The 144,179-nt window shown below is 40.4% G+C and overlaps 2 protein-coding genes across 4 annotated transcripts; one reads left to right on the forward strand and one right to left on the reverse strand.

The window, feature by feature from the left end:
* The first annotated feature begins 3,844 nt into the window (after nt 1–3,844).
* AKAP7 (A-kinase anchoring protein 7) lies at nt 3,845–90,713 on the forward strand. 3 transcript variants are annotated; one of them, XM_086744771.1, is made up of 8 exons: nt 3,845–4,059; nt 6,721–6,870; nt 7,577–7,722; nt 9,916–10,052; nt 15,324–15,484; nt 30,644–30,756; nt 41,873–42,017; nt 89,418–90,713. In XM_086744771.1, the coding sequence occupies exons 1-8, from the start codon at nt 3,894–3,896 to the stop codon at nt 89,615–89,617; spliced, it is 1,218 nt and encodes a 405-aa protein (XP_086600897.1). In that variant the 5' UTR covers nt 3,845–3,893; the 3' UTR covers nt 89,618–90,713. The 3 variants fall into 3 exon arrangements, with proteins under 3 accessions (XP_086600897.1, XP_086600896.1, XP_086600898.1); XM_086744770.1 differs by lacking the exon at nt 89,418–90,713 and adding an exon at nt 88,453–89,034; XM_086744772.1 differs by lacking the exon at nt 89,418–90,713 and adding an exon at nt 43,177–43,271.
* MSH5 (mutS homolog 5) lies at nt 35,213–37,648 on the reverse strand. Its single transcript, XM_010115644.2, has one exon. It carries the CDS (start codon nt 37,646–37,648, stop codon nt 35,213–35,215), a length of 2,436 nt encoding a protein of 811 aa, XP_010113946.2.
* Nucleotides 90,714–144,179: the final 53,466 nt, after the last annotated feature.

Below are 144,179 nucleotides of genomic sequence, written 5' to 3' on the forward strand. Positions count from 1 at the left end.
GTAGTAGACATAATCCATAATATAAATTGTATTCTAGTTACCCTACATTTTGGAAACTGAACTTTTGTATATCACATTGTTTGATGGAATTTGAGCTTCTGAGATGAAGGTAAAGAAATGAATAGCTTCTTTTAACCTGATGCTGGAGCAATACAGGGAAGACTGGTTTTGTTGACTATAGAAGGGTAACATAACTCTGCTGCAGAATGAGAATTTGCCTAGATTATTTCTGGTCGATTTTCTGTGCTGACGAGAGAAGAATTAGATGAGAAAAGCATATTCTACCTCTGCTGCTTCAAGTATTTAAGAGGAACTATTAAAACTAGCAAATCAGATACAACTTGCAGGGAAAATAGATGAGGCAAATAGCTATATTAATTGCTTTTTTTTTTTTTTCCAGGGAGCAAGGGATGTAGGAGTTCAAACTAGGGATTACTCCCTAATAATAATGACCAGTGCAGAGTTCAAGTTAGTAAAAAGTGTCATGGGCTGTAAGTTAGTGCAGATGTGCATCCAGCTGCTTTTGCCAAAACCCATCTGTCCTAGATGCAGGATTTTATATTTGTCTTTGCTGAACTTCATGAAGCAAGCATCAGTTGTCCCACTTCTCCAGCCTGTTGAGGTCCCTCTAAATGCTAGTCTGTGTGCAGGAACATGGGATGGGGCCTCAAGAACGCCACTTGCTCAGGCAGAGAGGGACAGCCTCTGCCATCATGCTATCCTGCATCCACTTTCCTATTGTCTTCCACTACCTCTGCCAGCACATCTATTCCAGCTTTTACAGTCATCATTCCTCAAAAAGAGTGCTATCAGCATAAAAGCCTGGAGGAACCTGGAAGTGTCTGAAACAATACTTTGACATTAGTAGCATGAGCGTCTATGCTGGTCTTTAGCCAGTGTCCCTCATAACAGGTCACTATCCAGAGGGTAGCAAGTGCAGGTCTGGGTAATCAGTTTTTCAGCTGACTCCCACTGTTCTGTTCACTCCTTCTAAATGTAAATGAACTGCCTGTGATGAACAGATCATTAAAATATCATTTTACATTAATACTTTTCACACTAATCTTCATCTTAGATGTCAATCAAATGTAGTTTCTATTCATTAAGTACAACTGAGAGCATGTTCATGTGCTTCTTCCTTTTATACCAGTTATTGTAGAAGCCCTAGCCTATTTGCTTTTTGATCTCTGCATTAAATTTCTTTATCCCAGGCACTCATCTACCTCTCATTTTCCATTATCTGCAGTTCTGCAACTCACATTTCTCTTTTTCTCTCTAGCAAATCTCTTATTACTACCAGATCACGGTGTATTCATCTTCACTTGTTCAAAGACAAGTTGCTGTATCAGCAGTGACAGTAATGAAGCCTATCAGTTATGTCCTCCCTTCTTATCACAATAACCAAACTTCCCCTATAGTCCCCATGCTCTCCCATTACAATACCTTCAACTCCCTCCAACGTCCTACACAATATCCCAATGTCCCCTTCCGATATTTAGTCATCTCTGTAACACATCCCGTTCCTGGCCCTTTATTTCCTAACCTCCCACAGTGAGTCATGTCCCAAATACTCATAGCTCCTCCGTATCTCTTGCTTGACTAAGATAAGATGTAATATGTATTGATAATATGTACTGTGACCTCTTGTGTAACGAGCTGACCAGTACTCATGGCCAGCCACTGTTAAATGGAAAAATATATGCACAGCTTTGTTTCTTCTTTCCCTCATTTGGGAGCTAAATGAGTCTCTCTTTTCTCCCAAACCATTCATTTTCAGGAAAGGTGTGGGAATATCATACCTCTGAATCCTCTTACACTCTGTGAAATTTGATAGAAGTTAGATGGTGGATTAAGAGATGGTAAGGTGCATGAGAGGCTAACAGGCATGGGCAGTGCGATTGTGTATGCAAATACACTTGTAGAGCTGACTGTGCTTCCTCTTTCTGTTAGCGTCACTCAGCTGTCATTATGTGATTTTTTTTTTCCTCAAAGGGACAACTGTACTGCTGAGAGGTTAATCAGAAACTCTCTTTAATAAAGGCAAGGCCACAGAAGATTGATAAAGTGCTGGCATTAGCCCAAACCTAAGCAGTATTGAAAACCAGTTTCTGCCAGGCACCAGGTCAGTGACCGCTATGAAACTTGTGTGGTATTTGGGCAGGCAGAAAAATCACAACTTGTTACTTCAGCTTTCTAGTCCTCAATTGAACATTTCCCTCCAACACCACTTTTATGACTTGCAGGGACAATTCTTGGTAATCATGGTAAATGTTACCAGCTTGAGCTAAGGTGCTTTTAAATTCTCACTTCCCCTCATCCTGGAGATAGTATCTTGAGGCACGTCATGAACCAAAAGAATACATCTACATATTAGTGCTAGGCTAGTAGGTATTGGTTAGATACAATTTTAGCTCCACTAAAGATGCATTGCATTTTCAATTGGTAAGAGGACTATTAAATGCTAACTTATCTAATTGCATTGAGCTCCCTTGTCAACTGTAGAAACAGAAATGTTCTTTCTAGAGTTTGCTTGCTGAAGATTTCTGCAAAACACCATTGATTTGGAGCAGTTACATATACAAAATTGTGTTTTAAAATAATATTTTTAAAAAGACACTTGATACCAAAAGATTTTCTCACAGTATTTGATCTATAACTCTATGGAATCAAATTTTTATGGAAGTATCTTACTTGCCAATGCAAACAGGCTAGGAAGAAGTGACCACTTATGTATTTAGTCTTCTAACGATAGCTGACATTCAGATTAAATGCGTACAGTAAGAAAAACTGCCAGCAGCCTCATCTTAAAGCTTCACTTGGATACCACAGAACTTTGACTTCTGTGTCACATCCAGCCTTTGGTCTCCACAGAACTATGCAGATCAAATTAAAATACTGTGTGAAAGACAGCAAAGGCAAATATAGCACGAAATAGGTCAAAACAGTGGTAAAATATTTCCAAACAGATGTTATCTCCCAGAAAGAGAAGGCACAGAGGAGCCAAATACAGAAACTGGCTTCATTTTCACTTATCTCTCAGCTTCTAACATCTAGCAGCTTCCTTGCTATCACAGCTATCCTATTTTATTTGTTTCTGCCATCCCTACTCTCTTTAAAAATGAAAGTAGGACTCTTTATATACATGTAAACAATCAGTTCCCTCAGATCTTGCTTATATGCACAGATCGATCTGCAAAAGCACGAGGCCGACAGTTGGCTTGGCTTCTCCCACAGAACACAGTGACAGGATTTGGCCTCCCAAGAGGTGCCAAGTCTTTTTTTCAGCAGGAAAAGAGCGTTGCCCATTCCTTGCCTCAGAGAGGCCGCCTCTCCCATAGATCCCAGAGGCCGATGCCCAACCGGAGACTGCACGGCCAGAGCTGAGGTGTCAGTGCCAGCGCTGTGAAGGGCCTGGGGCTGCATTAAGGAAGGAGTTTAGAATAAATTTAGAGCAAGACCACCTAGTCTTCCCCACACCACTGCTAATTATGGCTCTGGATTGTATACAGTTCTTCGGGCCACCCTAACCTACAACTAGTTATTTTGGGGAGACATCAGCCCAAAGCCCTCCTGTTTGTCACAGTCCTTTTGTGGGAAGAGCAGCCACGTTTCAGTAAAATACCGCGTGAAAACAGCGTATGCCAATGCCGATGTCGCTGTAAACTGGACAGCGCAGACGAAAACAGGCATTACGGACCCCATGCTGCAACGGACGTGCCAGACCCGGGGCCACCGCCCCGCTGAGGCCGCCTCCCTCCATGCGCCGCGCGGAGCACGCTGGGAGTTGTAGTCCCGCGGGCGCACGGCCCCGTCCCCCCCCCTCCTCCGCCCCGCTGTCCTTTGCCCGAGGGCCGCGGCAGCTGCCTTAGATCCCCGCGCGGCCCTAACCGGGCATGCAGCGGCTGCTGCGGCGGCTTCTCCCCGCGCTTTATTCGGCGCGGCCGCCGGCCCGTGCTCTCCTCGCCCGGCAGGTTCGGCCCGCTCTCCCGCGCCTCATGGCGCTACGGCCAGCGGCGGGAACGGGAGGGGACGGTGGCGGCCCCACCACCCCGGAGCACGGTGAGGAGGCGGCGGGGCGGCCTTGCGCGGGGTGGGGGGAGGAAGACAGCAAGGGCCTGCGAGGCCCCGCGTCCGTTTTCCCCGCCGGCTGCGGGCGCCTGCGGCCGGCGGGGAAGGCGGACGCGGGGCCTCGCCTCAGCGAGGGCCGGGCGCCCTCCGCTGTCCCCAGGCTTGCGGTCAGCGTCAGCGTCTGACCCAGTTGAATACTAAACGTACCAATTTATTATATTTTTTTTTACTCTTTTCCCCCAAAGTTTGTTAAACATATGAACCTAAGCGCCTTAAACAGAGAGCGGCGCCTGGAGACCTGATCCTGCTGTGGTCTCGGATGTGTGGGTGTCAAATAATGGAAGATTATTCTCCCTAAAATTTATAATCTGAGTGTAGAGAGAAGGCTGGGAGAGGAGTTCAGTCCAATATGTTTTACTGCAACCTGTTTTTGTGTTTTCTCCTTTACGAGCTAGGGGTATCTTTTTTTTTTCTTTGCCTTTTGCTGGAGCAGATTACTTAAATACCAGTGAAGATGAGCAGCCACCTAAATACAAATATGGGAATAATGTATACACCTGTTCATAGATGAAATTCAACCTCATATACTTACACCTGCAATTAAAAAAAATAGTTTCTCCCATAACAGCTTGTTGGCCAAGGAGTTCCTGTCAAAAATGATTTTGTTACTTTGGTCTCAGATTATCAACATTATGTCAAGAATTTTGAAAAATCTTGTTTTCAGGTTCTTTTAGTGACTAGAACACAATTACTGAATTTTGTTCCTGATTTCTTTAATAAATATTTTGAAAAAGGTGAGGGATGGAGTTTTTTTGCTTGGGGCACAACCTGTAGGATTTAGAAGCAGTGCCTGTTCAGTTCAGCTAACTGATTTGAGAGGGACATTGTTAATCACTAGCTATGCCCGTCTGCTACTGTGAGGAGACAGAGTTTTTCAAAGTGGCACAAGTATAATAACTTTTCTGAGCAAAGGAAACATATAATCTGCAATATACACCCCTCAGACTTAGGTGAGTCCTTCTTCTGCAGCTGATTCTACCTTAACAAATCCTTTTTACTCCCAGCTGGTTGTGATTCTGCATTTCTGAGTTTTGTGTCCCAGGCTGGCCTGCTTGTTCATTGGTTTAATGGATTTCTGTCTTGTCCTTCACTTTGAGATCTCTTTGAAGGAAGGATTGTTGTCTTCTGTATTCTTTGTGGATCACCAGCAACAGTCTGTTTTGTGTGAGCTTTACTTTTATCTAAGTGTTAAGTAATAATTTTATCATTGCTTTAATATCTGTTTGTTGTGCATAGTTCCTTAGTGTCTACAGGGGGAACAAGCAACAAATCTAAATACTTTGTTTCTTTTTAATAGCCTCCAGGATCGAGTTGGGTGTAGGTCGACAACCACAGAGCGATTTATGCCTCCTTACTTTAGGCTGGAATGAGTTAGTGTTTAATCAGGTTGCTGTTTTGCTTCTCTTATCTAGCATAAAGTGATACATGCAAGAAATACTCCATAGGGTGATAATAACCCAGATTGCATCTGTAATATGGATGTTATACATGTAGTGTAGCTGTGCATGCCACAAGAACATAATATGCAATTTTGCTGCCAGATTTTCCCCTTGGGCCAGATTTGGACTATCTGCACTGGTCACAAGAGGACCTTTGAAAGTGCGTTGTTTGGAGTAATGAGCTGTCCTGGGATAAACTGCAATTCTGACATAAGGCTTCTTCCAGTACAGTAATCCCATTGTGGAGTTGTCCCAAAAGAATATTGCTGGATGCCTGGTTATGTGCACATTTTTTTCCTGCTAGAGAAGATTTTACTTTTTTCATTTTTTAATACGCAAATATCAGAGTTTACTGATGCAGAAACATGAAGCAGACATAAGGAAATGACTCATGCTTAGTACTCTTGGGGGAAAAGGACATTTTAAAAAACTTGTTAGTTGAGCTTATTTTGTCATTGTAGTATTACTCTGAGATAGAACTTCGTGTCTATCTTTATATATGCAAGATGAATTTTGATTTATATTGATTCCTTCTTTAGCTTAAATACTAAAAGTCAGTGTTTAGAACAAGAAGTTCAGATCATTGCTGTTTATAACATGCTATACTGCGTAGGAGATGCAGGAATAGAATAATCATCTCATTCCTGAATGATGTAGTCAGCTGAGAAGTCTTTGTTCTATGTGGAATGGTAGGATTCCCTTCGTGCTTCTTTGTGTCTTATTTTCAGTGTGGTTACATTCAAATTCATTTGGCAATGTTCGTCTGCACTGAACTTCATATGCCATTATTGTTATCTAAAGTGAACTTTACGTGATGTCTGAAGACTTTATTTTTTCCTGCTCTGAGTATTCCTTTTTTTTTTTTTTTTTTGCATGTAATTGCATTTACTTAGAAACCAAACAAGACCATAAGTAATTAAATATAGAAGGCTGGACCCTCTTTTTTTTTTGCTATTTTACATAAAGCTTTCAAGTATTTTTTGCTGATATGTTGACAAGGAAGAAGAGCATCATTCTTAAGGGGTTTATGTGTCAACATTCATTTGCTGATATTTAGAGAAACGTATACTTGGTATATTGCTTGTGTATAATATGTCTTAGCTGTTTATATAAAACACCTAAAACCCAGTGTGTTATTTTAAATATATTACAGATGAACCTGAAAATGTACAGCAAAAGAAAATTGTTAAAGAGAATAAGAAGAGGATACAACAGAGACAAGAGCCGTGTCCTACTGATTCGGTAGAATCTCTGATGGCAGAAATGCCATTTGTTGACACAGACATTGAAGATGAATTTGTTAGTAAGTACATTTACCAGAAGTAGTGTGGAAGCATAGACACATCAAGCATTCAGTTCTTGGGCCCGCCTGTTGAGGAAATAAGCTGGGAGAAAAATAATTTATGGTGCAAAGGAGGAATTGAGGACATGTACTTTTCTTTCACTATGTTGGAAACGGTCTTTGGGAAAGGAGGAAGTAGAGAGTAGATCTAGCTGGGATTCAATTTTCTTCTGGGCTGCATTTGGTCCTTGAACTATAGGTTGACCAGTCCTAGTCTAATACAACCTTTTGCATTAATAATCCTATATATTATCTTGTTTTATATTTCAAAATGCAGTGTGCTTGGACTTTTTGGAAGCTTAATACTGGTTCTTTTTCTCTAAAGTCACATCCATGTTCAAGTGCAAACAATTGCAGGCCTATTCCACTGCAGTGTGAACTGGCTAAATGAAACACAGTTTGAAAGCTGTGTGTCTATGTTAGCAGTTTATAAGCCCTGCTTAGAGGTATGAGCTGTTAGTTCAGGTATGGTACTCCACTTGTGTGACTACGTTAATCCAGGTTGGAGCAGGATCCCAATCAGATAGCTCAGAGCATGGGCGGTTCAGATGACTGGGAAGACATGCTCCAGTCAGTTGACTGAAGTCCAGCTCCTGTTGGCTTGATATTAACTGTATCTCTGCTGTGATTTTTTCTGTATGCTGAATGTAATTTTTTTTCTCTTCAGTGCATGCAGCCTCTGAAATAAATATAAAAAAGAAAAGAAAGAGGACTACTGGAAGGGAAATTGAAGAAGGCAGTGAGATAAAGAAGAAAAAGAAAAAACAGTATCAGCCAAATTATTTCATTTCTCTTCCAATTACTAATCCAGAGGTGATATTTTTTATTATACCAATTTCGTATACCCAGAATTACTTCGATAGCTGCATGTGTTTATAAAAAGAATTGTTTGATCTTGAGCAAAATAATTTTTTTTCAGGTATTTTTAAAGGAACAGTAGTAACCTATTCTAACAGTAACTTTATTTTATGTAGTGGTTTTGTGAATAAAATTGCTTATCTGGAAAAGACTAGAGGAAAAATATTTATCTTCTTACTCAATTTGTCAGTCTTATGGATTTCACATTATTTTGACTCAAGCTGGCTTAAGTTCCCTTCTGTACTATTCCAGTACTGTTCATTTTGTCATTCCCATAGAGTAAGGGAGACATTCCTATTTAATTTAATAAGAAAACCCCTAGCAATATTTTTAGCTTGCCTTATAGACAGGAATTTAAATTTGGATCTGTTGCTGCTTTAACTAGGCAGTTTGTAGTTTAACACTTTCCAGTAAAATTGATTTTCTTATTTAAAATGCAAGCAAGCTATTGTTTTAGTGAGATGCTGTTCAAATGGATTCAAGAAGTGCAGAGAGCTCTCTAAGGAAATGTATTTTCTTAGTTAGCATGTGTTGTCTTATTTAACCTAATGGTGAGTGAGAATGATTTGTTATATGTTGTTGGATGTCTCTGATATGGCTTTGATACCTTTTGTGTCTGCAAACAAGGAAAGTAGGTGCATTATGTTTCTAAATTTAAAACCAGCAGTTTACCACCACTTCCAAATTTACATTTATTTTTTAATACCAGGAGCTATCTCGGGTGAATTTTAACTCATCCTATATCTGTACTGTCTGTTCTCTGAGAAAATAAAAGATTGAGAGAATCTGAAATGAAAATAAACAAAAGTAGTTTTGAAAGTTGCAGTGTAGTCTTTGATTCTTCAAAAAATACGATGTGAAGAAGAGATTGTAGAGACTGGTTTTATAAGATCCAGGATAGCCTGACACGAATATCATGGACGATCTTTGTGTCATATTATTCTGAAAGATCTTTTCTTTCTGTCTCTTCCATGATTTAGCAAGTGCAAGAATAATGTAGGGGTTATGTAATCTGATAATTGAGAATTCCTGCTCAGGATTGTTATTATGTTGAATGGCTGGTTGAGTGGAAAAGTCTTAACTATGCATGGTTTTTTACATATAATGTATTTAGTCTTATATCATTTACAGATATCTCAGAGTGTTTCTGAATTTCAGGACTTTGTTAGAAAGTTTTGTTTATACTTGCCTTAGATATGGAGTTGTTCTGAAAGTCGAAAATACATGTTGGAATTTGCATAGGCAACATTAGCCAAAATCTAGACTTAAGACACCTGGTTTCTTGATAGCCAGAGGGAATCTGGTAATTACTGGTAGTATTTCAGTTAGTAATGAGAGACCTTTCTTTTGTGAGGGTCTAATTTTATTCCAGTGAAGTGTTTTAGGCTTTAGTACTCTTTCTTCGTATTTTATGTAATATTTTAAGCTTTACATAGAGAACCATTTTGTAATAAGGGATATTTCTGGAACACTTACTGAACTGTTCCTCTTGGAAAGTAAACAGTTTCCTTGGTTTCATTTTAATTATGTTTTGAATCTTCAGAAATAAAATGTGGTGTTCCATTAATTTTGAATTTATATTGAACTTTGTGTTATTACCTGTGCAAAAATAGTTAAATGGATGATTATTTTCTGGTAATTTTTTAGCTTAGTAGGTTAGCCTTTCAGGGTCCTCCAATCTTTGTTATAATTATAATTAATCTGTTCAATCTTTAAAGCGTACAGTCTTTATATTCACTTACTAGTAGTATCCTTGCAATAAGCAAAACTAAGTTATTTTATTATTCTTCAGGATAACGTATTCCAAGTAATGGGAAAGGGGACCTTTAAAATTGGTGTGTGAGGCCTTATTTTGGAGCACTTCTTAAAATAATCTAAGGGGGGAATTGTTGAGCATGATATGCCTTCAGACATTTATTTTAGTTAAGTTAGGAAATCTCAAGTGAAAAGAAATAGTCAGCATGATAGCTCTGTGGGTTTACTCAGGTCAATTAGCACAGCTTTGTCAGAGGATAAAACTTTCTTCTGCTAGAATGGTTTTTACATAAACGTTTGATTTCAGTTTGTGTGCTTTCTTGTTCACTTGCATGATGGGATACAGTAATTGTCATAGCTAACTGTTGTTTCTGTGTCTGTCTTTCTTCCCAGATTACTGGCAGTATTCAGGCTGTCCAAGATGCAATAATACAAAAGGATCAAAGGCTTGCCAAAGCAATGGTTCGCTCTGGCTCATTGCACGTCACCATGTTAGTGATGCATTTATCCAATGAAGAAGAAATCAGCATGTAGGTATTTGATGTTAAAAATACAAGTATTTTTGCTGGAGGAGTTAATGAAAAGACTAGAAGGGGTTACTCCTCCTTTTTTTTTTTTGTCAGCCCTAAATTACTATGGTTACTGAACATTTAATTCATGTTGGTTTTAAAATACTTATCTCAATATTAGCCATTTTTGTAACTCATGGTAAGTCATGAGCTCTGAACAAAGTATGCTTTTTTCCCTTGCATTTTTCATACTGTGTGCTGAACGTGTGTGCACAAATCTTATGCTTGCTAAAGTAATTATTTTGAAACAATGTTTTGATATAGGGGACACTGAACAGGGAAATTTTCAGAATTTCATAGCTTGGGAAATGTTATAAGCCTGTTCAGCTATGTTCAGCTGTCACTGAAAGACTTTAATGAAATAAACCTTAGCTCCAAGCTAAGAACCCATGCAGTTATAGGGTTTTTTAATGTCACTAAATTAATTTATTGTACTCAAATTCTAAGTATACGAAAAGAGAGGTGTCTATTAGGCCTTATCAAAAGTATAATTTTTATGTTGCTTCAGTGATACAGCTGATTTTTTTTGATTATATAAAAAGTAGAAAAGTTGTGGAAAGGTGTATTTATTATATGTATGTATTATAGAGTGCTATTGTGTGTCTAAGTGGTAGATGCAACTACTTGCTTTATAAAAATGCAGTTCTTTGGTGATTTTTACTATTTATCACATGCTGTACTGCTATCTGACAACCCTACTTTGATGTACAAGTTCAATGGTTAACATGAAGATGTTTAGACTTTTAAGTCTATCTATACAGCTGTCATTTATGAATGTTTAGAATAATAATTTGTGTGTCTAGCTGTAATTTTGACTTGAAATGAAAGCATACATTGTATTTTATAGTCCTACTTTACACGGACTTTCTCGACAGTTTCTGTTTAGGTGTGGTGCCCAATGGCCTATTTATGTGATGCCTCTATATTCGCACATTTGAATTGCAGAATTGAGATTGCAAACACTTTGTTAACTGTAACAGAGTATTATGTAGAATGCTGATAAATGGCCTGCTGGCATTATGTTAACATCTGGGAATCCTCCATTGCTTATGTGTCAATTTTGCAGTGAGTTGCTAATGAATCAAAATTCATCTGATCCTTGTAATTCTGTGAAGGAGAAGCCTCATGGTTTCATCTCCCCCAGATGAGTTATTTCAGGGGCTCTCTGTCATATATATATATGATATAATATAAACTGATTTTCTCTGCAGTGTTAGCAGGCGTCTAGTCCATGTACTGAATTTTCTAGATCAAATATTGAGTAAGTGGAGTGAGGCATTGCTTTGGTTATGCTAATACAGTTACAAAATAATGTGTCTAGAAAGTGTGTGTTGAATAATTTTTTCCCCTAGTAGGTTTGGCTGTCAAAGTGCAGATTGCTCATAAGAAAGCGAGAATCCAAGATAGAATGTAGGAATCATTTGGTAGTCAAGGGCATGCTTCTAATAAGTAGAAGTATTTTGGCTAAAAACATTTAACACACTTCAAAATAATCAGTGTATCTCAATCAATTACCCTGCTTGTTTTCCACATTTGCTTGTGTGAATGCTATATTCGTGAGGCCTCTACAGTCTTAGCTGTCCTGTGAGGATGCGAGTCTGTCAGTATCCTCGTCTCCAATGGGCTGATCTAAAGGGAGAGAAACAGAGAGCCAGGAACAGAGAATAGAAAGAAAAGCAAAAGATACTAGATCTGCTGGACTCCCTCTCCTCTCTGTGGGCCTTTTGTGTCCTGAAGTAGGCAGACCAGCTCTCTCCTGCCCTGGTGGATGAGCAAACTGTGGTAGCACTTGAAAATCAGTGAAAACAACCACCAACTGTGCGTGCAAGATATTTTAAAATAAGAGGTTGAATTATGAATTTTTTAAAAAGAGAATGTGAGAGGATATCTCAAAGGCAAGTATGCCTTGTCATGAATATTTTTTAGAGTCCTAAACTATATATCAAAACAGATATTCCCAAATCCAGTATCTTCTGCTATTCCTTGAGCTCCTTCTCAGCTCTCACTGTCCGACTGCCACCCAGGCGCTTACTTATGGAGTTCTTCTCTGCCTCTCCCAGCAGAACTCCACAGTCCAGGCACCCAGGAGCTGTCCTCTAGTCAGCAGCAGCTTCCCCAGTGATTCACCCCTTTCCTGGCCAGATGCCTCCTACGGGTATCTAGCTCAGCTATCCTCAGGTATTCTAGATTGCATTTTCTATTCTATGGGTTTCTTTTTTATTTGGTCATAACCAATGTTTTCTGTTTAATCTTTTGGGAGAACTTGAAAAGTAAAAAGTTGAATTTTCCTTTCTTTGCTTCACCAATTTTTTGATACGAAGTTAATGGAAAGAAACCAAGATCCAGGCTGGGAAAAGAAGCCGCTTGTAATGTGCTGTGATAGTAATCCCTCAAAGTGCAGCTAGTCAGCTGGGCATCTGAGAGTTCACAGATCCTTAGGTTTGGATCCATTAAGTTACTTAGATATTTACAGTTTTTCTACTGTGTTTGCACAATAGTGCCTCTGTCTATACAGAAATGAAATGTGTTGAATGCTATTTGAAGTCAAAATGCGTGATAAGAATGTACTAAACATAACATTCAGTTCAGCACAAAGCCCTTTGTATGGTATTTTAGTACATACAGCTTTCACCCTGAAAATGGAAAATCTGTATCCTAGGTTGCTCTGTCTAAGAGAATCCAGACCTAAAGTTCCCATGCAAGCTTCCTAACTGATTGCCTGTGATCTAGCCTTCATGAATGCAATTTACATTTCTTCATGTAGGACTGTATGAAATAATGAACGTGAGATTTTAAAGGCCATTAAGAAAGAAAGCAAGAAACAGTCATGACAGCACTCCCTTCAAGCAAAGGAGTTCTAGTCCATGCTAACTGTATGCATAGTCATGGGATCAGGTACTAGAAATCAGGATGCCTGCCTTGGCAGTAAATGCCTTCATTACCAGACTATAGTGTCTAGTTCTTCTTGCTTGTTATCTGTCAAAGACTCTGTGAATCAAACCTTTTCATTATGAGAGCTGAAAGGATTAAGTTTGGCTTTTTGTTGCAATATTGCTTTTTCTAACAAGTGATCAAAATTAAGAATTCAGAAACTTCTAAAACTACATCAATTTGAAGTGCTATAATATTTACATTACAACAATAGAGAAAACAACAGGCACTGTTTCTGTGATCCTAGTTTGTATACTCTTAGAGTATGCTGCTTAATTTTTTTTTTTTTTTTATTTCCTTTCCCCACTTCGGAGCAAAATGCTCGTAAACCCTTTTGTTATCCCTGTAGGTTAATTGTGCTAAGTGTAACTACAGTTTGGCATCATAAATAATATGTGGTATGGAATAACAAGAAAATACCACTGTTGTGTTCATTTCTACTGACTTCAGTGAAATGTGCATTATTCTTACAAAGCAATTGTTCGATGTTATAAAATGATTGATAGAATATGAAAATACAAAATATGCTAGAGTGAGATGACAGCTGATGTTAATATTTTAGTGTTTACAAGATTATATATAAAAGAAAAAGTAGAACTAAATTTTCAGTGACACAGTGCTAAACTGAAAACAAACTGCACTGTTTGAATTGACCTTTCGTAGACCTCATCAGGTAGAGTTGAGCTGGTCAGTGAAATCTGCAGCACACCATACAGCATGGAAATAAAAATCTTTCTTCACTTGGGGAACAGAGCTTTCCATGACTTGATATACCAGTTCTCAGATGAAAAAAATCCAGAGATAGGTTTTAGTTGTGTGCATGATTCACTACTTGAAAGCCCACTGCAATCTTTGATACAGTGTATTTGAAATATCTGTACTTGTTCTGGAACAATTTTCAGGTTCTTGTTGGTAAGTAAATCTACAGGTGAAGTAATCGGACAGATATAGTCAGTATTAGATGGTGTTTTTGAAAGATCTTAAAGTATAGCACATATGGAAGACACAGGAACAGTATTGTCTGATGGTGATAAAAGGGTAGGTAAGTGGCAGTGCTCAAAGAAAAATATCTTTACCAAGGAACAAGGCATGGCATTGATGTTTAAAGTAGTTATATAGGAGCTAAAATACTTCTAGATTGTAGATATAGCCCTATAAAAAACATAGGAAAACTACATCAATCAAGGATTTTTTTGTCATGTAATCAACCTTACGTATTTCTTAATCTGGCCTAGCTTTCAATTAAATACATAGTTCTCATCAAGAGTCCATCTTGTTAAACACAATGGAAACGTGTGTAGAGTTGTACATAATTGTACAGGATTCAGGAATATAATTTAGCCTACTTTAGAAATCACGCTGATGGCTTTCATTCAGCTAGGACAGAAAACGTAAAACTCTCTTGAGAGTTTTTAACCTATCACTGCCATCTAGCGTTCGTAAAGTCAACATCGGTTTAGTGAAAAGTTCAAATTCAGTTTCATTGAATAGAATTAAAACCTGTGAGCATGTGAGAGATCTTTTAGAAGATACTAAGAATGTTTATATAGCTTTTGTTTAGTTGTGAATCACTTTAAGTGAGGTCAAGACAAATATTTCATGTAATTGTACATGCACTTAATATGGCTAATTAAAATTATTATTAAAAGGTTACCAGGTTTGCTTCTCTTTGTTAAGTTACAGGTAGATTATGTGTGCATGCTGCTTATCTCCTAAAGAAAGTAAGCATCAATTTAGATAGTGCTTCTTTTAATAACAGTTCTCAGTGAGCTTAATAGTAATTTCCATATAGTTTTATCATTATATATAGATAAAACCTCTGTTCGTAATATTATATAACACTCTGTAGTAACTTTCAATGAAGTAGAGTCTCAGACTGTTCAGCTGAGCTATAAGGAAATGAAAAAAAATGAATTAATTGAAGAATGGAAAACCAAATGCTTCCAAGTAAGAATCTTATTTAAATGGGATGCACAAAGTAATAGAGACATTGTCATCTTCATATCTCGTCATCTTGGGGACCGAGATAAACTCTTTGGAGGACTTACATCTACTGCTAAGGTCTGCCTTAGTATTTCTATGGTTTTACAGTAGAGTGTATGAAACAGTTTACCTTTACAAAGTGGTAAGAAGAATACTGACTGCATTGATAGGAAGTAGTGCAAAAGTACCTGAGCAGATAATAAATTGATGCTAATAAAGTTTTGTGAGATTTTTTTCAATAGAACAATTAACAGCAATGTAAACAGTATTAAATAATGTATTTGACTTTTACATAGATTTTTTTTTTTATCTTGACAGAGCAGTTGGTGCTCTTTCAGACAGCAAGGAGTTTGTAGAAGATCTCCTGAAGGGAAAAACCGTGGATTTGTCTTTTCAAGGAATTGATCACTTCAAAAATGAAGTTGGATTTGTGAAGTTGATAGAAAATGATCATACAACTATACTTACGGAAATAGCAGGTACAACTTTTCAATCTAGTTTAAGTGCTTTAAAAACTTTTCGTCAACCTAGATGAAAATGGAGCAGAAAGAGAAGTTGATGCTAATTTAGTCAACGTTGATTTACCTTTAACAACTGCAAAGGCGTTTAACGTTGGAAGACAAATTTCCCAGCATAGTTCAAAAGGATATTAATGAATTACAGACAGTACTGTTCTCTATCTATTTATTTAGTAGATGCAAAAATGTAGTGCAGATTTGTAGACAGATATAAAGACACCGTTCTAGTTTGTGTTGGTCCAAGTACTGTGTGCTGTTTCTTATTTTTCCATTTGTATATTCATAGTTACTGACTTCAAGAACTGTATCTTTGATGCATTTTACCTGACTTGCAGTTACATAGTTCTCTCCCTTGTATTCATGCTGAGCAGAGCACTGAGAGACAGCGATCTTCTTTCCTCTTCTGTGGTCTAGGGAGTCTTTAAGTCTTGTGTTTCCTGTATGTTATACATATCAGTCTTAAATCTCAGTGAATTAACTGTAACTTACCACTCCCACATTTATAAGTGCATATATACACACACATATGGATATCTATATTTCATATGTATATTTATGTACTTCATACATACACTTCCATTTATGTATAAAGTAAAATCTGGACTTTCTCTGCATTCCAGGAGGATAAGAGAAATTCAGGAGAAGGACATGACTCGTCTACCAGAGTAATGAAGTTGGATTCCATGCTGCTTTAGCCTGAGATATTTTTTTGAGCAGTTGTGGAACCAGTCTGTGGCTTGCTCGATGTTAATTCCCTTCCTTTAGCAATGAGGAAGTTACTGAAAGATGTGGCAGGTACATGCTACTGTGCATATGCACCCACATGTTCACTTCAAAAGCAAAACTCTCACTTCTCTTTTAACACTGGAGCTAAGGCCACTGCCTTTGCCAGTCAGATAAAATGCATCCAAATATTCAATTCAAGTCAGTAGGAAAATATAAATTAAAAGGAGTGTAAATAGCAGCTGAGCAACAGCAGTCAGTATCTAGATCAGAACGAGGTAGAGTGGTGTTTTTTATCTGTCTGTGAGTCTCTACTTAAACTATGCTGTTTACAGATATTAAATAAAAATTCTCAGAGAACAGTACTGTCTGTAATTCATTGGTGTCCTTTAAAACTATCTTGACAATTCCAACTATTCCTTGGAAAGACTCGTTTTTCAGTATTGATGAATTATCTTTTGTGCTCTGAGGAATGTGAGGTCACACCATATTTTAATAGTGCAATAACCCATGTAGGACATTTTGCAGAGTAGCAAAGACTGCTGCTGTCACACTACCTCTTTGCAGTCCAGTACAGAGGAAAAAACTGAGAAAAGTATTTATTAATACACTGCTTTCTGTAGCAATGCATTAGTTCAATTTCTGAAATGCCTTGAGAAAATGTTTAGTATTTTTTAACTTAGGTTTTAAAGAAAGATTGAACAGAAGACTGTGAGCTTTTCAGCTTACCAAATTGCTTATTATTTTAGCACTGCTCGATGGAGAAGTATTTCTAATATTCAGCATGGTAGAAATTGAACAGTACTTACAGTTCTGGAGAGGCTTTTTTTTTTGTCAAATAATCCAATAATTATTTCAAAGATTGAATCTACCAAGTATTTATTCAGTCGTTTGGAAAATATGCTTCCTCATCCTTGTCTTTGAGTTTGTCTTTAGATTTCTTTCAAAGGTGACAGAATATTGTATATATGCTGTTTTATAAACAGTGAGATAATTCATAAACTATGTTCCCTTTCAATACCTCTTGTGAAAGGAGATGAATGTTTTCTGTTAGTGACAGTAACTTTTGATTTTGAGAAGTTTACAGTTAAGAGCTCTACAGTAATTGAAGCTGCTAGACATGGAAAGCCAATTAACTACAGGAAATAAAGGAGTTTGTTATGAATGATCTTCTAGACATCTGTATTGGATTTGCATGGCAAGGTTTTGGTAGCGGCAGGGCTACAGGGGTGGTTTCTGTGAGAAGCTGCTGGAAGCTTCCCCTATGTCCAACAGAGCCAATGCCAGCCGGCTCCAAGACAGATCCATCAACAATGGTGGTAGTGCCTCTGGGATAACGTATTTAAGAAGGTGACAAAAACCCAGCTGGCAGCAACGGCAGCCAGAGAGAGGAGTGAGAAGATGTGAGAGGAACAACTCTGCAGGCACCAAGGTCAGTGAAGAAGGAGGGGGAGGACGTTCTCCAGACACCAGAACAGAGATACCCCTGCAGCCCGTGGTGCAGACCATGGTGAGGCTGCTGCCCCCCTGCAGCCCATGGAGGCCCACAGAGGAGCAGAGATCCACCTACAGGCCATGGAGGACCCCAGGCCGGGGCAGGCGGATCCTGCGCTGTGGCCCTGTGGGAAGCCTGTGCTTCTGGCAGGACCTGTGACCCCATGGAGAGAGGACTCCACGCTGGAGCAGGTTTGCTGGCAGCACTTGTGACCCTGTGGAGGACCCACACTAGAGCAGTCTGTTCCTGAAGGGCTGCACCTCGTGGAAGGGACCCACACTGAAGCAGTTAATGAACTGCTGAAGGACTCACATTGAAGCATTTCATGGAGAACTGTCTCCCGTGGGAGGGACCCCATGCTGGAGCAGAGGAAGAGTGTGAGGAGTCCTCCCCCTGAAGAGGATGGAGCAGCAGAGACAACGTGTGATGGACTGACTGCAACTCCAATTCCCTGTCCCCCTATGCTGCTGCAGGGAGGACATAGAGAAATCAGGAGTAAAGTTAAGCCCAGGAAGAAGGGAGAGGTGGGGGGAAGGCGTTTTAAGATTTAGTTTTTTATTTCTCATTACCCCACTGTGATTTGATTGGTAATAAATTAAACTAATTTCCCCAAGTTGAGTCAGTTTTGCTCAAGATGGTAATTGGTCAGTGGTCTCTTCATGTCTGTATCTCGACCCATGAGCCTTTCATTGTATTTTGTCTCCTCTGTCCAGATGAGGAGCGGGGTGATAGAGCGGCTTTGGTGGGCACCTGGTGTCCAGCCAAGTTTAACCCACCACAACAACTTAGACAGTGAACCAGAATTAGACAAGTAAAAAATGAGATCAGATTTCAACCTTTGTTTTTCAGTTTGACAGTCCTTCGTAGTAGACAAACTCAGTACAGTCAAATTTAGCAAACAAGAAAAACTGTATTTTCTTTGTAAAGCATAACTACTAATACTCACTGGTGAGCATTCTTTGCTTAGATTAGAACTACAGCTGTATATTGTTATTTTCACTTAACACTGCTGTTTAGTAAAAATGTTTCTTATTTCAGTGCTTACTTTTGCCAACCCAATGGATCATTCCTTGGCTTTAGGCCTGTTGTTCAGTCTCTAGACTTACACAGTGATGTTTCTTTCATCTGGATTTAGTTCTGAAACAGGGTGGGGAGCTGAACATTACCAGAAGAAAATAGTAAAATGACTGAAAATGTTTAATGGATATGACTTCAGGTTATGCTATCTTAACCTTTCTTAGTGACTTTCATAACCGTAACTTCTGAATTGTTGCTGATTTCAGAGTATCCTTTTGTGCTTTCTTGGAAGTGCTAATATTATTTCATAACAGGTAACCTATAATTTATGAAAGCAAATTCAGGTTTTGTATAGACAGTTGTGCCAGAAAAACAGATTCTTGGTCTGTAATTATGTAACAGTGAAGATTATAAAAGTGTATTTCAAAAATTAGCTTAGTTACGTATAAATTAGTGGAAAAGCTAGGTATGAGTAGGAAGAAAATGAATAGACTAAATAGTTTCTATGTATGTCTTCCTTAGATTAAATTGCAAATAATTTAATTTAAGTAACCTGATTTAAAAAAAGATAATTTCTTATTACGCAGATGTCCTTCAGGGCAGCGCAGTTTGGAATGTGAAATAGTATTAAACAAAAGAATCCATGTGCACTCTTCAGAACTGATGAGGCAAACAAGACAGGCGTTAGGATTCTCCCGCCTCTGCCAAGCTTATCACCTGTACAATTCTTTTAATGTAAGAGTACACTTACACAGTTTAATTTGCATGCAGTTTTTACAAAACGTTAGCAGACAGTCCTGTAAGGGCCAAACCTCCTACTGAAGGTGGTGCATTTTGGGGAAAAGACCACGTAGTGCTTCCTGGGCTGTACTTGACACAATAAATATACCTTGTAATGTAAAGCATCATATTAGCAGAAATGTGCCATTGAGTTTATTTTCTGTAAAACATTTCATATACTAATTCAAAACAGGCTGTATGTCAAAATTGTGCCTAGTATTCCTGCTCTGTGGATAGTATCCTGAATACGCAATTTTAGAGACACAGCTGCAAGAGAAAATATTGGAAACTCATTTGCTGTCAACTCTTCATATATACCGCTGTGAGGTTGTATACGTTTGACTGAAATTAATTGTCACGAGTTTATTCTGGCTCCTAGTACAGCTTGCCTGTGATGTAACTTGTGTCCTTAGAAAACTGCAATTTTAAAACTGAAGCTGGCAGAAAAAAAAAAATATACAATATTGCCTGCAGGATGTTAGTCATTCTGTTGTTGTCTGTGGAACAGTAAAGAGAGATCACTTCTGCAGTGGTTTGATTTTTGGCAAGACCTAAGCTTAGGTTATTACAGAATTACTGTTTTGCTATTTCAAGATTATATTTGGTTTCTGTTATGCTCTAAGGTGAATTTTGGCTTCATGTGTTATTTTGTGTTCTACATGGATATTGAAGGAGAAATATTGCAAACACAAACAATGGAAAATACATGAAGTTAAATTAGCTTCTTGTATGAGCACATTTAGTTCCATAAATTGCATGGAAATTTGTTTGACACCAGTAACGTCTGAATGTTCTACAGCGTTATAGTGGTAAGTGTATGTCTGCTAATGCCAATGTAAATATAAGTTTGCCAGAGACAAAAGTTTAGGAAAAGCAGAGCTAACATGGATCTTCTCTTTGTTGTGATTTGTTAGTTATTTCCCAACAATCATAGAATCATAGAATGGTTTTGGTTGGAAGGGATCTTAAAAGTCATCTAGTCCAACCCCCTTGCAAGGAGCAGGGGCATCTTCGACTAGATCAGATTGCTCAGAGCCTCATCCAACTGGGCCTTCAATATTTCTAGGGATGGGATATCCACCACCTCTCTGGGCAACCTGTGCCAGTGTTTCATCACCCTTATCGTAAAAAAAATTTCCTTATGTCCAGTCTAAATCTACCCTCTTTCAGTTTAAAACCATTACCCCTTGTCCTGTTGCTACAGGCCTTGCTAAAAAGTTTGTCCCCATCTTTCTTATAGGCCCCCTTTATGTACTGGGAGATTGCTGTAAGGTCTTCCTGGAGCCTCCTCTTCTCCAGGCTGAACAGCCCCAACTCTGTCAGCCTACCCTTATAGGAGAGGTGCTCCAGCCCTCTGATCATCTTTGTGGCCCTCCTCTGGACTCGCTTCAACAGGTCCATGTCCTTCTTATGCTGAGGGCTCCAGAGCCGGAGGCAGTACTCCAGGTGGGGTCTCAAGAGAGCAGAGTAGCGGGGCAGAATCACCTCCCTTGACCTGCTGGCCACGCTTCTTTTGATGCAGCCCAGGATACCACTGGCCTTCGGGGTTGCGAGTGCACATTGACAGCTGATGTCCAGCTTTTTATCCACCAGTACGCCCAAGTCTTTCTCAGCAGGGCTGCTCTGAATCCCTTCATCCCCCAGCCTGTTTTGATACTGGGGGTTGCCCCAACCCAGGTGCGGGACCTTGCACCTGGTCTTATTGAACCTCCTGAGGTTCACAGGGGCCCACTTCTTGACCTTATCCAGGTCCCTCTGGAGCCATTAAAAGACATCGGCATCATACGATTATCTACCAGGAATAGTGCTAAACTGTTATGACACAAATTTGAGGGGTATTTTAATCACTCTTTGTCCAAGTCTTTTTAGAAATCCTGAGCTAAAAGGAATATATACACTTAAAATGATTTTTAAAAAATTATTCGTTTCTTGTGGTTTGCTGCACTACAGAATATTCGAAGTACTAAGTGAATTTGGAAAAGGTAATGAATGGTTTGGCTTCAATTTTCATTGTAATAATTATATTGTAAATGCTATTTGAAGTTGATAGAAGTGAGTAAGTGAATACTGTTTTTTACTCGCAGGATTTGCAGATTTTGATTTTATGGCTGAATGATGCATGTTATGGTCTGACCATCAGAGGGAGCTTGTATTTCATGAACAAAAAAGTTACTCTTCTGTTTATGCAGATGGCTATTTCATTTGCTTTGCGTCCTTTGTTTTTGAGAAATGTTGATTTTTAGGGTTATTTTAATACAGGTAGGACTGTACTAGACAGACATGTAGTCCACCTAACTAGTCATATCCTTTAACTTCAATTTTCTAAAAATGACATTTAGTCTCATCTCACTACGTTGATTTTCCTGACAGTCTGTACTAGGGAGAGAGAAATGGAGAGCAAGTCATATCGCCCATCTTCTCTAGGTACGTTACAACTTTACTCAAGCATAAGCTGGCATTGCCACTGTACCAAAGCAGTCCGGCCCCTTTTGTTCCCTTTTGTTGTGCTGGGGAGTTGTGCAGCTACATGGTGAATTCAGCTGTGGTTAAATTAACATTTTTACCTTTGCTAGCTAATTTTTAACCTATTCAGTTTGCCAGTGCAGTTTACTGTATAGCTACATGAGATGACACAAAAGATAGGAGCAGTGGCAGGCATGGGGCTGGAGAGGAACAGTCTGTTTTGGTAAGGACGGTGGTTTGTGAGCTTCTTTAACGATTAGGAAACCACTTATTTAGCATCTATTTCAGGGTGACTTATATTGCCCTGACTTAGAGAGCCTAGAGAAATAGCTTAATTCAGTTAATTTAGTTCACTTTAGTTCCAGATGGCTGAAGCTAAGATAAATGAATTTTGCCTCTTGTCAGTTACTCTGAAGTCATTTCACATGATGGAAAAACTGAGAACTCAAAATTGTTGTAATTTTCCATTAAAACAACTGATTTCTACAAAGTGAACAAAAAGCTGCTAGTCCATATCCATAACAGTTGCATTGAAAATGTACTGCTGTGACATGTTAGATTTTCTTCTAGTCCATGTGCCATTAGTTATAGTTCCTACTAATGCGTGGAGCAGAACTTTACTGGGATGTGTAGGAACTTGGCTCATCCACTGCAAGAAGAGAAGCATGCTCTGAAGTTGAAAGTAGCGGTGTTCTGCTATCTCAAGAATATAATTATCAATCTCAGCAAATATATATATGCTGCGATGAATATAACCAGCAGGAAAAAAAATCCAATAATTTTTTTGTTGATTTCATTACAAGAGCCAAGACACCTAACTGCTGATAGTACTTGCTTACATGAAGGGCTGATTCCAATAGACCTGAGCATTGTTCATGCCTTTTGATATTAGGTAGTTTTCTGCATGCAGCCTTTTCTAATTCAGGTTTGAGCTACATGACAATTTTCTTCGTTTTATGTTCCTTGACTAGAAAAATGCTGACAACAGGGGCAAACAATTTAGTGAAAATAAACAGTTACTATTAAGGCCTAGTATAACACCAGTTAGTTTTATGAGTTTATGCTTCCAACAGGTCATAGTTACTTAAATACAATTTGCTCTGGAGATCAGCATTTATTGCATGAAAATATTAAATGTTGTGCTCATGCCAGATCTCTTAGCTCACCTTTTTTGTGTGTCACGTGACAAGTAGAAGAGACTAGAGGAGATACTATTGCTGGGACAGGGGCCTGCCTTTGGAGCACTGTATTGCAGTGCCTCTCCTGCCCTTTGACTCTACTACTCTTCATGCAAGGTCTTAAAATTCTGATCACTTGTGTGAAAGGAGTCAGAAAGAATGGAAAAAATCTTTTCAGTTTGCCAAGAAAAATGTGATTTGGCTTTATAGTAGCATTTTCAGCAAGGTACAGAGAGGGCAGATACAAGGGGAAGAATAAAGGTTTAATAGAAAGGAAGTTGGGGTAGCAGGAATAAGTAGAGGATCTGTTTGTAAGTGAAGGAGAAGGTAAATCATATGGGGGGATTTTGTCATTTACAGACCAGGTAATCTCTAATTTGCTTTTGCATAGTCAGGTGGGACTGGAAGCAAAGTTTTTAATTGTTGCAAGGTATATATTCAATTAGTAGGGAAACTGAAACATTTTCAGTCTGTCATCGTATTTTGTCTTTGCACCTTGATGTTTATTATGTTTTTTATTCTTACTGTAGCTATGTATGGGAAATATATGAAACAGACTAACCATGTACATGCCTGGATCTGAATCTGCCATTTAATTTCTCCTTGATTATTATTAGATTATTTTGGTTGTTAACATCCCTCTGTACAGAGCACATACGATGATCTAGTTAAAGGCCACTAAGCAGTGCTGTATTATTTGATGAATCTGAATGTGCTGTTCACTATGTTCATTGCCTTTGTTCCTGTAAAACACCCATTAGTGATCTCCACATTTGTTCCTGAATGCTAAAAATGTAAAGTATGGTTCTCTGAAAGCAAGGACAGCAAACACTTTTGGATTTTCTTTTACATTCTTCTTCATATTGTGCTGCCAAACACTGAATAACAATAACTCTGATGAATACCTCAGTATAATGAAGCAATAAGATATGGGGTTTTTTTTGTGGTTTAAAAGAAGGTACTCTCACCCACTTCTTTTTATGATCGTTACAAACTTTTAGGAAGTACTGGAATGGATTAAAGCCAGTAAAAGAGCTGAGTTTCACCAAGACGTCCTACCTAAGTTTCTATTTCAGTCAAGCTGTTTGAGCCTTCACATTATCATTGTTTGTCTTGTAAGGCTTACCTTACATATTGGCATCTGTGCACGAAGTGGGGATTGCTTGGTCCAGCTTCTCCTTGAATCCTACTTTATGAATGAGCACATCTTTCTTTATACATGTATGGTGATGGAGAGAAACGGAACAACCCATGCATACTGCTGATATGTGTTAGAAATAACCATATAGCTCTCCAAGTGGAGACCGGTCACCAGTGGCGTCCCTCAGGGGTCCGTGTTGGGCCCGGCCCTGTTCAACATCTTTGTCGGCGACATGGACAGTGGGATAGAGTGCACCCTCAGCAAGTTCGCCGATGACACCAAGCTGTGTGGTGCCGTTGACTCGCTGGAAGGGAGGGATGCCATCCAGAGGGACCTGGACAGGCTGGAGAGGTGGGCCCGTGCCAACCTCATGAAGTTCAACCAGGCCAAGTGCAAGGTCCTGCATCTGGGTCGTGGCAATCCCAAGCACAAATACAGGCTGGGTGGAGAATGGATTGAGAGCAGCCCTGAGGAGAAAGACCTGGGAGTGTTGGTAGATGAGAGGTTCAACATGAGTGGGCAATGCGCCCTTGCGGCCCAGAAGGCCAACCGCATCCTGGGCTGCATCAAGAGGAGCGTGGCCAGCAGGTCGAGGGAGGTGATTCTGCCCCTCTACTCTGCCCTGGTGAGACCCCACCTGGAGTACTGCGTCCAGTTCTGGAGTCCCCAACACAAGAAAGACATGGACCAGTTGGAAAGGGTCCAGAGGAGGACCACAAAGATGATCAGAGGTCTGGAGCACCTCTCCTATGAGGACAGCCTGAGAGAGTTGGGGCTGTTCAGCCTGGAGAAGAGGAGGCTCCGGGGAGACCTGATAGCGGTCTTCCAATACCTCAAGGGGGCCTACGGGAAAGATGGGGAGAGGCTGTTCAGTAGGGCCTGTTGTGATAGAACAAGGGGTAATGGGTTTAAATTAGAAGGAGGTAGGTTTAGATTAGATATGAGAAAAAAATTTTTTACAATGAGAGTTGTAGAGCACTGGAACAGGTTGCCCAGAGAGGTGGTGGATGCCCCATCCCTGGAATCGTTCAAGGCCAGGCTGGATGGGGCTCTGAGCAACCTGATCTAGTCAGGGATGTCCCTGCTTCTTGCAGGGGGGTTGGACTAGATGACCGTTGAAGGTCCCTTCCAACTCTAACTATTCTATGATTCTATGATTCTATATAGCTCACTGATATATGAGAGTGGTATGGTACAGTGGCAACTGACTGTAGAAAATCCAAGGTAATACCTAACCAAGCAGCAGTGGACGAACCATTGGGAAATTGGCTTGACTCTGATTTACCTTTTGGCATGGTGTAAAGCTGACTGTTTGCAGAGGAAAAAAAGCCCCTTTTTATACAAAGAGATGAGAAGCAGGGGCTTTCCTTTTCCTACATCGTGGAGATAAAAATCACCAGTACATGAGGTAGTCACTGACCTTGGTTTAGCCACTGTTTTGTTTTGGTTTTTTTTGCCTCAGAGACTTGGGATTGCTGAGATTTTGAGGAGTTAGTAGGTTTTGTTAGGCAGCAGCCAGGGACACTCCTCAGGCTGATAACTGTCCTTCATGATAGTCTTAACAGTAGGATGGTAGGGAGTTTGGTCCTTGATGCAGCCTTTGATTATATATTCCAAGCATAACATGGTATCTAAAATAATTTTATGTAATTCTGGTGACATATAGTTGAGGTTGTGATAAATACTAGCGTCAAGTTCTTCATTGGCTTGGAAATTGTGCCTTGTAAAGCTTTGCAAGTGCTCTGTGCTATTAGGAAAGAATGGATGACCAGAAGAACTTCTTTGTAAAACCCAAACTTCTGCTAACTGACAGCCAACAGAATGCTCTTAAAAAAACAACTAAGAACTTAAAAATTTTTATGTGACTTAACATGATAGTTATAATTGTATGTTATCTATGCTTAGCTTTTCTTCAGCTCCAAGTGTAAAGTAGAAAAATTTTTAATAAAGAGACAGAGTTGGGGTAGCAGGAATAAGTAGAGGATCTGTTTGTCAGTGTAAGGAAATGTTTCTAAGTTCTAAACATTTTAATTAAGAGAACATGGTTTAGAGACAAGCAGAAATTAAGGGACTGGAAGAAAATCCACGTAAGTAGCAGTTTTCCATATGTAATGAAATCTTGGAAAAGAACATGGCCATTTGTATTATGGAATATGGCTCAATGTGCAATTTTTATGTGAATCATCCTGTATTGATTTAGCTGTTGAATTTTTGAGCCTTTCCAGTATGTAGCAGTTCTGAATAAGTTTCTTGTATCACATTTCAAGTCTAATTATGGGGAAACAGTTGTCTAATGGATTCAGCCACATCCAATGTAAGAGGCAGATGACATTTAGTAATTTTGACATTATAAAAATAAGGTACAAAATGGTATGGCAGAGTACTTCAAATTGCATGAAAGACAGTCTAAAAGCTGTCCAAAAAATTGTTCCAGGAAGTCACTGAGCTTGTAAAAATAGCCTTAACTTTTCTAGGGTATACTTTGAAGCTGCAAACATTGGTCAGCCTGAGATTAATGATGGAAAACACAGATCTTGTTTGATTTTTCAATCTAGCTAGTAATGTTGATGTCTAGGGGAAGGATGGCCAATCCTCATTTGTTAAGACCCATGGGCATTGTCTGTCTACAATCTTGTCACTGGCTGCTTAATTTCTTTCAGTTCAGGCAATCTCCATCATAAACTTTAACCTTTGTGTATTTGCTCAGTCTTTAAATCTACTTTAATGCTGTCCCATAAGCCTGGAACTTTCTCTTGCCCACAGCATCCATGCTTCCTTCCCCATTTCTTTTAAAACCTTTTTTTTGTGGCCACTTCTTCAAAGAGCTGCATGGATATTAATAGCATTACATTATCTTTTAACCTTCCTATGCTCTACGGAAAACATTTCCCTTTGTTTCTTTTTTCCCCACCTCCATCTACTCAGATTTCTTTCTATTTTCATTTTCTCTGAAGAAGGAAGCATTATGCTAATTATAGTTTGCCAGTCACCTTAAGCAGTAAAATATCATGCTCTCCCTAAGTGTCAAATACTGCAAAACTGGGGCTGTCTGTAGTACCAGCAAATGTGGCCAGTCTCTTGAGCCTGTGATGTTTAGTAACGATCTACGCCATGATGAAGCTATGGGAGAAGTGTGATCACCATGAGAACATGTGTGGACACACACACATAAATCTATTAATGTAAAACTGCACTCTTTCTCTGCAGTTATCCTGCCTTTCATCTGACCCAGTTCTTCATTATGTTTTTTCTTTATTAGAATTGACAAGTATGAAAAAAAGAGATTAATTTAGAAAGATAAATAGAAGCAGGTATTGAACAAAGCTGTTTAGCGCAAAACAGAGACACGCAGGCCGTGTGTTTGCTGTTCAGCAATGTGCAATGTAGGTGCCCTAGCATCCCACTGTAACACACATTCATAGTGCCACAGTCTACCCTGTTGAAAACACTGCGTTTAAAATCCTGTGATCAGATGCACGTTGGCAAACCACTGATCTGACAGTAAGCTCTTACTGGAGTTAGGGGGGACATCCTTAGATGTGCAAATCTTCACCAGTACAGATCTTAATTGCAGAGCAGGAGATAAGACACTGCTTGGCATAAGATGTGATGGCAGAATGAATTTGAGCTTTTAGGGGTGAAAAAAGACTATGGTCTACAAGACTGAGTTAGAATATCACGGGGTAGTGTAAACTTGGTTTCAATAAGACTAATCCTTTACTGGAACATCAAACTCAATGAATCCCTAAATGATGCAGTTCAGAGGACCAAACAAAGGAACCAGAAAATGACTTTGTTACAGATATTTTCAATTTAAATAAATATAATATTTTATTTGCTTACTAACATCAGAAAATAAGCAGACCATTGGATGCATGCAAATACATGTACACCATAACTAAGTGGCTTAATTTGAGCTTCCATCTCTCAGTTTGAAGAAGCAGCAAACATTTACTTGTAGTCTTCTGCTTTGATACGTTAATCTGTTGTTCAGCAGCGTTTGTGTGCACAGCTGCGCAATAGCTTAGTGGGGATCCAGTGTAAATTTAGAAATGTTTCTTACAAACACAATTTAAAATAATATAGGTAGGTAAGCTGTACTTGTGTATAGATACATAGCTACAGATATATAGTAGGTCTGTAGATCTAGCTACATAGATCTATATAGAAGGTATGCATGTACATACGTATACACGTACATGGGGCGAGTGAGAGAGAGAATGGGCACAAACTGAAACACAGGAGGTTTCCTCTGAACATCAGGAAACACTTTTGTACTGTGAGGGTGACTGAGCACTGGCACAGGTTGCTCAGGGAGGCTGTGGAGTCTCCATCCTTGGAGACAGGCCAAACCCACCCAGCTATATTCCCGGGCAGACACTCTGGGTGGCCCTGCTTGAGCAGGGGGGTTGGACGAGATGACCTCCAGAGGTCCCTTCCAACCTCAACCATTCTGGTAGGTTATTTTCATCATCTGCCATAGTGTACTTATTACCATTATGTAAATGGTTCACAAGTTTTAATCTGGTTGTCCTTTCAGCATCCTGTGAATTAGAATCATAGAATTGTAGAATGGTTAGGGTTGGAAGGGACCTTCAAAGGTCATCTAGTCCAACCCCCCTGCAAGGAGCAGGGACATCCCCAACTAGATCAGGTTGCTCAGAGCCTCATCCAGCCTGGCCTTGAACGTTTCCAGGGATGGGGCTTCCACCACCTCTCTGGGCAACCTGTGCCAGTGCTTTACAACCCTCAATTAGAATAAAAGGTTGGACTAATTCTTTTTTGTAAAATGCATCAACGTCTTATAAGTGGGGAGTGAAGGTTGAAAGAGACTTTTTAAATGGGCCTGATTAAGAGATGGCATTTGGGTCTTTGATTTCCTTGGTTTCTTTCAAAATCACAACTTTAGTTGCATAGACTGCGGAGCCTAAGGTTATAAATCATAGGCGGCAGAGAAAAGAGAAGTGAATTTTGATCTCCATGTCCCAAGTGAATACTCTGAGCTTCTTTTAGAACTTCTCTGTTGCAAAGTAATGCATAAACTTGTAAAATTTCTTCTTGCGTGTGATTTCAAAGTAGCTCACATAAATAGTTACTAGAGGAAACAAAAAATGGTAAGAGTAAGGACTCGGGAGTGACATGTTACAGGAGTGTGAACTGGCAGACTTATGCTAGCCATTTGTTCCTATATGCCTGTATTCCTCTTCCTTGGGCCTTCCCTGTTATTTTTCAGCCAGCTGTGCTGTTCCCTTCCAGTGTAATGCATTGCCTTCCAGGTGGGAGAATAAAGCACTGGATCTTTCTGTTACAGCTGAACTAGCAAGCCAAAAAAATAATAAATACACTTAAATGCAAACAGATCATTATGGTAAGGGTTGATTAAATGAATGTGATAGGATTGATTTCCCCCCCCCCCCCATTTTGATTTTAGTTCTAGGATAGTATGAGCCAGCTAGACCTACAGCGAGTGAAAAATTGGAAGCTGTATTTACAAAGAAAAAGAAAAAGATTTTGCAGTTTTTATCTTTTTAAGTAATAGGAGTATTCTATTTACTGGTATTATTTTTGCCACAGGTTTTATCAATTTTATCTAAACTTTTTTTTTTCAAAATTACAACAGAATTTTTTCATTTAAAGTATTTCAGCTAAAAGAAATAGCAAGCATAATTAAAAAGTTATACTGAAATTTATTCCAAGAAATGAAACATTACATTGGGCAGATGAGTTGGGAAATACTAAATTTTATTAATGTAGTAGAGGAAATTAGCTTGGAAGGCAACAGTGAAGCTTGAAAAAAACAAACAAAAATCATCAGCATACCTGATAGGTTCTCTGCTATGTAAATCCAGTGCCAGAACTTAAAGTTTTCAATTTCAGATTTCCTTTGGTCTGAATGGAAGATTACCCGAATACAGATAATAGAAGGCACCACAGAACAGTGTTTTTTAAGAGAGATAAATCTGTTATCAAGAGTTTCAAGAGTTTTCCTGAAGTTTCCAAGACTCTTCCAGTGAGAGTAACTCCTGAACAGTTTTAATGTCAAGTTCCTTTTTTGATAGCAAAAGCAGACAGCATGGACAGCTTTCTAATTGCCATTATTTAGTAAAGCCAAATTTGTGACCCACATTAACTGTGGATATAAGACTATTTTAACATGAAATAATATGTACCTTTGAAGTTAACTAGAAATTGCTCTGCCTTTTAGTACTCACCATCTTGTTTTTTCCATGTGGAGCAGCCGTGACTCATTACAGTAGAAAGCACATTTTTAAGCATTCTATCATGTAATATCTTTGTACCTCTACATTTTTCTCCCCCTTCAGGGACTATGAAGAAGATATTTAAAGAAAAGGGCATCTTGGCAGGAGAAGAAAGAGCTTTTAAACCGCATCTGACCTTCATGAAGTTGTCGAAATCAACACAGCTACGTAAGCAGGTGAGCTCACATTTCACATAGCTCAGCAGCACTCTAGAAAGTTTAATTTGGAGAGGAACAAAGGAGTTGCTTATGCTGTAGCATCATGCTTTCTATTTTGTAAACAGCTGAAGAGGTAAGACTTGAAAATACTGATTCCTTTTTTTTTGAAAAAATAATTGGAACATCTACCATATAAACAGTGGTTCTGTACTGTACTTTAAGTTACCACTCCTGATATTCTCAGTACAGTAATACTGTGGTCTCTTTTCTTTTGTGAAACTAGGCAAGACCAAAGGATGAAAGTACTTGTTCAAAATGACAGAACTGTTATTAGGATGTAGTTTATATGCATGTAATTTGTTTGGATAGTTTTGTTTTGTTACTGTATAGGAGAAAGCAAGCAAATAAACAATGTCTATATTTGATATGCAAATATGCAGACTGTCAGTTCCCTCTATTGAATATGCTTTGTTGAATTTCAGAGTACTGGTGAAAGACATCTATATTCTCGCTTGCAGGCAGTTATTTCTTGCCTATTTATTAGCTTTTTTGACAAAATACAGAAATATATAAAAGTAGGTTGTAACTGTGATGATAAATATATAGAAGCAATACTGGTATATCTTGTTTTTTATTTCATATTAATTTAACAGTTATATTGTATTTTTTAATATAAGATGTATCTCTGTAATTTTTTTTTTGCTGACATTATGTAGAATGTTTTATGTGATGCTTTAAAATTGACCAGGAAAATAATTTTCAGAAAAAAAATATTTGTAAATAAGAACTAAAGTACAGAATAGAAATATTTTTATTTTTACTTAATAGTAAGCATTAAAGAAAAAAACTTTAAAATGTCGTTAGAAATAACTTTAAAAAATGGTGAAGGTACACATTTTAATTAAGTAGTACTGTGAAATTTGTGGGAAGAAGACAACGAGATTTGAGATATATCAAGATACTTCAAGGGCACACATACTTGCTCTGAAACAGAAATAAGGACTTGCGCACAGGTTGTAGGTGGTGTATTATAGCTATTAAAATTGTAAGCTCACATAAGCTTTTGCTTGTATTAACAGATGTTTTATAAAACACTGATTTTTAAAATCCACAGCTCTTCTGGAATATCAGCTGTTTAGTAATTTAACTGTTTGGTTAAAACATCTGAGATAATCAGGGTGGGTTTTTTGCCATTCTGTTTTTTGGTTGGTTTTTGGCTGGTTATTTGTTTTGTTTACATTTATCTACCTTGCATGAGCTATTAGCCAGGATGCATACTCTCTGTGTTCTGATATTCACTGCTGCTGACAGAACCAGGTCAGTGTCATTCCAAATCATCTTCCTTAGTCCTCTATAATACGGGATAACGCATATGGTATTCTTAAGATAGACTGTATACAAAGATATTATATATTAAATCTGTAAACTATTTTATCAGGAATTTTTCTCTGTCAATCCACTGTCAGGCATAAGCATCGGTGTTTACTATCATTTTTTGTTTCATTGTGTCTGTGCATTTAGTGAGATATTTTCATGCATTTACTGAAAATAACAAATAAAAACATGAAACATAAAAGGAATAACTGTTTTGTAGTATGTTTTAGTATAATGTTTAATTGCATTTTCAGATCAGAAAACAGTATGAGAAACAAGGGGGAGTGGATGGAGATTACATGAGAAAGCACATAGAAGAGCAAACAGAACTAAGTAGTTGAGTATAGTTCACAGCCATAGCTTTATAACTATATTTTTTTAAATGTAAGTTTCCTTATTTGAAGCAATGCTCTGTTAAGCCACTCTCCTCATAATGACATCTAAATTCCACCAAAGCTGTCTTTTTGGGGGGGGGAAAAAAAAAATCTGTTTTTCAAACCTTAATATAGCTACAGGCTTTTTTGAAATGCGTATATTCTGAAAAGATTTTAACTTACACAAATTGTTGTTGATATTTACAAAGCAAGGAGTTTGAGAATTCAAAATTAATAAAGATCTCAAGAAATCAGCTTTCCACTTTGAAGGCACAGCATTAAGCTAAAAATGGTAAATGCAAAAACCTTGGAAACATACATTAATAAAGGATAAAGATGTGAGATAAAGTAGGTTAGAAAAGAGCTACCTGGGTTACTGTACCCCCTTCAACTTCTCAGGTTAAAGAACTTATTTACCTACTCAGAAGTGGGAACAAGTCATTTTTCATGCTTAGCTGGGCAATTCTGAGATCAAATGCGCCACTGAAAACTTCCTCAAAACAGGGAGGCCTCTTGATGCCTCTCATCCATGTGGAAGCAGATAAAGGGTTATAATTTACTTGCACATGTTTAGCTATTTCCACAATTGATTGTTCGAATGATAAGAATCTTGTTTTAGTATCATTACCTTCCATACAAAGATCCTACTGAAACACAATAAAAAAAGCAACTGGATTTTTGCACTTGAAGATAACATTTCTATTTCTGCTTCCCTCACTAGCCTCCTACATTGCCACAGGTCAGTCACAACCCCTCTGTTTTTCATTCGTCCAGACAGCTGTTTATTTCAGGGCCTACTGTGAGGCACACTTGATAAATGCTGTATGATATTTGGAGATCCTTTGATACGTAGTGCTGCCAGAACTGCAAATACCGCAAAATGGATTTCGTAAGTAGATGATGACTGACAGCTAAATTGCTCTGATGGCATCTGCTTAATTAGTAAGGAGTATATCCTTAGCCTAGGCTGGGGTTGACAAAAAAAAAAAAGCCAAAAATCTAATTTATTAATATTGAATATATTATATTCTTCTGTACATTATATCTTTAGAATGCTGTATGTATAATTAGTAAAAGAGAATATATTGTGAGAAAAATCAGTTTGTATTTACAATGCTTGCAAGTGTTGTACAAGGCCTGTTCCCATTCAAGTTCAATGTAACCTCGTCAAGACGCTAGATGTTATTTTGCAGACAGTATTGGTATGATTGCACTGGAAATAGCAGTAACTGCATGATGCAGTAATTTATTCTTGTATTTTCTTAATGCAAATGTTAAATTTTTGCCACTATCCTAGTTTCATATAGAGATAACAAAAGGTACTTATTTTATAATAGTAACAATAATTCCTTCATCATAAACAAGGAAATTCCACACTGAATCAAACCCAAAGCAGTGTCTCCAAATTAAAATATTTTTGATGTGCACTCACATTCATCTTTTTGTTACATTCAGCTAGACATACCAGATAAGATGTTTAATACTGATAATGATGAAGGTAATTACTTTTTTTCTCATGTAAATTTTCTCTCAGTTTATGTGACATTAATATTTTTGGCTTCTGGAAGACAAATATAGCTGAAGAGAGATGTAGTATATCTGCCGATGTGTTTAATTAGTCATACCGTAAGCAGTTACAGCAACTTTTGGCAGTCAGACAATAAGTTATCTAATGTATCTTCTGTCTTATTTAGATAAGGAATCTCAGGCACTTACCTTGTTGCAGGAAAGGTTATTACTTCTGTAGTACTTACATATCATGTCTCCTGCTTCATTAATTTGTTAATGAATTTTTGTTGCATATGCATATATCAAATACTGTGTTCAGTAAAGATCCTCTGCATGACAAGAGAAGTGAAAGAGAATCCTCCCCTTCTAGTATTGTTCCTTTAAACTTATTTTTTACTCAGTACTCAGAATATAAAATATGAATTTGTCTTACATCCCTAGTATAGTTTTCCATTTCCTAGATTTTTATTTTTGCTTTTATTTATACCCATATGGCATGGATACATAGTCATAGCATACAGAACCTTATGAGAAGAGAGTGATTCTCTGTAAAACCAAAGCACTTCCCCTGTTTATCAGCACCCACTGATTCTGACCCCCAGCATTCTTTGTATAATAACTCCTGCGATCTCTTGCATTTTGGACAGAAACACTGGTATAAGAAAAGCTGCAGAGCTCATTAAACCCCTCTGTATTTCCATTTATCAGCCACTACGTCAGTGGTTTGTACTGTGACAACTGTTACTTGCTGATATGGGAGTCTAAGGCACATACTTACTTGGAATCTTTGATGCTGATCCTAAAATGGCTGAAACTATCACTTTGGCACAGTACAAAACAAAAACCACTTTGCTTTCACAGTCTTATCAGACCAGCAGAAATGCTTTATGATTTTTCTACAGGTTTTTTTTTTAATCTGAAAATCTAACGATACCGGCAGAAAATGCACAAACTGGGTGACCCAACAGCTGAAAGAGGTTCTTGAATTCTCTTCTTTCAGTCTTCCTGCTTTCATATCATACAGTATACTGCAGAAATATGCAACTACAGTACTTGTTTTAAAAAAAGAAGAAGAAGAGAGGACAGACACTATAGACAATTTGTTACAAGCTAAATAAATAACGTGACGTGTTAGTCATAGTGATCATTCTTTAAATTACCAAACTCTCCTACTGAACGTGGCGGATATGTAATCCGTGCTTTTACTCATACCCCTGTTACAGAACTGAGGCTGCAGAAGGCAGCACCTCTTTACGCATAAACTCTTCTAAGTCCACATGGGGATCATCAAGGTCTAGACACAGAAACTTTTCCACAACAGACTTGCATTTTTCCATCCGATCTCCTTTTGAAGGATGATCAATACATTTAATAGCTTTTCCATTGCGAATCAGTTCTGACACTTCCACTCCTCTTTCAACAATTTTGGCTGGCATTCCTGCTAACGCAGCGATGTTGGCAGCATGACTAATGGTGGACATGCCCTGTTTGATCTGATAGAAAAATATCAATTCATCTCCATCTTGGTGAGTCTCCATGGTCAGGTACTCCAGAAGAGGTGTGTCAGGCAGGAGTTCCAGCTGCATTAAACTGTGAAAATTAGTGGAGACAAAGACCTGCGGACACTGGGTTCCTTGACTGATCCAGTACCTCAAGACAGCAGCCAGAAGGGACAGGCCGTCCAGTGTGTTGGTCCCTTTACCAAACTCATCAATAAGTACCAAGGACCTCTCTGTGGCATTGTTAACTGCCTTGGCAACCTGGTTAAGATCAATCATGAAAGTGGAGAGCCCTACAGAAACTGATTCCCTACTGTGGATTCTTGTGTAAATCCCATCAATTACTCCAATCTCTGCCTCTGCTGCAGGGACATAACTGCCAATTAGAGCCATGAATACTATAAGACCTACTTGCTTTAAGTAGATGCTCTTTCCAGATGAGTTAGGCCCTGTGATTATCTTTATTCGTCTGGTAGCCTCACCACTGTTCACAGGATTGGCCACAAAAGTCTTTGCACATAGTTCCATGAGCGGATGTCTTCCATCCTTGATGTGGAAGCCATGGCGGTGAGTAAAGCGTGGCCGGCAGTAGGCATTTTCCCGGGCCATCACTGCCAAAGCTAGTAGCACATCTAAGTGTGCAGTATACTCAATCACACTGTTAAGAACTTCAGACTTCTCCAAGATCTTTGTCTGCAGCTGGTGCATAATAAGTGTTTCCTGGTCTCTGATCTCACAGTGCAGATCACCCAGCAGGCTGTCTAGCTCCTTAGTCCTAGCACTTCTGTAGTGCAGTTTATCCTCTGATAAGAACATGAAGTCCAAGCCTTCAATTTCGAAGTCACTCTTATCTACCATAGTTGGTAGCCGTGGAATGGAGAGAAGGAACCCAATCAGAGGAATGTAGATCACACAACAGGAAGGAATATGATTGTCCAACGTCTCCAGTTCTTTTCGTGCCACTTCTGTAAGGAAGTCTGACAGTCCCATCAGCTTTCGTTTCTTTTCATCAATGGTGGGGTCCACGTTGGGTCTAACAGTGAAGCGGTTCTCTGAGATGCTGCCTTCAAAGTCCACCACTTTGCTGATTAGACTAGCGATGTAGTGCAGGTCATCAGTGAAGACACGTGAAATAGTCTGAAAGAGTTCAATAGTGTTGGGCAGAGAACGACATGTGTCTCTAAGGCACACTGCACTGTACACTGTCTTATAGAGTGCCTGCCAGTCACTAACTTTTGTGTGGGAAAGAGTCATTCTCTTTAGAATAAGAGGCACATTTTTAATATTCTTGAGGCAACCCTGAAGAGTGAGGATCGTTTCATGGTTTTGAGCCAGCAGGAAGAAGTGGATAACATCTAGCCGCTTGTTCAGCTCTGTCAAGTTCCGAGTAGGTCGTGTGAGCCACAGCCGTAGCAGTTTTTCTCCCCATTTGCACCGGCAACGGTTTAAAATTCCATATAAACTGAATCCTTCTTTTAATCCACTGGACAGCTTGTACACAGAAGGATGGATATCACTTTTAAATATCTGCAGGACACAGTAAGTGTCTTGGTCCATATTCACAATATCTGACAGCACAAACTTTTTAAAGGCCAAAATAGGAACTGCAATAGTGTTTTCTTCGAGCTCAACTCCAACCCTTCTCCTGTCTAGGAACTTAAGGAGTCCTCCTAGGGCTCGTATCATGAGTGGGCTCTCAAAAGGGATGACTGAGGACAAATAGAGAATTTTCTCTGTTGCAGTCATATGAGATGGGATAAATGGAAATTGCCTGGATAGGATCCGTTGCTTGCTGACTTCTAGGCCAAAATCTATGTTAGGAAACAGGACAACTTCTGGTTTTCCTGTATCTTTATCACCAGCAGTAGCTGTCAGGTTGGTCAGGAATTTGGCAATATTCTGGTCCTGTTTTGCACTGGTCACTATACATTGAGGATTAACTTCTCCAATCACTTTATGCAGTAGCTTGAGGTCTTCATTATCAGGTGTGTCGGGCATAAAGTAAATGGAGCAATCTTCTGTATCATAATAAGTAATTGCAAGCTGCCCTGCATACCACAAAACAGACATGTGTGTCTCAGGGCACTCTTGCTCCTCTTGTTCGGGCCCAAGCGGTGGTGGCAAAGCACAACTCGTGGCTGATGTGGCACTCATTCTGTCGCAGAAAGGTATTTTTATTCACAACTCATCCAAAAAGTCCTGAGAAGTAGCTGTAAGAGACAACAGCAGGTTAAGCACTCATTCTTCTAACCCTAGAGAACAAAGATGCTACCAGAAATTAAAGACAGATGTTACCTGTTCAAGTGAAAAGATAACCCAGTAACTACAGCCACCATCTTGCTTCCAAGTAAGCTGTAACTAAACTAACTACCAACAGTGTTGGAATACTTTTACAGTTTTCCTTTGTATCTCTTATTTTCTAAGTACATATGTGTGCCCAAATACCCATAAATACAGTAATACCTGCCCATGTATGTACACATACAAAATCATCCTCCCTCAGAGGTACAGGACACCTGCGTGCACTAACCACAGCTCCTCAAAATGATGCAGCCACGTAAACTGGTCATGGTTTCAGGGTCCAACCCTACTATTTATGCAGCACCATCACACAGCACCGGTTTCTGTACAAGTACACAACCATAACAGTTTCTGTCACCGTCAGCAACCCGCTTCCAGCCCTCTCCTACTGCTTCCCCCTTCTACTCACCCTCCCCAGCACTGGCCGGCAGCTCGACTCGGCTGCTGCGTCTCCTTGGAGCCCAAAAGTTTTACCTTTACTCCCTTCCCCTTCCTCTCCAGGCCGGTGCTTGGCGCTCGCTGCCCTCAGGCCTCTCTCCGCTGCCGGGTGCTGTCCGACGGGCGAGCCCCGTCTGCGCAGCCAGGCCGCGGACGCTGTCCCGCCTCGCCTCGCTGCCCTTAACCGCCGGTCGCCCGCCGCTGCCGGGGCCTCCCCGCAGCTCGGTCCCGGCAGCAAGTTCCTGCTGTCACGCAGGGAACGGACGCTCGACCCCCCGCCTGAATGGGAGCACCCCTCTCCTCAGGGTACCCGCTCTTCCCGCCAGCCCCTGCCCTGGCCCCGGGGGCGGCTCGCTACCTCCCTCCCCAGCCTGCTGGAGCCCCGCGTTGACTCCTGCCCGCTGCCTGGCTCCCTGCCGCTCACTTCTTTCACTCGTTGCGGCTTCTGCAGCTCACTTAACGAGCTACATCAAGCAACTGAAAATGAATTTTCCTATGCAGCCCTTGCCTTCGGAGAGCTGGACGTGTGGTGCTGGGAGATGGGCATTTTGGCTGCGGGGCCTGGTACAAGCAGCCACTGTGCAGCCATGTTAAGGCCTGCCATGGCAGCCACCAAGACTCCATGCAGCTGGAGGGTTTAACTGCAGGCTGGGGATGGCAGGCTGCACCTTCCCCGCCTGTGCAGACAGGGAGTTAGCAGACATGACAGGGCTACCAACTGCTCTCTCCTTGGTGCCCTGCCAGTCTTGCAAGAGCTCCACATGCACGGCCTCTCCAGGCCCCCCTAACACAGGCATGTCCCCTTGCAGGCATCCATTCGTTATAGTGCTTCCTCAAGAGGCAGGTGTCTTCCTCCTCCCATCCCAGCATCAAATGCTTCAAAATGGCCTTGCAAGTACTCTGTTTCTCGCCCTCTCCCGATTATAGCATATTTCTATAATCAGCCTCTGTAACTTTCCCATGTGGGAATAACTCTCATCTCCACTGCTCCAGACCCTTTTGGTTAAGAAATGAACCGTGACCTTCCCATGCACCTGCGTTGTTTCTTCCTTTCACATCTTATTACAACCATTGCGAGCAGCAGTCCAGAAAGTACTCCAAGTTACTAAAAATATCATACAGTTTTCCCATGGCTCCTTTTCCAAACATCTTTCAGTAGTGCATCACAAGCATAACTCAATTCCTGAGCATTCAGCATTTGAGTCACACCTTACCAATCTGTTTTTGACAAGCAACATCCCAACCTCTTGTAAGTGCTGGGTTTTTTTTTTATTGGAGCATGAAGTGGTGATTTTGATCTTTCCTCATTTCATTCCATGACTACTAAAGGCTTCACATTTTGACAAGTATTCTTCTGTCTGAAAAGGTCTTTTTTAATTACTGGTTGATGTCTAAATGTATTTCAAAGAACTGTCAGCCAAAAAAAGCAAAGAACGATGATTTAATTTCAAAATAACCTTAGTGCATAAGGACTAAGCTAGCCATAGAATATAAAATTTTAAATAATAACAGTGAGGCTGGAATAAATGTCTGCTTCCAAGGAGGTCATGTACTTGAAATGAAAAGCATCCGCCACTAGATGCCATCGTTTCAGAGAGTAAGGAAATAGAAAGCCATTTTTGACATTCTGTAAGTTAGACTTTAGGAGTCCAAAAATCTAATTTAGTAAAGAGGACCAAAAGTCTCTAAATTAGACTAGAGAAACAAATGTGCAGGTATTTACTCAAGCAAAGAGCTTTTTAAATCTATAGTTTTCTACCTAAATAAAAGCTGACCCCATCTTGCATATGAGTAATTGAATGAAGCAGCACAAGAAATGTGTGTGATGCTCAGATGAATGGATGCGGTGTAAGGGTGTGAGGACGGAGGTGGCATCTGTCCCTTTTAGGGTGTCGAGTGAGGGACCTTTTCAGTGCAGAAGGGGGTAATACGAAAAGGAGGAGGCCCTAAACAACACATATGGAGACACAAACCTGACCAACATATAAGGGAGGCAGCAGCAAGAGCCAAAGCTGGTCAGCCACGCAGGTTGATGAGGGCATGTGGAGTGTGGAGATGTTATTTCAGTAGGATTGTCTGGTTGAGGACCTTGTCAAATGGGATGGTAAGTGAAAGGAGGAAGCCATAAACAAAATATATAGAGACACAAACCTGTCAAACATAACACACAAAACCAAGAAACAAACCTCATCAGTCACACTAACTGATGGACTATCAAGAAACTGCAGGCAAACCTGGACTTTACAGCTATTGGGGATGTAAAGCTGAGGGTCCAGGGTGTTGGAGGGGTCAGTGGGACTGTGCAAATGGATCGGGGATGTGTAGGGGAAGGGGACTGGGGAGGAACAAAGGAAGAGCTGACAGAAAGGGATGTAAAAGGGGCTGGTTGTGTGTAAAAAGGGGCTGGCGGACACTCTTGTTTGACCAGGCTGGTGTGCTGCAGGCTGGTTGCTGAGGGCAAACCAGGTGTGTGTGAGGGGTGCAGGTGTTCACTATCAAACCTCAAGCTGGACCAGCTGGTGAGTGGGGTCCCATGGGGTGAGTAAGGGAGGGCTGGGATCTGGGCAGGGGTGCCAGCCAGACAGAGAGGCTGTGATGGTGCTTAGGGGATGCACAAATGTGTGTGTGCTTTTGAACTCCTGTGCGTGCCTGCACTGGTGACCTGTCTTTTCCAGGGTCTGTCTTCACTCGTGTCTCATGTGAGCTCTGTATGTGGTGCTGTTGAAGGCAGCACCTTGTCTGTGGCAGCTGTATAGCTGGCTGTAGCCATGTCCTCTGAGCCTCTCTCTGTGTCTCTGGGACGTGAAAGCAGCAGGTACATCCAGCAGAGATCCTGTGTCCCTGGGGCACCAGGCCGGGCTCCAGCAGCTGGGCTGTAGGGAGCCCTGGGTGGAGCTGCTGGAAGCAGCCATTGCTCCTAACATCCCTTAGCATATAGTAACAATTTTTAAAAAGCAAACAGCATTATTTTGAGGTGGATTGAAGAAGAAAATATTGAATTTCTACAGACATCATTTATATTTTTAGAAAATATGATGAAATTAGGAACTCTAAACTCTTAAAATAACTACTGAAATGAGATTTTCTGCAAACAGCCCAACAGAATATTATATTTCACTTCATACATGCAAAACTACATAATGATAGTAATGTTATAAATCACTGTAAGTTTTTGGATTTGCTGAGCTAAAAAGCCTATTGCTAGTTAAATACAACCACATTTTCCTGTTTGGTGAAACTGCCCTTGACAGACATTTAAGATTGTTCCTTGTAGTAGCGTGCCCAGTGATGACAGCAGGAATAATTTCCAGTTACATGTTTCATGAAGACTGTGGCAAGCCATTGGAAGTTAAAGCAGTTGTAGCACTGTGTACATCCATTTGTTTCCTACAGAACTGAAGAGGAGGATTAGAAAGGAGGTGTGCTGACACTTTTATTTCCTTGTTTAAGTTCTGCAGCAGACAGTACTTAACTAAAACAGAAGATCTGGCACATTATTGTTTCATTATTCTTTTTGTATCTTGAAGTAGTTTTCCATCCCAACTATACCTTTGGTTAAAATGAAAACTATAGGAATTAAATATGAAAATTCAGTCTTCTAGTGGAATGCCTAATTAAATTTTATGTTGCTGTTTAAAGGTGAAAAAAATTGACTCAGGTCTGTATGAAGATTTTAAAAGCCATTATTTTGGAGATGAAATCCTGCACCGTCTAGATCTTTGCTCCATGTTGAAAAAAAAGCAACCAAATGGTTACTACTACTGTGAGTCCTCTATTGTTTTTGGTAAGTACATCTTCATTTTTCTCTTATATCAATTGTGTCTATCAGTTATATGCCTGAAAAGCCTTTTTTTTTTGGAGTGTATGTTAGGCCATTCTTGTAATAATATTCATGGAGTCTGACAGAAGTCTGCCCTTCAATTCTGGCTCTCCAGGAACACTGTGCAGTGCTTCTTGCTGGCAGCTAAAGTTCATGTTCAACTATCCGTCCCCAGAATCCAGTTCCATTTCTCATCCTAAAATGAGTATTTAAGATAAGTGAGATGTTATCGCTCTCCAGAGCTGCTCATCTCTCTGTTGACTATAAAGACAGCCTGTGTGACTAACTTAGGTTAGACACAGTAATTATAGATTATTAAAGCTAAGTGAAATATCTCTGGTTTGGCAAAGATGTGACCTTACTTGGACTACATTCATGGACAGAGAGAATTTCAGTGGTACAACAGGTTTCATAATAACTGTTCAGAATACCATCAAGACTTTAAACATTATACAGGCACCTTGCCTAGATCATTACAATGCTAGAAATCACAGTTGTGTCCTCCTGCTTTACCTGAACAGAAGCTTCACATCCCTATGATTAATAATTTAGGCTTGTCTTCTCATTTCTGCCACAAGTCACGTATAGCTGCTCTGTGGATTGAGAGACTGTGGGAAAATGGCTTCTACAATAAACCTCTCTGTGATGGTTAGTTCCCAGTAGCTGATAGTGCATCTTGGGGCGGCTATTAGTCGTATTAAGAACATGAGTTAAAACACTCTTAAGTGGAATAACTAGAGAATGTTGAGGTTTTTTTCTTAAATGTAGTCACCCCTTTAAATCCAGGAATGCATTGCATGAATGCATTGCATGATGTGTTGGGAATATCTGTAAAAATACCATTCTTGCACCTACAGATCTTTAGAAATCAGATGATATGGGAAGACAGTCAAGTCTTAATACAGGAAAATACAACATTTTTTATGTTAATTTCTTTTTTCACCTGTCCTAATCAGGCTGATTCTTTATGTATGTCACGTTAGAGGTGAGTCTTAAAGGACAGGTTCATAGCAGGGAACAGGTCATGGCCTTTGGAGGTCAGTTTATATTTTTCTTCTTTGTACTGGTACAGCTTGGTTTCTATGGTTTTTTTTTGGTTTTTTTTTGGTTTTTTTTGCTGCAGTCATGTCAAAGGTTGTATGTAGTGGTGTTGGAAGACATGGGATACTGAAATTCATACTAGAAGTTCATGTGAAGACTTAACTTTGCCTTTTTTCTTTAGAAATAGAAATTTAAAAATAGAACAAAACTATATTTGTGATGTTGTCAATGAGCAGTACCTCCATCTCAACAAGAATATAGACAGTCTTAATAAATCTTAATAAAGTCTTAACCTTGACCTACTTAAGGAAAAGAGAACATCTGTTCTTGTATGGATCCTCTAAAAATAGGAAAGAAATATGAAAAATATTTTACAGGAGCCTCAACAGTAAAAAGCTTACCTAAAGACTATGATAAATTTGTTCTCATATACCTTGAAACATTTTTCAGATTCCTGGTAATAAGCAGAAATATATATATATACTTTAAAAATGTGACCAGAAATCATTCCAACAATCAGATTATTCAGTGAACCTATTGTTTCCCCTTCCAAAGCATACTAGCCTTAGTAATGAAAAAATTCATGACCAAGGAATGATCGTATTCTCAGAAAGAAAGAACAAAACATGCAACATCAGGGAAATCTTCCAAGACTGTTGGCATCCCAGCTAGCCGAATAGAAACCTCTTCATTGGAATCTTTCTCACGTGGACAGTTTAAAAAAAAAGCCCTGTCTTCATCCTTAAGTAATAAGGAATCTCAAAAATATGAAAACTTCTATTTGTTATGAAGATACATCCTTAAGAACTAAGAAATCTCAAAAAGATGAAAACTTCTGTTTGTTATGAAGATAAATTGTTAAGGACTAAGAAATCTCAAGAAGATAAAGACTTCATGAAGGTAGTGCATCCATCCTCAAATGCTGCAAAACCTTTAAAGGTATGATGAGTGTAAAATAAAAGGAAAACAACTGATTCAGGCGCCTGTTCTAGTTGAGCTAATTGTGATGGAAAGATACAACTTTCAAAGTCTTATAATTGTCAGAAATACATGTCAATAATTCATTATGCTCAATTTCTCCTAAGCACATGTTGTTCTTTTCGTCATTACAAAAACTTATACCTGGTTAATAGGCAGCTTGTACCTGATGATACCTGGTGCCTCATCTGCTGTTTTTCAGCCACTTTTCAAGATCTGGATTGTTTCATTCGTAATGCTATAAAACTAACACTATGTTGAAGACAAAGGGTGTTCACAAACAGTTAGTACTACTTCTAAATTCCTGTTGTTTGGACTAGCTTTACATAAAGACCACTATTAAAAGTTTAGTGCTGGTTCCAGGACTCTGTGCAGGGCTTTGGTGATGACTTGGTTTCTGCCATGTGGTAACTTGTTGCCCTGTGCCGCAGCGTTGGTGGTGGAAGTGCTCAATGGTCTTGAGAACTGTTTTGAGGGCTTATGACTAAATACTTATACAATACTTTAAATATGTCAGGCACTTTGCAAATGCTAATTGCTGTTTATGTTTTTGTTTGACTTAGGGCCACCTTTATTTAGCTTAGGTAGACTGTACAAAACAAACTAAAAGACGTACAGAGGAAAAAAGTGCAGGATGTCTGTTTAAATTAGTGACAACACTGTTGCCAAATCCAGACCAGTTAAAATTAGATATATTTATACCTATCTATCTGTCTGTCTGTCTAAAGATATTATCCTATTTATTGCCTTGTGTTGTGCATAGTTATGTTTATATCTATGCATATAACTATATATGTAATGTCTTCTGTGCACGTTTGTACATTCAAATATTATTTATATGCATCCAAATGCTTAGAGAAACAGAAATTAAAAGATTATTTAACATAGTATAAAGTTTTTCATTTGGGTGAAATTAAGGGTCCACTATTCACAAATATACTTCAGAATATTTTGGAATATATATCTGATTAAGGAATTTGGTAAATAACTAATTACAAGTAAAAGCTGTTTAGTAGTATATTTGGTGGATATTGACAATGTTTTCTCAAAACATTTGTTTAAATCTCTGTTCTTGAACTTGCCTTTTTACTGACAGAATCCTGAAATGAAACAGTCAGATTTTCAGCTGTCTTTTGAATATTAAATCCATTAAGTGGTCTATAACAGCAGTCAATCAACTGGTATTCAAAGCAAGAATCAGATGCTTGTTTGGCTTTAACTCCATCCTTGTGTGACAATGCGTAAAGAATTTATGGGAAGTGTCATTTTCACAGTCCAAACAGACTCATCTTAATTATTTTTACATGAGTACTACATCTGGCTTTCTCTAGCCATAGTATTTGAATGGATATTCTTCACTGATACCACATTAAGAAAGTGTAATACTATTATCCTCACTTTTCATGGTCCTATATGGACATAGATGCATCTTGCCCAGATACAGGCATTTAATTTTTCTGGTTTTGTACATGCTAATATGTATTATCTAAAGCAAATAGGAGAAGGAAAACAGCTATATTGGAACAGAGTTTATATTACTTATTTTTTAATTTCAGAGAAGAAGAAACTATATTGTAATGAATTTTGAAAAACTCATTTTAAAATGTTTTAAAATGTTATTTGAATAGGGATTTTATTAATTGTAGGTAGTTAAGATATTCACATAAACATGAGGCAGTTAATGCAGTTCTATTAATACATCAGTGACAGAGAAAATTGCAAATAACTGAATACAGACAAAACACTGTATCCAGCTCTAGTTCTTTCTACATGTACATGTACTCAAGCAGTTACCTTCTTTCCTTGAAGTGCGCAGAACATACAAAACCAATATTTACTTTTTGTTACCTAGAGTTTGGGCCAGACTTGAGTGTTATGCATATAGTAGGATGAAAAGATGTAGAAAGTTATCAGAAGTAGTGTTAGAAACAGAAATACATGCACAACAAAGAATTGCGTACTACCATGGCTAATAAGTGCCACAATGCATGTTGGCTTGGTAGCTGCGGATTTTAAAAGCATGTTTAAGAATATGGGATGCATAAAAGCTTGATATGAATAAAGGTAGAGGTGAAACACCTGCTGAGCTGCAGCAGTATGCACAGCAAGTAAACAGGCTTTGGCAATATGTCACAGAGCAGCATCCACTATCTTCAGCAGAGCCTACAGACATCTGCACCAGAAGTTTTCTCTGCATCTGTATGCCAGCCCCACAGGGTATGTATTCAGGAGTTAAAATTTGACACGACTGTGACAATAATGTTGAAGCACCATCCTCAAAGTAGAGTTCAGTTTATTGTTTAAAGCAAACAAAACAGCAAGCCAACAAAGTGTCCTTCTTCAGACCATCCACCTCATGGCAGCTGTTGTATGTCACCTCAAATCCCAAAGAAGACCAGTGAATGCTGGAAGGAATTGAGCTTCTCAGCATATTGTTCTTCACCTGAGTGATTGGTCAGTTCTTTATATCACGGTGAAGATGTTAAATAGACCCTCTGACCATCAAAGGAAGCATTATGTAAATCTTCTTATGTTAAATGTGTCTTTAGCATTAATTATCTCACCTAAGTACTTTCAGGATCCATTCATGAAGAGTTTTGTAGACTTGTTTTAAAGAATATTTGTTTATAATAATATAATGTAAAATAAGATTATATACACATGAAAGAAATTTGTCACATACCAAGCTGTGTTCAGCCTGTAAACTGTGATAAGGTTCTCCTGAGTGGCTAGTATGGAGAAGTTTATATATCAGACTTCCCCTGTGCTATCTCTGAGATAGAAAAGCTTCACAAAGTCTCTTCTTTGCTGGAAACCACCTAGCAGGTTACTTTTACTTTCTGCACAACCAGAACTCGTATATCTGGAATGTGTGCCAAGTTGGAGGCTAAAGTGCTCTTACAGTTCCCTTTAACCCTTGCAATCTGGCAGTAGCAATAGGGAAATTGAAATATCAGACTAAAAACATCTATTTTATCTGGATAAAAGCATAATAATATGGTAAAAGGTAATGCTCCTTGCTGCTCAAATAATTCCTCAAACAGATGCCTTTTTAAGTAGCAGAACATTAGTGGGTCGATTTTCGTTGCAGTGGAACATATATGCACAGGTTCGGTGTCTAGTCTGACCTTGTCATCAAGGTACCTTCTGCAGTCTCTCTGAAATGGGAGACACCTACAGAAAGTCATTCATCTCATCCTAAAATGTGTGTATAAGACAGGCAAGAGGTGTCTAAGATAGGCAAGAATGCGAGTCTAAGATATGCTACTTGAAGAGTTGTTGATATTTCTTAATTAGCTTGCTTGTTAATTTTATATATGTATATGTAAAGATACAAATTTTCAACTAAATGACAAAAAGATGCATGATACTTGCGAGCTTCGTGTTTCTGAGGGAGATCAACAACATTATGAACAGAACACATTACAAACAAAATTTATTCTTGTAGATTGCTGCTGTTAGGCTGGTTGGATTGTTTAAGCAACTTTAGTTACTTAAACTTTAATAGCCTTGAGTTAGGATTTAGTGGTGCAGTTTATGCTTCCACATTACATTTTACAGTGTTAGCCAGGCAGCTGCTCAACAGCCATGTCCCAAATAAGGAGCAAGATGCTGGTACCTTGTATAAGAGCTCTCCACACTGAAGATAAGTTTGTCAGCAATAGGTTTTGGGGATATCCACCAAGAGGAAAGAATCAAGAGAGAACAGAAGAAAAGGCTCATCTATACCTGAAACAGAAAATACCTATAATAATGTCACTTTATGAACTCAAAATAATACTGAGAAGAAAAAGACGACTGAAAATAAAAGAACTGGAAAACACTTGGATAGATTGTCAACATCCCTCAGTTTGCTCTTTTTAAAACATGCGCTTACAGTGTCAAACAAAAATACAGTAATATTTCAACTTCATCATCAAGGAAGAAGAGAGTTCAAATATAGTCTGCAATATGAAGTTTGCCCAATTTGCCTGAAATCCTTTTGAAGTGGCACTGGCTTAAATGAAGAGAAAGCATGCCACTTATCTCCTTTAGATATAATCCTGCTTCTCTATCTATAGATGGTTTGACCTAAATGTGATTGATTTTATTTATACAGCAATTAAATATTTTCTCACATTGGAAACAGCAATGGTAACCAAGTAAGTGCTGTTTTGATTGTCCAGTTCTACATACTCCGCATATCATGTGTTAGTTTCTTTTACTCTCCTTGCTCATGTGGCAGCGAATCACTTTTTCTGAAATAATGAATCATTCTTTGATTTTATCTGTTATCTGTCCTTCTTTCTTCTTTTTCTATTATTTCAAAATACCCCTAGGTCTGTTTCTTTCACTCCTTACTTTTTCTTTCCTTGAGGGTCTGTTTGTAGTCTAGCTTCTACCTTCTCCACTCTATTAGGTTGTGAGTAACCACTCTTGAGCTAAGTATGTAAAACAGGCAGAACTGATTTTTCAGAACATAACATAGTATGCTATTAAATACAATTTAATAACATCTAGCAGCTTTTTTCTAGCTTCAGTATTTCTGCTTTAAAGACATTTTTCCTCAAGCAGACTTTAGTGTCCAAACAACTAATTTATTCCTAAATTTAATTTATTAAAAATACATTGAAAGTATGTAAAACAATAATTTCAAGATATGTTAAATGCAAAAGTAAACAGACCACCTAGGAGATAAGGAGTAAAGTAAATATGTAATATTCTTTCATTGAATAGATCAGTAGAAGATAATTACTTTTTATTCTTAAAATTTTCCCAGCTAGGATGTTGCTTTTGTTGATACGTATTTTTTGGATAATCTTAACATCAAATGGAAGGTATATTTGACTTACTGTAATTGAATTAAGTTCTTCTGCAGTTCCTGTGAGGAGTGCTTTTCGGTAGTTCGAAGAACATGGAGTGAAAGGAAAATCAGTTTTCCATTGTTCAAATGTCGCTATTTTTCAGTTGTTGATAGTGCAGATCTGAAGAGCTTATCCAGTGTGCTGCATGGTTGCACAGGGAGAGTCTGCTGAGCTTCCTGCCTAATCCCTGTGAGGTGTTCTGAAATAAGACATGGTTGCAGATCAATAGAGATCAGTACTTCAGGAATAATATAAACACTGACATAGAAATTTAGTTGCTGAGGAGAAGGGCTTATTTTGCTTAATACTACAGCTCACATTTCTAGTGCAGAAGAGTTCTCAGCAATGAAATAGAAACAGGTGATATTTTCATTTCCAGTAGTTTTCTTAACCTGTACATAAAATGTTTTTGAAGCCCATAGTATTTGGAAATGTAGTTTCTTTTCAGTGGAAATAATTTAAAGATAAAATGTGACAGATTTTAAAGAAGCATTGTTAATGTGGCATGTAGTGTCATTTCTTGTTTCCTAGAAAGCAGCAATGCGCTGTTTCTTATGGAAGCAGTAGAATGTAAGAGCAAGATTACATCAACTGCGAGCTAAAACATACCATTATTGTCTTAACAGACAGGCTATTGTCTTAACAGTAACCTGCCAAATTACTTGAAGTTTTAATTTGTTCTTAAACACATCAGAACCTGCTGAATACATAGTATGCAATCTTCTGTTTTTCAAATGAAGATTGAACATTTAGGATCTGAATTAAGATTTAATGACAGGAGAGAAATCTGAAACACCTCTCTGTTTATAGGACAGTTACACAGATCTGTTGGGTAGGAACAATTGGAAGGTGTCACTCATGCAGTATAGAGAATTTTTAGGGAGTTGCACCATACTATTCATAAACACGTTGCTTTATTACATAGGTGAAGAGTTTCCATTTGTTCTTAGTGAATTATGTCTGAGTCTGCCTATGGGCCCTTATTTGTCAGCTGTCCAGCTGTGAACAGTCCAGCATTGGGCTTAATCCTCCTGCCCCACAGCTTGAAAATTTACCAGAGGACATGGGTTAGAGTAGAACCACTGTAGGCAGAATGGTGCCAAACGCTGCCGTTTACAGCCGATAGTAAATAGCTGAGCAGTGCATAAGATGTAACTTTTTTACACTGCCTTTCATGTTGTGTGAACATTCCTCCACTGTTCTATTGCAAGATTAAGTGTGTTAACCACTCATGATAGAAACTATCATGATACAAACCAGTTTGGTGGTTTAAAGTACCCTGCTTGCTTGTGCTGTGGAATAGACAAGGAGCACTGGAGATGGCAATGCTCAATGAAGCTGTTCATCCTGCTTCTCAAGTGTTGGCTGCCATCTCTAGGCTGATGCTATGTACTGATTTCTACACAAGCGTCAGTGGGTCAGGAGACTTATGTGGCCAAAGCTGTGGTACCATGCCGTACATGCGCACACTTGTTAGACATACTTACAGACACTTGAAGTTAGGCTTCCAGTTTTTAAACATATCTACACTCTATTTTCTGAGTCAGTGTGGATTCACACCGCTTGTATTCTGAGCAGGTATCTGGGTGCATGTGTTTGGCTCAGTGCTGAGCCTGAAAGCTTGAGCTGCCACCACAGATTCTGTTCATCTGGATTTGGGTCAGCTATGAGTACAGGAAGAGTGAGCTCCTCTTGTCCTCTCTAGACTGCATGGTTTTCCTTTAGGTAAATAGCTTGATTTCTGAAGTGCTGAGACACTGCAGTTCATCCATTGGCATATACTTTTAAGAACATCATATTTTGCAAAGAGCAGATTTGTCTTAAAGAATTCTGAGTAACCATCCATCCACAGCTTATGGATTTTAGCAGGAAGTAATTGCCGACTGAAGACTGTTTAAAAAACCTTTTACCTTTGAAATCACTTATTTAGGGAAACAGTGAAAATGCCAGAATGGCATTTTAATATGTAGGCACTGTTTCTGTAACTTGGTTATTTTTTTTAAATGTTTAAGGTGTTTTTAATCAGAAACCCTAGATACTGGATTTTATTGCTTTAATCAGGAGAACAAACAAAAGACTTTCTTATACATAAAACTGCTCCTAATTAAATACACTTGGAAAGTGGGTCAAGCTGAACAGGAACAAAGCACTCTTATTCCAAAATAAGAGTGTTCACATATGGAATTATTCAGAAACAGGTTTTAGTACTTTAAAATTCCCAGCCGGTGTTAACTTGTTTTCTCTTTCAAATGCAAGCAAGCTCTATAGTTTTTCTTCCCCATTCCCATCTATTGTATTGCAAACACAAAACACATCGGATGTTAAAAATTTACATCACTTGATTAGTATATTATACAACCTTTGGCAGAAGAGTATCTTTAATATTAGAAATGTTATTTTCACATGAAAGCAAGTAAAAGCAATCATTATTTTACATGGCAAATATACCTACTTATGGATGTACTCTCTTAGAAATAATGCTGAATTCTTCGTGATCTTCATTATTGGTGAATTCCATTTTCTGCATATTGTGATTTCCTTTCCTGACGTATTACCCAGGATGTAAAGATGCTATCTCCAAATATCTCAATTAACATCTACGATCTGGATTAGCTGTTACCTCAGTCATTTACATCTTCCAGTTGTCTTGTAGTTATCTAGCCAGAGCTTCTCACATATATTTTTTCTTTTCAAAAATCTTTTGTATTAAAGGAGGGGTTTTTTATATATCTTTGTGTATAAACAAAACTTATGAGTGAAAGAAAGGTTTTAGGTGAGAATCCTTTGTAAGAATTTGGCCTCAGAATAAGATGCCTCCATTTCCAGTTGCATGCAGAGTCCAGTATCTCAGAGCAGAGTCAAGAAATTGCAGGCGGAACTGAATACTGTGTTGAACAAGCCAGTGGGAAACACCCAGCAAATAACTGTGTGAACACCTCTCTGTTTTCCTTTGATTTTTAGTTAGGTATCTCACTCTACTGGGATTCAAAGCCCAGTATCCTCTGCTGATGATATACGGGTACTTAAATCAGGTTTTTAAATTTTAAATAACTTTAAAAAAAATTATTTTAAAGAGGAAATATTAATTACATATATAGTTCGGTTACAATTCCCACTCAAATTGGACATCAGGGCTTTTTTCTTCCCCCAGCTTGGGGGAATTCAAGCCCCTTGAAGGCTGGAAAAGCCACAACCGTGAGCTTAGCATGGAAGCTGAATGATGCACCTGTGTTCTTCGAGGAGTTTCTTCAGAGAAGCAAAGAATTCAGATCTTGTAGGGCTAAAGAATGAGCCCCCACTGCCCCATTCAGACTCAATAATCCTGTGATTATTTCTTGGAGTGTCTAGTGTTACGGAGGTCACAGGCACAATGTTAAAATTCCCACTGGACTCTTAATCTTATGACCGATTTAGCAAAGTGAGTGTCCAGTTTCTGGATGCCAAGCAGATAGAGCCCAGGCTGTTCAAACTGAGCCCGTTCTGAACATGACTACTTCTACTGTTGGGCAATAGTAGAATATTTGGGGGTTTTCTTCAGTTTTTGGATGCAGACACATCACTCCCGTCTAAATCATCTGTTTGGTGCCTGTTTTTTGGCGTTCATTAGAGACGGTATATAGGGTTGATACATACACACACACACACATGTGTATATATATATATATATCTGTATGTTTGTGTGTGTATTTGCATGTTTGTGTCTATGCACATGCATACATGTCTACATAGCATAACTCCTGGTATTTCCTTTACTGTGAGGTGATGCAAAACGTTCCTTTTCAGCAGCTCTTTTCTTGCTGGAAACCTTATAATCAATTTAGCCACGGAAGTGGGTGGTGTTCACATGGAGGAGGTTAAGAAAAAGCAAACCAGAAAAGGATTGAATAAATGCTTTTGGACAGCCTTTGACCATGGGACTCGTATGGTCCTTTGACATATATCAAAGCTGCTTTCTACCAGTTGCTCGGGAGATTCCCCATGATTGGCTTTGGACTGAGTACAGCCCAGCTGTTCATTTTCACATGTATTGGTAGTACATGATTCACTGAAATATTCCTTCTCTTTGGAAGCAGTTTGGAGAGCCTCATACATCAACATGTTTCTGAATGCCCACTTAAAGGAGTATCTTTTTTGATTGTCGCACGTTGTTATGTTTGTATGTGAGCTTATTTTCCAAGCTATGCTATCTTTTGCATTCTTACATAAACGCTTCATCAGCACGTAAATAATAAATTCATGTTTAACATTGTAATTAGAATAAATGGATAAATCCTATTTTATCAATTAGTATGAAACAGCAGTTTAAAAATTAGAGCACAGAATCATAGAATGGTTAGGGTTGGAAGGGACCTTCAAAGGTCATCTGGTCCAGCCCCCCTGCAAACAGATACTGAAGGTGTAACCAATGATTTCTTGTATCTCCGAAACATATTTATCATTGTTAAGGATGACAACAAATGTCCCTTTCCCTTCTTCAGGAGGGAAACAGAGTTGCAGTTTGTACTGTACACAGAAATTTTATGGAAATAAATAGAATACAGAGCAAAAAAAGGGAAACCATTTTACTTCTTTTAAAGCCTGTTTATACATGAACACATTTTTTAAAGAAATATTTTTCAATGCATTGAGGAAGGGAGAAAGAATTTGTTGTTTCACTTAGTAGATACTGTATCCTCTCCTTGTTCTGACAGCAAATGCAGGATCACATTCCCTTTTTTTTTTTACCTTTGTAAATATCACTATGTCCTTGGAGTAAAGAAATATGTAGGAATGCCCACTGAGTTACTTTTGTTGCACTTGGTTAATATAGGCATCTCGGTCAAAGTTCCAAATTCTTGGATTCCTTTTTAAGAATGAAAATATTTTTCTCAAAATGATATAATTTTTGTACAAGTGGAATCATCTTCATATATGAAACACACTTAAGTTATAAATCTTAAAAATTGAGATTGAAAAACAATAAACATGTTTCTAGATGAAGACATAAGGAAGTATTCTAGGTGTAGTGCTAGCTGGCTTTTTTTTTGAGAACCTTCCAGTAAATTACTCCTAGCTGTTAGCTTACTTTTGACTCCATAGATTTCTAGGAGAACTTTCAAATTACGCACTTTCAGTGTTACCAACTTTATATTAAGTAGATATCACTTCTAAAACTTTTTTATAGAAATGTGATAGAAAATCATAATGCACAAGCTTTGCTTTGCTTATTCTTCTTTTTACTTCGTCCAGGTATACAGAACATTCAGATTAATTGTTGTCAATACTCTTATACATAATGAATTATGAAATAACTTATTTATTTGAAAATGTATGTATTTTAATTTTAAATCTGTAAGTATATTTTGTTAATGTTTGAGTCTCTTGAGGAAATAGTATGATTAGATATACATTATTTTAATGAACCCTAATATTTTACCTCATCTGTAACTGGAGGCCAATGGAAAACTGGCAGAACTATTTGTTTATATCAATATTGCAATTAGGAGGCTGTTGATTTGTAGCAAAGGAATGACTGGGTTCCAGCAGAAGTTTCTGGTAATGTTGGGGCAGGACATAATTTTTGTGTTACTTAAGTTTTTCTAAGAAGAATGTATGAAGGGAATAACAAGAATCTATGTATGACTAACCAAAAGGAGTTTAGTTCACAGTCATCTGAGAAAGGAAAAGCTGGCTGACATTCCCAGTTCTCCTTTCCTTTCCATTTAGAATTAGTTTTTTGCTTTGGTCGCATGAAAGCTTGGAGCAGAATACCAAAAGAAATGAGTCAGTGATACTGCCTGTCCTGATCTTTTAGCAGAGACTCCCTGGCATTTCTCTTAATGATGATGAATCTGATAGATTCATGCACAGGCAGCCGTGGCAGTGTAATACCTATTAGTTAAAATTAAACCAGCATTTGCCCAACTTTCAATCCTTTGGCCATACATTTATGATGTGTTGGTAGACCATATGCTAAGGGATCACTTGCAAGTGATAAATGCAGATTATTCAGTACACTTGATGCAAAGATATATTAATAATGAAAGCATTTTTGTGCCTTTTTTGAGAAGGAACATTTCACATTCTATGCTGTTTTCCTCATCCTTTTCATAATTCAAATTAAAACAGAAAAAAAAAACTTGTAAAAGGAAAGAAACAGCTTTTAAAAATTGCAATCAATAAGTGATTCCTAGACTAAATGTTTATAATATTCTAGAATATGTGGGCTAGATCCTAAAATACTTTCCATTGCCCCATTTCTATCTTTTTATTAAGGACTGAGAGCAAAGTTGTTCCTGAAATAAGATTGTTTTAACCCATATACTCAGAGTAGGGCTCAACAGTTTAGTACATTTGCTACCTGCAAAAGATTGTACTCCATATATCAGTTTTAGCTGGTGTAGTTACGAGCTTAACCTTGTACATACTGCTTTAAATTACATAGTGCATCTCAGATGAAAGCTATGGTGCTGCACATAAATCAGCTGAAACAATTCAAACAGGAGAGTAGTCTGAAGGGTCCATACTTGATTTCTGTTTGAAACTCAAAGGGGATACTGCTGAATGTCTGAAAGTAGCTGTTGAAACTGCATGAAGTATAAGGCCAGAAATGCTTCCATAGTCCAGCCTGATCTCTGCGGTGGCATGGGCTGTTAGCCCGCCTGGCCCTTCGCTGAGCTGAATGGGTTTAGGTAGGCTGAAAAGATGCTGCTGCTATGGAGTCTCGCAGGTGTGTGGCGCAGACGTGGAATAAGGACATCTTGCCTGCTGCCAGTGGTTAAAGCCCTGGCAATGGTGGAGAATTAACTGCTTGGAAGACTAAGCTGCTTTCTCATCTCATTGGCTGGAGGAGGCTAAAATTAAAATCAGAATCATGGAGTAGTCTGGATTGGAAGGGACCTTTAAAGGTCATCTAGTCCAGCCCCCCTGCAATGAGTAGGGACAATTCCTCTGGGCATCAGTCTTGGTCATTGCTCTGGCTTTCTGCACGTTTCATATGTGTGTGCCACTGAAGCACTTAAAATGGAGGATTCTCTGTACTGAACCTTGTCACTGATCAGAGTATCCTTCTCTCTTGCTGTGCAGACCTTCTTCCCACTGTGGCTGATCTTTTAGAAGGGCTGTTGGCTGTGAAAGAAAATGATGTGTTTAAGGATATATTCAGATCTAGAGATTCCTTTTCTGCAAAGCTTTGAGGTGAATTGTGTTATTTCAAAGGAAAGGGGGTGAAGGGTTAATCCTTTTCTTTCAAAATGCTTTTTTTTTTCTTTATAATCTGAACAAACAGATTGGTTAAGGTGTGTTCCTTGGTCAGCTATAGAGTTTACTAAAGCAAATGACAGCACATAGGCAGATTTCAGTGAACCATATTAAGATGCAGCCATCTAGCAAGTGCTGTCAGTTCACAACATCAAAACCTCATGAATTGTGGTGTTTTAAATGTAGGTTTTACATGGATTCCTTTGCTGACTTTATGCTCCTCCCATGAATCATGAAAAACCTTTGATACAATCTTAAAAACATGGCTGTAATGCACAGAAACTACCATTGGTCACTTCATTTCTGTTCTTTAATGCTGAGTATTTATTTGCACAGCACCAAGTACCACATTTTCACTGGCATACCGGAATAATATGGCAAGAGACTGAAAAATTACCTGAAACACTGGGGTCCTGTTCTCACCAGAAAGTCAGCAGAAGTAACGTATTAGTACTGATTTCCAGAACTTTAAAGAGCATAAGGCATGTGTCTATTCAACATTTACTTTTTCTTCGGACTGTAAAAATACATATTTAAGGAGCCTTTTGCTGTTGTACTGTCAAATATCTCTTTGTCATGGTTTAGCTACAGTCAGCAACCAAGTACCACACAGCTGCTCAATCACCCTCCCCCTCCCAGCTCCCTGTACCTGCACATCCGCGAAACGTGGGAAGCCAGACAGTGACCTTGGTCTCTTTAGCAACAATTTGTGAAATTAGTGTGTTTGTCAACATCTTCACATATGAAATCCAAAACACATCAGCTACTGAGAGGAGAATTAACTCTATCCTAGCCAAAACCAGGACAAATAAATGAGAGTTTTATAGAAGGACCACTTTAGATCTCAACTCTGTCCTGCCTTGCATTCTTAGCAGCAGCTTTAACAAGGAGGAGAAAAGAAACTTTGTAATTTTCTCAGAAAGGTAACAAATCTGAGCTCTGGAGCTCCAAATGTAGGAGACGGGGGAAAAGTTGTGATACTGAGGAGTGATGCAACAGGAATGGAAAGGGAACTGTAATCAGGACCTCCATGTGCAACCTTATGCCAGCTAAAATTTGGGCACATTCAGTGAGCCTTTTTAAAGGTTCTAAATTCCGGAAGAATTCTAATATAGAATGATAATGAAGAGCAATGAAATACTGGCTGGGGTCAGTGGCCTTAACAGATCTGACACACAAAACTGAGGTACAGTGTTAGTGCATTTCACTGACTTTCTTGACAAACTTTGAAGGGAAAGTGTAGTAGTAGTCACCATTTATTTTAAGATTTTTTTTTTCTATTTAAAAAAGTTTATTGAATTTGCTTGTTCTACTGGAAATTTTTTTTTTTAAAAAAAGAATTGTTCTTCTAGGCTTACACTCAATGTTCCAGAAAGCAAATTTTAACATAATATGATTGATAATATATGTACATTGCAAAAAAAAAATTTCATTGTGCTGTGCTCGTATTGCATTTTATGTAAAAATTTGTCATGTTTGAATGGAGAACAAAGGAAGGAAGTACAAGAGCAGGCCTCGAACTTCTTTTTCTTGGTAGCCAGGTTTTCCTGTTTGTCAAAATAAGCATTTAAAAATACTAAATGTAACCAGGAAAGTAAAGAAAATATTCCAAACAACATTTGGGGAAAAAAAATGGAAGTCCTCTTAAAAAAAAAGGCAAAGAGTGTAACGATAATTTGATAGAAATTAAGGTCTAGCAATTTAGATACCAGAACATAGTCATTAGAGCCTTGCTACTGACACATCTTTCTCTTATTTGATTATATACAGATAAGAAAAGAATTCTCATTATTTTACTGTAGTAAATAAGTTGAAAGTAAAGGAAAGTTTTTATGTTCTCCCTAAAACTTTTTTGATGTCCTCACAGTCAGGTTAACTCTCAGTAAACCGTCATTGGACAATGATAGCTGTCTCTAGCTACTTACTGCTTGGCAGAATGATTGAGAGACTGCTAGGCTATGAATGTTACTCTTTTCAAGCCTCATTATCTCAGCTGTTCAGTTCACCTTTTCAATTTTAGAAGGAAAAAGTATATACATACCAAAATTTTTGCCTTGATTTAAATTGCACTGTTTTTTTCACATGTGGCATTTAATAATCCATATTAAGCTAAGAGATTCAATTTATTTTTGTGATTTTGGAGAGGTTTTCCTCCACAAAAACTAAGGTATCCTTCAGTTTCTGATCTCTTTGCTTTTATACATTCCTTAATCTTTCCTTTCCACAACAGCAGGCATTAGCTGAATATTGAATTAAATGAATGCTTGATAGGTCTCAGAGGCTTGTAAAGTGAGCCTTGGGAAGACCCTGAAGAGTGAAGTGTACCTTGCCCCAGCTTTTCACGTTGTCATTGTCTTGGGGCTTATCTAGAAGACTCACATGTCAAGGGGAACACATTCTTGTGTGCTGGAATCATTATGAAGTCCATCTCATACACCCGCTCTCAGTCAGGCAAAATCACTGCAGGAAGAGATGAGATACCTCGGGACATACACACCACAGATAGACACGTCCACTTTGCATAGAAGGGTGCCCTGAGTAATCTGCAGAGCTTGAATACATGTGGGATATTCACCCAGAGATCCTGTATGGCTTATTCTGAACACAGCTCTGAATGCATTCCTGAGGGTAAACAATCTGGACAGTTGACAGATTTGGTCTTGAGCCTTGCCCTGAGGTTGCACTTAAAATAGAAAGCAGGCGTATCAGCGGCTGGCGTCTCAGCCTTTGCTGAAAAGGTACAGTGTGTTCAGCAAATGGAACTCGCAAAAATAGTGATTTACAGTGAATAGACGCAAGATTCTCTCTCTAGAAGGCAGTGTTGTAAAACACATATTAGTGGTGAGATCTTCCTGGAAGTATTTTAATGTGGTTTTAAAAAGCAGAGCTAAAATAGGCACTTCTGTTTTAGAATGCAAATGCCAACTCAGTGTAATTTTTTTCTTTATAGTACATGTTTCTAGGAATATTCTTAAGCCATTCAAGAATAAGAAAAATCAAATACTTCAAAATCAGTCCAGTCATTTAAGTTTGTTCTACAGAAAAAAAAATTGAATTGGAATTGTATTCAGAAGGACACAATTGGAAATTTGATATAATTACACATTGCATTACAGACCAAGTATCAGAAAAAAATGGGAGCATAGTCTGCATTGTCAAACACAGTAGAAGATGTTTGCATTTTGGGAAGTCCAACAGATGATTTTTTTATCCCTGGTTTTTCTTCTACGTGAGGATTGTAATTCTGATTTTGTAGGTGCTCCCAAAACAACGCTTACAGTGATACACTGTCTTCTGTACTCTGTGTGTGTGTGTGTGTTTATATACATAGGCTTGGGAACGGTTTAGGTTCTCAGTGCAAAAATACTTTTAAGTTTAAATGCAGATCAGCTTTTCTTCCTCACCCACTTTTTACATAATTTGCACCACAAGCGTCATCTAAAAAAAGCTTTGCTAGGTTCCTTCTGGATCAGCTGAACAGTATTCAGGAGCATTAAGAAGGCTGAAATTGCCTCTTCTTAGAATGAATACCTTTTAGTTTCTCTTAGTCTTTATCTGCTCTGAAGAGAGACACTTCCCAAGATTCAAAATTGTAGTTTCTGCTTGGTGGAGGCCAGCAGTTCTATTTGCTGTTTTTGAACCAGTTTGTCTTGCCTAGTCTAGGCAACCATCCCTGATAAAGGATGGCTCCTTGCCATCCCTTACCTGGAAAAGTTCCACCTCTCGGTTTCAATCCCAACGTGCCCTTCAGCTTCCCTGTCTCCCAACAAAATATATACCAGTGTCTCTTGGGGCTTGGTTCATTTTTCATAACACTTTGGCTGTTTAGGCCTCGTATGGCTACACTTATTATAATTCTATATCCAGTTACATTTACATGCCTGGAACAGCTGAAGGCTTTCCTGCTATGGGACTGCTATGTAACTTCTGCCAAAATGTTTTTTCTGTATCTCACCAAAGTTTCAAGAGATGTCAAAACAGAACAAATGGCAGGCCTTGATCTAGCAAAGCACTGAAAATGGGATAATTTGTGACCCTTTGTCACAGAATATATGCCCAAATACTTAAGATGGACTATATCCAGCTGTGGAGGTTTCAATTCACTTCATGGTCCTCACCCTTATCTTACAAGTTAGAGCATGTATGCTGATCTGGCCAGTGTTAGAAGGCCAGGACCCTCCTTGCATCTTCGATTTTCTTCTCTGCATCTGCATTTGTGCTTATGTGCTTTGTTAATTTTGGCTAAAAGATAGCTTGTAGATGAATGAAAGAGGTTTGTCACTGGTTGTGACTATTCCAGAATTGCTTAATAGAGTATTGTCAGCCTGACATCCATGGATTGCCAGGGCTGCTTAGAAAGCAATCAGTAAGAACTGTGGTTATTGCATGTTTTAACAGAGGGATGCTTGGTTTTAAGTACAAGAGGACTTTTTGCTGCTTATGCTGCTTTGTAAACCATGCTTGTCAAAAGGTGACAGCACCAAGAGTTTTGTATTCATTTAGGTGCTACACACACGTGATCTGTCTATATAGAAGGAGCTTATGCCAACATAAAACTGAAAAATATATGGGTTTTTTTGGTGTGTTACTTTAACATTTCTATTTTTTTTACTTTTCCTGGTAGAGAATATTTGTTTTCTTGCCAGAAATGTTGCCTATGTTCTCGTTTTGATCCTGAGCAGAATGGAAGATACTGCTCACTCTTAGAAATAGTCTCTCTGTACTTTGATGTCTGGCTTCACTTATGCCCTGTAGTATTCATGTTTAATTCACTTGCGTTGTAGAATATGGGTCATGTTCTTTTCTTTTTGCTCTTGGTTACGCTGACAGCATCTCCTCAAGTGAGGCAACTGCACAGCTGAAATGAATTTCTATGAATATAAAACTTAATAACTTACAGTTATTTTAGAAACTTGTATAGCATCCTGATTTTTTGTTTCTGCTATGGGAAGATAATAATTCTAAAATAGTAGATGATTTAAGTATTTTTAATGACAGAGTAATGATGGAAAAAAGTAAAAAAAATTACAACCTGGTAACCTTATTTTAATGCATTTTAGGTTTGGAATAGTACTTAGTTTAAAGAAATTCCATTTTCATGAGGAACAATGCCTTACAAATATATTAAATATATTACACTTGTTCTTCTCAGATAAGCTGACTTATCTCTGTAAGAAATATGAAATATTCATGGGATTCTCCAGTCTAAGATTCTTACATCTAGGAAAACAAACATATAATTTTGTCAATCAAATAATACTTTGAATATGAAGCACTAGACATTTTTGTGGAGAATTTCTGCTACTGATTAAATTATTGGTTTTCTGGAAAGCGTGTCATACTAACTAGAACACTTCAAAAGTGCAGGTTAATAGTGGTAGAATTCACATCCTCATTTTATGGTAAATGAATTCTTTTTTTAACTGTAAATATTAGACTTTAGAATATAAACAAGAATATTTTTTAAAATGTCATGTAAGCCTGATCATGTATTTTACTGATGTGATAAGGAAAACAAGTGCATGCTTTATCCATCCTTTATATTAACTGTTAAGAACCATTGCTATCACAGGCTTTCTGTTCTATTCAGTGGGTACTCAAAATGTATCTGTGACTGCAGGTATTACCAGAGAAGGTGTGCAAGATTACATTTTTTAACATAAATATCATCTGGATTTTTTTTTTTTTAACATTCTGAGTGTAAAAAAATTACTTTCAAAAGCAAAGTGACTGCAGCCGTGAAAGGCTGCTTTTCCAGTGCACACAGATGATCTTTCGGTGAAACACCATGGTTTTTCCTGGATCTCCTGGACAGGAAGTTGTGTGCAGACTTTCTAGAGTGTAGTCCCACAATTTCTAGGTATACTTGCGTTCCTTTGTTACTGGTCTGATGATAGAAGGTTTGTGGGATCATGCTTTGTGTATGTGTACATGCATGTGTTGTCTGTCCGTTACAACTTGAAAAGTTGTTGGCAAATTTCTGGTAAATTAAGCAGATGTAGAAGTCTCAAAATATTAAATATTTGTATGTTAGCAGAAATACACATCCAGATAGAAGAGAGAGATTTTATTAATTCCCACAAGGAAGAAAAAATTGTAGTATGAAATCAGCTTCTAAGGGACACAGGGCACCTGGGGCCTGTTGTCATCATGAACGGCTGACCATGGGTCGGTCTTCCACAGGAGTTCAGTGGACACCAAAGAGCCGCATCACTTATGTACATTTTTTGTTGTCTAACAATACAGTTTGTGATGACAGCTATTTGCAGTGAAAGCTGGGATATTCACAATATACTTACCCTGCAAGGATGCTTGATAGCTAGCAGCGCATGAGCACCCTGGTAGTATTTGTCTAATTCCTTTAAAAATGCAGTGAACCACAAGACAAAATACGTAGGAAGCTGGGCGTTTTTGGTTCTGGTGAATGCAAGAATACTCAAATACATGTCTTTACATTTGGTTTTATTTACATATTTTGGATGAATAGACACTGTTTGCCAAAGCTATAGAGGCTGTGCTCATTAATCTCGTGTCTCGCTGTGTCTGCCAAACTTCCACTCTCTTAGGTGTTTTATTACTGACTTTCAAGTAATGAATGACTGTGTTGAGTAATGTTGGGATGAGTACTTTTCATCCATAATCACTAACATACTCTTTACAGATGTTGCGTCTCCTTAGTTTTTTATTACCTGAGAAAGGTCCAGGTTTATGACGCCCACCAGGTGACCTTCACCACTCACACCTGCAGTAGATGAGTACCCTGGTGAGAAGGAACCCTGGTGACCTGGAGTGAGGGTGACCAGCTCTGCTCCTCCTGAAGCGGGTAGGGAACCAGCCTCGAAGTGAAAGCGATAATCCCGGTTTGCTTCTCAGCATCCCTCGCCAGGGCTGCCGCTCCTGCAGCGGCTCGACCGGCTTTTTTCCTTGTTTTTTGTCTTACAGCCTCGGTTTTGCTTCTGGAGGAAAGAGGGTGAGCCCATTTATTGCGTGTATATCTGCTTAATATATATACGCAATATATACTTAACCACATTTTCTCCCCTTTCTCCGCACACTTTTGTGAGGCGGAGGGGAGCCGCACTTTCGCTTTTTAAGCGACTTTATTTCGCGTGGCCAAAGGGTGCCTCTATTTTTAAGTGCCCACCCCTCCTTTAGCGTACGGGGCGGGAAAAGGGAGATCGGGCAGCTGTTTTTAGGACAGATCGCAGGGCTGAACCGGTCCCCGCACCCCCGTCCCCCGCGGGCTGGGGCTGGGGATACCGGAGCCGGAGCCGGAGCGGAGCCGAGCGGCGGGGGCGGGGCGGGGCGGGGCGGGGCGGGGCCTGCCGCTCCCCGCCCCCCCGCCGCCCTCCCGCCGGCTCCCAGAGCAGAACGGGCGATTTGTGCCCGGGCAGCAGCTGGGGCTGCGGCTTTCGCTGGAGGTGTACGCCGGGGGAACGAGGAGGAAAATAAAGGGGTCGATACCATGGGCCAGCTCTGCTGCTTCCCTTTCTCCAGAGGGGAGGAGAAGATCGGTGAGTGGGCAGCGGTGGGCTCCTCTCGCCGCGGGGAGGGGAACGCTGCGGGAGCGGGCGGGCACTCCTGGGTGGGTTTTTTTTTTCCTTTTGGAAAATTAACTGAGTGCTTTTCAGAGAAAGGATGGGGATAGGTGGGGACGAATTGAGCAGTATTTCCACTAAGCAGGTGAAGATTTCGTCGTAATAGTGGTAAGTAATGATGTCTGATGTTGTTCGTGAGCATTCTGGCAGTGCGTTTCTCTAAGCAAATGTAGCCAAAGTGAGTGTTTTAATGTTCCCTTTTAGCAAGTACGAGATGAAAAAGGATGAAAAGCGAGTGTGATGTTAACAAGTGTGATTTAGAGCGAGATATGAGAAGGGTTTGATGTTGACAGCGTACCCATGTCGATGGTGATGCTCATTAGCAACGGATAGAAAAGACTGGAGATCTTGTGGATGGCACTGTTGACGGATGATGAAGGCAGTCATCAGTTCATTTTCCATTTGGGTGTTGATTGGATGTGTAGTTTTAAGCTGACTGAGTGAGGGAATAATTGTGCTTTATCTCCACATATTCGCCTGGTAGCGTCTGGAGTGACTTATCAGGAATATATCTCCGGTTTTGCTTTTAGTTGAGTAAATATAAGTTGAATTAGAGGAAGCAGTTCTGATTGCCTCATCCTCTGGTGCCCTGACTGAAACTGGCTAATTTGACTGGAATGTTGTCTCTGTTAAATATGTGCTGAAAATGATGCTTGTCCTAAGTTTGGTTACACAATAAAATATTTACTCTTGACTTTTTACTCAGTGAAATATTTTCAACGTTTCTTCTAGAAGATGCAGCCAGATTTCTGTCACATTGTGTCTTGAAATCAGTTTTAGCTAAGTCCACATAATTCATTGGCTGTAGGCTAGAAAATCCAGTTTTCTGATCTGGTTTATATTTCATTCTTGTTACTCAGGAAGCTGTCTATGCATAAATAAAATGAGAGTTTATGCCATCAATTAAAAAGTAAATGTGTACACCAGTAGTGCAAGAAATCTAAAAGACAGCCTCAAGAAAATGAGTTTGCTATTTTAAAATGTTTTCCCTTCACAGGTAAATGAGGGTAAATGTTTTAAATTTTGCATGGGGAAAATGGCTAGCAATGTTTTATACTTAAAAACTTTTTTAATCATGCAGCCAGTGCAGAGTGTCTTTACATGAAAAGCAAGCAGCTAGTTCATCTCACTTCTAACATACAAAGTAGGTGAAGACAGACAGCAAATACAAGTTGTTTTTAAGATTGTTCTGTTGACATAGAACAAAAGATACAAGAAGGAGATAGGTTCTTCTGCGTCCTGCTTCTCTTGGTCCCCTCACTTCACTGCTTTTTGACTTTTCTTCTGGCATTACCTGTCATGCAGCAGCTTTCTTCGTGTGTACTCCTGTGAGCGAATGGAACATACACTGAATATTGAATGACTTCAAACTGCTTGTAGTTGAAAAAAATCATTCAGGAGATGTCATTGCGTGCAAAGTCACAAAGGCTTTTGAAAGAGGTAGGCTTTTGGCATGTAGCAACTGAAAGGTGCAGCACAAAGGGACACAAAGGATAGTTATAAGACGATGGGAATCTGGGGAACAGGGAAGTCTGGCTGTGGACAAAGTAAGAGACTTATGTCTGAAATGACGAGAAAAAAGTAGATGTGGCGCTGTTTTACAGGTGTTTGTGGGGGAGTAAGATAGGCTGAGACATCTTAAAAAGGGAAAGCTAGAGGAAGTATGTGACAAGGATGGTGGATATAATTGGCTTTTCCCTCAGTTCAGCACAGTCTGGAGAAAAGAGAAAGAAGAGAAAGGGCTTTCCTTTTGACTGGTCCCTTGGCCTTTCTCACTCCCTCTCTTCTGCCACACCTGGTTCTTCCTCTGGGCTGTGAGAGGAAGCAGTGCCACATGTAGCTGTACATCTAGCGTGGCCATGCTCCAGCAAGATGGACGATTTGAAGCTGGGTACACAGAACAGGCAGAAGGGAACGGCTTTCACATCCATTTTTCATCTTCCTGTCATATTATCATGATGGCCTTTAAACTAATTGTGTTGGGAAATTAGCCTGGGCTTTTTATTGCTACTAAATTATCCTGGTTAGCAAACATGCAGGTGGAAATCACTATCAAGTGGTTGTTGTATACAAGAAACAAAAAGTACGTTACATAAAGGCAAGCATTTGCAGTAAACAGCAGCTCGCCATGCTACTTGACTTGCTTCAGTAGGGAAATGTTTCCATTTCAAATAGAGCATAGTTTCAAAAGGTCTTGTAGATTATATTATCTGGTACTGTTACGTGGTACATATCTGTGTTGAGTGAGATAAAAACTCACTACTTTCAGGGCATGCCTTTTGAAATTTGAGTTTAGAACTGTTTCACATCAAATCTGAACTGAATTTCGCTGCAACTCATTGCCTAATCTGCATTGTTTAAAAAAAAAAAAAAAGAAATTTAACCTTAGATTTGAAGAGATGCCTATGACTGAAATGCACCGAGGCACTGACAAGTGGAAGCTGAGCTGTGTTATTAGGTTTGAACAGCCACTTGCTTACATCCTTTACCCACACACAACATCTATGTCTCATCTCTCTCTACTCCCTTCAAATTCCAAGGTGTAACCCTGGAAAACATTTAGCCAAGTTTTGTTCTAATGGTAAGACCATTAGAGTGGTTGTTCTGGACCAGATTTAAGATCCCTCTCCCCAGCATCATGGGCACAGGGTGCCTAATAAAGACATTAGAAAAGGGCAAGCATAAGAAGGTGTTTCCTCAAAATACAGCTCCAATGCTGTAGTGGTTCAAGGCTTGAGGACTTCATGAAGCAAGGTGGCATCCTTGATAATTAAAAATCTATAATAAATTTTTCTTCCAAGAATTTTTCAAGTCCCCTCTTGAATCTGTGTAAACTTTTAGTATCTGTACTGTCTTCTGGCAAGGAGCTTTGCAGCTTAAATGTGTATTTTGTGAAGAACTTGTTAGCCATGCCAACAAATACAGTTTGGTTTACTGAGTGCTATCTAAATAAACAGTTTTTCTGCCCCACTTGATAGAAGTCAATTCCCAGAATCTACTCTGGGGAGCAGAGAGCTAGGTTATTCTGCAGAGAAGGGAGGAAGTATCTGGCCTCAACACTGATTGTGGGACAGAGATAAGTAAAGCATGGGTAGGAGCTCCTATAACTTAGGCATTTAGGACCCCCACAACCTGTTCTTTCAGTTGTCTCAGTGAACTATCACGTAACCACTCTAAGGCTGGGGAGCTTTCTACAGGGATGCAGACACCTGATTCAGGATCTTTATGTATATTCATCTTTGCATTGTATGTTGCGTCCTTTACCAGACAACCCTTTTAAAATAACCAGTGGCTTAACTAGTTTTTCTGTCTTTTTTTTTTTTTTTTAAGATACATAAAATGAAACCATATTGATATTATTATCCTGGTCTTCTGCAAGGGATCCCTCAGGTTCCTATAAATTTGAAGGAAGTTATGCTTGTGAATAGAAATAATAGTTTTAGAGGTTGAATAAATTTTGATAAAATTTATGAAAATGCTTATAAAATTTATTAAGTTTTTTTTCTAAATTAAAAGTCTTAGGGTGGAAATTTATTTATTACAAAAACCCAAAACAAAACAAAACCCAAAGCCTTTATTTCTTCTCTCATTCAGCAATGTTAAATTCCAGTGAAGTTGGTATGGGGTTTCAACATTCGGCTTGTTATGTTTAAGGAGGGGCTTTTGAAAGAGTGTATATTCCAAAAAAAAAAAAAAGACTAGTGTATAGTCTAACAATTAATTCTTCATATTTCTAAGATCATGAAGGGATTCCCTGCGTGATAACCCTGGAGTTAAACCCTGTATTGATTTGCTTATGTTAACACTAAATAATTTCCAAAATGAAAATCACTTATCTCAAATGATCTTTAACTGCTTTTTGAAATGATCTTATTGGAAGCTTATTTCTGGTGTAAAGTTTGGGTTTTTTGTTTATTTTAACTTCATAGTCTGACACTTTTTAATGTGGCATGAAGGAAACCATTTTACAACATAAGAAATGTTACACTTAGTTTCAGCTGTATATGTGTTAGCCCATTTGGTACCTGATAGGAAATCGAGGGTTAGAGTCTTTGTTTTACTGGCTAGAAATTGTTTAAAAGGCTGTTAAATATTGAATGCATACAAAATTCCCATGTCAGACAATTAGTGACGTGAAATAAGGCGGGTTACATCAAAATAGACCATGAAACCTGTTTGGATTCTAAAAGATGTGATTCACAACTTGAGAGACCAGAGCACACCAATGTGAAAACTCTTCTGTGTTTTGATTTAATGAGATTAAGCACTTAATTTGCTATTTGATAGCTATTGTATGCTGTTACATGCTGTTACTTATGGTGTATATTGAGTATCACACATGCAAATAGTTGTGGAAATAAGTAAATGAACAGAGGGCCTGGGGCCACTTAGGCTGTGCAGAGGAACCAGGCAAGCTCCAACACACAGCCAGGTCAGTGATACTTATTCCAGATCTTGCCCTTTTGGGCCTGGCCAAAAATTACCCATCTCTGTCAAACTAGGGATTGGTTTTTCAGGGTAAAGGAAAGTTCAGTGAATGAAATGCAACTATTTTATTTGGATCTTAAACTGATTTTGAAAATCCTGGATGTTACATTTGCAAATCAATGACTTGGTCAAATTTGCAGTTTGTTATAAGTTATCATGATTTTTTTTTTTTTTTTTTTTTTTTTAATTTGTACTCTAGCCACATAAAAGATACATTGTCTGGCTTTCTGTCATGGGAGACAGGACAGGTTTGCCTACCACTAATAGTAAGTCAATCCGTTGTTAAACAACCCTTGTATGTTTGCCAGGCGGTCAAACAAGTTTCCAATACTGATAGCTCCTTGTCCTGCAACTTGTGTGTCCTTCTCGTTCCTGTTTTGTGAGGTTTTAACTCTTAGTTGCTCAAAGTGATACCTGCTCTGGTACTATAAATACACTTTCTTCTTCCCTAAATGTGAAAACATACATTTGTCAGCGGAGCTTGGTGAGCGCTATATGTACTCCGTTCTCCAATGCTTATGTTCTTTCCTGTCTTGCCAATCTCCCTGTGTGATGTCATTTCTTCACTCCTACGCATACGTTTACTCATACACACAAGATATACACAGACAAAGAGAGGCATGGTGTGGATGAAAAAACAAATAGTTTGAAGGAAAGTGCATTCCTTGAAATGACCTTTTGAGTAACAACTAGGTGTTATTTGTCTTTTTCCCTCACAGAATTTCAGAGTGCCCATGATTAGGTTGCTAACATTGCTTCCATTCTCTACTGGAAGAAAGGAAAGAAAATTCAGTGATCCCAGCCAAAACTGTATGTTCAATACTTACTATGTCAAAGCTGAAAGTCATACAAGTCTTTTTTCCTCCTGCATCTGACAGCATTAGTTTTGATGACCAAGGCACTAAGCCTAACTGAGGCCTAATGATAGCCAAGACTGTCATCAGTGTTTGTGACTCATGAGTGTCTCTACTTGTATGTCCATTCTGAATTTCCTCCAGTGTCTATACTCATTTCAGGTGGCATTTTACTTTTAACTGAAAAATGAAATTAATTTTTTTTCTCTCTTTAATACAAACATAGGTAAATCCAAATTTAAATCCTATCAGCATATATGGCCCATGGAAAGAAATTAAATTAGCTTATTGAATTTAATTTTTGTACCAGTTTTTATTTGGTTATAAGGAATTTTGAAGCGCAGAATTATATTATTTTAAAAACTAAGCTACATTTTACTATTTCATGAATATGCAGCAGACTGTCTTGCTCTATAATCTATTAGATTGCAGATGTTAGGCTCCCTTCCACCTTCCTGGCAGGATGTTTTGTATGAAATTAATTGCACCTAGAAATTTTTGAGATGAATCAAGTCAAATGTGATTGCCTTGCTATTAAGTTATGTTACCGACAGGAGGGGAAAAAGCAGCAGTGTTTATTATATAATTTATTTAGAGATATGGCAGAACTGCTTTTTTTCCTGAAAGGAAACATGAGCAAAGACAGTGAGTTCTTTGGTTCATAATCAAAAAATGACAGGGTTAGTTTATAACTGTTCTAAAATTGTGACAACTGTAAATTCAGTTTCAAGTCTACTCTTTATGTACATGCACTTATGCATGAAATGTAGACATATGTGGGGCTGAAGGCCTTATTTGGGAGTACTTTGGACCACAGTGAGCTATAACTACAGTACACTGAGAAACTTGAGCAAAGCCCTTAACCAAACTTGTTTGTATTAAAGGACTTGAAGAATTACCCATGAGAAGTTAGGAGGAGATTCAATTTTATTTCAGTTGTAGCAAGCAGAAGACCAGAACTGGCTAATTGGTATAGATGACTAGTTTCATGATGGGACAGGTACCAACACTTCTTCTCAATCCCACTAAGAGAAGATTGGAAAGAAAAAGGGTAATTAAAAAGTTCAGAAGACTCTGTTGAGAAACTTTGAAATGGACATGAGGTTGCTAAAATTGACTCCATGTTGATGGAGTTGGAACTTTAATAAACTTAATGATAACTTTTCAAAAAGTGTGTCAGCAGAGAACCAGCTATGTGATTTGTGACTGGGTAGCAAGATGAGAACTGCGCAGGTCCTTGAGCGCTGTTACAGCAATATATTGGTTCTTTTCTGTCTTCCAGTGATGCCACCAGGAGCCAGTTGCAGAAAATGTCTGTGCTGATGATTAAGACCCTCTTAAAACTTCCCTCCTGGATATTTTTGTGGGCAGTTTGTTCTTGTCTGTTGTATCTAGACTGTCCATTAGCTTAAGTATTCAAGGGTCAATAGCTTCATTTCCATCTTACGGTCAACGTAATTGCCAGAATATCACTTTGCGTAGATAGAAAGTATAAGGACCTTTTCAGCTATCAGATGACACATAATATTTTGCAGAAGTATTTGCATAGATTTCTCCTATATTGGAATTGCGTTTATTTTCCATATTGAGGCCAAGTGCGCCATCCTTTATTCACATGCTACTCTTACTTTATTGTCAGTACCTCTGCAGCTGTATTAGGTCCCAAACACATTGGGAGAGAGAGAATTATATATATCTTTTATATCTGTTTAAATGACTGGTAGAGGGAGGCAGATCCTCTTCTAGATTCAAAAGTGCTGACAGAAGAGGTTGTAGTCATTACTGCCAACATTCCTGGTAATGTACACTGTGCACTGGTGATGTGCACAAATCTATAGAGCACTCATCAACAGAGCGGGTTATGTGAGCACCGCTTTAAAGCAAAATCACCCTGCTGAGGTTAAACATTTCTTCATCGTTGGCTGACTAACCTGGCTAATTTTTCTTGAAGTGAATTAAGGAATCCTCAAAAACCCTGGGGCAGATGATGGTACACATCATGTAGCCACAATAACTGCTTCCACTGTATGATTGGATCTAGTAAAGAATATCTGCTGCTTGGTTGATGCCTCATCCCTGGAAACATTCAAGGCCAGGTTGGAAGAGGCTCTGAGCAACCTGATCTAGTTGGAGAAGTCCCTGCTCCTTGCAGGGGAGTTGGACTAGAAGACCTTTAAAGGTCGCTTCCAATTCTAACGATTCTATGATTCTGTGATTCCATGATTCAGAAGTACATGGGCTCAGTCTTGCAAAGTGCTGAGCTGCCTCGATACCGTGTGAACTTGTGCACATGTGGTGATGCTGGCTTCCTGCTGCTGGCAAGGGATGCTGGAGTGGCAAGAAGCTGAAGCTTTCCTTGCACATGGGAAGAATTAGTGTTGCGGGGGGGTGGGGGGGGGGGCGTGGTGTGGATCATTGACCAGAATAGATTGATTATGGTATCTTTTTCAACAGACTCTATTATTATCATTTATAATGAGATAAAGTAAGCCTGTACTACTCCCTTGGTGCAGTGAAAAGGTTTTTTTCTGTGTCTAAAGTAATAAGCTCTGTTTCTGCACAGATTGATCCACTGGTACTTGTAGATCAAACATTAAATCATGTAGACATCAGATGGGTCAGACTTCCCACTAAGTTCAGCATTCTCAGGACAGTGAAATGGTGTCTCTGTACCTACCCTGAACTGAGACGGAGAGAACAAGGAAGACCTACCTGGTTGTAGTCCAATGTTTTTCAGGAACTGCGGCAAGAATAGCTGGAAGGGTGAATCTCTGAGAGGTATGGACTATGTATCTCCCTTTTGTGGTCCCTCCCTGTTCTATTGCCTCCTATGGCTGCTGTCCCACAGGATAATGTGCTGTTCTTGTTGATTGGCTAACTTCCAAGGTCCTGTAGCGTTTATCATGCTTATATTTCACAAGAAGGTTATCTTCATATTTGTGTGCTTCCCCATCCTCTTCTGACCTTCAAAACCGTAATTCTCTGAGAATTCCAGAAATGAGTTTATTGACAAAGAAGTGATAGTTGTTAATGCCAGTTAGGGAATGTTAAGAGCCGTGGAAGAAAATGAAACAACTAATGCAAGTTTATATCTAATTTCTACTGTGAAGGGTGTTGTATGAGCCATTTGTGGAGTTTTAGGTACAATAATCTATTAAATTTTACCAGAGAAGATTCTTCACTGTTCAGTCATGTGTAGTACTGCAGTGGCTAACTCTGTTATGGGATTTTTCATTGAGCAAACATGATAGCCAACATTAAAATCATTTTGTTTACAGCTGAAGGCTTCTTTGCAGATTATGGGAACTGAGCCTGGATCTCAGTGAGCCCATGCAAAGGTCACCACTGCTGGAACTAGGCAGCGCACTTGTCAGACTAACAGAGGCTGCTGGTTGAGGGGGTTGTGAAAAATGCACTAGCAGTTATACTATGGTTATGCAATTCTTTTTGAGTGAAAATAAAATACAGTAAGAGATGATGCCCAATACCATGCAGTATTGGTGCTGTTGTATGTATAGCACTATAAAGGAAAAAAAAAATCCTCTGTCAAGGAGAGGGACCTTCCTTAAAATATTTTTTTACTGCATGTTGATGCAGTGAATTATTTCCATAAATTGTTTTCTTTCTTTTGCTCTCTATTTTAAAATTTAAGTCCAAGTATCTTTTTAGTATGCTTTGGTGCAAGGTCAGGCAGTCCACATGGGGAAGCAGTGCACTGGAAACTTGCTTATGTGGAGAAGTTTCTAACCGGGACATTAGCCAGATGTTTTATTCATTGTTTCCAGAAGGTATTTCATTCAAAGAACCGCATGAATAAAGGAGCAGATTCCAAAGGAAAAGTAGTATTTTCTTCATCTCCTTACTGAGCACACTGATGCTCCTTCAATTAAATTGATTGGCAAATGTTTGGAGAGACAGGAACCTTCAGCAGATGCAGAATTGAGCCCTGTATTTCTTAGATTATATAGATACCAGTTTAAATTCTATCCACCACAGGTCATTTCCTTGCTCTGTTAGGGGGGGAGAAAGGCCCAAGAATATATCCAAACCACTCCGTATGGCAGTCTAAGAAAGAGGAAGCTGTACAGTGATTTGGAATATCAGTGAGTTCTGCTGCAATAGCATGCAAATAGCCCTGGGCATTTCTGTGAGCCACCAGCTGCAGTGGCAGATAACAGCTGAAAATTGCATTTAATAGAACAAATTGTGCTGCTTCTTGGCTCAAAAAACCTAACAGTAATATAAACCAAAGAATAGTGAATACCGTTTCTCATGGGGCCAAATCTTTCAAATGAAATTAGTTTGTTTTGTAAATCTCCAGCATAAAGTTAGAAGAAAAACTTGAACAGAAATGAAGAACACTTTTTAAATATACTGCAATAAGTAATAGTTTTTCATCTTTTGTAAATGGGAAATAATTGAAAGTTAACTATTGTCTATCAATTTGCAGCATAATTATCAATTTGCAAAGCAACATAAATACGAATACATGTTGCTTTTGTCCACAAATTTATTTCTGTATAATAAAGACTGTACTTTTCTGGTAGTGATAAAATCTCAGAAAAAATGTCCAAGGCATAGTAACTGAACTGGAAATTTTAATAATGGTTATATTTGTTAAAAATAATAATTTAAATAATAATATGCCATTTGGGTACTGCAGGGTTGGAAGCTGTCTAAAAGGACACTTTAGTTGAAATATTCAATTAGAAGCAAGCTAACAGTGTTTAAGGATTTTTGCAAACCACGCCAGTAAAACCATGAAAGTGAGACAGATTATCTGGGGCATGATACATCAAGCAGTAGTGAAAATGTCAAGCGAAACCCTTAGCAGCAGTAAGCAAGAATAGTGCTGATTTATACCAACCAAGGACCCAGCCTGCCAAGTGTCATGGCTGTGACAGTCCGCTGGCAGTCCCTGGAGTCAAGGGCGGTAGCGAGATGGATGAGAACATCAGCTAGCCCGTTTAAAAGCAGCCCTTCTATAAATACTATCAGAGAGATTGGTTCGAATGGCAAGCCAACAAATTGCCAGCTCCATGTGGAATCCTCTTTGTATGTAGACAGCAAGGGAAGGAGCCCGGGTAAAATACTGTTCTTGCAGCCCTGGGCAGTAAAAGTCAGGCTCCCATGGCTCTTGCAGGAGACTTCCAATATGGTTTCTTAAAAATAGGAAAGGTCACTTTCCTGGAAGGAAAATAAGGTCACTTTTAAATTTTCTGCATTGACACGAGTTTGCTTAAGCAGTGTGTCTGCAGCTATCCTGTATCCTTTTGGATTTGAAAGGGAGAATAAAGGGCAAAAGACATGCATAAACATGGTGAACTGAAGAGAGTAACTTCACTGATTGTCCTGTATGTAGATGTTCCACTTAAGAGGAAGTGGTGTATTAGCTTTTTCATACTTTTATAAATATGCAGCTTAAACATTATGGCTCTTTAGTGGAAAATATGTTTTGATTTCACCCCATATTCACCTAGATATGAGATATTCTGTCTTTTAAGCTGTCAAGATATTTAAAGACTGTCTTGCTAACACCATCACCACAGCAAAAGGAAGGCTGGCTTCTCAGAGGAGCTCCGCGTGCTTTACTCTGGCACACTATTGAATAAGGCTAAGGCTACAACATAATGTTTTTATTGATTTCCAAAGAGTAAATCACGGGCCGTTGCTATCAGATAATATTAAAAGCTGCCCTATATTCCCAGTGAACAACATCCAAATCCCTATAATGGAAATCCCCTTAGTACTGTTTCTCACATTCATATTTGTTATTATATGCTCCTTTCTCAGTTTACCGAGTTTTATGTGTACCCTGGCATGGTGCCTTGCAGCTCACTATACAAATTGTGCCACTTGTTACTCCCCAAACAATAGAAGGAGCAGCATGGTTTTCTGAAGTGCTGCAAAACCTGCCCTGAAAAGTAGAAACCATCAGAAAGTCTAAATATTTAGCGTTGCGAATGTTACCTTTCCATTTCCTTACTTCTGGAAATTAAATCAGCACTACAGCAGGAGGATTTTGTTGTAGTGGAAGAGGAAATAGAAATTGGGCTGTTCCCACAGCTTTGCTGGAGTCATGAGCCAAATCCTGTCCTCTGGCACAGGCATTGCTCTCTGAAATGGTTCTTAGTTCCTATTTCTGTTTTCATTTATGCTGGGCTGCTTTGGAGTTATGAGTCGAAACCTCTGCCAGTAGAAATCCACAGAAGTAACTGTTTCATGAGTGCGGCATTTGGCTTGATGCACTTCTCAGCGTTGCTACCTACAAACACAGCCCGGCTCTGCAGATCACTCTTGTGTCTTGGACTCCTGTGTGCCCCATGAAGGGGTGCCTGGGGATGCACCTGGAACTGCCTTACCCATGCTCGAAAATTGTTACCATGGTCCCTGGCTCAGTTCGAGCCCTGGAAAAATGGCACCTTCTGCAGGAACTCCTGAGTGCTGGTGAGGACTTAGCACCAACCCCAGTTCGTTCCCAGCAGGCGGTTTGGGTGCAGCCACGCCATTTCCGAGGCTGGCAGAGCCGATGGGATGGACCTGAGCTGCGCTGTAGCCAAAGGACAAGTACCAGCATTGTGGAGCCCACCTGTGTAAACATGGCCAGGTACCCCTTAATGAAACGCTGGATTTCGGAGATGCTTTTCATGTTACTGTGAGGACATTGTCTAATGTCAGCATAGAACCTAAGCTGAAATTTCCTTCTCTGCTCAAAAGTGATGCATGAGCAAATCTGTATTGCAGCCAAATAAGCGTGACACGCTATGCTAAACATGAAATACCATTCTCTGTTACTATATATGAACAGCTACTCCAATTTAGATACTCATTTGCTTCAACCTATTGTATTGCTGTATGACAAGTCCTACTGTAACCGAATCCCTGTGAGCTTAGAGTGCAGCCCCTCACAATGTAGAAATTGTAACATATGGAAAAAACACCTATTCCAGAAATAGAATAGCCACACTTGGGAGGGGGAAAGTGTTATACAACTGAAATGTAGTAGTTCTCTACTTCTTCCTAACCTGATGTTTTAAATCTGCTTTTTTTTCTCTTATACTATCTTATTTGTGATGCTTAATGCTAGCTAATTGAGTGCTTTGTTTTGTAATGGAGAGTGGTATTCCTGGAAGTGGGCAGGCATATTTTAACCTTTATTCCAGAAACCATTAAAATATTAAAATTTTAAAAATTATAAAATTGGTCTACACAGACTCTCTTAAAGATACTGTATAATTAAGAAAGAGAAAATAAGGTTTTTTATTTTGTTTCATTAGAGATCTCTAGAAACCAAATCTGGACAAATAATCAGACTCTCAAATTTGACACTTCTATACTGACCTGGAATGATCAGGAGGCTGTATTCAGTCCTCTTTGACAAACAGGGGAAAACAGGTTTCATCTATGGAAAAGGTTCACCTCTAGGAAGGGGGAAAAAAAAAAAACAAAACCAAATTCTGTCTCTTTTTTTTTTTTTTTTTTTTTTTCCCCCCTCCAGCAAGATCACGTGCCACCAGACCTACAACCTTTTAACAGAAATGGCATGCATGCAGTGTTGGCTAAATTTGCACTGGAAAGATCAGTGTAACTTTTGTCCTAGAAACTCAAGAGGCACAATAATGGAGAAGAAGAGGAAGGGTTATGATTTCAAAAGAAAATAATGCTCCAAACACAAAGCAGGAGCCCAGGCTGCACTTCCAGTTCCCAGGGAACTGCGGAGCTCCATCTTGGGGACAGCGCATGTAGTCTGAGAGTAGGAACTAGCTAGTTTTGAAAAAAAAAAAAAAACAAAAACAAAACAAAAAAACCCTCAAAAACTACAAAGCCAGAAGGCAGGAGGAGGAACTGGTTAACATGATTAAGCAACTGTTAAGATAGGATGGGATTAGTTCTATTGCATCATGCAAAATAAGAACAAGAGAGAACATTTTGTATATATTTCAGGGAAAGCTTCCTGTCAGTGACAGATGCTGAACTGGAGAGAGTGTCTGCGTTTTGCAATGTTGTGACAAAGATTTTCAGATGAATGCAGACAAGCAAAGAAAACAAGGCAAACAAAGGTCCTTGGTCCAGTGAGGGGTTGTCCTTTAGATGACACTGATCTGTTATTACTTGTGGAATTATTATAGGCAAAATGGAAAATAAGATATCTTGAAAAGTATTGTAATAAGGTATACTGGTGCCTTGTTCAGCAGCTGATTATTGCTGGTTTAGTAATTAATACTTCATACCTAGTCATTTTTGCTCTTCCTAAAATTTGAGTGATTCTGTTTCCATAAGCTTGAGCCATAGAATCAACAGAAGAGACTGAGATTTAGAGGAATTTAGGGCACATTGTTTAAAATTTAGATACCTCCCATTGGTAAACAATTGACTGTAGACTAAGTCCTTGAGCCTTAAATGGCTAAAAGGGCACTGCACCAGTGATAGCTTTGGCACTGCCAAGCTTTTCTAATAGTTGGTGCCTTTAGACTTGTAATTCTGATGTTAGCATACACAGCTGAATTTTTGTCAGGGGACCCTGCCTGTAACTCTCATGAACCTTAGGAATTGCTGTCCTAAATTAGCATAGAGAAAACTCACTCCTTTATTAGATATCTCCTTTGGATGCCGATTCCCAGAAATCTCAAAACCCCCCATTAACTTTATCTTTTCTGCTAATGGTTTAATCCCTTTGAATATCTGTCAGTCTCGGGTGAATTTCATCTGGGCACTTGCTGAGTTTCCTGAGTTAAAATCCTCAGGCACGGATAATTCATTTGCTCTCACTAGAGAACTTGTATCTCTTTGCTAAGAGGAGAAATGTCTTATGCCATGGTCTATTATTGTGTTACTCATTCTGTTTCACATCATAGCAATAATATTTTAAATGGCATTTTATTCAATTTTCCACTTTAGTACGAAGCACAAAGATTGAACAAAAACATATTAAATATCAGGTATGTTTTCTGCAACACTTACTGTGTCTGAGGAGAATCAGTAAATGAGTAATATTTTTTGCTGTCTCAAAAATCCATTACCATCTAGTATAGCCTAATGCAATCAAAAAGGTTTTAGTTTCTTCCTCTCTCCTCTCAGCTCCCCTTTTACTTTTCACATACACATCATTAATAGAATATGAGAGGTTTTTCCAGCACCAAATAAAAAGCTTATTCTTGTAGTTCTACAAAATATAACGGGTGATGAAGGTGAGTTCAAGTGATTGAATGCCTTCCTAAAATCTGGGATTACCTTTCTCTTGTTAAAATGAAATTTGGCGTAGTGTTTGTGTGTTTTGAAACACTGTTGATCCTCTGATTTAATGAAATAAATTGTACTTTGTGTTGATTCCACCTGTATGCCCTATTCACACATTGTGTGTGTTCTCTGTTATAATTAGACTGAAACATTTGGAAGGAGGGCCAGGTCTAATAAGGACAAAGGGCTTGGTATAATGCAACCCAGATCATGGAGGCATTGTTTATAATGCTTGCTTCAGTACAAGTGAATAATAATACTAACCCAGTTTCAAATGAAGAGCATAACTTTGCTTTAAAAGATGAATTTAATTCCCTTGCTGCTTTTTTAGCCATAATCTCTATAGAAGGTGAAAATAAGAGACGAGATTACAGGATTAGATTTTGGATAAAAACACATTGTGTGGTAAGATGTGCCCAAGTTTGTGCTTCTACAAGAGCAGCAGAATAGCTGGATCGACATGGTGAAGACAGGCTAATTCTCAAATGCTCTATGTTACGGCTTCTGGTGCCCCACATGGTAACAGCACGTAAACCTCTGATGTATACCTGTACCTGCATTCTTGGAGTTCCAAACCACATTGCCTTGTGCCGTGCGACTGTCTTAAGCATTTGCCCACGTTGGGAAATCTCAAAATTGTGAATGATAGTGTTTGCTGTTAAGGGGAACCATTGCACATCTCCTTCCTTCTCCTCATCCCTAATGAACTTTTCTTGGCCCCTGTAGCCAAACATAGAAGTGGGAGAACTTTTCTGTGTGGAAAATGTAAAGGCAAAGGGAGCTACGGAATCAAATGCAGGAAGAAAAAATACCTGCTTTTGATTTCACAATTGGTTCTGAATGCAGTGAAGAGAAATGCAAAACCTGGTTTTGGCATGAATATCCAACCTTTATTCCTTTACTCTGAGTTGCAAAAAGACTGAGAAAAACATTATTTTAAAATAAGATGGAGTGAAGAAACAAAGATGAAACTCCAAATTAGAACTGTTTAGCCTGATAGAAATAAAGGATCAGAAGACCAGCTGGCATAAATGAGCAATTCTCCGTTGATGTTAATGAGACAGAATAAGACTTATTATGATGCTGAAGAGGAAGGGATGGAATTGTGAATACTGTGTAGGTAGAGATAATAAAATTTGCAAATGGAAAAAGGAGTGAAAAGAGAAGAGAACTATCAACTTCAAGGCATGGTAATGAGCAATCCATCATGGTACAGAATGTAAGTTGCTAAAAGTTGTGAGAATTGGTTCAATTTTTGGCGTAGCAGATGTGTCTTTCTGGATTGATTTCACTGAAGTGCTGCTAGAATAGGCTTTGACTCACAGAGTTTGAGGAAGGAGAAATATGGGGGAAGAGAGAGAGGGAGTTACTATTTTGCGAGAGTGGAGTGTAAGAGCTGCAGAGAATTACTCTGATGAGAGAAGTGTTGCTATTAAGTAGGGTAATGTTGGTTATATTTTTAAGGAGTTTTATGTTGTTTCACAAAGAAAATGCTTTTACAACTATTTGACATTTAGCATAGGAAGGATGTGAAAGTAAGGCCCACTAGTTTAAACAAATAATTAGGACTCAATTATTCTTGATTTCTAATGGTGAAGCAGACTCAAAAATAATGTTAATTTTGATTACTAGGTGCTTGTTCATCAACTTAAGATATATACACTATTCATAAAGAAAATAGGGTGAAAAAAAGTGTCGTCCTCTAGTATTTTTATACTTTCACTTGTCCTAGATTATAAAGTCTGTTTATTTTATGTGGAGGATTAATTGCATTACATTTAGTTTTATGGCATGGTAATGTTTCAGGTTTTTTCCATACATGGATTCATTAAGTGATCTCTTTACACTGTGCTCCAGCAACAATTTTTAGATTCCTGTGAATTAGATTAAGTGAACTGTAGTCATACCTTCAGGATTCTTAACTCTTTAACTACAGCTACGCTGATTTTATATGGCTGAGGTGACAAAAAAAAACCCATGACACAAAGCAGTTTATTATGACCAAACACGTGTCTCAGTATGTTGCTTATCTTACCAGAATATTTTTCTGTGGACGTCAAGATTCACTGTCCTTGCAAGCAAGTATATTTGGGCTGTTAGAGAGAGATTAAAGTTGAGGAAGGGCTTGTCTTGAAGAAGATCCTGAGCAGTAGCTTTATGGGTTCAGAGCCATAGCATTTAAAGAAAGGTCTAAACTTTTATGAACTAATCTTTTCAAGTGTCCAAAATAAATTTCATATTTACAAACCTTTCATAAATGTGTATGTGGTAGAGCAGTGAAAATTTATCCAGCTGCATCTTGCAAAATCAGAGTGAAAACTTATGTCAAATTCTAGCTTTTAAAAAAACACATTTAAAGTGGAGGTTGTGTGGCAAACAAAAGGGAGAGAAGAAAGAATAATGCTAAATACATTACTTAAGGCAAAAAGTATAATAGATAAAGAGGATTAAGATAGGAAATGCCATGATAGGTACTTAATGATTTTTATATTTTTAATGACATTTAAATTGACTTAGGGGTGTTACGTTAGTCTTCCCAAAGCTGTTAACAAATTTCGTCACATTCTGTAGGGTTGATCCATGAAATGAAAGACAGCAACAATACTACTTTTATGTTCAAAAATATGTAACTTCAGGGTTTACCTGGGAAGCTGATTCAGTTCCTTCATGCAGGATCCTAGGGGAGAGGGATTAGTCCCATCTATTTTAAGAACCTTTGGATGTAGTTACAGTACCAGTCCAAGCCTGTATAAGATGCTCCTACCAAAATAGGTGATTCTAACCTTCTTCTGTTAGATTTAGAGTCTAATTAAGTATGATTACAGAGATGTTAAAAAACACCTCGCAAATGACATTTTTCCATAAAAATTGCACCTTATTACAGTATTTTATGGACACTGTTGGACATCCTCTTGAATTGCAATTATACTTGCATCTTAATCTTTTTTTTTAACAAGATTTCATCTTCCTTTTAGAATTCAGGTAGTATACAGCTGTGTTTCATAACTCATGTTACTGCTATTGAAATAACTAAATGAAAATGCATGTTGATTAAAATTTGACGTTTCTCTCCATAACTTACAAATATATGCGAAATTGCCTTCCCTGAGGAAAGAAACACATTATGTGAGAGACTATTTGATAGCATGAGTTTGTATGGAGTCTTGTCCTGAGCTCAGGAGAAGCAACAACACAGGATCAGCTTGTTAAGATTCACTTGTTAACACTTGTTTAACATCTGTCTTAGTCCAAAAACAGTTCGGTTTTTTTAGTCTACTTTACAGTAGCATGAAGACATCTCAGCCAAAATATTGTCCCATTGGAAGCTGTGTAGTAACAGATGGATCCTAAAGAAACAAAACTGAAGTTCACAGGGAATTTAAGAAGGGTAGGAAACAGTAACGAGAGGTGAATGTATGTGAAATGACTTCCTTCATCACACTTGTGAGTAAATAGTCAGTCTTCACAGTTGATTGGTCCGTAAGTGGGGACTTTGGCAACAGGTTTGGACTTTGGCAGTTAAAATCTATGTATATCCTAGTCTGGTTAGCTGCTGCACTTCTTGGGCCTACACCCCCCTCAGCTTAGTGACCTAGCAGGATGATTTTCTGCCTTCAAGACCATCCAGCTCTGTCTGCAGTCACTGGTGACCAAGGCTGATGGGAAAGCAACCTCCCATAGTCTTCCATAGTGCATTACATTCCCAGTATTATTTCTGGAGGGCCATAGAAGATGAGGGACTGCCTGGTCTGTCCTGTTCCAGAATTCAGCTTTTCCCTGGGAGGTGGGAAGGCCTGGTCTCAGGCTCTGAAAACAGTGGGAGGCTCCCCCTTGGCTGCATCCTGGAGGGAGGAGGAATGCTCCGGCTCTCCCTGCTAGCCCTGCCAGCCCAACTGGCTCCTCTCCACCATGTCCCTTGAGCTGCTAGCCCCAGACAGCGTGGTGGGTGGTGAAGGGGGGTAAATAGTTCTGCCTGCATGTTTGCTATTGCAATCTGCCTGCATGTTTGGATTCTCCCATTGTCAGCGTGCACGGTGGGTGTTCCTGTGGTTATGTAAAACCACTGACTTGAGCTGTTTTCTCTACCTGAGTATCAGTGAGAAAATCGAGTAAAACTCACAGCTTTTTAAGCCATCTTCTTTCCTTCAGCCATTATGTTAACTTTGTTTCCTGTTACGTGAGACTTCCTGTAAATTCATTAAGCATTAAACTACATTAAGGGAGTCAGGGAAATTTCTCTGTCAGCAGATCTCTTTTAATAGGAAAACAAACCCAAGACATTTAACAGAACTCCTGCTATGCCAGGAGTAGAGTCTTAGTTAGTTGTTTTTTGGTTTTTTTTTTTTTGTTTGTGTGGTTTTTTTTGGAAGGCTTGTGCCTATGGCATTGCATCCTTCAGTGCTTGTAGACAGAAGAGTAGGTTTGCAGAGCACATCCTGTTTCTCCACTTATAGGTAGAGGTGGTAAAAAATTTTACATCACTGAGCCTCAAAGGGTTTTGCCTGAAACAAAATAAACTTTTGCCACCTTCACCAAGCCCCCAGCTGGAAGGGAGCTGCAGGTATTCCTGCTGTCATCAGTGAAGCTGGCAAGAGCACCATTTTCCCTGAGTAGCTGCAACACCCTTAATTTCCTCTTCAGTATAAATTCCTGGTTTTGTTGGATTTATTCCATGCTGGGAATAAATGAAATAAATAAAAAAATATTTCCAGCAAACTAGAAACCCATGTATTCAGCACAAAGGACAAATTGATTTTGCCTGTATTGCCTTGTTAGACAGTCCTGTATTTACAGAGCAACATATGTAAAACTAAAGAAGTTTGTTTGATTTCCAAGAGGAAGGCTAAACTGCACACGCTGCTTAACATCAGGTGGGAACATCCAGCAACAGAAATGCCATCACCGTCATGTAATAATGAGATGATAATTTCACCCTTCCTCTCAATACCTTATTTGTGCCAATTCCTTAAGTGACCACTCGAGACATTTCATGGAAGTCCTTCCTAATTAACAAGGAAATGTTCAGTGTTTTTGACTTTCCTGTCTATGCTTATTGTATTGATTAGATATGGGCATATGTTCATGTTTGTGTTCATTTCTTGAAAACCATGCTCTTGAATGTGCTGGCTCATTCACAGTCTGTTGGAAGAGTGGGAAGCACACAGTCTGGTGGCCAGCTATAGCTTGTTGTTCAATTTATTATGGACTGTGGACTCACTGTCTTTGCAGGGCGAGAGGGGATGGTGTTTATCTAATGCTATAGTTCTGTTAACATGTATGGCCTACCAAATTTATCTAGAATTCCTCAATAAAGAAAATGTTTGACACAGTCTGATGCATAGGACATTGCACTATGCGCGTGTATCCAATTCCCATGGAAGTCAAGGAGATTTAATTTAATTTTGAATCAGATTCTGTATTCTAGTGTAACAAAAACTAGATGTTTCCACAGGCTGCAGCCGGACGTGGCAGCCTTGCAAAAGTCTACATCTGCCTGGGCATTGTGAGTATAAATGATGTCTTGTCTCTTAGGTCTTTTCCTGATAACATAAAGATAGTGAACCATGATAAAGGCACAGCCATTGACATTGCAAACTGCATGAATTCACATGCTGAAATCTGTCTGGCGTTTGTGTTATTGGCCTTCTTTTGTTTTCTCCAACGCCACTATATGCAGAAATAATTGATGGTCATCTGCTGAAGGTTTCTTAGTCCATCGATTGTTAGGGTAGTTGTCTCCTTCCTTCCAGTCCCACTATGCTGCACACCAGCAAAGCTTTTGCCCTGTATGGAGCAAGTAGTAATCAATTATCTTACAATGAGGTATTAGTATGAGTTGGAGCCACTGAGGAGGCACCATAGAAACGGAATCTTGTGGTGAAAGCTTTGCATGTGTGCAATAGCGACTTGGCTTGCTGACTTTGTGTCAGTGAGAGGCACAGTGTAAGTAGAAAGATGAAGTTTTCTGGCATTCAGAAGGAATTTAATAACGTTTTTGAAAGATTGCCTGAGGCCCGTGTGTTTTTTTTTTTTCGTTTGCTTCTAAATTTTGTAAAAATGGTATTCGACAACTGATGAACCAAAGGGTAGATGGAGGCATGTCTGTTACCACAGCCCTCCCTAGGGTGCAGACTGTAGCCTTGCTGCCAGAATACAAATTTCCCAGCTGGTGTCAGTGACCTATACAAAATATCAAGGGTCTTCTTTATAATTTGCCCCGTGTTGGCATCATTTTGTTGTGATGAAAAGTTGTTGGAAGGAAAAACAAAACAGTGTCTTGAGGCCATGAGGCAAGGATTGCAGAACGTTGTCTTGGCGTGTAGCTGTTAAAAGGGATCCACTGTTGGTTCCTTCAATTAAATCTCTCACAAAAAAAAAAAAAAATGGACTAGTAGTATAAACAGGAGAGGGATCCAAGCAGCTGTCTCCACATCCGAGATACTCATGTGGACTCTAAAACAGGCTGTCAGGACGATGAAAGTGCAGTAACAGGACTGGACCATGAAATCTGGTTTGTTCCAATGCAGTATTTCAAAGTCTAGATCACAGGCTTGTAAAGTGTGAGGTGGTGTAGCCTTGGAGAGTATACTTAATCCAGTAGAGAGATACAGCAGTGAATTTGAATCCAAATTTGGATTGGGTTGCAGGAATCTGGTTCCTGTCCATAACTGGTAGCAGCAAGCCCCTTTTGAATAATTCTGTGCGATTGATAGTTCCCTTTTGTAAAAAATGGTGGTCATTTCGGGACAATAGCTATGCTTTCGTTTCAGTAACAAAAAGCACTGCTTAGCATGGATGCATTCAGATGCATTCATGGAGTGTGAATTTGTTTTCACCTTTTGAAAGTTATAGAAGAGAATTCTGGGATAAACAAAATGAAAGGCTTTTTTCATTTTTATTCTCAGCCACATGCAGAAGAAGACAGTGGGAGTTTTTTATTGAGAGGCACAGAAATAAAGGGGTGGCACAGTCCATTCTGAGAGGCACAGCACAGATGCAAATGCAGTGCATGTGGTGTATATGTTCCCTTTTCAGAAGAGAGTTTACAAACAAAGCAATTCTGAGTTTTTAAACCTCCCTTTCAAATCTAAAACATTCATATCTAAAATGGCTTTTTACTGATGTCCTGCTAGTTCCTATAACGTAAGACAGTCTACATAAAGAAGCATATATCTATAGATAGAGGGAAACAGTTATTTCTGTGATTCACTGTTTGCCTGTTCCAACTGAATTTTATCCATCTAAGAAGCAGACTAGCGGCAGATGCAGCATGGGTAGAGAGATATAAACAGGACATGTATGTGTGTTAAATATTCACGTAAATACAGATGATCAATACCTGTTATTATTATGTGACCTATTTCTTTTTGTCAACAGTCACGAGCAGGAATGATACAATAGTGTACTACTGCCTTGGCAATGAACCTCAGCATTGCACAGACACTCACACAACTTATTTAGGGAGTCTGAGAATATAAACAGAGCATGAGTGAATCGTATGGCCCCATGTGCCAGTCCACCAAGGTGGCCAGACGGATAAATCCAAGCACACTCTTCACACAGGGATGTGCATGCATTGGCATTCATGTGTTGGTCAGGCCCCATGTATGTCTTCCCAGTGGGAGTGCAGAGCTCACTTAGGAGGTGCTATAGACTTGACTCCAGACTGTTGGTGAGACAGGAATGTCTCAAAATATTAACAACAAAAAAACCAACAACCCCCCCAAATGTTCTTCTGTAGCTATATAAACTGTATTTTTAAAAAACTCATTTTGAGTAGTCTGACTCTTTTCATGCTTGAGAAATTACTTACACAGTGAGCTATCTACTTACTTTGAGGTTTTAAATGCAATAGTAGATACATGGATTTTGTACCTATATATGTAAATGAGAACTTTTGTAGATATTATGAGAAAGAGCTCTGTCCTTTTTTAGACTGTAAGAATAAGGTACTACATAATGTACTACAAGTAAAATTGCATTCTGAGTAAATATAATCACTACTGTTTTGTGGTATCTGGAGGTCTTTGTGACTGATTAGTCATATTCTGCATATTAAGAACTACCGGGTCAAGTGTCAGAGTGGCTGAGCACTATATTTCCCATTGATTTTGTACAGAGTTGCATGGACAGATCATTAGAGCTGTGTGAGTAACAATTTCTGTTATTCACTGAAAAGTAAGAAACTCTCCAACTGGAAACCACAGTGTTATTATTTTTCCAGTGATTAAAAAGGCTGGGACAACCTAAACATTTTGTCAAGCATCTTTAATAAAAGCAAAGGAAGTCTGGAATCAAAGGGCTGCATCCAAAGGAGCATGTGGAATCAATTCATAAAAGCTGGGAGGAGATGCTGCTCATACATATCTTAGGTCTCCTGAGAGATAAGAGCTTGAATTAAGTCCCCTCCTCTAAGTAAGTTAAAGGATAGGCTGAAACCCAGGATTTACAGATAGCGAAGGAACACGGTAAGCAGTGGGCCAGAGAATATGGAGTATATGGCTGTCTGAGTGGTTTTGGGAATACTGCCTGTGCCTTCCTTGGACTCGCATATTAACCTGAAATGTTTCTTCTTGGAAATGCTAAACCTGTTTTAGTATTTTATCTTTTTTTTTTTTAATTTTGTTTTAACCAAAACTATTCCCATTGCTGCCTTTTAAAAATATTTTTTTAGACTGTTTTTCCAAACTTTTTCCAAAATGTAGTGAGATGCTTTACCAAAGTCTAGTCTGATGACTCTTCAGCTGTAGAGCACAATTCTTCCTTCCCCACAGTAACGGTGCTGTGGAGGCCCAGAACTGGAAGAGTTTGGTCTGTCTTGCTGTTCCAGAGTGGGATGCTCATATCAACAGCTAATAGAGGCACTGCCTCTGAAAATGAAGAGTTTTGTTTACCTCTCCCTTCCCCCCTTGAATCCCCATATGAATTATGTTTTTATCAGTGAAATCCCTCCCAGGTTGTGCAATCCACTAGGAAGACTAATAAAAGTCTTTTATAACTATAATCTATATGTGCTGGCAAACTTGAATAAATTTACATATATGAGAACGAACAGATTTAGATAATTGAACAGCACAAAGCTTTGTGCTGAGAGCATACAATAGTATCTCTTCCACCAGATGTGTGTGACTAAGCAGCCTCTTATTACTGGTTGCAGAACGCTAACACCAGAAGAGGACATTAAAAGTATGACCTTTCAATACAGATAGAGGGAAACAGTTATTTACCTAGTGCAAGAAATTGCAAAGTGGCAAATTATATGGCCAGTAGAAATTGTACAAAAAAATCTGCTTTTCCTGGATTGCATTCTTCATATAAGGAGCATGCTGTAGTAGGATAAACAGTTTATTATGAAAATAGTTCATGAAAAAGTGCAATTTCAAAATATATATACTGGTGCATGAGAATCATCACTATGTCTACAGTTATTTCGTTGTGTACTTTTATTCATGTGAACTCCTAACAAAGCAGGGAAATGCTAGCTTCTTGCTTTTTTCAGCAGATATCTAAGAATAGACTGCTGGAACTTGCATTCCCTCAATGTCAGAGCTTTAAGTTAGAAGGCAGAGGAGAGACTGGGAAGGGAGTATATGGTTTTTCCAAGTTCTATGCTTTGTTTAGAGAAAAAAAATTATAACCTATGCTTAGGCTATTTTAGCCATTTTTCCGATGAGATACTCCTGAATTACAAGCAAGGAATAAATAGATAGAAGATTTTAGATTTATTAAGCAAAATTACAAGCTAAATTTAAGAATGCTGCTAAAACTCATCATGTGCCGTGTTCTGCATTGTTGCCCAGATGGCACATAGGATTGTTGGCCAGAGGAAATTACATTTGCATTCTTACTCTTCTAAGCTGAGTGGCTGCTCATGGTGTTAGCCAGTGGCTTTTCCTGTTACAATAAAGATGAGCACTGAAATATTTTTGATCTTATATATGGTATACATCTTCACGAAACACTTTTGATTCAGAGCTTGAGGAGGGGGAAATTACTTTTTACTGTCGGGAAGAGGCAGCTAGTAACTTAAAATCCAGCTCGGACGGAGGCTCCTGATACAATTACAGCTGCTGTCTTTCCGTGGCAATGAATTCCTTCTCTTGTCTGTTGTGACGCATAGGTGAAAAACACGCAGCAGAGCCAGACGATGCAGAGCTGGTGAGCCTCAGCAAAAGGCTGGTGGAGAACGCGGTGCTGAAGGCCGTGCAGCAATATTTAGAAGAAACGCAAAACAAGACCAGACAGACTGATGGAAGCCCCGTGAAAACTGAAGAAGCAGCAAGCGGCAGTAAAAATGAGAGCGACAATGATAACAGCAAGTGAGCGTGGTGCAAAAAGCCCGGGAGCAAACATCCCACCAAGAATAACCACAAAAACATGTCCCAGCTCCCCGTTGAAATTTGCTAAGTGATGCTGGGTGACAGGCACTATGCTTTGTGAGTCTCTTATCAAAAGTTTGTTCTGAATTGAAGGACACTGTCTACTGGTTTAATAAGTGCTTGCACTGCTGACAGTCTGTTGAACGCTGGGAGGGACGGACAGTGGAAAAAAGACAAGAATGGTGAAGCAGGTGGCTCCGGTCTTCGCTGGCTCTTGATACCAAGAGTCCCTTTTTTGCTTTTGAAGAGAAATTGAACCCTTTGCGTTTGCCTTTGGGATTGTCATGAGGGGCCGTGGAAGAGGCCTTGCCATAAGTGGAAGCGATGCCCTCCGCCCGAGGGTTTGGCACTGTCGCAGGGCTGCTTGCTCCATGTGAGAGCACATGCTGTTGCCTGGTCAACAGCGGTCAACCCCAAGCTAAAAATTACCACTGCAGATATTCATTGCAGATACTGTTACACAGTATGTAATATGGCAGGAGTTTCTTTCAAATGTGACGCTGCACTGTTCTTTACTTTTTGGTAGCATTTGTTGATGTAAATTATATTTTTTTGACAAAGTACCTTTTTATAAAAAATCAATATGGGCAAAAGGCTGAGCAATTACTACTGTCCAAACCAGATACAATCTCTTTATCTCCATACATTAATGACTTTAAATGACATTAGTTGTTATAAAATGTATTATATTGTTCTTTTCCTCTAGGAAAGAGCCATGATGCAGACACAGTAAAGGAAGCATTGCACAGAGAAACACAGGCCCTGTTATTCAAACTGAATCAGATAAAGGAGCTGTTATCCAGTCCTGATATCCGCACGAAAATTAGCAAAGAACTGTTTGAAGACAGGCACAACTCTAACAGTAAAGGAAAAAGTTGTATTGATTCTGGATCTCCAAATGCATGATTGTAGATTGCCATGATGTAAAACCTCATCTGGTTGTTTAAAAAAATTTTCCTTTCTGTTTTTTTTTTTTTTTTTTTTACTGAAAATGTGAATGGGTGTAAATGGCTCATGAGGAATAATGCTGAAATACTTGCACAGAAGGAGTATATTTCATAACAACGAAGTACAGCCACTCCTCAGCCCTGCTTTGAAACACACTTGAATGTGCAGGCATATGTCATGACTCCAAAGTGGAAAAATACTGGTTTCAAATAAATCTGAGCAAACACTGTGCCCTTCCTTTATCATTGCAAATAATTCAGATTTTGCTCATAGATCTTTTCTCTCGCAATGATACACAAATACTGAAAAATGGATGCTTTTAAATACTTTAAAATGTATACTTAAAAGACCTCTTTTAATTATCTGCCTTTTGGATATGTACTGGCATTTTGGGTTAGCACTGTCTGTTTTTTATTTTTTTTTAAACAGCACTTGAATACTTGTATAGATGCCGACATGTTTTTTTCTGCTGATGTTTACACTAATGCAAGAATGTTTTAAATTTCATAATGAAATTCAGGCTCTACTGATCTCAATGGGAGACTCTCATTGGTTTTAATGGAGTCAGGATGCTGCAATTAAGATTTCTTTCTAAAACAATACTATTCCTTGGGATAATATTTGCCTTTTTACTTTTGTAGAACAGTGGTTTTTTTGTCTTTTGTGTTTGATGTTTCCTCCATCTCTGCCTTCTGCTGCCTGAGGTGGGGTACCAGTTTGCTCTCATTATTCCCTCCACACACCTACAGGATTCACTGAAGCTCTGGATGTACAACAATGCAGGAGTAGGTCCAATATTTGCATTTTTTATAAATGTTGTTTAAAATTGCCTCTGATCATAAATGCTATATGACACATGTTGTGATTGAGATCAGAATTATGCTGTTAGAACAGCTGTGTGCATATTCTTCATTGGTCTCAAGCACTGGTCATTTATCTCATGCATCATAGCTTCTGTTTTTTTCTCATTTGATATGTAACAATATATTCCGAAATAAGTCTCATACATCTCTAAGCTGTGTTCACAATAAAGTGTTATTTCCTTTGCACTGTATGTACTTTTTCACTTGTCTCCAAATGGACTCTAATAAAATGAAGTACTTTGCCAGTAACAAACCTGACAGAAACAGTGCTTGTATGAATCACGCCATTAAGTTGACTACGGGTGTCGTGCCAAGATACTGATCTAGAGCTTGGGTGCTGAAATCATACGAGGAAATTATTGCAGATAAGCTAGTCCCAGGACATTAATGTTTTAAATGGAAAAACTTTGAAACTCTGGAGATTAATTTCTGCTCTGGGCAGCATGGGATTGGAAGGAAGTACTAGTACAACTTCCTAGAGGTCCATATCCTCTTCAACCTCAAAAATTGATTTTGAGTTTGACTCAGCTTTGCTCTAGAATTAAAAAAAAAAAAAAATTCAGAATTTGCCATCATCACCGAACATTAAAAAATAAAAAATTGTGTGTTCCCAGTGTGTTCCCTTATTCCATAGGCTGAGGAGAGATGCTGGAATTACTATATCCTTATATAACTGTCCTGGTTCTGGCCAGGATAGAGTTAATATTTACCTGAGCTGGGTGGAGAACTGAAGCTGCTAGCCCCTATGGCTGGGATAGTTAACTAATTAGCTAACAGCTGGGGTTAATTTACCCAAATTAGCCAAAGGGCTATTCCATCCCATCTGACATCATGCTCAGTATATAAGTGAGGAGGGTGCTGAAGGGAGGCCCTCCTAGTTGGAAGAGACTGGATGTAGAGATCTGTTGTGAGCTATTATACTGTATTTGTGTTCCATCACTCTATTGTTTTCTTCTGTCATTACTGTTAAATTTACTTTTTGTTCAATCTCAACCCGCGTGTTTGGTTTTTGTTTTTTTTTTCCTGGTTTTCTTTTGTTTGTCAAATCTCCTCCTATTCTCTTGGAGAGTCGGGGGAGTGAGAGAGAGACTGCGTAGTCTGGTCCCCGTTGGGGCTGAACTACGACAGTTATTTTGGCGCCCAACGTGGGGCTCGAGGAATTTGAGATAAGGATTGAGTTTAATTGGGAGCAGTAACGGGCAAAACAGGGATTGAACTTGACAAAAGAGCAAAATGATTATGGGGAATTTATGTTCTGATTGTGGTGAAGGGATAAGTGGTGAATTGTTTGTTAATTGTCTACCCACTGTTGGTGTTGTGAGGATATTATTTTGATTTTGGTGCGGGGAATTCTATTTTCTTCTGTTGATGTGTGTGTATTTTACTTATAATACTTAAATACGTAATTCGCAGAGGCGAGGGGTGAAATGTTCTGGTTTTGTTAGTGAGGGGGGGGGCCTAAGGTGGTAGCTTCTGTAGGAAACTGCTAGAAGTCGCTCCCCTTTGTTCAGTGGACTCGGCCGGGCCTAGGGCGGACCCGCTGCTGGCCAAGGCCGAGCCAATTGGTAGCAGAATGTCCCGTGATAACGCCTCTGCGATAACGTATTTAAGTAGGGGAAAACAGGAAAAAGAGAGAGGAGAAGATGTGACGCAGCTGAGCGGGGGGCAGAGAGGGGGAGGCGCGAGCCTCATGGGCCTTGCAGGCCTCACCCTCTGGCCTCCCGCCGGGCAGCCGACTGGGCCCAACTCGGCCCGGCCCGGCTGCAAGAAGTGGAGAGGAGATGAGAAGTGAATAAGATGTAAAAAGGATCCTGAGAGGCGTCTGCCAGCCTGTTGTGAGGAACGGCTGCAGACGCCAAGGTCAGTGAAGAAGGAGGGGGAGGAGTAATACGGCTCCTGGCCAAGATTCCTCTGCAACTCGTGGTGAAGACCATGGTGGAGCGGGTTGTCCCCCTGCAGCCCATGGATGTCCACGGAGGGGCAGAGATCCACCTGCAGCCCGTGGAGGACCCCATGCTGGAGCAGGTGGAGGCCTGAAGGAGGCTGTGGCCCGTGGAGGGCCCGCTGGGACAGCTGTTCTAGAGGGACTGCACCCCGTGGAAGAGATGACCCACGCCGGAGCAGTTTCACGGAGGACTGTGGCCCGTGGGAGGGACCCCACGCTGGAGCAGAGGAGGAATGCGAGGAGTTCTTCCCCTGACGATGATACAGCGGCGTAAAACAACGCGTGATGAACTGACCGCGACCCCCATTCCCTTTTCCCCACCCGTGCCGCTCGGGAGGGGAAGGTAGTAGAGATAATGTTAAGCCCGGGAAGAGGGAAGGGTGGGGGGAGGTTATCTTGTTCCCTGTCTCATTCTCCTGCTAATTTTAGAAAATAAATGAATAGTTTTCCCCAAGTCGAGTCTGTTTTGCCCGTGACGGTAACTTTAAGGATTTCTCCCCGTCCTTATCTCAAACCTTGAGCCGTTTTTCTTATATCATCTCCCCCTATTCTCTCGGAGGGTGGGGGGAGCGAGAGAGAGACTGCGTAGTCTGGTCCCGATCGGGGCTGAACTACGACAATAACATAAGTTTCTCGGTCATATCAAACATTAGTGAGTACTAACTCATTCAAAGATAACTATTCAAATTTAAATTCAAGTTGCAGATGAAAATACAAAATCAGATCATCAACTATGAAAACAGGAAAACAATTTATTGTATTATATCCGAATTTCAGGTTGTCATCTCCCTTTACTCTGTACAAGTCTTTACCATGAATAAGTGCCTTTTTACATTTTTCAGCTTCTAACAGTCATTATCCACAAGTTTCAATTAAAACTGTAGAAATTAATCTCTGAGTTTTATGTCCAGACACTTTGATAGGTGACCTGGTTATTAGAGAGACTGCTCATTCACAGTTCTTGTGGATAGCATCAAGAACAGCAGCTCTGAAAAAATAAATATAGGAAACTTAATGGCTTGAACATAGGCAGCATTTGAGATGCCCTAGAGTGGGTCCGGCAAATATGACAGAAACCCTACAGGAGACATGTGTTCTTCTGGATCAGGAACTGTGGGCTAGAGGATACTCCAGAGCCTCTAGAAAGATGCTGGATATCTATGTTTGAGCAACTAAAACCCATCTTTGGTTATCAGATGTTTTGACCCATGAAAGTCAACAGGGCTTTTGTTTGTAAACCATTCACATTCTTTTAAAATCCCAGCCACAGCCTTTGTTTCTGGTTTTGACAAGACACCAATATTAATTTACTCAAAATTGAAAACAAAAGGTAAAAAAAAAAAATCCTACGTCTGCATTCATTCTCTTATAGCAATCCTTCTTCTTGCTTTCTCTATTGTATTTTCCACTGGTAGTGAAGCCTGGCTGCCAAACTAAAGCATGAATCTCTTGTGTGGAGCTGTGAGAAGAGCACTGAAGAACGCGGATACACAGAGACTGAACCCAGTATAGGCAGGTGTGAAGCTCTGAGCCGCATGCGCCAGAACAAATATGTTGCCTTCCTCACACTCATAAATCATTTTCAGACAACAATTCTGTTTTTTAATTAAGCGCTTCTTTTGGGGAATGTCTTGAGGTAGTGATGCATGGGTTATTTTGGGAAAGCGCTGGCATTTCAAAACAGATGGTGCAAGTTTGTCCATGTTGTTTTCAGTTCTACCTTCTAGCTTGCTGAAACTCAAGAGTATTTCTACACTGCTGATTGTGGAGATGTCTGTGACAGGTTTGAAAGCAGTAGCCCATCTTCCAGGACTAGTCAAGCTGGAAGTCTTTGGACTGCCGTGACCCACTGGGAAACTGTGTCTGGCATTGACATTTCATCTACGCATAGAGCACAAGAGTTGCAGAAGTCATACATTTGACACCTGAGCAGCCCTTGCCATGAATTGTGTGCACTGTTGAGCTATTCATCGGAGGAGTTTTAAGAGTTGACCAAGTAACCGGAGGGAACAGTGAATCCGTGTAAGTCCTGACCCATAGACACTAATTCTCTGATGTGGGAAGAGAGACTGTTTTAGAAACTGGTTCCTCTAAGCATGGGTGAACACGGCATAAGGATGGTCACTCTCATAGCTGGACAGTAATACAGCAGATGAATGTGCATCAAGCTCTTTGTAAGAAGGAAACTAAATAGTGTTTCTGTGTTGACTGAAGGTGATACAAATCTAAAAAGGATTGGAGCTTAAGGTCAGATTCAGACACAGAGTATCCAGATATATGGATGTTGGGACACACAGCGGACAATGCCCTCTATCTACTAATAGTCCTGTGAAATAAGTGTGACACTTTGAGTGGTGAAACCTTACTTCATGTAACCATACTTCATGGCCAGGTTATACAACCTGGAAGTTAGGATTCGAGAGGCTTCATGTTCTGTATTTATAGAAGTTTTTCTGATTATCACTCTGCACACTTTTTTGTGTGTGCTATTTTAGCCTAAAGGCCATATGAGCGTGTCATGGATCAAAGAGTGTTAGCCGTGCTTCATTCTGGTGACAAGAATGATACTGTTTCGTTTTTATATCAGTCTAGACATGACTCTCATATTCTTGTTATAATTCTCTTTTTATAAAGGTCTTGAGAGATATCCTACGCATTTCTGTGGTAAGCAAGCAGGAAAAGTAGAAGAGAAGAGCAAAGCTACTGCACTCAGCAGAGCTTGTTAGTTGAAGTTTAGTAATAACACACATTTACTTTTTAAATTCAGTTATGTCCGAGACTATGCTCATGAATGTAAGTGTAAACTGAAACTTTTTCACTGCAGATGAAATACTACCTGCAAAGCTGCCTCCATCCCCATGGAAGCCAGGAGGGAATCCAGTTGCCTCGTGTGGTGCCTGGTAGCCGGGCACCTGACACTGGCTTCACTCTGCATCTAGCCTGGGACTTTGTTTTGTACCATCTTTTTCAAAGCAGTCTTTTATCTGGGAATTCCCTCTGCCTCTCATCAGCTGTTAATGGCATGTTGTCTTGGCCTTGCAAAATAAGGGACTGAATCAGTAGCATAGCTTTCAGCTGTTTTCATTCTTTTGGAGGAGGGGGGAAGTTGGCAGTGAAATCCCAAAGAGGCTGATATCTTTGCAGAGACCCTGGTCTCACTCATGCTGCCAGAGGTCAAAAGTGGCTGCTCACTGAAGTCTCCATCTAGAGATGGCTACTGTCTGCTCCTGAGACAATGGAGACAGCCCAAAACCACCGGACAAAAGCAGTTCCCAAGGGATGCATCCTCCCAGAACCAAGATGGTGAGTGGTTCAGCTGTGCAATTAGTGGGCAGTCAAATAAAGTGAGTGTTGTTGCACCTTTATGAAAATTGTTCTAAGTCACAATCATGTAATTTAATTTGTGAAAACCTTTTGGAATTTTGATTCTTCCATAAGTTTTCACATAGTGATAGGGGGTAATCTCTGAAACTGATGAAGGTGCATTTGCTTCCAAAGAGCTCATTAGTGTCGTACCATAATGTTCGACAGAAATGCTTTACACTTTTTATTTCAGTTAAACAAAATCATTACACTGGTTTGGTTTCAGGGGCAAAGAGTCAACACCTTTCTAATGGGAAAGGAAACTGTTTGAGCCCTAGAAATAGGAGCACGTTAATGCTGACGTGTGTTCTACTCTGCTGATCCATTGATCAATGCAATTTCTGTATAAGCAAGTTCTGAGCGTGCACTCATCTTCTCATTTATATTCTCCTCATGTTCAGTCTTTACAATGAGAACATTTATACTGAATGAAAATCAGTCCTGAGAGACGGCTGGGCTGAGAAATATAGCACACTCATAGCGGAGCAATAATTAGAAGACTACATAGGAAAACAAAAAGCGATAAGCCTGCCATTCCTGGCATAGCAGAAAGGGCGCTCCGGCATCGATAAGCGAGTGCTTCTGCAGCAAGGGGCCGGAGTTTGACTGCTGGGTTCTGCTCTCGCCTCCTGCTGCTGTTTATGTTCTTTGCTTAGTGACTCTTGGATGCGAAGTGTGTTAGCAGAGACTGGGACGTGGAACTGTTTCTTGCAAGGGACTCTCCTCATTGCTGGAAAATAAAGCCCCCTTTTGCTCCTGGGGATTAAGGATTAAACCAATCAAAAATGCAGAACTAGCGTAGTTCAAAGGAGTTGATTAAGAAACGACACATGAGGATTTCAGCAGAAGCTTATTTGAAATAAAAGGAGTTTTTCTTTCAGATAAGAAAGGCAGAGATGTTTTGAGGTCAGGATTGACTCTAGAGATTCTGTTGGGGTGTTTTTTAGCAAAATTACAGTTTGAATTAAAAGTCAGGGAAAGCATTGGACTTTCAGAATCCTTTTTATTTTTAATTCTTTTTTTTTTCCCCAGCCATACAGAGAACTTCAGGCACTGAAACAGAAGAGAAGAAGAAGAAAACATGCTGATATGATTTAACTTCAGTCATAACTCAGGCAACCAGAATGTAGCAGAAAAACAAAGCCAAGAAGAAATGCCAGCAGCTACTGATAAAATTCAAACGTAGCTGCCAGTGTAAAAAAGATGTGTTAAGTCCAAACGTTTGGAAGAATAAAGGATGAAGTGAATCAAAACGATAGAGTTCTCTGTATCTGGTCAGTCCAATGGTGCACACCTGTGTTTGTCACTCAGCTGTAGGGTACAGGCACATGTCCCATTTCCCAGTCATGTTTTCCAATCAAATACATCTGAGAGGGAAGGGTGGACGAGTATGTGGCTGTGAAATACTGCTCTGGCAGAGGGTTACAAGAAATACTGCAGGACAGAGGCTAAGTCAAGGCAAAGTGGAGGCAAAGCTCAGAGAGGTGATCTCCAGAGGAGGAGCAAAAAGCGAAAGAGCAAAGCCTGCACTTGAGGCTCCTTTTGCCGATACATTTTATCATCCTGTAGGTCTACTGCACTTCTGTGTCTAGAAATCAAAGTGGACTAAGTAGTCAAACCCTTAAATGTGCACAGAGAGCTACAGAAATTAATGGCAAATAATCTTAAATTCTGGGGTACACGTGCTGCCAGCCAGCAGAGCAGGGCAGGAAAAAAACCTCCCTCCTCCAGAAACAAACAGATGACTGAGTGCTTGCACGTGGCTGAATGCGGTGGCTGGAGCATCAAGCTGCTGGCTGCCTTACTTTGTGCTTGTAAAGCACAGGAAATTGGAATACAAATCATAGGTAAGAGGAAATGAAATGTCTATTTTTTGTATAGGTAACGTCAGCAAACCTATTTAGGGTAATTACCAAAAAAGATCCGTTGCAAAACCAGGCAGAATCATCAAGCAAATCTGATAACTAGATAAATTAAAAGCTGCTTTACCATTATGTTCTAAAATGAGATTCTGTATCACTGCATCAGGGTGGATACTCTTGTTTGTAGAACCATTGCTAACAAGGGGGTATGTGGAGAATGGCTAAACCAACATCCTAAATGAATAATACTGCAAAGGTAAGGGAGATATTTTGTAAGTGAAGGTGCAAAAGGAAAAAGCAGATTAATTTTTTTTCGGTAAATCTTAACTTCACCCTTCCCAGCAAAACTTGAAGTGGAAGACAGTTCTCTAAAATGTATAGCTCCGTTACACTTAAACCATAAGAAATATTTAATCAAGGAAACACATAACTGAAACTGTTGTTAGTGGTAGAAGTGGCAGACATATAGAAATAGATTAATTGCTCATCAAGATAACACTTATTTTAAATTACCTGGCTTTTTTGTTACATATGTATTCTATAATTTTCTGTGTAGATATAGTAATATTTTTTCTAGAAATACAGGAAAGGCACTGAAATATAGAGAATACTCACTTAATCTGTACCTTTAAAGAAGACTATAAAAAAGGAAATGGAAGTTAGGCACTTTTTTGAGAGACTCGAAATTAGCTTAATTAGTTATATACTAGACATTTTTTGCATTTCAGTATATGAGGGTTTATTGCTTTCAAAATAACACAGACTAAATAGATGTTGCTGAACATCACTGGGTTTAGTGAGTCACACAAAAGATATGCACGGAGAAGCCACAGATCGATTTGCGTCGTTTTGTCTTGTTGCTGTCCTGTAGCTTCAGACTATTGGAAGACCACTTTCATCTGTGGTAACTGTGGAGATGCTCCTTCATAATTACTTATTAAGCTTCTAGCTTTTTTACTAGTGTAGAATTTCTGGACCGGCAATGCTAATTAATAATTTATATGCATTAATAATTTACATCATGGAGTCTGATGGAGTAACAGAGGCTGGAGGCCATGGGATCAAAGGAAGAAGGATCTTCTCTGTAGTCAATGAAGTCACCAGGGTTGTGATGAGAGACTAAAAGACCATGTATGGGGAGTCTCCTGTCTTTGAGAAGAAGAGCATTGAGCTCTACCAAGCTGGGTGAAAAACCTACCCCACCAGCACAGGAAAACCTGGGCCAGGAAGGTGAACACAAGTAGATCCTAGCTCAAAATGTGTTATGTTCTTTTTTTCCAGTGAGTTTGTTTGGGCATCTGTAACCAGGCACAAAGAGATTGCAAACAGGACATGCACAACTCAAAAGCATGAAGTGGTCATTTATTACATAACACATGTTAAACTCTGGGATTTGGCAAACTGCTAAGCTAAACATTAGCATGCTCCCCACCCCGAAGTCTCTCTGCTGGCCAGGCGGGCATTGGACAGGAGCAGAGGGGTCGGTCTCCACAGTCCCCTGGCCTGGAGCCTCCCCAGGGCTGAGCTGCCACCTGCTCCACTGACCCTGGTGCACCAACCATGCGACCGAGTGATTCCTGGCATGGTGGTTTTGCGTTGCTGACCTCAGCAGCCACAGTCAGAGTTGTGCAGGGGGCCGTGTCAGAGCAGGACCTTGGCTCTGGGGCAGGTGAGCAGCTGAGCCCTAGCTGGAGGGAAACTCATTACAGGGGCTGGCCTTGCTTTGCTGTGACCCAAAGAGGGGAGAGGAGCGAAGGCGTGGTTGTAGACAGCCTGTACGAGGCAGGAGACCCAAATCCTGGCTGGACAACCGCGTTGTGGTGTGTGGGTCGCAGCCCGCTCCGTGTGGTCTAAGCCAGTTGTGCCTACACCTCGTCACCCCCATAGCCACAGAGCGACCGGCGACCTAGCCACCTCCATGGTTGTCATGTGAGTTATTTCCCACACCAGCAGACATTTCCTTCCAAATACAGCATTAGCTTATGCGTGAGTGGATTAATGTTACTATTAATATTCCAGACTCGAACTGGTCCTTGCAAGAATTAGAAGGAGATTTCAGAAAAGGGCTAGCTAACATTTGTTAATCATTATTCTTGAAAGAAATCCCATAGCACTTGGCTCTGCCAAAATGTTTGGCATTTTCTTACCCTGGCTCCTTTTCTCACCCTAGAGAAATCCAACGAGAAGATTGCTTTAGCTGGGGCTGGCCCCAGAGGGTTAGTCACAGAGGCACAGGAGGCGTATGGCCAAAACGAAATGGAAACCTAGGGAGATGGACACTGAACACACAGATAAAATTTCCGTATTGCATGTAGTCTTTTCCTTTCTCTGGTTTGCCTGGGAGCCATCTTGCAGTGCTCTTCTGGTGGGAGCTATGCCACATGGAAATGCTCACGTTCAGCTGTTTTGTTTAATTCATCCATGTTATTTAGATTTGGAAGTTTGTGTAAGACCAGTTTAAAAATAAACATGAGCCCAACAGAGACCCAGCACAGTCTGGTGTGAATATGTTGGCAGCAGCTGAGTTAACGCTCCCCTGATATTAAAGAAACTTCATATCCCACCAACGCTTACCCTGGAAATTGTGCAAATAAATTAAGAAGCTTTCAAAATAAACCATTTCTTAAACCAGAGAGAGAAAAGCTTACCAATGGGCTAGCTGCTATCCAGACATTTTATCAATTGTACGAGCGGGCACACTAGGTTATGCACGAAGCACAGGCCAAAGAGTCTCGCCTGATGGCTATGGTTGAGGCTCCTGCATGGTCACAAGTGGGCCTGGACTCGCATAGTCACTTGTGTTCCCTCCACTTTCTCCTGCAGCTGCAGAAGCCCATGTAACATTAGTTACCTGTATGACAAGAAGGGTTTTGCTCATGTGTGTGAGCACCGTAAGATGCTTGACTGGAGAGAAAAAGCAGCTCAGAGTGGCAGCACACCCACAAGCTGAGCAAACTTGGGCTAGGAGACACCAAAGTTAGAGAAACTGGTTTCAAATCAAAGTAACCTTCAGGGGGGACTTTCATTACCCAGATTTCTCTAGTGAGAGGACAGATGTAGAAGCAGCATCCCAAACCTGAACCAGTAAATATTTATTAGGCAGTTGTTTATAGACTGGGCTGCTGGCATGATCTGTAAAGTAGCCCTATTTTTAATCAGACTACTTTAGAGTGTATTTAAAAACTGAAAATGCCATTGCTACCCAACCAAGGTAAACTCACCTAACAGTCTACAGGAAAATCATACCCAGGACGGGACATTTACATTAACAGAAATGAAAATAGACTTAAGCAAACAGTGGATACTTTTACAACTCTTGTTCTGAGCCTCTGGGATAAACACAGTTCAATAATGGCAAAGCTTACCTGTGAACTTATTTACACATTCATTCCACAAGTCATATTATTGCTTTTTATGGGCTCAAAAATCATTATGCATAAAATTATGCAAGAAAAATTGGCCCAGTTTTTACAACAAACAAAACATTAGAGAAACTCAACATTTTTTGTCTGGTTTTGACTGTTTCCCTTCCTATAACATTTCAGAGCCAAATGAGAATAGGAAATCTATCCCCTGTGTTAACAGGTATTACACATATCAAACTGTCGTTTACATGAACAAACATATTATTTCAGACCAAAAAGCTTCCCTGTCTACTTTGCTCATATGAACGTAAGGAACTGAGTTGAAGCAAAGATCCGTGTCGCTGGCTGGTAAGAGCAGCCACCAGCGGCTGCTTACACAGGGACAGCTGAGTGCTTCTATCCCTGGCAGATCCTCCCAGTTTCCAGCAATCAACCCTTCTGGGACTTTGTGAGTGGGAGCTTGTGTCTGGAGCTGGAGGCTTTGTTTACCAGCCTGATTACCAAAAATGAAAATTATTTCCAAAGAGCAGAGAAGAGACATAAGATGACAGTAATAAAAGACAATTGAAATCGTAAGTGAATTAATGAGCTGGAGAGAAACTCAGTTCTGTTTAACAATAATTAGTGGAGCATTGTTTGTTGTAGTCCCAGCTCTCACAGAAGTTGAGGTGGACTGCAAAATGCTGATTGGCATGAGTTGCTCATGTACCCTACTACTATCAGCTATGAATCTGCACCCATAGTGTGCACAGGGAATGGCAAAGCACATACCACACCACAGCTCATAGCATCCTGGAGCACACCTTGCTCAAAGCACATAAATACTGAGATTGACAACTGTCCTTTTATTGCCCTCCTGGATCAGAAACATTTGGCTGTCATGGTAAGGGACATGTTCCCAGCTGCAAGTTGGTGGACAGCTCTGTTTTTCAAGCAGGACACTGCAAATCGTTGCCACCTGGGAGGCCCAGCGGCCATGGTCACCAGCCAAGGAGCAGTCACGCCTGGAATTGACATGGAGCCATTAGCAAGATCTCCTTCTCACGGGTAAGCAATTTGGGTAAGTTACACCCTCCCAGGGCAAATTTATTTCAACTAGGCCAGAGGGTCAAATGCAATACATAAGGCAAAATAGCTAATGTATGATAGATATGTGGCTGCAGAAAATAAAGACATATTTTTAAATAAAATGTTCTTACTGTGCTCTTAGATCAGGAGAAATGTTGCCTGAATAATAGTTACAATTGAAATTACACTTTTGCTTTTCCACTTGGTTCGGGGGTGAAATAATGTTGCCACAGCTAGCACAGGAGTCTGGTTCTTCTTAATGCACCAAACCTGCTAATCAGAGATAAAGTATTGTTCATATTCCTTTCCTGTTATGCTCCTTTCCTATTTATGTTCTTTTAAATTACAGTCCTTCTCAAGTACATGGCAACAGGCTGGGTGTGTATTATTTGGTGCTTTGACGGCCTGGATCTTTTCGATGTACTGTGTTGCAGTAAGGGGCATCAGAGGAAGCTGGCAGGACACGAAACAAACAGAAGAAGGAGTTTGGCATGCAGCAAATAATCGATCTGTGGAATGTATTGCAGAAGGATCTTGTTAGTGGAAAACCTTTATGTGGCTCAGGGGGATGGATGGATGGGTACTCAGAGGAGAAATTCACTGTGGATTGACATGGAAACCTTATCCATTTCAGGAAAGCCTCAACTGTAAAACTATTTCTGTCTTTTAAAATACAAAATTATTTAAATTTTTTATTCAGTAGTCTGTAAAAGCTGTGAGCTTTGTTACCCTTACTGCTTGGGCTTTGGAAAGTTGCTGTACTATGCATTTGATCATGTATAGGAAAAACACTGCTACAAAGCTGCACTCAGATGAAAAGATAATTTAAAAAATATACATATAATCATAGACTTGGTAAATTCAGGACAGCCTATTGGAGGTGAGAAGATATGCAGATCGCTCTTTTATAGCCCGAGGGGCTTTTCATGTTTCAGCAGTATCTTTCTCACCACTGGCACAGAGAATTATCCTCCTTTGTCCCTTGCCCCTTGGTTCAATTTAGAGCTCCTCACTAACACAAATGCTATTGCTTGCTGTTTCTCTTTTGTTTGGGAGTGTGTCTTCTTCTCATATGGGAACTGTTCTGTATTTCTGTATTTTTATCCTTGTTGGCCATTGTTATACCTCTCTAGCTTTAGGACAGGCTCTCTGGGCTGATGTGACTAGAACTGAAGACACTGTTGTCATTCCAGAGGCATATACAGTCAGGCATGATGACTTCTTTTATATTCCGTATTTCTTTCCTAATAATTCCTAATATTATTTTTAGCTTTTTGATTACTACCCTGAACTAAGCTGAAATTTTCAGAGAAATATTCACAGTAATGGCAAGATCTTTTTCCTGAGTGGTAATAGGTAATATAGCGATCATTATTGTGAATACAATTAGAGTAGGTTTTGAATTACTTCATGTTTATCCGTATTGAATTTCTTCAGCCATTGCGTTATTTACTGATATTCTCGCAAAGTCTTTTTACAACTCTTGATGGACTTAACTTTGACTACTGTGACTAATTCAATAACATCAGCAAAAAGTGTCTCCTAATTCTTCACCTTCTTTTCATGATCATTTACAAACATTTATGGAGTTCTACAGCTTTTTCATTTCCTATTACTCTACTAATTTTATACTCATAATTGCTTAGTTTCTTTAATGCACTTTGCGGAAAGACATTGTTAAAATGATTTGGAGATTAGCTTATCCTTAATTGTATGTTTGTTGATATCTTCAAATAACTCCACCAGATTTTACTCTAAAAGCCATGTTGATTAATTCCCTGTATAACGTATTCATCTATTTTTTAATCTTTTTTCCATTAAACTGCTCAGTATATAAGGCAGGTTTATCTCCCAGTAATTCTTCAGATTTCCCCAGCGGTCTTATTAAATATTGAAAACACAGTTACCATTTTCCAGTTCTTTGGATCTGAGGTAATTTTAAGCAACAAGGTAGTCTGGTCGTTTCAAACCTTCCTAGGACTGAGTCAAGCAGAAATTCCTCATGGTCTGGTAGTTGAACTTCATCATGTTTGTTTTGCTGCATTGCTGTGAGAAATTTCAGAAGAAAGCAGTGCCACACTGCAGGCTTAGCACCTCATCCCCCTGCAGATGAGCACACATTTCATTTGTATCTGTTGCTTTCAACTGCAGGACTTTTTTTTATTTGTTAGACTGCTTACAAAGGCTTGACAGAAAGTAGTAAGAACAGGTACCTTTTGCCAGTGGCCTTAGTTAAGTCTACAGTGCACGTCCAACGGAAAGGTTTTAGTGGTCCTTGTGTCAAAATATGCTGTGAAAACTGGGTTAGGTCCTTTATAATAACAAGTTTAACAAAACTGGCATGGGTTATTTAATTTTGCTGTATGAGAAGCTGAAACAGATTATCTCATGTGCAGCTACCTATTTCTCAATTTAACAATAACCAGAAGAAGCTTGGATCATACATGGCATCACAACCAAAAAGAAAAAGAGTATTTCTTCTTTTTCAAATGAATAGTTTGGCTAACAAATTTCCCAAGAGAAGTGAGCCCATGCTCACCTCAGAGGAGAAAATGGTGATACTGGTGGAGGTCAAATTGCATGGGCCTCCTCTTTCATCCTTCTGCCAAGGCTCATGCAGGTGAAACTAGGGCACAGACTCAGAGAGCAGTTCATTGTAGGAAGAAGATAGGACATCTTCCAAACATTTACAATGGCTTTGTTCTAGACTTGTCTCCCCTTTACTGTATTTAGATTTTGGCAATTTGAGGGGTAGGAGATAAGGATCTGAGAGAGAGACACAGAGAGAGAGATAATTTAACAAAAAGAAAAACCCTGCATGATTAAGTTAATAATGTTTTGTACAATAATATTTATTTTTGCCCTTCAAAAAGAAAGCTGCTTTCAATTTTATGTCATGCTAAAGCCATTTTGCACCATCTGGACTTCTGTTCCAATTTTCAGGCAGGAAATATTTTCATTCCTGTGTAAGCGTCATATCTTAGCTCAGTGATCTCTAAAACTCAGTTACAATAATGATGTTGTGCAAGTTAGACTAAATATTGAGCATCAAATATTAGATCGATTTTCTCCTCAGAGATTCCATTTCTTTAATGTGCAAGTTGTTACATCCTCACAAGGAGCCTGCTACTGCCTTCTGCTAATGCTAGGAATGGAACCACAGTTCACCCCACAGCTGGATCCTGAACCTGCTAAGTATAGTGGCAGTGCTGCCTGCAATTTTAGCACTACAGAAAGCAAACTTGAAAGATTCAATGTCCCATCAGCCTCCTGAGGGATGTGGCAAGAGTAACAGATGCAAGAATCCAATTTAAGTCTTTGTTTTCAAATGCAAAACTCAGCACTGGAGAAGATCTTTGGCGTATGTTAATATAGTTTTATTGACTAGAGTTTATTCTACATCAGGACAAATCTATGTGAAAATGTTCCTTTAGGATTACGTTTTCCACAATAACAGAGAAACAGATCTATCCAGATAAGAATTTTCTTGTGTATTTAGACATAGTCCACACCATACATCTCCTCATTTGTGAGGATACAAACGTTTGAACTTTCAGTCACAAGGTATGTTGTCTTAATGTTTAAAATAAATTTTAAAAAATGCAACAGTCTTATGCCTCCAGATATCACAACTGCCACTGATAAGTAATCCTGGAAAATCCGCTTAGAGATAACAGCAGGTGTTTAGATAAACAACTAAAAAAGCACTTAAGCCTTGTGGCTGGATTAGAACAAAGTTTTCCTTATCATTACTGGGGTTTGCTGTTTCCATTTGGGCTAAAAATACTTTGTGAACCATTTAACACAACTACACAGCAGTTCCACTCCTAGCAGCATCTGTGAAACACAGAACAAAACAAAACCCCAAAATTAGCAAAAGTCTTTAAAATCCCATAGAGTTTGTTTGACATTGTTATGACCCAGGGCTGTAGCAGATTCGTGATTCCCTCAAACTACATTAAGGTGAAATGACACCAAACAATAGTTTTAACACTTTATTTAACATTAATGAGCAATGAATTAACTTTGAGAACTTGGAAAGCACAAAGGGGCTGATAGCTGGGACTCTTAGACATCAGTGATTAAGTGGAAACCTTCCTTTGAGGAAAACCTGCTCACATCTTTCTTTTCTTGGAATGATCTTTCTTTCTTTGGAGAAATGCTGAAAACACCGAGACACAAACAGGTTCTCCATAGGTTTTTCTAGCTGGAGGTCTTTGTTCAGCTACAATATTTTTAGTCTGGTAAGCGTGATCTGATGCCATTACTTTGCATGCTACAAAGAGTCCTTTTCTGACCTTGTAAATTGAGTTTTATATGTACACTTGTCTACAGCTCTCATTTACAATGCCAGAGGCAATTTAACAGTTCAATATTTTCATTAGTCTCATATTGATCGGTTCCTTTTCCTCCCTACCATGCAGAGAAAGGCACATTTCCTTTTGCCATTTGCTATTTAATGAAACCTTCTTACTGTTTCTTTGGTATTTTGATGATATTTGATGCTCATCTTGCCTACCAGTACTTAAAGCAACTTTTTTATTTAAAATCTTGTTTAAAGCAACCTTTTAAGCAATTTTACCTGGCCCTGCAAGTTCTTTTACTCTGAACCCGTAGTAAATAACTTCTCCTCCCTGCCTTCCTCCCAGCATCTGTTAAACCAAATACGGGGCTGGGAAGTGGGAGGCTTTCCTCACCTAGCTGAAAGCATTCATGGACTAATATTGTACCGTGCCCTCTGAGGCTACTCTCTAGCATACGCTGGGAAGTACGACACACTAACACACTGTGGGTGTCATTAGTTGGGACATCGGGGCCTCTCATATCTCAGAGAAGCATCTGTGATTGCCGTGCAACCTCGTTGGAGCCACGTCAGAGAGCAGCCATGGGAAAACCCTGACCTACCTTGTTCCAGCCAGGACGTGTTACACGAGATCACTATGACGTATTAATTTAAAATACAGTCTTTTATACAGACCTAAGCTTTCTTTCATGGCACAAAGCCACAGCACTCCCATCTAGGTATGTCCATTTCACCACCTGATGCCTTCTCTCTCTTTCTAGGACAATTTGCTGACCCCTGTGAAAAGGGGTCCTCAGGCTCAGTGAGGAAAGTCCACACCTTTGGAGACAGTGTGCTCACAGCAGCTGGGGCTCTACAAGGCTCCCCAGCTCCCCGTGGTCATAGTGGGATATTTTTCCCTTGTGTTTTACTCCAATCTCTGGTCTTCAGAGATTACAACTTTCTGTTTTCAGTTTTCAAATCAAAAATCTCATTCACTTCAACAGTTTTGCTGAGGTTGGTTTTGTTTTGTTTAAGTTGAGTTTTGAGCTTTTGAAACAGCTTAAACAACTAAAGATCTAGGAGAATGAATTTAGGTGCTCACTATCACAGGGGAAAAATAAAAATCCTCTTTCACCTTTTTTTTATGGTAAACCACAACAAAATTGTACTATGTCTTTTAAGCACTATTTTTAAATTGTTCATACTCAGATTTAAGATTCTTTAGGTGAGTTACTGGAGCAGTGACCAGCTGTAAGGTAGGAGCTGAACATGGTCTGAAAGTCTGTGTAGCTACTGAGGAACCAACTTGCTCTCTTACAGCAGCTAATCCCCCAAAGTCTAGACATTTCAGACACACGTACCCTTTGTTCCCCATGCTCTCTCTGGTGTTAATGGCAAGGGACAGAGGGCTCGGTGGGTGTTGTAGCCTCAGAGGCCTCTCTCAGATCTCCCTGGGGAGCTGCTTTCCCCCAGGGGAGGAGGCAGTGCCTGCAGCCACCCCACTGCTGGCTGAGGGACCCAGGAAGGGGCCCACCGGGACCAGACAAGCTGGACCTGGTGTTGAAAGAATGAGATCAGTGGGGAAAGAAAGTGATTTATTCTGCCAAACCAGCTTAAAACAGCTAAAGATACATACATATGTTTTGGCATGCAGTGTGCCCTATTTGGTGGCTCACCACTAAGTACTGCAGATGGGCATGAGCTGATGTCTACGGGACGTTGCTAGCGTCTCCTGCAACTGCTGCTGCTGCCAGACACAGCCAGTCTCCACTGTGAGATGGACACACATTTACAGGGACACTATGGTGGGACCTGGTGTTACTGGTGGTTGCCCCAGTCTGATACGACAGATGCATCACAAGACAGTCAGCAGCTGTGGAATGTCACTGTATGGTAACTGCCAACAAATAAAAGGGCTGCAGTTGTTTGACAGCATCATGGCCTTCAAGCTGTTCTACAGATTTATTAATTCACTGTTTTTAAGGAGTTGCTGAGACCCATAATTCTCATATCATAGTGACCTTAAATGTTTCCTGGGTGAGAAATAAGACTGGAACTCACAACACACACTTTGAAATGCATACTAAGATTTAAGGACAGAGGACAGTTGAGCTTGCTAGTAAGGAAAAACTGCGCTAAACTGCCATGTCTGTGTTTTCTCATGTCCCCCGGCCTGCCCAGAATAAGACTGAAAGATATTGGAAGTGGCAACATGCCACTTCTTCAGAACTGAATCCTTCTGCCAGAATGACTCAACTTCAGCCAGATATTATTTAAAAAATAAATGAATAAGCATTGACATTGATATATGGTATGAAAGACCAGATCCTGAAATTTAAATTGTAGTTACAAATATTTTTGTCAGAAAAGTCGTAAGGCAGACATGAAAAAACTCTGGTGGTGAAGTTCTCCTTTGCAAAGGCCTTTCCTGATGCTAGTGGAAAATGTCAGCCAAGTTTCTGCCCCAATCCAATGGAGAAGTCCTTCTGTCAAAGTCCCAGATTCCAGCATGGAAATCCCAAGTGTCAGGCAGATATATCATTGAGAGTTTAACATCAATATGGAAACTGTTGATCTGTTTTTTTCTTTCTGGCTCTTGCCCATGCTTCCCAGCAGTTCACATTTCTCCACGAGGTTTGTTCCCATGTATTTCTTCTCTCTCCTCTGCACCCTCCCGCCCGTTGTGTTTCAGGGTGAGGCAGGCAGGCAGAGCTGTGCTTTGCCAACCTGCCAGCCCGTGCTGGGGCACCGAGCCTCCTTCCTGCCCGTGTCTGTCAGGACAGAAACAACAGCTCTTCCTGCTGCCGTTGTCGACAAAACCATTGCCTGATGCAAGTCATGTGGCAGATGTCTGGAGAGAGTCCTGTCCCATCTCGGTTTTGTAACAGCCATCACTGACAGTAATGAGGCCTGAGCACTTAGTGGGGAAAAGACGGAACATGAGAGTAAGATTAGAAACAGCAGGAGCCTCAGGGAAGGGCCCTCAGTGTCTGGCCCTTCTGGCTTGGCTTTGCTCCAGCGACACAAGGGAGCAGCCCAGCGTGCTCACGGCATCTCCTTGTCCTGGACCCAGTGCCACCAGACGCCTCCGTTCCCTGCTGGCACATGGTGTCTCTTGGCTGCCATGCTGGGAGGGCAGTGGCTGCTGTGCCCAGGGGACAGAAGACATCCTGCCTGACTGGGACATCCCATTCCAGCTCTGGGCTTGGCCAGAAATGGCTTCATTCAGTGCGAAGCTCTTTCCCATGGAAACAAAATCACTGAGCTTGTCCTGGGAGAGGTTCTCCATCTTCCTTCAGGGAATTCAAGCATCCCGTGTAAGCCACAGCCATTCCTGGGCTGGCTGAGGGCCCTCCAGCCCTGCCTCACTTTGCAGATCCACCACCTCCATCCATGAACCTCCCTGTAGAGCCTTTTAGGATCATCCTATGCATTCAAAATGACATGCCAGTAGTTCCTAGGAAACCAAGTGCTTGGTGGTCTCTTGGGCCCCGGGGGGATACTCCTGGGTGTACTTACATGCATCTTTTCAGGTGATGGCTGCAAGCAGGATGGGTTACAGCCACACAGTCCTCAAAACAAATACAATTCTCTCTTGCATTAATGAGGAAGTTTTAATGGCATCCAGAGAAAAAATGACATGCTCTTTACCTCTCTGAGAGCTCAGGTTTTTGCAGCGCAAACCCTTTCCTTCAGCCCCTCGGCCCGGAGCCAGGCTACATGCCCATGTCACAGGGCTACCTGAGGCTCCTCTAGTTTCTGTCGTCCTCACTTCACTCCACAAAATGAAGGCTCAGAGCCCCCATGGACGAAGGTTAGCCGAGACAACATGGCTTCTGGCTTGCCAGATACCTGGTGCTGAGCACAGCGAGTGTTTAGTGTCACACAGTTGGTTTGGGAAGCAGCTAATGGAGCAGAAGGAATGACTGGGACTCATATGGCACGGGGTGAACACCTGGGCTCTGGGATAAGATGTCATTAGATCCTCAGGGACCACAGATGGTGCGAGTTATGTTTTCCCACTTCTGTCCAGTTCACATGACTGTTGGAAGTGGGACAGAACTGGAACTAAAACAAACAAAGAACCCAAATCATCACATTTTGGGGAGGCAGCATTGAAAGGCAGCTTGGAAACTGTTTGCTAACAGGCTGAAACAACGGCGAGAGCACGATGCTGTAGTCACTGCACACAAGCACTGGGGCTTTGTAGGAGCGCCAAACTGAAAGGATGAGCTTGCAGGTGGGTAGTGGGTGGCTAGAAAGGGCATTTCCTGAAGCCATTCCCAACACCTTGTAGCAAATGTAAAACCTGCTGCAAAAGGTCAAACCCAGCAAGTATAATGTGCTGGACAGGAGAGCAGGGGATGGTAGGCATTGCCCATGTTTTAGAATCACTACTGCAGGGAATACATTAACTGAAACTCCTGGACAAGCACAGAAAATGCACTGTGCCCAAGAGAAAGGTGAAAAAAAGCCCAGAATAGTCAGTGCATTGAGTCCTGTCACAGTTACATGCAGGAAGGATCCCCAGACAAAACTGTTGCAGTTCTGCGTGGGCAGGCTGGGCATACAAATCTGGCCTGTGAACAGCTGTGACTGCCTGGAGTACCAGGATGTCCATGTCCTGCCTTTGGGTGCCAAATCCCTGAGAAAGCAGAAATCATTTATCTGAAGTAGGCTGCAGCTCGTCAAAACAGCTCCTGTTAGAAATCTCAAAGCATTTACATTTTGGCCACCACCTGGACTGAAGCACCTGAGCCACAAGGCAGCAGATCAGATGTTAGAATGTGGTGAATTTTCCCTCTCCAAAGAGCAGAAGGGTGGCTTGCCTGTGCCTGGTAGTGTGGTGCGACAGGGCTGCCAGCACCGACTGTCTCCCTGCCCTGTGCAGTCCTGCTCGTTTTGCATGGTTAACATCCACCATGGGTCCCAGGCCTGTTTTCCTACAAAAGCATCCAGCTTTCTCTGAAAAACATCAAGAGATGGCAAATCCTTCATTTCTGTTAGCAGCTTGTCCCACTAAGTGCTCTTGCTGGTAAGAATGTGATCCTAATTGCTAATTTAATTTCTCAGGATTTACATTCCAGGAAAGCTTTTTAGTTATTATTTTTTTTCTGATAGATTAAAGAAGCTCCTTGTATCTTTTATTTTCCACCTGGAAAGATATATACATACTGCACCCAATAACTGAAATAGAGTGAACAAATTCTACCAGCACTGATTCTCCATTTTTATTTTCCTTCATTGTTTTTCCTAGGATTTGTGGCAGGCTGCTATGTACATATACTACATTCTTCACGCTGATAGTCTTTAGAAATCTATTGGCACTGAATTATCACTCTTTCACATCATGTAGAACTTTTATGCTGTTAATGAGGAGAAGCCTTCTCTGCAAACTCTTTTAGAAGTTGGCAATAGATTGGTTATATTTACTGAATTGAATTTATTCCCTGAATATGCTTAACGTCCTTAGGAGTTACTACTGGCATCCTAAGAGGCTACAGGTTGTTTAACCTGTTTCCAAATACAGACCAAAATTTGTATTGAACATGCAGGATTTTTAAATTTTTCATAGAAATGAAATGGTTGATTAATTGCCAATGGGATTCACAGATATGTGCAACCACTTTTTTAAATAAGTCCCTCTAGTTTTTTGTATTAGGTAGAAATCTCGACAGCAGCCAGAAAGTTTAAAATCACTCATCTTATTGAACACCATCAATGGAGTTTGTCTCACTTTGAGCATCACAGCCAGTGCATGGGAGACTGAGCAGAAGTGATGCTACTGCAGTTGAGAGAGCCTAAGGGCCATCAGCACAATGTGCTCAGAAGAGAGAAAAACTCATTTACAGCCACATTCCTCTGGGAGATGAGGCTTACTTTGCTGACCCGTGGGCAGCATCCCTTACCAGCCAAGTGGTCCTATTGTAACTGCTGAGCCAGATACCAGCACCAGTGGATCTCAGTCACACGAATGGTTTGCAACAATTAGGTATGGCACAGCAGCGCTGAATGAATCAAATGTCAGAGAGACGATCCATGGGGGGAGGCCAGCTACGAATGGCATGAGAAACATTTGTTAGTGAGAGCTGTCTGCTGGTTTTTAGCAGCAGGAAAAACACTCTGGGAGATCTCGTAGCCAGCAGCGCTGTGTGAGATGATATCGGTGGCTATTGATGTGGTGGTTGCTATGGGCAGTATGTTTGAGGACAGCATGAAAGGGGGAGTAGGGGTGGAAAATCTTATTAGAAGAAATTGTGAGCTGGTTGCACGCAGAGGAAGGTAAGGTCACCAAACCAGAGTGTGTAGTGCAGCCTGGCTGCAGTTGGTAGCATTCAGATGGCTCAAGAAAAAGGCATGGAAAATCCCTTGAGGAAAAAATTGGGATCTTACAAAACCAAACCTGAATGTGTGAGTTACTCTCCCTTGAGGGATGCACTTCAGAAAGTATCACTGGCCCTACCAGGAATGTCAAAGGCAAAGCTGAGGGTGCTGCCCTATAGGAGGCACCTGCGGTTTCTCTGGGTTGGCAATGGGGTTGCCCCCCAGGAGAAAACTTCCCTGGATGGCCCCAGCCAACTGATTGACAGTGCATGGCAGGGGAATGGATAAAAAATGAGCTATCTTGTACGAATAAAATCTATTGGGGGAAAAAAAAAAAGAATTAAAAAGCAGAGAGACAAAGGAAGGAAAGAAAATAAGCAGGAAAGACGGAAGGAAGGAAGTTTGAAAGGAAGGAAGAGAAAGAAAAGATGGGAGAAATGAGAAAGAATATTTTAAAAAACCCAACAAGCAGAGCTAGTTTCTAAAACCACTACTTTAATAAAGAACTGTATAGTGTTTGTAATACATTTTTAATTTAGTAAATTAATCTATTTATAATCAATTTTCTTTTAAGACAAAAATACTTTTAAAATATTAGTATTCTTTTATAGCTAATGGATCCCATCCACAAGAGAGGTACAGACACAGCCCACATCGAGCACTCCAGCTTGGCTGAACATGAAGCAGGCCCAGTCTGGACACTGCGTAAACAAATTTGGTTTTGTGGTTCATTTGTTCAGGCACAGCTCTGTAGCTCCTAGCCTGGAGGTGGTTTGTGTCCTGCCAGTCTGAAACATGAACATAAAATAAGCATACAGATTTGTCCATTAACACAAACCTTCAGTATAATGACTCAGTTTTGCTTCAGTCACTTTTCTGGACTAAAGTTGGGGTTTTTTTTGCTTTAATGGCAAAGATCTAAACCATGTTATTGCATCATTCATTAATTCAGCCTATTTATTTGATAATAATAGAAATCTGGACCCAATGTGAGAAAAGATAAAATGAGGAGATCCTATTGGCAGTAAAAGTTGATCAGGCTTTTAACAATTTCACTGATGTATTTTGAGATCATATTTAACAACATCAAAGGAGAAACAGATCTTTGAACACACATATCTCTGTTAGACCAAACCATTGCTTTGGGCGTCAGAAGAAAAATATTACAAGCACGATTAAGTTACAGGAACACTGTGCAAATTGCTTCCTTTGGATTTTTTTTTTCCCTAGTCTGTTTTACACATTAGAAAATCTATGCAAGGCTTGCCCAATATTTACACAATTGTATAACTGAATAGCACATGCAAGTAATATGAAGAGTGTATATTCAGGAAGGGAAGCTTTTTCAGTTGTTATGGGTATAATGTAATCTAAATACACAGCAGTCAGATTTTTGTAATCTTTCACTAACATGGTTTCTATCCTGAATGTGAAAAGAAAATGCGTTGAGTTGGGAACGCTCCAAACTCTTTCTGTGAGCAGGTGACACCAAAGGCATAGAAAATGCTCAGAACTTCCTAAAAGAAGTCTTATTATTAGAAACTTCCTCCCACACTGTCCGTTCTTGCAGATACAAAGTTTTTATGCCTCTGAAAGATGTGTAAGGTTCAAAGCCTGGAGGAGAGACACACCAGAGCCCCATATATCCAGCAGGCAAAGCAGAGATGCCTGCTCTCTTGGCAAGTGCAGAGGGGGTGCCAGGAACAGGAGCAAAGAGCCACATCCAGCATCTCTGTTAGAGAGTGGGAGTGTGGGGAAAAAAAAAGAGATGCAGTTACTGTTTTTCCAGTTGAGCTCTGATGGTTCATTAGTCTACTCCCACAGCATGATTAGATCAGTTGGGTCAGTTTTCTAAAGCACTCCAGATGATCGAATTAGCCAAGCATTGGTCGGATTATTTCTGCCTTACTGCCATCATTATGGTGCCATAAATATATCAATTAAAAGAGTTTTCTCTGACAAGATTCCTGCTGTTACTAATTCCACGGCTGCTATTGTAAAGGAAACCACCTTGGTGGTAGCCTGAGGAGACTGTGGCAGCTGAGTGTGGTGAGATGCCCTGGCTTGGGAGCCAAGGAATATCTCTCCTTGTCCTGGGCAGAGTGCACGTGTCTGGATGTGATGTAGAGGAAGGGCTGTGGGGTCAAGGCCCCATGTTTGGATGGCAAAGCATTTGTTTACTCAAGAAAAAAAAATTCAGCTAAGCTTACTCTTGGGACCCTACAAACTCCTGAGGAGTTTGAGGGCATTGCCTAGCACCCTGGGCTTGTCTCCTCCCACCTCAGTTAGATTGGTCCCTTTGACCGTACTGAAGCCTGCAGCCATGGCCCCCCTCCCAAGCTGGGATTTGCTTGCCAGCTCTTTTTCCTGGACACTCCAGCTGCACGTTGCAAAGATGCAGTCATACAATAACCATGGTGTTCACTGGGCTTTTGAGATTTAACTGTGAAGACCATTTGGTCTTCAAACCTTCTATTTTGTGGGAGAAAATTGATGCCTTTAGACTGAAAAAGTCTCATCTTTATTTCCTGAAAGCAATAACAAGATCAATATTGTGGGACAGCAACACTAGCATAAAAGTATTACGTACTCTGAAATTCTTATCTAAATAATTGTGGATGAGTAAACAGCTTGCTGATCACCTATTAAGCTTTTCCAGAACTGGAGAGCATTTCCAAATACTGCTTTCCAAAGACTTGTAGTTAAGCTGCAGATCTGTGCTCTGACCTTGGGATTATGAGGTATTAAAGCTTTCCCTTCAGTCACAACACCTCAGGAATATTTTGCGTGGGTTAGCTATGATTATGATGATTTGCAAAACTGAATGGTGGATGGAACTCTTACATTCGGAATATGCCATTTATTTGCATCAAATGCATACCTCTCTTAAAGCATGCTAGGAGTTTTTCACATGGAGCCTGGAGAATTTTTGTTAATGCCTGAAAACTGAAACTCACAAAGCAATACTCAGATGATGTCATTATCAGCATTACATGGCTGACACTCTAAACAAAAATTGTAGAAAGAGACCCCTTATAAAAGGGTGGCTGCTGTAGCCAGGGGGGTCTGGGCTTGCTATCCCGGGCTGACTCCAGCTAACACCTTGCTAGTTCATTGATGCAGCCCAAGCAAGCACTGCCACACAGCTCTGTCCATCTGGCTTGAGATCATCGCTGCTCTTATATCTTCGCTACATGGGTCATGTTTATGACTTAAAGAATACTCTTGACTATCATATTGCTCTTCCTTGCCAAGCTTCCTCTATGTTTGCTCATTCTCCTCGTGGTCAGAGTCTGTCTGCTTTTATTTTAGATATTTCTGCTACCTTTTTTTTCAGTGCACTATGCCAACGCAATGCATGAAGCCAAGGCTACACTTTCCAAAAGAGACCTGTCTGGTAGTGTTATCTCCTCTGCACATCACAAGCCTGGGGATTTCAAGCCCCTCATGCCACTGCGTCACTTCATCCTCCTGCATGGCATATGGTGGCACGAGGGAATCTCTTGCCACAGTACTTGCTTTTTTTTTTCTAGAATTAGGTGTGACAGGGACCACCAGTGGCTGCCTAGCACTTGCAGTGCTAGCGATGTTGGGTGGTATAACCTTTGCTGCTCATAAACAGCAGAAACACTTGAGGGAGAAGGGCAGGTACTGAGCATGAACTGGGAACACTGAGGCATATTGGAGGAGGATACTGACAGGAAGAGTAGCAAGGAAAAAAATCACAACTGCAACAGAGATAGATAAAGTATCTTACCTGTGGCAGAAAGGTCATAATCACAGGATAAAATCCAGATGTGAAAACAGCAAAATAATAAATACTCAATTGGCAAATATAAAATGCAAAAGGATATTGTGTAGAGCTCTCTCTATGGGGTGGTTTGACTTTCACTCTCTTCTCCCCTAAACCTAAGAGTGAGGAGAGATCACACTTAAAGAGAGTTCACAAAAGTAATTTCTTCACAAGCTGCAGGCTCCCAGGTCTAGGAAAGTGATCACAAAAAAGAAGAGAAATCCCTAATTCATATACATTAAGATCTTCTACTCACTTTCAGAAGAAGGGCAGGGACATCAATTGGCAGGCACCTTGAACATCTCTAACTTTGTTAATTGTTTCATTTCTACTGTGACCATGCTCTGGAGTCTGAGTCACAACTGAAGCTCATGTTCACCGCGTTGCTCCTGCCCTCCTCATGACCCAAAGGGAAAATGATATAGCTCAGGCCACCTTGAAAAGCAGATCCAAAAGCCGTTCTAAAAACTGTCGCTTTAAATTGGAGTTATCAGTGAAGAGAATTAACATTTGTCAAGACACGTCTACAGCTTTCGGAGGACTTTTTCCTCAAGGATGTCTGCCACAGTCTTACATTTCCTCACATTTTCAGCATTTCTGCTCACCACCAAGGTGGCTGCAGACAGCCGTGAATGAGGAGGAGGAGGGAGGGAGAGAGCAGGGCCCAAGGGAGCCGCCGTAGCCAGAAAGCTCCGTCACCTGGCCGGGGACAGGAGACGCAACGGTAAACTCTGTCAAAAAGAAAGCAGCATTCAGGGTCTGGAGAGACAGCCTCCGTGATGTGCCCTCTTCCCAAGGGAAAGGCACGACTGCCACAGCCCGTGTGGCGAGGATGCAGTGTGCCGCAGAAGAGCGGTCTCACACAGTGCTCGGGGGCCAGGCTGGTTGTGCAGTGTGCTGCATCTCTAATTACAGGCTGTTGAGGAATGCAAACCTACAGAGTCTATTTACTGCTAATTTATTGCATCAAACATTTAAAATCAAAGGGTGAAAGGAGAAAAAATACAACTTGGTTTTTTTTTCTGCAAGTGGAAAGTATTGAATTAAAGAGATCCAGTCTCCCACCATTACTCTCTAATTCTGCTGCTTCTCCTGCATTTGCTGTGTAGGTTTAGCTGGAAGTGTTTTCTAGAGGCAGGAAGACAATGAAATCTGTGTAAAATGTATCTGTGAAAAAAAATTTTTTTTTGGTCCTTGTCTAGAGTGCCACATATTATGGCTTTTATTTGTGCTGTACTGGGAGGAGAACACAGCCAATATGTTCTGGAAAAAAAAAAAATGAAATCATAGAATTATTTATGTTGGAGAAGCCCCATAAAACCTTCAAGTCCAACCATTAACCTGACACTGCCAAGCCCACCACTAAACCATGTCCCTAAGCATCACATCTGCACATCTTCAAAATAGCTCCAGGGACGATGACTCCACCACTTCCCTGGGCAGCCTGTTCCAGTGCTTGACAATCATTTCAGTGAAGACAATTTTCCTAATATCCAGTCTAAATCTCCCCTGCCACAGCTTCAGGTCCTTTCCTTTTGGCCTATCACTTATTACTTGGGAGAAGAGACGAACACCCACCTCACTACCATCTCCTTTCAGGCAGTTGTAGAGAGCAATAAGCTCTCCTCGGTCTCCCTTTCTTCAGAGTAAATAATCCTCAGCTGCTCCTCACAAGACTTGTGCTCTAGATCCTTCATCAGCCTCGTTGTCCTTCTCTGGACACGCTCCAGCACCTCAATGTCTTCCTTTCAGTGAGGGGCCCAAAACTGCACACATTATTTGAGGTGCGGCCTCACCAGTGCTGAGTACAGGGGACCAATCACTTCGCTACTCCTGCTGGCCACACAATTTCTGATGCAAACCAGGATGCTGTTGGCCTTCTTGGCCACCTGGGCACACTACTGGCTCACGTTCAGCCAGCTGTTGACCAACATTCCCAGGTCCTTTTCTACCAGGCAGCTTTCCAGCGACCCTTCCCCCAGGCTGTAACGTTGCATGAGGTTGTTGTGACCCAAGTGTAGGACCTGGTGCTGCAAGTCCTAACCCTTCACTGCAAGAGTCAAGTGATCAGCTCACAAATGAACATTTAAGGCGGAACCAAGAAGTTTATTACTGTACTCAGAGACCATCCCTATGTCAGATGACAGGGAGTGCTTCCTGAAGGAGTGACTTCAGCTTGCGTTGTGTGAGCGCTCTTCAGTGGTGAGTAGCCTTTCAAACACAATCCTTGTGCTTCAGAAGGCGAAGAGAGCACTTCATGTTTCCTTCAGTGCTAACCATGAGTATGACACAGAGCAAAGCACTAGTGGGCTTTCTCTTCTCTCATGTATGGCACTGTAAATATTGAAGAGCATCCACTTAATCCAGATATCTCTCATCGCTGAAGTGGGAGCAGGTGGTGGGAGCTGTTGCCTTTTTTATCTCTTGCCACCTCTCCTTTGGAAGCGTAAAATTTCATCCTCTTTCAAAGATGCATCTCAGTGCTTTCACTGGTGACATCAGCCTTTTCCTTCCCTCGTACCATGTCACTGCAATTTCACAGCAAGTAACTGAGAAAAAAAAAAAACACATAATAATGGCTCTCAGTCCATAGGCAGGCTCTGCTGTGGTGGAGCAGCAGTGCTATAAAAGGGCTAATTACAGATAGGAGGCCTGCTGAGTTACACATGCTGAACATGAGGCTCATTTCTTGTGCCTTTCCCTGACGCTTCTTCACTGCGGTGCCCGTCTAGTCCATTCCAGCAGTGTAAACACAGAGATTTTTGTGAAGGCACAGATGGGCTGGGGGCAAGGGTCTCACTCTGTCCAAGCCCTGTGGTGAAGGTTTCCCTTTGGTGAAGTACTTCCCCTTCGTTTGGTCATGTCAGGCTGCTTGGCTTGGCAACCTGCCTTTTGCCTAAATAACACATCTTAAATATAAGATTCCCAAATCTGCAGATGAAGGGTATCCTTAGTTCTCACTAGACCTTCCCACATGGAAAGTAATTTGAATTTCAATCAGGGTAGAAAATGTAGTGTATGCAACAAAGCTACTGAATGCAGGCTGAGAAAACATAAATGAGCTTCATTTTTGTTGCTTTCAAGTTGCTTCTGTACAATCTCTTCGGTTCTTATTTACTGTAATCAACATCCATCCAATGGCAATTTGTAGGTAATTGTGCACTACAGTTTGTTCAACATTCACAGAAAAACTGCGTGTTTCTGAAATTTGAGGTAAAACCCTGCACATGCTAGAACTCCAGATAGAAGATTAAAAGGTCTCAGCCGAGGATGCTCACTGTTCTGCTCCAGAAAAAAATAATGAGGAAGAACAAACAGGTACCAGCACTTTCAATTAGCTTTTTATGTCAGGATTATTCCAAAGAGAAAAAAGTTCAAAAGAGATTCAGTTCTTCACCTCCTGTGGACTGTCTCAGGCTGTTTCAGAATCTCCCACATACATACAACCAGGAGACATTGGAGATGTTTTCTATTGACCTCCTTCCTCTTCCCCAGCTACCCCTCTCTCAGCCTTGGGTGGGTGATAGAGAAGCCTATTCTGCTGTGAGAGCAGTTGTGGTGTGAGGAGAGTGGGTAGCACTTGTGGGTGGGTATTTGGGTGTCCCAATGAACAGAAGCAACAAGAAATTTCAACCAATTTGCTCAGCTGAAATTGCTGTGGAAGTTGCCTCTCTTGGCATCACTGTTTCTGTCCACACTGCTTTTACTTCTCATGCAGCCTCCTTCATGCAAAGCCAGGTTTTATTGCAGAAAGCATAATGGAGGTAGAAAATGCCTGGAGTTGAATGCTCTACTGCTTCAACTTTTCAACATTGCCATTTCAAGTGTTGAATTGCCTTTTATTTCTGCTGATAACAGAAATGAGAATGGCATTAGTCTGAGCTCTGCCAGACTGAGGTCAATAAAGTCATCTACCTCCTTACATACGTGGCTTCTCTCTGATCGTACTTCAATAGCTTATTAACCTTGACTCAACTATTCTCTTAGCATAGCACTTTTTAGACTGATATGGTCCTTCCTTGGAATAGAAACAATGTATTTATGTTTGTAAAATGTTATGTACATTTATAGGACTACCTCAATGGTGAGCAATAATAGACGTATCAAAGGTCAGCGCAGCCACCAGACTCCGCGTGGCTGTGAGTGATAAGTCTGGTATCAAAAAACTGTTGGAGTTATACACAGATAGCATGATCCTCTTGGGCAAATCCAGTGAGGTGCTATCATGGGAAGAAAATGGAGCAGCTAGTGTGGAACAGCAATTTATAGGGGCTGGGCAGGGTGTGCACATCTTAGGGAGTGGCTGCAATTCAAGAAGGGCATTTCCCCCACAGCTCTTTTCATTGCTGAAAACCTCAGGGGACTGAACTGGTTTAATACCTTGGGTCAGGCTGTCATCTAATTGTTCTCTGCCTCCATGTAAAAGGTACTTCATTTCTGTGCATAGTCTTTATCCTGGAGCACAAGCCTTCCTTCGGATTTATGAAATGATCAGGAGAAGAGTTTTTGTGGTAAGCCTGAAACATGACAGATTTAATTTTGAATAAACCGTTCTTATCAGACAGATCAGCTATTACCTCTGCCCTGGGCCAACAATCAGGTCCTTTTGCTTTGCAGCCGATAATGTTTTAAAGCTTCTTCAACACCCAAAATGCCTAGATCCTTGCATAAACAAACAAACAAAGCTAGTCTGTGAGAAGTCAAATTCTCCATGGAGGTCTAAAAACTCTGCAGCTGAGATGCATATGAAAGCTGCTTTGGAATAGCTAAACCCATTTAAATCCATTAAAAAGCCTCACAATTAAATTTGCATGCAGCCAACAACTGCTCTGTCTCTCCCGAGTAACAGTGGGCTTAGCAGGCTGGAGAAAATCAGGGCCACGTTTTCACCACCTTAATCCCAGCATCTTTTCCAGACGGGCTGTGGGAAAAGGGCAATGCTGCTGAAGCGTCTTGGTGGGAAGCTGACAGGGAAAAATTCAAAGCAAGCAAAGTACCAACAGACCCTCCAAAAAAGCAACACGAGCTAAGAAACCTCTCCCTGAAGAGACAAACCTCTGAGCAAGAAATGCCAAGGGTCGGGGATAGCCCAGAGCCCCTGGTCTCCCTCCCAGCCCAGGGCACAAGGGTGGATGGGCTGCAGCATGCCATGGGGCTGGTGGGCACCTGGCACTTCAAGTGGCACAGTGCTGATGGAGGGAGACTACTTCTGAGGTGGGGTCAACATGGACAAGTGGAGAAGGCAGCAGGTCAAGTACCAAAGAGCAGAGCTTTGCTGATGAGCAATGGTGCCATTTCAGGGGCAGATAAGTCTAGATGTTGATGGGGCTCCCAAAGCACCTCCAGCAGTCACTGCTTCTCCTTAAAGGACTGATGATGGCAGAGGTGTCACTTGGCAGCTCTCTGTCTTAAGAGACAGAGAGGAAACATTAGCTTTGCCATGCAGATTTAGGGTCCCACTTCTCCTTGGGTGCAGATGATCCTTATCAAAACAGATGGCTGCTCTGGATGAATTGCCAAGGGCTTGTCTGTCGGCGTTAGAAAAAGCACATCTTCCCACAGCCACGTAGAAGTCCTGGGGCTAGTTAAACAGGCATTTCTGTCTGCTTTCAAGAATGGGCCAATGCCACATGTAATGGCAGCTGTGTGTTCTCAAAACATTTCCATGCAATTAGGTTGCAGGGAGACAAAACCAGCCAGCCAGACTTGTTTCCCCCTCATTCTGCTCCAGCCTCAGGGATGTACTGTCTGCTGACACAGGCAGACGTGCTGCCGGTAAGGCTTTCAGCATTTTCTAACTGAACCTTGCTTCCTAACTCCTGGAGCAGGGAAGGTATCCCCGTCCCTGTTCTCCCTGCCCTTTTCCTGCTAGCTTCACCAGAAAGTCAATAAGAGCATCACTAAGCATGGATTTTTTTTCCTAGCTATTAGGAGCGTATTCATAGTAGGTTATTCTGGGTTTCATTCAGGGAGAAAAAAAGTAAGATGAATAAGACATTGCTTCAGTCTGAAAACACTAATGAGTGAGGAAAGCTCAGTGACACAGTGTATTCAGAAAAATCTGTGAATTTTAAAAGTTGTTTTCACAAGATCAAAATGTAACAAGTTGTCTTTTTGAGAAACAAGACTAACCCCACCTTGACCTATTCGGTATGTGTCAGAAAGTATTTATGCTTTTATCCAAGGACATCAAAACGCTACTGTGCTCTGTATTGTACACTGTATTCCCTGCAATCTCTTGAGCGTCCTTTGTTCCCCTGCATTGCAAGTCCTGCTGCTCCAAGCTGATGTGAGCCAATGTGTGGAGCTGGCTTGCTGGGTGTGTGCCCAGCTGACGATTTGTGCAGCAAAAATACTGTTTGGGCTTTGCGAGGCAAGCTCTTCTGCTCACGCCGGCCGGGCACAGCTCCCTCCCCTCTCTACTGGCCAGCCCAGACCTCATGGAGAGCAACTGGCTGGAAGAGGGTGGTGGAGGAGGAATACGGGCAGGCAGCTAGAGGGGACAAAGGCTGTCACCAGCTGGTGACCCTTGGTGAGCCCAGAGCGGCTGAAGGGAAACAGAAGCAAAACTACTGAATAGCAGTGGTCTCAAAACCTTAGGTAATTGCAGGTGCTGAAGCTTTAGGTATGTTCAGGTTAGATGTTGGTGTTTCTTTTCCCGCTGTAGGAGGTAATAACATAAACCTTTGCCCTTTTAGTCAGTTCTGCATTTTCAAATAGTCATAAGAGATTCTTCAAGAGCTTTTTCTTTTAACAGGATCAGAATTAAGCAGAGGTAGAATACGTATCTTGTTTTGGTCTCCATTTCCCGCTGATTTATTTTTTTTCAGATGAGCATAGAAGGGTTTTTTATAAATGATTGCAGTGACATTGTTATAATGCCAGAGCACGTTCATCCACACAGCCTAAAGTGCAGATTGTTGTGGAGAAAACATTCAGCGGTGGAGGTGTTACATTTCTTTCAAGACAATGATTATTAATTCTCCAGCGGTTCAGAAATGCTCTCAGAACATACAGTTCCAGCAGAAGAGAGCAAAGAAAGTGTGTGCTTGCGTGTGTATTTGCTGTGCTGTTCCTTCACATTCTCCAGGCATGAAATCATTACATGTCTAATGAAGTGGTAATTACAAAAGCAACAGTCTTTAACAGTCCCTTTGGTGCTAAGGATATTTCTAGATGTTTTTCGGCCCACTTTTCACAAATTGTACTGAAATTTAAGGTGAATTTCTGAAGTTTTTCCGCTGACTTCAAAGGAACCAGTGTTACCTCAAGCAAAGTGATGACTGGGATGAATTCTGTGCACTGGTGTCTGAGAGGCTGCGTGTTCAACTGCTTGTGAGTGGTTGTAACACTGCCACTGAGAATACAATTTGTGGAATATATTACCAAAGCAGTGTGAAAAAAATATTCTTAGGTTTTGCAAATGGATACACTAGAGCTTTCAGCTGGGATGGGGAGGGCTTAATTTACACTTCAAAAACCAGACGGTGCCCTTGGATATATTTGCCAAGCTCCTTCAGAAGTTAATAAGGACCGTGAAATTAAAGAAGATACAATTTAGCTTAACTGTGTCTTCCTAACTATGCTATTTAGATGGCTAATCCCTTTTACTGTGCCTATTTTACATCCTCCGCAACCCAATTTTTCAAATGAATTTCTGAATGCTCAAGCTGAGGCATCTTAATGAGAGGAGGCAGTCTCCTTTAAGAGACAAAAGTCTCTTAAAATAATAGATACCAAAAAATTAAACAGTCCTCAAATCTCTAGATTCTTCAGAGACTGGGAAGAGGGTTTACGCATCCAAAACTTCATTTTTTTTTTGCCAGCTAAGCTACTTCATTCAGTAAAAGGATCAACTCTCTTATCTGCATGCCCAAGAGTAAACTACTACTTTTAATGATACAATTCTTCTCTAAAATATTCCTGATTTAAAGTCACAGGGGTTTTTTTGGTGGAGTTTTCTTTCTGTGTCTTACTGCTTCCATCTTTTTTAAAACAATATTTTGACTGAAAACAACAAACTCTTCACTGTTAACAGACTGGTAAGATTTTTAACATAAACACAAATCTAAAATAAGTTTGATATTTTCATTTATTTTCTCATATCAATAAAGAGAACAGTGGAAAATTATGACTGAAGTATTTCATTTCAGCCCTCTCCATACAATGAAATGATTTAGGGGAGGGGTGTCAGACATTTCTAGACTTCTGGAATCACGTGCCATGTTGTGCCCAGCTGCCAAAGAGGGAGAATGAGTTACTCTTCTACAGAAACTTAATTCCAGTGAAGGATTTTCTAAAGCAGCAGCAGGTCTAACCTTATTAAAAACATTTACGTATACTTCTTTAATTAATCTGTGTCAGGAAACTATGTTGGCTGATATTGGCATACTGAATAGACTGAAGTCAGTCTAGCTTTGTTTACACTAACTAAATAGAAAAGGCCACATTAAAAGAAATTAATTTGATGACCTGACATAAACTGAGAATGCAGGAAGATGCCAAAGCAGAACCCCGGCATTACCTTCCTTTGTCCTGCCTTGCTCTGGAAACAGGTGTGTGGGATGCTGGCACACTCACTGTGGAGGCTCTGTTATGCTTGGAGAGATTAGAAACAAGGAGGGCAGAAACAAGAGGAAGAACTCAAATTCTATTATCTTTTAAACAGGTCAGATCAGAGAAAACATTTTTTTTAAATAAACTTTTGCTGTTGTTTTCTTTCAGGCACGTTTTACCATGATAATAATGCACCACTTATTCTCCTTCCCCTCTCTCCTTCTCTGCTTTGGTTTTTGAGGGTTTGAGAAGCTGCTGCTGCCACAAGCCTTGCAGTGAAGAGGATGCAGAATGCCATCCAGGTGGCATGGGAAAGCAGGAAGAAAGAAGCATGGCATACATTCAAAGGTATAGCTGAAACTATAAATAGTTCTATACTGTAACTACACTATAACTAAAAGCACTTTTATAGTGCCTGGACGCTTGAGCAACCTTCCTGGCTGCCACTCACTGCTGCTGGCTGCACCTTCCCACCAGTGTTTTCTTTCTAGAGCTGTCAATGACACCTTTTGGCTTCTCTTGCCCCTCACATGCAAGGACCACCACCGTGACTGTTTGCCTGTGTCCCCTCACAGTACAGCCGTCCCTGCTGAGAAACTTCGTGATGCTTATGATTCGAATAAGATTTTAGAGTACAGCCCTGATCGGCTTCGCCTTGCACCACTTTAAAGCCTAAGACAGATGAATGTGATAGTAATTATGAGGTTAGAATTTTAGGGGTGCATTCTTGCTGCCAGAAGAGAGAGATAAAATAACAAAATTTCAGTTTCTCTTCTTATAAACAAACTCCAGGGCAGCCAAAAAATGTGCAATAAAGAAAGAAATGAGATTTCTAGATGTTAAAGTAGTATAAAACTGAATACTCTAATACCAGGAGCAGAACAGGAGACAAAATGGTGGAGTTGTTTTAGTTTTTTTAGGCAGTTCAGACATTCATTCATCTTGTTGAAGGTGAGTGAGTAATGTCACCAAAGTGACATTCTCTTCTAAAGTGCAATTGAGTAGGTCTGCAAATGTCTTAGGTGCAAAAAAATAGTTCTCAGATATACAAAGATACCTGCTCATTGATTATCAGAGTTTCAGAAGCAGGATAGGACCCATACTAGGTCTTGACTTCCAGGGCTTATTCCTACACATCTATGCACAAAGGCATTGTGTCTATCAGTGCAGTTTGCCAGCTCAACCCATGATCATGCAATTGACTTGCGGTGATTTCCACTGTGCAAAGTCAGTACAAAATTTTCAGCTCTATAAAGACCCTGAGGCTAACGGTACATATATATTTTTAAAAAAAGAAACAGTAGGGGCAGATGGAATATATAAGATATGTAATACAATCTTTGACACATAACAAAAAAGCACTTCAGGAATCCACCATGAACCTGGTGGAGCTTGGTGCTGCTAGAGCAGCTAGCACAGAACGAAAATTATTACTTTTTCTTTTGTCAAAATGAGTGAAAGAAGTCTAGTCAATTCACATCTATTGCTTAATTAGACTCAGTAAAGCTGTTGCTTTCCCCCTAAGAAAAGAGTTTTCCAGCAAATCCGGATGTTAAGACCACTGATTTACTATTGTCCTACCAAAATACTGATTCACGTTTACTTAGTCTAGTGTACTAATACCCAGTATTGCATCTCAGTGAAGAGTCATAAAATATATACACAGAAAAAACATGAACAAGAGCTCATTCTCTTAGAGGAAATTGCAGTATGGGATATATCTTTTTTGAAAGCCATATTGTGAAGTTTTCATTTTAATGATGTTGCTAATTCACAACTCCTTTATGGAAGCAGGAACAATGTCACCTTTCAGGGTTCACATCAGTATCTATAACCACAGAGACCATAACAATGTCTCCTTACAAACATTTTATCTATTTTTATCTGCCATCTACTTACTATCCTCAGCTATTGGATTATAGAACAACTTAAGGTACAAGGGATCCCTGGAGCAGCATAATTTAGATCAGGTTGCTCAGAACCTTGTGTTATCTACTGGTGAATATCTCCAAGGATGGAGAGTCCACCCTTCTCCGTGACAGGTTAATTGATGATCTGAATCCAAAGAGGAGTAGGTAAAATTTTGTGTTGTCATTTCGTTTGCCCTCAGCTGCACCCTGCCTGTTCCCACAGCTTTGTCCATGTGATGTGCACCATTAGGTTAATGTGTTTTACCTTTCCACCATTACGTTAATGTGTTTTACCTTTCCTCCGCAGTCCTGTGCCCCAGGGCTTAGACAAGCCGCTGCGTAATGTTGGCACCTCAGAGCATCTTTGCCATTCTCCATCCTCCATCAGTCTGATGGTACATACGTGCCATCGGATGTGACCGTGCTGAGGCACTGGGCAGCAGCTGGGAGCAGCTGGGCACACAGACCTGGCCTGGTTCCTTTCCTCCTCATCTCCCTATGCTAAACCAACCTGTCTCAGCTAGCAGATTCAGTGCAAAAGGGGACCAAAACTGAACTGTGGAGTTTTTTCCCAGGCTATGAGAAAACATGACTTTGTTTTCAATTTCTTGGTATCAGAATCTACTTCTCAGCCTTGCTGGACAGCAGGCTGCAGACCTGAGATACCCGTTGCAGTTATGACCCTGTGGCCCGACACACTCTGTCTAGGAGGAGTAACTCCTCCTCAGAAACATTAGTATGTACTGCTGGACATGTTTGACAGCTGTAGGAAGTATATCTATTGTTGCTACAGAATATTTGCTTCCTGAATAAAGTGGCAATAGATACAAGAAGTCCCACTGTGCTTTAATAATCCCACGGTTCAGAAAAGCCACCTGGATCTTGTGATTAAAATACTGATGAGGCTGGTGAATCAATGCAGTGATGGTACAGCATTGCCTTTCAGCATTTAGCTTGACTGCTGTGTCTGGTGTATTTACAGTGGGCTAATCCCCAGACTTACAAATGAAACTGAGTTCCCTGGGGCAGAGTGTGTGTGATTTTTTTTTTTAATGAGAGATGCTGAATGTGATGAAAACAACCATCTGTACCTATAGACTGGGGAGGCACACAATGCCTTTATTTACCCTCCACGTGGGAGCAGCTTGCAGCCAGCATGGCCAGCAGGGTCCTTGTTAACCAACATCCCTCACGATGTGTTATGAATGCAACAGTGGAAGAAGCTTCATTACATGCAAAACTTGAATCCATAGCAGCCTGAAGCCTGTGTTGGTGTATCTGGTGCCATAAAGATAACTTCCCAGGGGACAGCTGGACCTCTTCCAAGAAAGGCTTCAATAACATGGGAAATGGAAGGAAGAGTAAAAAATAAAACAGTACTGAGAGCAGACTGTAGAAGACAGATCATCAGATAGCATAAATTCTACTGGCACCACGGATGTTAATGGCTCATCAGGACCTTTTCTTCCTCCAGACCTAGCTAGAACAGAACATTGATTGCTTTACAGTAAATTCTTATTTACTGCAGGCTAGATTCAATCACAGCTGAATGATAATGTGGAAGTGGAGTTAGAAGTTTTCTAGGAAAAAACCACAAATTTTCCATGTGCTCCAATACCACACAGTCAGCCATAAACTATTCCATTTTTGAGGCATAGGCCGGAGAAAAGAATAGAAAAAAGATGCAGTATGTCCTTGTTTACCATCAACACAATTAATCTTGGATGCAGTGTTGAAAATTACCATTTTACAACGGATGCAGATAGTTCAAGGGAAAAAATCTTCCAAATTATCATGACTTTGTTCTCCCTTCTTCCCACCTCCAACGCTCAAAAATGTTCAGAAAAATTCAGAAATTATAGAATTTTAGTGCTTGTGTCCCCATGTGCTGTCACAAATAACCCATTGCTTTAAAAGCTCCAGAAACTAGTGCTATAACTGCAGGAGCAGACCTGCAAAACTGGCATTGTGTCACACACATCAGATGGCTCAAAATGCATTAGCCTGTGTGCCTGGCAGCATGTGGCAGTTGTCAAAACCAGGATGCTGTTTGTGTGCCTACAAGCTGTCTTTCTCATTTGCCTTTTTGACATCTGATAGGGTGAGTAGAAACCGGAATTCAGAGCAGGGGACTCAGGGCAATGCCTCAGTTTACCCATCTTTATGTGCAGCTAGGTAAAATATTGCTACTTCAAGGTAGTATTGTAAGAACCGAAGCACATAAAGTATTTGTGCATTTCCAGATGTAAAGTGCCATTTCTTGACAGTATTCACAGTCAATGCTCGTCCTTTTTTTCTGATGACAGGCTTCTGCATAATGGAAATGGTCCCAACACATCCTTGATAGCAGAGCGTACCCCACTGTGTGCTACCCGACACGCTGGTCCAGGCATATTCTATGCACCTGAGAAATGATATGCCATTCAATTTGCTATTTCTGTTTTCTCCCTCCTGAATTTTCAGTTGGCTGAGGGCATTTCAAGGTTATCCAGAGTCACACAAACAAGAAGTTGTGCTTTGCATCAGGAACCTCTGAAGCTCAACTTTCAACAAAATGTATGGATAAGCCGATAAAAAAAATAGAAAGAAAAGCCTTTAGAAAAGTCAATAAGCTGCTTTTATGCATCTAGGAGTAGAATTTTAACCATGATTATTTTTTTCCCTATGAATTATTAATATTTGCCATAAAAGTGCTATAAGCAGAGGACAAACAGGGCATTCTGAAGGAATTTCAGAGTTTGATATTTCCACCTAGAAACCAGAAAAAAACCCAACATTCTTCAATGCTACAGCTTTTAAAATAAGGCCAACCATAGAAGCTGTGAAAGATGAAGAGTTTTCCTCTCTTACGGCTGCCTCAAAAGCCCAAAGAGACTGAAACATGCCTGCTCCTTATGTATTAGTGACAAAGTTTATCATTTTACCATCATGACCAAGAAACTAAGACAAGTACTCGGGAAACTAATCAGAGAAACTGCTCCATTATATAAATGCCTTCTCCTGAAACTAGTTTTCTAAGATACTGAAAAAATATAGCTCTACCAGAGATCAACATTTTTCTTTTTAGAAATTTAACTTCTGTCATAAATAGTTCTCAGGGAGTAAAAATTAAACCTTTCCTGGAAAATTGTTTCAAGGCATGTTTTCTGAACCTCAGAATCAACAGCAGTGGTGTCGCTTTGCCTTGTTGTTTTCTAACAGGCCAAATGACACAGCTGTTAGCTACGTCTTGGTAAATAAATTGTTTTAAAGAGATTATGTATGGAGGACTTAGGTGTTCTGTAATGTTTCCAGGTTTGCCTGACGCTAGGGTAGAACATAAATAACTCCAACACTAACCTGGAGTAATTAATGAGGGAACAGGTTCTTGCTCCAGCAGACAAAGGGTTCTGGCTCCCACAAGTAGCATAGGGAAACTTCCTCTGGCCAGCCCTGCCCAGGAGCAATCTGGCCTCCCAAGGATGCAAGTTCCCTAACTCTCGCTTAGAAGAAAATCCTAACCTAGCCTGAGAAACATGCTGAGGAACAGCAAGAAAGGAAGAGAACAGAAAACTTGGCTAATACTACTAGCTCCTTTCCTCCTGTAAACTCCAGTTTCTCTAAATGCCAGCAGTGACTTTTGTTCTTGAGGCTATTGATTTTCCAGCACTAATCAGTACCCTGCCCTTACATCCATCCAGGCAGAGAATTACACTTGAGAAAAGATGGGCTGTAATTGAAGGCAGTCGCCTTTATAACCCCTCAGGTGCTGCAGACTTCAGCAAACATCCTTGGTTAGTTATTAGATTTTAGAGGACATGAGCAGCTATAAAGAGTGCAGGTGTGGATATTTGGTGGGGTTGTTAGTCCTCTTTCCCCATGGATTTCAAGCCTAAATTTGTGATCAGCTTACAGAACCATCCCTGAGGTACACCAGGGGACTCAGAGGTGAGAAAAGGCTTTGGACCCACGTTGTGCCAGCCTCCTGCATAGTGAGGTACCCAGCTGAGGGACTGGAAGCTTTGAATTGCTTGACTCAAACACCAGATAAAACCCTAGCTCTAAGCAGAATGACAGCCCACAGACCCTCTCTGGGTGGAATGGAGAAAATGGAAGAATAGCAGAAGACTGCAAGGTGATGTAAGAAGAAAGCTGGGGTTGCTGAGAGTCAAGGGCTTGCCCACTTTGCAAGGCAGGGTCTGTTTCTCAGACCTGGGAAGATGACCAAACCAATTTCCTCCTAGAGCTGCAGAGGATGGAGGAAGTACCTGGATGTGTCAGCCTAGGCCTTTCTGTTGCTTGATTTTGTGGAAGGTCTCTGGGCTGTGACGAGTGGTGGCATTAAGCTGAGAGTAGGATATGGAAAGTATTTCCAGAAGGCAGGTAGGTATCTAGGACAAAGTGAATGATGAAGAGGTCTGGTATTTTTGGAGCTAAAGTTTATTGCCTGAACAGTAGTCATACAAAAAGTCAAAAGAGTATACCTTGACATTTTTGCACTGTTCTGACTCCAGTGGTTTAGAACAATCAAAATTGATGGGTACACTGAGTAGCAAAATAACACACCTGTGTGCTGTGCAGGCTGAACAGACCATGGATGTAATCAAAAGCTCAGCACCTGCTGCTTAAGTGATTGTATCAATCTGATACAAGCAACAGAGGTGTCCCGGGCAGGGGATTTCTAAAGGTGATGCTTGCCAGGAGTAACGGTAGGTGCAGGAGCAGAGACAGCTCTGTGCTGAGCTGGGCAGGTGGGGAGGAGAAAGTGGCCAGACACAAGGCAAGCACCCATGGCCTCTTGTGGGGAAAGAGGAGACATTGCTCTCCAGAGAGGGCTTCAGGGCACCTGGAGAATGAGGGCTGTTTAAACCGGTGGTCTCCAAAGTGGGGTGTGCACAAGCCATTGGGGTGTGGGAAGAAAATACTTTTTGTATCATTAATTAATTAAACTTGAAAATAAAATAAAAATATAATTTGTTTCAGCCTTATGTCATCCTCTTTTAATTTCTATTTTTGTGTATATTTTATAATGTTCATACTGTATTAGTAGTCATGCATGTATATCATTCATAATTAAATAAATACCCATATATTTGGAGTGTGTGCTCAAAAGTTTTTTTGCTGCACAATCAAAAAGTTTGGACACTACTGGTTTAATTTCACACCAAAAAATACTAGGAGAGGGAGATCCTAAAATCTTGCTTCTCGCCTAACTTCAGTGATACATTAGCAGCTTATGTGAGACAGAAACCTGTGTCTTTGTTTGGGTCCTAGCTTGCTGCTGTGGCTACAGCTACAACTTTGCTTCTCTTCAAATGGACTCTTTTAAGATGTCACCTTCTGTTTCAATGCATGTGGAAGTTTACAAATGACCTAAAGAGAGAACATAATTTTCTGCTCACTTCAGTTTCCCCGTGAGGCTTCTCCACTTTGCCGTGCAGGCACAGGTGGGAGCCGCTGGCTGGCTGCGTTTCTTTCTCACATAAAAACAACCCTGACAGCAAACATAAAGTATAAGGCTCCTGTGATGGCAGCATCTGTATTTTACAAAAATTGTTATAGAAATAGGCATGTGACTTGCTGCTGACAAATCCATGATATCCATAACTGGTGTTGCAAGGGGTCACTGCTTCCATGATTTACGCCCTCTGAGAGCTCTGTGTCAGGTGCTGCAGAGAGTGAAGGCGCTCTCTGCCTGTGTGTGAGGAACATAGGAAAGAGCCACAACAACAAAAACCACATGTCAAAACTTCACACACATTTCAGAAAAATTCTAACTAGCACTGTAAATTAAAAACTGATAAATGTATCGTTGGGGGAGCAGGGTCATTTTCTGCAGGGGCTGGATGTACACTGACCGCAGCCACGGGAGAGCCCCGCTGCTGGGACCTGCTCGTGGACTGGTGAGCCACGGTCAGAGCCTTCGCAAATCCACAGCACCAGTGGAAAAACAACCAACTTGGTTTTATATTTGTATGGTGACCATGGCAGTAGAGCTATGTAATGAAGTGCTTCTTGCAGCATTGCAGCATTTTGTCTTGCTGGCTCTTTCACCACCGTTAGCAGTTCCTCCATCTTTTCCTACAGCAATACTGAAAGGATTAATTCAGTTGTCTGTGGTATGTCAGTCTGTGGCAGTAATTCTCTCCCAAATGAGAAAAACTAACTAGACTTCTCTTTTGCTTTTCACACCCATCAACCTAATATTTCTGTCTCTGTGAAATAGATTTTTACGTTGTTTCTGATAAAAGTTCTTCACTTTTCTGCTCTTCAGTTGGAAAAAAATACAAGTGCAATTCCAGCAACTTCACTGAAATTAAGCCAGCTATGACTAGTTCATGAGCTCGCTATGCATTTTTGCACTCCACATTGCACTCCTCATCTCACAACTGCTGCTGTCACACAAGCATCTCATTTATAATTTTGTTATGAGATGCATCTCCACAAGGGCTCTCTCTCTTATTCCCCCTTTCCCAGCAGATGCAATGCAGATGAACTTCAGTACCTGATTTATACATTTTATTCTTTTTATGAAGCCAGAAAACAGTAGTCACATATATGAATCTCTCAAGATGAAGTGAGAGAAGAAGAATCAAAAATATGCTGCCTAGTTTCATAGGATTTAAATCTTCAGTCACTATATTTAACTTGAAAAATAAATAGTTTTTACCTAGCTTTCTTATGTTCATAATAGCAACCACAGAAACATCTCACAGTCCTGTCTAGAAAAATTAAATTAAGGATTTTCATTTGAAGTAGATGATGCTTGCAGTACAGAAATAGACTGTTTCTAGTCAGTGGGATTAAAGGAAAGGAAAGCTCAGCAAGAATGAAGTTGCATTGCAGTGTTATCTATATCTAGGCAGCAAACCGCAATTTCCATAAACCAAAGAGAAAAGTCTCTTCTCATCACTGCTTTGCAGGTCAAAGACCCATTTATAAATTCCCTTATCTTCTCTTTCTTTTCCTTAATTCCCTCACTGCCTTCTCTTCCGTGATTTACTTGAGAATCGAAGAACAATGAAGTGCCGAAAAACAGACTTGATGATTTTATATTATATTTAGTTCTCTGTATAATAGCATATTTAGCAAGTGCAAATTTAACACAGGGGAGGAAATGCCCTTTAACAGTACTATCTATTGCAAGCCATGCTCTGCAAGGGTGTTATTGTCTCTTGGTCACTTAAAATCAGTATGATGTGAGCTGTTTCTTACTAAAATGGTTGGTCCTGTAGACCTCACTACCTTCTCCTCTGTCTCCTTACTGCCTCCCTTGAGTCACCCCTACCTTCACTCAGCCAGCTGCTGAAAATTATTCTGACAACAGCAGTTACAAAAGTAAAGATCAGCTTTGAGCCAGATAAACTGTGGGATCCAGCTCACTGCACAGCTAGGTGGACACCAGCTTGAGGGACTCCATGACAATATGTGGCCGATGGCAGGCTGAAAGGTGACTGAGGGAAGATAAAACCACCTCTTTTGACACTAGCCCACCCTTAAGTCAGCTTTAAGAGGTGACAGAGCAGAACCTTGAACCAAGTGACGTGAATACAGTCATCAATCCATCAAATCCATAGCTTGCACTGAGTCATTTCCTATACAGCATGTTGTAATAAGTCTTTGAGCTAACCCAGGCAACCACTTGTCCTGACTACAGTAAGAGAAGAAAGCATCATTAATGAAATACTGAAATTGTAACATAGTGCTACTGATTTCTCTAGTCTTTGATTCAAAACCTTAGGATTAGGAAATATAAAAATTAAGGAGTAAAATCCTGAATCTCTCACAGCTTATGGAAGTACCAAGGCAGAGTCAGGTTTACACCCCTGCTTGAAGTAGTGATGCAAATATGGACAATGTAAGGTATGAATCTCATGGCTTGTCAAAAATCCACTGAGATTAATGAGAAACTGCAGGAGATGAAACTTTTCTCCCTAGGAAGAAAAGGAAGGAGGAAGGAGGAAGTCCTGTCAAAGCAGACTGCCACTGGCTCCCTTCCCCTTGCAGACCAGCCACACAACAAGGGATGTTTTTCCCTGACAGTGAGATGCAGAACCCACCTTTGCAATGCAGGGGATCCCTAGGATGCCTAGGGCTTCTCTGCGTTATTTATTAATATTATTATTGTTGTTGCTATTATTTATTACTAATACTATTGCTATTATTATGATGATGCTGTATTTTTGACATCTCAATCCTCAGTAAGTAATTAAATAGTATCTTTGCCAACTATTGAATTTCAATATCCAAGTTCAAGAGAACAAAAACAGGAGATGCTTGGGTTTTCTTTTTCCATGATAAAAAAAAAAATCTCAAGAAATTTTATTTATTCCTTCAGTAACAACATTCTTGGTTAGGCTATTCAAGCATAGAAAACTCTAGGCCAAATACTTGTGCCTTTCCTGTTGCAAGCTTGTAAAATAAGCATACTTCTCATAGAAAAGGTATTGCAAAATACCTACAGTGAATGGATACTTACTATCTTAAAAACTAACTGCACACATTTGTTTTCCCCAAAATGTATATGCATATGGACAAGTAACAAAATATATAAGATGTTAACTATAATATATACACATATCTATGTAGATAGCAAGCTAGGAGAAATATCTATGAACAGAACATAATGAACAACATATCTTCTAGATTCTTGCTCAGTAATAAATCTATTTATCCACATGTCTTGCTATCCAAAGAGCTTATTCAATTAATATGCTATTGGCTTGTCAAGCTGGCATGTTTTTCAACTAAATTAACAGTAGAGTTTATGGGCTCTGCTTCATTAATTTGTTTAGAGATGGTACTTAGGAAAAGTAAAAATGAGAAAATGATCCAAGCAGCCTCCAAGGCTGACTATTTCTGAGTGCCTTTGTGTTTGGTTACAGCTCAGGACAGCCACCATGCAGGCTCCTAACCCAGCTCCAGAGCAGCTGAGCAAGGGGCTGCTTGCCCCATTTGGGAAGCTGGCAGTGCAAGCCTTTTTCCTTGCACAGCTTTCTACCTTATGGATGACAAAGCCATGATCTGAGTTAGTGCCACCCTATTTTTTTGCCGCGACATGTTTTTGCACATCTCTCTCCATCATGGGAGGGGGCAGAGTGTACTGGGAGGAGCTGTGGCCCCACAGCTCAGCAAGAGCAGGTGAGACACACCCAAAAGGGCTTGGGAGCCCACAAGGACTGGCACTCTCATCTACCCACGCGTGCCAGGTCTCCGGGACCACACTTACTGTGAGCCCTTAGGATGGCAAGGGAAGGCTAGTTATAACGGTGGTGTTATGTTTAACACTGAAACAATTAGAGGAAATTAAGATGGAAAAGCAAAACATTATAGAAATAGCAGGAGAAAACTTAACTATCTTTTATACTAATGAAGGCTGGCTGGGGAACACTTTTGCATTTACCAGCAGTTTTTAAACATTTAAAATGTATAGTGATTTCTGCACTTCTGCACAATTTTTACACAGTGCCTGTAATGAAATTCCAACAAGGTTATCTGGGACTTTCCATGCATATTCAGCTGTGATGATTGACTCACAGCTCCTGGGAGTCTAGAAAAAAAATGTATGCATAGCAGTTTTCTTAGCTCTTCGCTTACTTAAAGTAGTTACAGACACCTCTACATGTTTGCATCAGTATGACTGAAGATGAATGCAAAAAAGACTTTATTCTTCTGCTAGATCTCACCACTACAAAGACACCACACACTTGTTCTGCCATGAAAAGGAGGACTACATGGCACACTTGTAGGTTAAGCTCTGAGAAAAAAAAGCATCTTTGATAGAGGTTTACACATAGCTGTTGTAAATTCTGTTTTATCCCTGCTAATTTTGTCTCTGCTTTTGGCTAAATAATAAATCCCAATTGAGTATCTGAATCCTTAAATGCTGACAGGGCTTGCTGAGTGGAATGCCTACTGAGGTTGTCCATGCTGACAAAGTGAAAAGCAACTCCTTTATGCTGCACAGCTTAATCCCCATCAAAGCCTCTTCCCCAAAGCCCTTTTGAGGCCCATTACAGACATTGTGTTGCTCCAGCTAAGGAAATTTCACGAGGCCACACTGTTAACCAGATGCAAACTTTGGCACAGAGCTGGGAGCCCTGGTCCTTTCCCTCACTAACAGAGGTCCAAAAGCAGAAGGAGATGCATCCTTTAGGCTGTCCATGGGGAAGGATGACTGCTTTCGAAGCAAGTCTTCACTTCTTTCTGGCTCCCAGAGAAAAGCAGGGCAAAACCTCAGTGCTACCTTCTGCTCTGTTCATTTCACAGAGGGCCTGGTGCCAGCCTGGCTGTGCATGATGTGCAGACCACCAGCCTTTCCCCCTCTACACACACAAATTTTCCTTGGCTGACAGCTTTGACAAGAGAGCCCTGGGGTTTCAAACTGGTGAGTCTCCAGGGTCAGGTTTAGTGCCTTTTAAGAACCACAGAAAACTTGGCTTCAGCTTTTTTTTTCTTCCCTAGCACTGACTTCCAAAGAGCAGCTGGTATTTACTGCTGGAGAACGTGTGGGCATTGGGCAGGGAAGGCAGAACAGGCTCAGAAAGAGAAAGAAGGTAGGAAACACAGAAGATAGGTAGCAGAGATGGAAGAGTAAAGGTCAGGACCAGAGGGAGGAAAAGATAAAGGAAGTCAGTATGATATTTAACTTGGTAACAGTATTGGTTGGCTGTGTTGATTCAGGCAGATATACTGCTATTAAAACCTTTTCCAGTGTTTAGAGATCTCTCCTGCACCGTCCCCCAGAGCTTTTTTCTTTCTTCCCTGGAACAAGCCCTGTGAATGTCCTCTTATCCTTGCACAAAAACTGGATTTTTCCTTTTATCTTATGTTTTCTAGGCTGGCATGTGGCCTTTAGAGCTGCAGTTTCTTCATGAAGAGTCAGCAGCCCCTGAACTTTGGTGCCTGCAGAGGGGTAGCGTGAGAGAAGGAAACAACAGCGGGAGAGGTACCCACAAGTCTTCTGTAAGACACCTGCTGGAGCCCACACTGTAGGCTGGTGAGCTTCCGAAACAAGCCTTGGCTGCACTGTGGCTCAAAGTCGTCGCAAAGTATTTGGGGCCTGGAGTGTTCCTGGAACAGCAGAACAGCTAAGGTATTGCACTGTGACACCAAGGGAGAATTCGGGCACACGGAGTGCACTGGTGGGGCTGGGCTGTTCTCACAAGAGACCTGGAGAAACTGTTGGGCCCACCAGGGCCCTGTGAATTTCCTGTGTTTCACGTGCAATAGACAACTTTTTGCAAGGTTCCTACTCATTTGTGTACATTTACAGGAAAATTAATTATACTCCCTCCCCTCCAAAAAGATATTAAAGAAAATACGTCACACAAAACAACCCTGCGGTTCTCCAGGGCTTAGTTGTTTTTTCATTCAGGAGCTGGCAATAAGGACTGCCTTATTAGCAGTGGTGCTACACGGTACAAAACTGGACCCCTTATGTCTTAACCTGGACCAGAGTTTGCTGCACTGGGCTCGTCCTGCCCCAGCCTACCCAGAACTGTATCTTCTGGGGAGGTGACTGGGCAGCCAGTGTGTACACTGCTTTTCCTTGTGGAGCTGTGCAACACTGGGTTGCAAAGTGCAGGAGTGTAGATGCCACCTTGAATTCAGAAGCAGCAATTGTCCAGTTTGTTCCATCATCGTCTACAGCAGAGCCCCATGGCATCAGATGATACCTTCGAATTCCCATGTATGGCTCAAGCTGGGAGATGAAAGGTGGAACAGGCCTCCTCAAATTAACAGCCTCCCTATTTCTAATGTACTGGTTCAAAGCCAGGTTTTTGAGGGGCTGTAATCAGCCTGAACAACAAAGTCACATGTGTGTACTCAAGTAAAACCAGTCTGTCACTGCACCTACAACAGCCCCAGCACTGTGACCCCTATTACCAAGCTCTTATCTGAAAAGGAAATAGGAATAAATCTGTCAGTCACAGTCTTAAATTACCTCTCAGCATGTTCTGAGCAAGCGCTGAACGCTGTTCCCTGGCAAAGGAGGCTGTGCAAACTGACACTTTGCCTCTCTCGAAGGCTGCAGGCGCTCAGCTGGGGAGCACCCGGTGAGGCTCTGCTCCTCTCCTCGCCAGCTCGCCCCACAGCCCCAGCTCCCAGGGTGCTTCCTTCTCCTGTGGAGCCTACTTTGCAAGTGAAATGTTCAGGAAAAATGGCATGCATCAGGGAGAAAGGCTTATTACAGTACATGAGACACTCACAGGACATGCCCATATGACACTGTAAGGTGTGACTGCAGTTTCTGTAGTTATACGTGAGTTAGTGCTGAACAGAGAAGCTCAAAGTTTAGTGTCACTGAAGCAGCGGGTTCAGCCTGAGCTTACTGCCTGGGGGCTGCGAATGGCCTTTGCTTGTGGATTTGGCTGACAGTGCTTCTGTGCGGGTGTTTCATGCCCGGCTCAAGCTTCTTTTATTTCCTACGTTCCCCAACCCCTTCCTCCTGCCCTTGCATGACCTACTGTTTAGTGCTGGCACTGTCTCTTCTGCAGTTGCATGGTGACTCAGGTCCAGCTGAAGAATAAACAAGCTGGAAGCACTCCCTAAGCTTTCTCGCTGTGGAATGCTCCTCAACTTGAGCAGTGGGCAACCATGCCGGGGTGAGTGCGTGCCTCGGCGCAGTGGGAGGGGAAGCAGGGCAAGGAGTGCGTGGGCTGGGGCAAGCCACCTTTGTGCTGACCGTGCAGTCACAGCCAGAGGTGCAAAGGTTAATGCCCCAGCTACCCACCCACAAGTCGTTGCCCAAATAGCAGGGGATAGTGCAGTTTCTAGCCCAGGGAATTACATGGCAAAGCTTATAACATCCAGAGCCTGGGACGGAGGGCCAAGACGTTGGTGAGGAGAAGGATGTCCTGTTGAGCTGCCTGTGCTGTCTGTGCAGCAGAGGGCTAGGACACCAGCCAGGGCAGCCCCCATTTCCATCTCGGACAGCTAAAGTCTGCCACAGAGGAGACAATGCTGTGGCTGCCTGTTTCCCTGGTAGCCCCATTCACAGAGCTCTGAGCTGTCCCTGTGGAGAGTAGGACAAAGTCAGACCCAGTGGCACTTGTTAAACTGGAGTGGGACACTTAAACTGCTCTTTGTTCTCTGACATGGCTGTTTTGGACAGCCTTGGACAAGCTGACTGGTTAACTTTGTTTTTTTTTCTTTTGCTTTCTTCACTGGCTTAATTTTTATGAGTCAAATGGTCATGGATTCAGAGACTGTAAGACAGAAAGGCTACCACTTTGATCTTCTATAATATACAACCTACAGGACTGCTCCGATTCAATCTTTGTTACACTCTTGGTCAGGCTTTTAGAAAAATCTTGTATAAGCCAAATGGAGTGTGAACTGGCTAACTGAGCAGTATGTGTGTGTGTGTGCAGTGATGGGCTGGCTGGCGTCTGCACTAGACAGCATGAAGCATAATCACAGCTGCCTTCCTCTGCCTAAGAGCATGAATCCACACAGTGCTCTGTCCAGTTGCTTGTTGTCAGGACTCTGACTTGTCAGATCTTTGAAATGTCTATTTTCCCACTGCCTCACCCCAGTAACTTTCATTGTAACTGGACAAACATGCTAAAGATATTTTAAAATCGCCTAGGCGGGAGAGGAGGAGGAAAAACAAGGGATGGAGCTGAAATGGACAGCTCAATTGCATAGACTTTGCTATTCCTAAGAAGCCATGTGAAAAAACCCTCTATATTTGGCCAGCTCGACTTTCCAGCTTTTGAATTTGTTTGTTAGCTTGAAGCCTAACTATCTGTTAACTCTGTTCCCCATCTTTAAAAGTTGAACATCTCCCTGGCCAATGTACTTTTGAATAAACTAAATAAGCTAAATATCTTCATTTCTTCCTCAAGAGACATGTTTTCCAGTCCCTCAGTAACTTCTGTGGCTCCTTCCTGAATCTTCTCCAATTTCCTCAGCATCTTCCTTGAATTTGTACTCATCAGACAGGATAAACATTTCAGCAGCAGCTTCCCTGTGGGCATGACACAAACCTCTCTGTTCCTTTTGCTTTGTGCTTTTGTAATCAGGATATGACAAAGGTGGTTTTGCCATCATCACTCTGAAGCTTGTGCCCAGCAGATGATGCACCTGGACCTCCAATCTCCACTACAGTCCTCCCCAAGACTTAACTTGCAAACTTTGTAGCCTTTTGCAGTCTTTTGTTTACTTGCATCTTATTTACTGACAGATGTATATATGGCTTCGTGTCAGAGACCTGTTTTCTTCATAATTGATTAGTGCCCTTTTTTTTTTTTAAACATTTGCAGACTACTGCATTCCTCTAGGCTATTAATAAACAGTTTTAAATGGCATAATGCTAAAAATTGGTCTCTGTGGGAACCGGTAGAAATACAGCCATTAAAGCAAAAATCCCCGTTACATTTTGAGACCTACTAGCCAGTTGTTAATCCAGCTTTGCCTCTTAATCAAAATTCCATGCTGTACCACATCTCATACCCTGCAGAGTCTATTACAGCAGCCACAGTTAGCTTTTGCAATCAGTCATCTCGTAATATTACCAATAGAAAACAAGCTAGTTTTTCATAATTGCACTTTGTTCAGCATTAAATATAACAATTCCTTTTAATTTTTTTATTAGGTGGCACTCAGATCAGCTATAGAGCACTTTACTTGGGATTACTTTCAGGCTATCAGGTTTGTAATTACATAGATTCTTTTATTTGTCTTGTTTGAGAAGATTGGCAAGATACGGCTGATTACTTGTTTTTTTTCTGTGGGTGCTGCGCTAGATGTTTATCCAAGTTATAACATGACCTCGGCTGGACTGTTTTGGCAATCTTTGAACTCTGAGATGAGTGCGTGGGACATCAGCCTTTTTTCAGCTGGGAAGCTGCTGAGTTCTGGTCCACTGCACAGCTCCTTCGCTTTTCCTGGGCTGAAAATTTTAGAAGCTGAACGTTTTGTCCTCCAAGGTCAGATGAGTCTTACCTAAAATGAAAGGAGTGGGAGGAATCTTGGACCTGATGCTCTCCAGGGGGAAAGCATGTGTAGAGGCTGCAAGGGTGAGGGGAGCGTGACTAGGGACCCTGCAGTGCCACTTTTGGGGTCCTTGCACTGGGGCACCTGCAGAGTGGGACCTACCTGCAGATGGCAGGGAGGAGCTGACATCCCTGTCCATCCTGAGACTCTTCAGCTGTTTAACACTCCTCCATCCACAGGAGAAGCCAGGAGCGCTTCGACTTCAAATGTGCAGAGGTTAATGTCGATAAGGCTACGATACCATACCTACTGTGACCGCTCTTAATGCCCCACATATTTCTTTGTAGGAACCTGTAAATACCTTTTCTTCCTGCCATCAGAGGGGACCCTCAGAAGTGTCAGCCATCACTGTCCACTCCCTACCATAAACTCTGCTCGTGATCTCGACCCTCTCTGTCCTGCACACCAAGGGGCATCATTGTGTAAAAGACCCACAGGTTGGATTTGGTGGGGAGAATGAGCAAAAGTCCTGCCAGGACAGCTGGATGCACAAGTCCATTTCTTCCCTTCCACAAAGGCTCTGACCAGACTAATGTGTTTAGGATACAGATTAATAATCCACAGAAAGCCTGAAAATCCTTCTGTTGCGTTCATCACTGCTATTTCCCCAAGCCTCTGCCCTTTGTGCTTCCAACTTCTTTGTTGGGTGTAAAAGTCCTGTGCGTATCTTTATACTCTGTTCCTTTGTGTCCCACCTTAGTTTTTCATTAACCAGTGCTGGAAGGGATAGAAACTACAGCTTGCCATCCTTCTGTTTCTTACTCTGGCTCTACAAAAAAAAAAAAAGATCTGCCATCTGCTGAGGAGTTTAAGTGCTGCTCAGATTTCCTGCAAAAAAATCTTCTCTACCTGAAAGTCATGGAGAGAGGCTGTTGCCTGCTTGAGATTTGTCTGCAATGCCAGTGTTGATTTTCTATTTTTATCTTTGGTGTCTTCATAAGGATTTTGACACGCATCACAACTGTAACAGGAAGGGATTTCTAACTAGAGCCCAAAGCCAAGAACAGTATATTTGGTGAAGCTGTAAGCCTGTATTCATTTTCATTAACAGAGTGTGGAGTAGAGCTGAAGCTGGTACGAATCAGAACAGCTGGTGTGTCTTCCATGGACCTGTCTCTGATGACATCTGTTGTGGATGACTGAAATTAAGGACATGCTGCACAAGCAAATATGGGAGCAACTATTTTTTCTGATTAGTCCAAAACACATGGAGAATGGGGTAGATACTTTATATAGAAAGAATCATATAAAACAGCTGAGATAATAAATATAGTCTTTTGCCCTTCACAGGCAAGTAAAAGGTAAAATCAGCTCTTTCATTAAAACAATGAAATTGGCACTAGCACTGGGTTTGTTGGGTCCTTGTAGTTATGCCCAAGACCTTGTCCCAGTTTCCTCCTTTCCCCCTCCACCTACTACTTTAGTAGCTGCCTGAACAGCTGTAAAACAAAGACAGTACTGGAAATCAGATGCATTTTTAAAAATAAAGCAGTCATTTTAAATCCCCTATGTGAATAAATAATCCATATGTTGCCTGAATCTTTTATGACATGAATTCCAAAAACCAATTTTAAAAGCTTTCTCTGTTGTTTTGGAACTGGGTCAGGAAACTCGCTCAGGGAATTTTTAATGAGCTAGGCAGCCTCCCAGCTCTGGGTTACTGGTTCAAACAGGAATCAGGTTAGTAGGGAGCAGAACTTGTTACTACAGCTGAAGAAGTTAGACCCACTCCTCACCCCAGACACCCACATTGCCATGGGCAATAGTGGCATGATAAGCACAAAAGTCCAGGGAAAAATGAGAAAAGGGCCTGAATTAGGATAATTGCTGAATCTCCTTATTCTCAACAGCTGCCCATTAGCCCATACGCTAGCTTGGACATTGCCCTCCTGTACCCTTAAGTTTCTTTCAAAACCTTCTCCAGTACCTCTAGCTATAAAGGGACCATTAACCTCAGTTATCTCACAGGTAACGAAATAACTGCTTTTGTCAAGGGAGATCTTAGCACAATTAAACAAACATTAGTCAGCAGAAGGTAAAAATAAATCTTTTTCTGGAGTTGTGAATCTTGTTGTTGACAAAATTACAATGCTTGATGTTGTCTTAACCATTACAGAAAGTCTGGTTTTGAATCTTTATAGTTGCTTGGTAGATCTTGTATAGACTAGCTGTGCTCAATTTTTTCAGTGTTTTTCCCAGTAATT

The sequence above is a fragment of the Chlamydotis macqueenii genome, chromosome 3 (genome assembly GCF_036417535.1).
Source record: "Chlamydotis macqueenii isolate bChlMac1 chromosome 3, bChlMac1.mat, whole genome shotgun sequence".
NCBI lineage: Eukaryota > Metazoa > Chordata > Aves > Otidiformes > Otididae > Chlamydotis > Chlamydotis macqueenii.

Bases quoted from the DNA above. Each gene is read 5' to 3' on its own strand.
- AKAP7 (XM_086744770.1), top strand. From the start codon at position 3,894: ATGCAGCGGCTGCTGCGGCGGCTTCTCCCCGCGCTTTATTCGGCGCGG. The intron at 10,053-15,323 runs GTAGGTATTTGA...TTATCTTGACAG, and splicing joins AATGAAGAAGAAATCAGCAT to AGCAGTTGGTGCTCTTTCAG. The intron at 15,485-30,643 runs GTACAACTTTTC...CTCCCCCTTCAG, and splicing joins TATACTTACGGAAATAGCAG to GGACTATGAAGAAGATATTT.
- MSH5 (XM_010115644.2), bottom strand. From the start codon at position 37,648: ATGAGTGCCACATCAGCCACGAGTTGTGCTTTGCCACCACCGCTTGGG.